Source organism: Hemitrygon akajei, chromosome 8, assembly GCF_048418815.1.
Source record: "Hemitrygon akajei chromosome 8, sHemAka1.3, whole genome shotgun sequence".
Lineage (NCBI taxonomy): Eukaryota > Metazoa > Chordata > Chondrichthyes > Myliobatiformes > Dasyatidae > Hemitrygon > Hemitrygon akajei.
Window position 1 is genome coordinate 70,633,686 of NC_133131.1, and position 144,179 is coordinate 70,777,864.

General features: G+C 48.6%; 1 protein-coding gene across 2 annotated transcripts; it reads left to right on the forward strand.

Moving 5' to 3' along the window:
- Positions 1–22,206: 22,206 nt before the first annotated feature.
- Positions 22,207–114,772, forward strand: LOC140731970 (transcription factor ETV7-like). 2 transcript variants are annotated; one of them, XM_073054009.1, is made up of 10 exons: positions 22,209–22,900; positions 28,814–28,960; positions 34,750–34,876; positions 54,391–54,555; positions 57,374–57,505; positions 79,572–79,748; positions 103,657–103,884; positions 108,849–108,991; positions 112,660–112,760; positions 114,416–114,772. In XM_073054009.1, the coding sequence occupies exons 3-10, from the start codon at positions 34,786–34,788 to the stop codon at positions 114,528–114,530; spliced, it is 1,152 nt and encodes a 383-aa protein (XP_072910110.1). In that variant the 5' UTR covers positions 22,209–22,900; positions 28,814–28,960; positions 34,750–34,785; the 3' UTR covers positions 114,531–114,772. The 2 variants fall into 2 exon arrangements, with proteins under 2 accessions (XP_072910109.1, XP_072910110.1); XM_073054008.1 differs by lacking the exon at positions 28,814–28,960 and having other exon boundaries at positions 22,207–22,900.
- Positions 114,773–144,179: the final 29,407 nt, after the last annotated feature.

Consider the following 144,179-nt stretch of genomic DNA (forward strand, 5'->3'; position numbering starts at 1 on the left):
GGTGACTAGTGGTGTTCCTCAGGGGTCAGTATTGGGAGCGCTGCTTTGCACTGTCAATGATTTAGATACTGGAATTGATGGCTTTGTGGCAAAGTTTGCGGATGATACAAAGGTAGGTGGAGGGGTAGGTAGTGCTGAGGAAGCAATGTGATTACAGCAGGACTCAGACAGATTGGACGAATGGACACAACAGTGGCAGATGGAATAGTGTTGGGAAATGTATGATAATGCATTTTGATAAAAGGAACAATAGTGCAGACTATTATCTAAATGGGGAGAAGGTTCAAACATCAGAGGGAGGGACTTGGGATTCCTTGTGCAAGACTCCCAGAGGTTAATTTAGAGGTTGAGTCTGTGGTAAAGAAGGCAAATGTAATGTTGACATTTATTTCAAGGGGAGTAGAATATAAAAGCAAGGAGATAATGCTGAGCCTTTATAAGACACTGTCAGGCCGCACCTAGAGTACTGTCAACAGTTTTAGACCATAAGACATAGGAGCAGACTTAGGCCATTCAGCCCATTGAGTTTGCTCCGCCACTCGATCATGGCTGATCCTTTTTTCTTTCTCCTCCTCAACCCCAGTTCCCGGCCTTCTCCCCGTAACCTTTGATGTCATGTCCAATCAAGAGCCTATTAATCTCCCCCCATCTCAGAAAGGATATGTTGTTATTGGAGAGAGTCCAGAGGAGGTTCACTAGGATGATTCTGGGAATGAGAGGGTTAACATGTGAGGAGCCTTCAGCAGCTTTGGGTCTGTACTCACTGGAATTTAGAAGAATGCTGGGGATCTCAGTGAAACCTACCGAAATTTCATGGTGATTTTCATGATCAGCAGCCCAAGATACATTGGATACACACAAGAGTATTCAGGAAGCAAAATCTTTGTCGACCAGTGTACTTTGCCTTGTTCACGGTGCTTATTATAAACATAGGGCAGAAAGTCCAATGGATATATTCACACTTTTTAGACAGTTATATAGGACCCTGGTCAGACCCCACTTGGAGTATTGTGCTCAGTTCTGGTCGCCTCACTACAGGAAGGATGTGGAAACCATAGAAAGGGTGCAGAGGAGATTTACAAGGATGTTGCCTGGATTGGAGAGCATGCCTTATGAGAATAGGTTGAATGAACTCGGCCTTTTCTCCTTGGAGCGACGGAGGATGAGAGGTGACCTGATAGAGGTGTTCAAGATAATGAGAGGCATTGATCGTGTGGATAGTCAGAGGCTTTTCCCCAGGGCTGAAATGGCTAGCACGAGAGGGCACAGTTTTGAGGTGCTTGGAAGCAGGTACAGAGGAAATGTCAGGGGTAAGTGTTTTTATGCAGAGAGTAGTGAGTGAGTCGAATGAGCTGCCGGTGACGGTGGTGGAGGTGGATACGATAGGGTCTTTTAAGAAACTCCTGGACAGGTACATGGAGCTTAGAAAAATAGAGGGCTATGGGTAACCCTAGGTAATTTCCAAGGTAAGTACATGTTCGGCACAGTACTGTGGGCCGAAGGGCCTGTATTGTGCTGTAGGCTTTCTATGTTTCTACAGCATTATTGATTTTCCAATCTATACTCTATACTCTCAAGCGCATGCACAAGGACCCTAGTATTATGAAACTCCTGGATACCATACCATAAAGGTGAACTACTGATCTCTGCACTGTGCCTCCCCTCTAGGTGATATCCTGCCTCCTGTTCTCTTTTTACCATCCCGTACTTCGATGTACATGATCTGCCCGCTTGGTGAACACGCGGAAGATTTTCACTGGGTCTCATGACGATAAAGCGACACATTAATCCCCAGTCTGAGAAGACAGAACAGCTCGCTGTGCAAGTGGGCTCGCTGCTGCAGACTGAGGAACTGGAGTCAGTCCACGTTCAGATTGCTGACTGTTATTCACTGACTCGCTGCTGCAGACTGAGGAACTGGAGTCAGTCCACGTTCAGATTGCTGACTGTTATTCACTGACTCGCTGCTGCAGACTGAGGAACTGGAGTCAGTCCACGTTCAGATTGCTGACTGTTATTCACTGACTCGCTGCTGCAGACTGAGGAACTGGAGTCAGTCCACGTTCAGATTGCTGACTGTTATTCACTGACTCGCTGCTGCAGACTGAGGAACTGGAGTCAGTCCACGTTCAGATTGCTGACTGTTATTCACTGACTCGCTGCTGCAGACTGAGGAACTGGAGTCAGTCCACGTTCAGATTGCTGACTGTTATTCACTGACTCGCTGCTGCAGACTGAGGAACTGGAGTCAGTCCACGTTCAGATTGCTGACTGTTATTCACTGACTCGCTGCTGCAGACTGAGGAACTGGAGTCAGTCCACGTTCAGATTGCTGACTGTTATTCACTGACTCGCTGCTGCAGACTGAGGAACTGGAGTCAGTCCACGTTCAGATTGCTGACTGTTATTCACTGACTCGCTGCTGCAATCATCTGTTTCAGGCAAGGTAGGCTAGCTCGTGCCAATACACGCGATTGGCGTTGGTTTATTGTTGTTTTACGGAGTGCAAAGCCTGTCTTGCGTAAGCTCACAGAGATCAATTCATTACACAGTGCCTTGAGGTAGAACAAGAGCAGAATCCAAAATAAAGAAGTGTTACAGCTCCAGAGAAAGTGAGATCATAATGAGGTAGGTTTTGAGATCAAGAGCGCCTCGTGTCCACAAGCACAGTGGATACTTGGCACATGGAATCGGAGGTGGGTTAATTCTTTGACCACGGGTGACTGGGGGGTTTGGAGACGCCAGACTGGTTCAAGCTGACAGGAAGGTGACAGTAACTCAAATAACCCCGCATTCCAACGACGCTGTGCAGAAGAGCACCTCTGAGTGTACAGCACTGAACTCTACGGCACAAACACACTCACCGGTTATCAGGGACAGGAGATACATGATAAACTGGCCACTGCCTGCATCTCACCACATACCCTGAGACTCAGTCTCCTGTGGGTGTTCACAGTAGACACACTGGAATTACTGCAGATGGACGAACAGACAGTGGCAAAACCTAACAGTGGTGCTTGCACCTGATAAGCTCATCTGACTTGGAACAGCCAGCTGCCCGTGGTACCTGTCACAAGCACTCACTTGGTCCAGCAGTCTGCAAACTACCTGAACTCCATGAAACATACTCCTCGATCAATCGCCTGGAAGTGGGATACCCTGAGACCCAGTGCATCTCAGCTGATGACTTCAATCAGGCCAACCTCTGGAGTGTGCTGCCAAAATCATTCCAGCAGATCTCCTGTCCTGCCCAGGGTCCAAACGCCCTTCGCCACTGCTGTACAGCCGGTAAAGACACTTACCGGCCCACCCACTGTCCACACTGTGGTAAATCAGACCACCAGCCAGGGCCCCTTCTCCCTGAGTACAAACAGAAATTGGAGTGGGAGGGTCCAGTGCAGAAAGTCGTACGATGTTGGCCTGAGGAAATATCCGAGCCTCCAAGTGACTGCTTTGAATTTATAGACTGGTCCACGTGTGAGGACCCAGCAGCCAACGTAAAGCAGTATGTGACCACGCTCACAGACTTCAGCAGTAAATGTGTCAAGGACTGTGTACCGAATAAATCAATCCAGGTGTTCCAAACCAGAAACATCGAACATAGAATATAGATTATTACAGCACAGTACAGGCCCTTCAGCCCAAGTTGTGCCAACTTTTTAATCTACTATAAGATCAATTTAACCCTTCCTCCCACATAACCCTCCATTTTTCTAGCAACCACGTGCCTATCTAAGAGTTTCCTAAATGTCCCTGATACCTCTGCCTCTACCACCAACCTGGCAGGGTGCTTCACATACCCACCTCTCTCAATGTAAAATAACTCACCCCTAACATCCCCCTACCTTTCCTCCAATCACTTTAAAATTATGCCCGCTTGTACGAGCCATCTTCACCTGGGAAAATGTCTCCGGCTGTCCACTCTGGTCTGCATCATCTTGTGCAAGTCCATCAACTCAAAAACTATGGATGAACTGGGAGATCCACTTACTGCTGAAGTCCAGGTTTGTGGCATTCAAATCAGGTGGCCCAGATCTCTACAGGAAAATCGACGTTCATAAAGCTATCAAAAATTCTAAGAGCCATTCTCCTCCTTAAGTCCATCACCCCTGCTGGGGCATCGGCTGCTGACAGCAGCTTGCCTGTTTGTCCTGGACCAGTCATTCAAATTGTCCCCAGGTGTAGTCCATCGTGTAGATCCGTCCTCTCCTGGGAATGAAATCTTCAGAGCTTCTGCTGGCCTTTCTGTAGCCCTGGTTTTTTTTTCAGGGATGAGGTTGCTCACTCCATGCCTAACACCCACCTTTCACAGCGGGGCTTGGGACCATCTGTGGCAGGGCTCGCAAGTTACTACCAGTCCAGGTTAAAGTCACAGTCCAGTGGGAGGCTTGTCCACCATAAAGGGCTACAAAGCAATGTCAGCTGACAGCAAAGGACCCCTCCTCGATGAGATTGGTGCACGTTCTGAACAGAGGGGTGATGAAGCAATAAACCCTCCAGTACACCAGGGTCAGCCGTCTGGAGAGTGAACAAAGGGACAACATTAAGCCCAGGTGGTGAACATGGCTGTGTCCTCAGATCAGCTGGCAGGAGTACTTGCAGATGTTTTTAACATCTCCCAGCTGCAATCAGAGGTTCAGGTTCAAACTCAGGTTTAATTGTCATCCACCCAGCCACATGTATACAGCTAAATGAAATATCATTTGGGCCAAGGTGCAAAACACAGTTCATTCAGTCACATATAACACGTATAGTCACAGTTCCATGCCAGGACGTCCAGAATCAAAAACAGCTACTTTCCCCCAAACAGTAAGTCTGACCACTACTTTATTATTTCCCTTCGGTCACCTTGTGTGCAGCCTAGTGTCACCTCACAGACAAACAATCAATCTATGTATGTAAGCTATCTTATGCATTGGGTGTGTTTTACATTAGTATTGTTGTGTTTGTTAGCTTTCATTTTTTATAGAAACATAGAAAGCCTACAGCACAATACAGGCCCTTCGGCCCACAATGCTGTGCCAAACATGTCCTTACTTTAGAATTACATCACAGGAACCATGGACTCTACATGCACTTTCCACTGGCTCGAGAAAGCAGCCAACATAATCCAAGGCCTTTTCCAACCCAGTCACTGGCCATGATGGAACGGCAGCGCAGACTCAATGGGCCGAGTGGCCTGATTCTGCTCCTGTGACTTACGGACATCCTCTCCACTCTCACATACCATCCATCGGACATAGGCTAGAAAAGCTTAGAAGCCTGCGCCACCAGGCCCAAGGCCAGCCTCTATCGTGCTGTCGTAGTCCTCCTGTACGTTAAAAATGAACTCTGAATCTAACAACCTGCCTTGCCATGACCCTTGCAGCTTTGGTCTGCTAGCACCTTCTCTGTAAGTGTAACGCTATATCCGGCATTCTGTTACTGATCTTCCCTTTCTACGGCCTCGTTGTACCCATGTTTTTAAATGACCAGTTTGAATGATGTGCAAAATGATTTCATCCACGGGTTCACAGAGATGCTCTTCTGCTGTTGTAGCCCATCCGCTTCGAAACACACAGAGATGCTCTTCTGCTGTTGTAGCCCATCCGCTTCGAAACACACAGAGATGCTCTTCTGCTGTTGTAGCCCATCCGCTTCGAAACACACAGAGATGCTCTTCTGCGCACTGTTGCAAAGCGTGGTTGTTGGAGTTACTGTCAGCTTGAACCATTATTCTCTGGGCCTCTCATAAACAAGGCACTTCTGCTCAGAGAACTGCTGCTCGCTGGATGTTTATTTTTGTTTTTCACACCACTCTGTAAACTCCAGAGATTGTTGTGTGTGAAAATCCCAGGAGATCAGCAGTTTCTGAGATACGCAAACCACCCCGTCTGGCACCAACAATCATTCCACGGTCAAAGTCACTTAGATCACATTTCTGATGCTGGGTCTGAACAACAACTGAATCTTCTGACCACGTCGGCATGCATGAATTGCTGCCACGTGATTGGCTGATTAGATATTGGCATTAACGAGCAGGTGTACAGGTGGCCACAGAGTGCATGTGGCACATGTTGGCTGCCAGAAAGAGACACTACCAGATGCACCTTCTCTTCACCTATAAGCCCTGGGAAGGAACCACTGACCCACAGGACACTTTGCTGTGTTGTCCCATCTCCTCCGGCAGCCACCACACTTCTTATGGCATCTTGCCATATAACCACCTGCTCGCTCACCGCAACCAGAGCCCTGGTTATCTCTGCAGGTGAAGCAGTGACTTACTTAAACAGCACACACAAAATGCTGGAGGAGCTCAGCAGGTCAGGCAGCACCTATGGAAATGAAAAAACGCTGACGCTTATTCCCCTCCACAGATGCTGCCTGACCTGCTGAGTTGCAGCAGCATTTTGCGAGGTTTGCTCTATATCAGCGGTCCCTAGCCACCGGGCCGCGGACCGGCACCGGCTACCGAGCCACGAGGAAATGATATGTTTTGGCGATATGAAACGATATGAGTCAGCTGCACCTTTCCTCATTCCCTGTCACGCCCACTGTTGAACTTGAAAGCACGCAAGGTCATCAGCCACCTAAACACTGCGATACCCTTGCACCAGGGATCACTGGTTGGCCTCGGGTAACCGGCGAGAACTGCCGTTGCTACTGATCTGGAGCACGGACAGATGGGCGCCGCCTCTAAAACTGTTTAGCACACCGAATGCTCGTGAGGAACCCAGTGCTAAAATATTCGCAGACGACCTAATTTGGGCTCAGGGTTTTGTAAGTAGCAGAGCAGCTACCTCGCTGCAATCTACTGAAAGTCATCCCTCGAGCCAAACTTTTGTCGGCCGATAAATCCTACTTACCAACAAGGGGGGGGCGGGCACATGCCCTGTCGCACCCCTTCTTGCTCTCTCCGGACTGCGGCCCCGGTACGGGGACCTCTGGCCCTTACCTTGTCTTCTCACCCCACCCACGACCAGCCGCACCTGGCCAAGGTGGCGGACGGGTGGGAGGCTGTCTAACGAGGCAATGAAGCCCTCAAAACTGCTTTGGTACCTGAGTCCAAGCACCCTGCACTTAAAGACAAACCCGTTGAGTTTTTTGAGTGGAAAAAACGTGAGCAAGCGGAACAGAAGCATGTGCTGATAGTCACGTAAACTAAATTGCGGAATAGACTGGACAAAAGGAACCTGCGTTGAGTATCGCTGTATTCCCGTCGTGGTTAACACCACCCCCCTCCCCACCCCTCCCGTCGGCCAGTCCACAAGAACGTTGTCAATATTAAACCGGTCCGTAGTGCAAAAAAGGTTGGTGACCCCTGCTCTAGATTTCCACCGCCTGTAGGATCTCTTGTGTAGAATGTCTTACTTAAACATCTCTCCATGTAACACACTACTGAACGCAAACTGGGCAACCTGAACTTACATCTGCTGCTTACTTCAATTCTCCACTCCCACTCTTACCTCATAAACACAAAAGATTCTGCAGATACTGGAAATTTGGGGCAACACACACAAAATACTGGAGGATCTCAGTAGGTCAGGCAGCCTCCATGGAAGGTTCAAAGATCAAAATACATTTATATCAAAGTATGTACACCATAAACAAACTTGATTCATCTATCTTACAGGCAGCCACAAGACAACAAAACCCAATGGAACCTGATAAGAAAAAGATCGTCAAACTCCCAATGTGCAGGAGAAAAAAACAAATTGTGCAAACAATAGAAGTAAGGAAATAGCATTCAGAATTGAAGTTTGCGAAAGTGAGTCCACAGCCCCAAAGCCAGCATGGCCACTCCAGGAGCCCGTTAGTTGCAGGCCGCAGCCTCAGTTCAGCGCAGAGACGAGTAAACCTCGTGGAGCAGCGAGCTGAACTAGCCTGTCCCTCACCTCCAGCCCCGACACCCTGGCGTTGTTGTCAATCCGAAATCACCCAAACCTCGAATCGTCCCTTGCTATGCTCTGGGGCCTGGGCCCCAATACCTCAGTTTGGCCTAATTTGAACCGGTGTTTAAATAGATCAAATCTCAGTTCTTTCCTTGCTTTCGGACCTGGGCACCACCTCAACACTGCCCTGCCTCGGTTATGCCCCATCAAATCGGCTCCAGCAATGGCCAAAAGTATCGGCTCATCCCGTGCTCTCGTACCCAGGCCAAGCCGCCTTGAATCAGCCCGGACACGCCAAGTTGCAACCGTCCTGCAGCTTCGAAGCTTCAGTTCACCTCGCAAAAATGCCAGGCGGTTTGGAAGCCCAGCTCCAAACGGGAAGTTACAGGCTGTTGTTTGCTGTGATTGTTCACCAGAACAAGTGTGACTAATGTAGTTGTTGGTAGTTTTCTTTGTTTTGCTTGCCAGCAAGTCGTTGTTAAGCATCACCAGTGCCATCCTAAATCAGAAGGGAACAAACAGTCGATGTGTTGGCCTGTTTACTCCTCTCCATAGATGCTGCCTGACCTGCTGAGTACCTCCAGCATTTTGTGCGTGTTGCCCGCTCTTACCTTTCTGTCTGGGGGCCGAAGAAGATGGCCTGTCCGGGGGTTAGAGGTGGAATGAGGCTTGTTTTACTGTGGCTGCTTTCTCATGTTGTGTTCTCGGTGGGCCTGCTATTCTGGTGCCAGAATGGGTGGCAACACTTGCGGGCTGCCCCCCCCCCCCCGGCACGACCTCAGGTGTGCTGAGTGTTAACACGAAATACACAGTTCACTGCATGTTTCAATGGACATGTGATAAATAAATCTGAATCGGAATCAGCCTACGGCCTCTTAAACCACACTAACCAATGAAGCTCAACGCTACTTCATGCAGTCTGATTTTTTTTCAATCGGTCATCTTTCAGGATTTGTGCCGCACTTACTGTCCTTACTTACTTGCCCTGGAGATAGTGCTCACGTGGAATCTTCTCGAATCATTTTGGTCCTTCGGGTCGAAAGATCCAGATTTAGATCCGACGGCAATGGAGGACTAGCACTATACCCCCAATGGCCACTTCATGAGGTTCCCCTGTACACCACTGCAAATATCTAATCAGCCAATCACCTGGCAGCAACGCAATGCATAGAAGCATGCGGAAGATGTGGGCAAGAGGTTCGGTTGTTGTTCACACCAATGTTCAGAATGGGGAAGAAATGGGATCTCAGTGACTTTGACCGTGGAATGATCGTTGGTGCCAGACAGGGTGGTTTGAGTATCTCAGAAACTGCTGATCTTCTGGGATTTTCACGCACAACAATCTCTAGAGTTTACAGAGAATGGTGTGAAAAACAAAAACAAAATCCAGTGAGCTGAAGTTCTGAGGGCAAAAATGCCTCGTTAATGAGCGAGGTCAGAGGAGAATGGCCGGACTGGTTCAAGCTGACAGGGAGGTGACAGTAACTCAAATACCCCTGTGTTACAAAGTGGTGGACAGAAGAGCATCTCTGAGTTCACAACACGTCAAACGTTGAAGTGGATGGGCTACAGCAGGAGGTACATAATAAAGTGACCATTGAGTACATACAGACCCAGGCTTCCCATTGAATATATAGTTGGACTTTTTTAAGCAAAATTGTTCATTCTAAGCCCCATTTATTTTCCTGTTGCCTTCATATTTATTAATTTTCCCTGTGCCAAGTTTTCTTTGGAAGTGAATTCTCAGAAATACCCTGGCTGTTGTATGGGAATAAAAGGCCAGAGATTAATGTGAGTCAATTCGTTCCCTTTCTGTATGCGATTGCGACATCTCCTATCCTGAGCACGTATCCCCTTTTGTGGAACAGATCCAAGCCGTCTGTGGTTCCATAGATCATAAAACAGAAGAGCAGAACGAGGCCATGTAGCCCATCGGGTTTGCTCCGCCATTTCATCATGGCTGATCCATTTCCCTCTCAGCTCCAGTCTCTGGCCTTCTCCCCGTATCCCTTCATGTCCTGACTATTCAAGAACCAATCAACCTCTGCCTTAATTATACCGATGACTTGGCCTCCACAGCCACTTGTGTACTAAATTCCACAGATTCGCCTCTCTCTGGCCAAAGAAATTCCTCCTTTTCTCTGTTCTAAATGGATATCTCTCTAATCTGATGCTGTGCCCTCTGGTCCTAGACATCCTCTCCAGATCCATTCTATCGTGATCTTTCAATATTCAATAGGTTTCAGTGAGCTTCCCTCTCATTCTTGGTGAATGCAGGTCTTACAGCCATCTTCATATGATAACCGTTTCATCCCCGGAATCGTGCTCATGAACTTCCTCGGAACCCTCTCCAACGTCAGCACATCCTTTCTTAGAAAAGGGGCCCAGAACTGCTCACAATACCCTAAATGAGGCCTCACCATTGCCTTATAAAGCCTCAGCACCACATCCCTGCTCTTGTATTCTAGACCTCTTGGAATGAATGCTAACATGGCATTTGCCTTCCTCACCACTGACTCAGCCTGCAAGTTAACCTTTAGGGTGTTCTGCACAAGGACTCCCAAGTCCCTTTGCACCTCAGATCTTTGAATTTTCTCTCCATGTAGGAAATAATCTATTTCTTCTACCAAAGTGTAAGACCACATACTTCCCGACACTGTCTGTGCGGTTCAATGCTATTTTCCATCTGCAAAAACAACACACCTGGCAGATATTACTGACCTTCGATTGAACACAAATGACCTACGTGATTCCGTGCATTTTCATTTTTTTTCATGTTGCAATGATTCAGATTTATTTATTTATGACAAGTACATTGAAGCTCACAATGCAATACGTCACTGTGTTCTGGGTGGCAGCCGGCAATGATGAGAACACAGGCAGACTAAAAGATGACTGGCAACACACACAAAATGCTGGTGGAGCGCAGCAGGCCAGGCAGCATCTATAGGGAGAAGCACTGTTGACTCTTTGGGCCTAGTCCTGATGAAGGTTCTCGGCCCGAAACGTCGACTGTGCTTCTCCCTATAGATGCTGCCTGGCCTGCTGTGTTCCACCAGCATGTTGTGTGTGTTGCTTGAATTTCCAGCATCTGCAGATTTCCTGGTGTTTGTGTTTTTAAAAGGGTAGTGTGGGTGGGTGCCTGAGGGTCAGTCTGAGCTGAGAGGTTTGTTTCTGTGCTGTACGACTCCAGTGTGACTTAGGGTGTTTGCCATCTGACTGGACTGATTCACACTTAATCGATTGGAGTTGGCTGGGCAAAACTTGGGTACGTTACATTTCTGTTAAAGATTCAGATTCACTTATTACACATCGATCCCTGAAGCGGATGGGCTACAGCAGCAGAAGACCACGGACATACACTCAGTGGCCAGTTTATCAGGTACATAACAAAGTGCCCCCCACCGAGTGCTCTTCCAGATCAGAATGGGGTGTTAGTCGCCGGGGATTCTGCAGGTAGCAGTATCGGCTTGCGTCTGCTGCATTTGAACCGGATTCTGGTGCAGGCTGCAGGCGAGGCAGGAGCAGCAAAGCAGCTGGAGGGATGGCTCAGCCGGCCGCACAGGAGCTTCTCGAGAGTTGACGGAGACGCAGCCCACTGGGCAAGTGGATTGTATTCCAACACACTTCTGAACGTGCCTTGTCAAAGTAAATTTATTGCTGGGCTCTATCCACCTTTCCATTCCTGGGCCTCGGTGTTCCCATATACCACGATGCAACCAGTCATCCACTGTGCTGCGATGGAAGTTTGTCAGAGTTTCTGGTGTGGGTAGTGGAGAGTCCTTGTAGGGCCTGGTATGAGTCACTTATCACAGGACACATTTCCGCAGTCTCCCATGTACCCAGTGTCTGGGTGCTCTTGTCCAGAGTGTTTGGCGTGGCTAGAACAGTTGAATTTCTCATTTCCAGTAATGCGAGTAAAGGGTAAATTTAATCGGGGCGTTGCTTGATGGTGAGAGATCAGGCAGCAATTACCCCTCCTGTGATTACTGTTAACGCTTTGTAACCACAGAAGCTAATCGAAAGGAAAGTGAACGCTTCTACTTTAGTGAGGTCAGCTCTGATGATGTAATGACATATGCCACTCACATACTTTTACATACAGTATAAGACAATGGATTATGTAAATAATGTATTAATCAAATAGTATATTTACAATATTACTGAACTGTTAAATACACAACACCTCCCTGCTCAGCTATAAGCCCCAATTCAACAGCGACTGCATCTCAACTACAGACACAGAATACTACATAATTACTATATACATGTCAGAAGGGACGTGTACACACTGCAGGACGCAGGCACTGAAGTGCTGGGGGCAGGACGGGACAAGCTAAATGATAGGAGACCGTGGCATTCATGGAGACCTTGGAGTTCAGGGATGGTCTAGAGGCTGGGGTCTTGGGACTGGGAATGCAGGATAGCCCCCTGGGCAGGCCACAGAACTCCCAGGCAGGACACAGGGGCCTGGGCAGGTCACGGGGGCACAACCCGTCAGAGGCGAGGGATAGGAAGGGGCAGAGTCCCCCACCAGGCAATGGCAATCTGGCTTGGCTTACCCGACAGAAGCAAGGGGGTAGGAAGCGAGCTTGGTCCAGGGTGACTCCAAGACTCACCGCAGCCAGGAGACTCGGCTGGCTCACTCACTCACTCACTCACTCACTCACTCACTCACTCACTCACTCACTCACTCACTCACTCACTCACTCACTCACTCACTCACTCACTCACTCACTCACTCACTCACTCACTCACTCACCTTGCCATTAATAGACAACCCCCAAACTATACTCAATCCCAGAGCCCCTTATATTCACAGCCAACTGATAGGCATCAGGTGTGCCTCCTTGAGCCCAACCGAGCTAAGATGATCTTCAGGTGTGACTAGTTGAGTTCAAGGCGAGATGAGGGGCGGTCCGCGGACCGGATCAAGAACCGGAATGCGGACTTCAGACCCGACCATGACAATACAGACATCCACAGCATAGTAAATTTTACATTGGCCCATTCAAGCCTAAAGATTTAATCGCTGTGGAGGATTTCCTACTCTTGCGGGGTAACGTCTTTCCTGACCAGGGGTGGGGGTGCATCACTCTGCTTGGCAGGTGAGACTTGTGCCTGTGAAACAATCTTAGGCTCTGAGGCCTCCTGCAGGCATTGACTCTGGGACTGCAGGAAGTGGTTCTAACAGCTTGGAACATCTTTCTTCTCTAACAATTGACTCTGTTCTCCTCAACTGATCAACGTGTCGTCTCCAGACGACATTAGACGCAATCTCCACTGTGTAGGAGAGTGGTCCAGTTCTGTCCTTAATCTTTTGGGGTGTCCACTTAGGATTACCTTTGTAGACCATCGCTTGAAACATTGAACCTTCTTGTTGGAGGAGCCCTCGACTTGCCTCATCTGTTTGTCCTGCATTCTCCTTCCGAGGAGATCCAAGTGTGAGTGCAAGGGGCAGCACAGCTGGCGAGTGTGATATGCAGGCTGGAAGCTGGTTCAGTGTTAGTGTGGTGTGTTCTGCAGACTCTGCACAAGCCATTCGTAGCTGGGTGGTACAGTCCAGGTGTATGTCTTATTCCATCCACTTTCAGGAATGACTGAAACAGTTCCACAGCAAACCATGATCCGTTGTCACTGACGGAGTGTTCTGGAACATCAGTCCTTGAGAAAAGGCTTCTCAACACATCAACAAGGCTGCTGAGAACACCTCGAGTCACTTTGTAGTTCCATCCACTACTACCAGGAAATTTGTCTGCTGAATGACCCAGCAAAATCCCCATGAGTCCTCTGCCAGCCGTTCCCAGGGATGGAGGGGAGCTGCTCTGGGCATCTTCTGTACGCCTTGGCATCCTGACCAGTGCACGGCAAGCTGCTCGATCTGCTGATCTATCCCAGGCCGGCAGACAAAGCTTCGAGCCAATGCTTTCGTTTTCACCATGCCTAGATGACCGACACTAAATGAGTCTCCTCCAACGCTTTCGCTCTCAGCTCGGCTGGTGCAACGACTCATAATCCCCAAATAAGGCAACACTCGGCAAAGCCAAGTTCATCCTGGTGCTGGGATTTCTGCTGCATACCTCAGTCATTCTGGGTTTCCACGCAGACCTGAGACAGTGTGGGGGCTTTTCTAGTTTCCCTTTGGATCATCTCTGCCGTAACAAAGAAACATTTCAACGTGCATTGGGGTGAATACGTAAAGCCGAGTGTCTTCTTCTGTAAAGTTTTCAGGTATTTCCTTTTCCAAGGGCAAATGGAACAATCCATCAGTTATTCCATGATCAGCTGTCCTTTGAGTTTCATTTTGTCTTTGTTCATATTACAACACACCCATACCATAAGGCGAGGTGTCACAAGTAAGCTGCACTGGATGACGTGGATCATAATGTGTGAATACAGTACCTGATGTCACCATTTCCTTTGTCTTTTGGAAAGCCACCTCAAACTGCTTTGACCATTGCCATTTCTTCCCGATCTGTGGTAATGCGTTCAAGGGGTGGAGCCCAGTAGCCATGTTTGGCAGGAAAAGGACCACAATTGTGTCGCTTCCTGGCCTTGGGCATCCACTACTACTTGGATTTTCTACAGTAAGTGATGCTTGGTTTAAAGAATTCACACTTGTGGTATCATGCTCTGAACTCATAATATAGATAGATAGATAGATACTTTATTCATCCCCATGGGAAAATTCAACATTTTTTTCCAATGTCCCATACACTTATTGTAGCAAAACTAATTACATACAATACTTAACTCAGTAAAAATATGATATGCATCTAAAATCACCCTCTCAAAAAGCATTAATAATAGCTTTTAAAAAGTTCTTAAGTAGTTTACTTAAATACATTGAGTCCTAACCCCGGCACTTTAACATATCTTACTCCTGGCGGTTGAATTGTAAAGCCGAATGGCATTGGGGAGTATTGATCTCTTCATCCTGTCTGAGGAGCATTGCATCGATAGCAACCTGTCACTGAAACTGCTTCTCTGTCTCTGGATGGTGCTATGTAGAGGATGTTCAGGGTTTTCCATAATTGACCGTAGCCTACTCAGCGCCCTTCGCTCAGCTACCGATGTTATACTCTCCAGTACTTTGCCCACGACAGAGCCCGCCTTCCTTACCAGCTTATTAAGACGTGAGGCGTCCCTCTTCTTAATGCTTCCTCCCCAACACGCCACCACAAAGAAGAGGGCGCTCTCCACAACTGACCTATAGAACATCTTCAGCATCTCACTACAGACATTGAATGACGCCAACCTTCTAAGGAAGTACAGTCGACTCTGTGCCTTCCTGCACAAGGCATCTGTGTTGGCAGTCCAGACTAGCTTCTCGTCTAACTGTACTCCCAGATACTTGTAGGTCTTAACCTGCTCCACACATTCTCCATTAATGATCACTGGCTCCATATGAGGCCTAGATCTCCTAAAGTCCACCACCATCTCCTTGGTCTTGGTGATATTCTAATCTTTTAAACGCAGTCTTGAGATTTTGGAGGTATTCCTTGTCATTCTTACAGTGACGTTATCCAGGTAACACTGAGTACCTGGACAGTCTTGCAGCACCTGATCTATAACTTTCTGCCAGAGTGCTGGGGCAATTGCTACTCCAGAACTAAGCCTATTGTAATGATAAAGCCCTCTGTGAGTGTTATAGTGAGAACAACTTTGGACTCTTCTTCCATCTCCATTTGTGGGTAGGCCTCAGTTAAGTCCACTTTGCAGAATTGTTTTCCTCCAGCAAGGTTTACAAAGAAATCCTTTATCTTGAGCAGAGGTTATTGATGTACTTTCAGTACTGGTGATCTTAAAATCACCACAGATCCTGACAGACCCATTTGTCTTGGTTACTGGGACATGTGGCATTGCCCGTGGGCTCCACTCACCCTTGGAAAGAATTCCTTCAGCCTCCAGGTGATCTGGCTACTTTATCACAGATGGCATAAGGATCTGGACAGGCTTTAACATTATTTTACCCTTAATATGTTTGAGTTTTTCAATGTCACCCTTGAACAATGCTGTAGCATCATCCAGAACCTTTCTTAATTCACTTACAGATGACTCTGTTGCAGGGGATGTGGTATGTAAATGGTTGATGGATCGCCAATCAAGTTGTAGTTGTCTTAGCCACTCACATTCAATGCCGGCCCTCCTGTTCTACCACATACAAGCCCAATGTGGCTTGTTGGTTGTTGTATTTCACTGATACAAATACCATTCCCACAGGAGTTATCTCTTCTCCAGAACAGGATCTTAGCTGGATGCCTGCAAGCTTTAGTTCAGTACCTTTGAAATGCCAGTCATATTTATTTTGTGGAATGACTGAAACAGCTGAACCAATGTCTATTTCCATTTTAATTAATTTGCCCTTCACCTCTGGTGTAAACTATATTGCCTGTCTATTGTTAGGTTTCACGCTGTGAAACAGGCTACCCAGCCCTGTGTCACTTCCATCATTATCAGATTTTTCAACAGCATGCTGATTAGTGATCGTTTTGAAACTGCAACTTGACTTTTTTTTTTAATCTTTCTCGCTTTCCTGTGCAGTCCATTTATTTCTGTCTGCCCAACATGCTCTTTGTATGTGTCCTACTTTGTTGCATTTTCTGCAATTATCACCTTAAACCTGCATTGGACTTGTGTATGTGAGCCCTGCACACAATTTGTTTTTTCTGTTTCGACATTATAATTTCGTTCAAGCTCACTGTCATTCCCGCATGCAACTCATTTGTGTCTCTACCTGGTGCTTCCATTGATACAGTGATTTTAACTGCTCTTTTAAATGTGAATTGTGCTTTCCTTGGGAGTCATTTTTGAATGCCTTCTTGTAAGATTCCAGAAACTAAACGATCTCTCAGTGCTTCATTAAACCCATCACTGAACTCACAATGCTCAGACAATTTCTTCAATTCTTCCTTTTGTTTTTGTTTGTGAAACCTTTATGGTTCTAAATGTTTCTGCATTATGTTCATGATATCAGCAAAGTTGATTTTGGCTGGTTTGGTTGAAGCAGTCAAACTTTAAGCAAACTGTATGCTCTTCCACCAATTACATTCAGCAAAACTAGCACTTGTTTTTTATTGGCTATTTCATTTACTTCAGGATACTGCTCGATTGTTTCAGTATAGGTGATCCAGTTATCTACTGTGCAATCAAATGTGTCTATCTAGACGCCCATTTCTACTTTCTTTTTTATTTATTATTGTTATCACCCAGTACTGACTGTTTATGAACCCATGAATTTCATCCATTTTCAATTCCATTTTATTGGAGATGTTCATTGCCTGTCACTTTTGTGATGCTAATTCCATACTGTGCCTCTGAATAAATAATTCACTGCAAACAGTACTTGCCACCTCTTAGCCATCGCAGGAGTGACATCTCGATCATGCTGCGTTCAGGCACACTGCTTCTTTGGATGAGGAAAATTGAACAGAGTTTAGATATCGGTCAACATCTGACTTTATAATGAAAGGGAGGTCTCTGATGAAGCTGTTGAAGGGGTTGCATCTATGATGTCCGCTTGAAGGCGATACCAGTGAAGTCCTGGGACAGAGGTGACTGACCTCTAACAACAACTACCATAGACACAAGAGGTCTTGCAGATGCTGGAAATCTGAAGCAAACATGCACACAATGCTGGAGGAGCTCAACAGGTCAGGTAGCATCTCTGGAAAAGAATAAACAGGTTGATGGTTCAGACTGAGACCATTCATAAGGTCTGTGATCTCTCCCCAAAATGTTTGTTATTTCCCTATATAGATGCTGCCTGACCTGCATTTTGTGTGTGTTGAACACAACCACCCTATTTTGTTCAGGGTGTGAATCCATTCATTGCAGTGTTTTGCTCTTGATGTCCATTGATGACAGTTTTGTTGAAGCCCTTGATGCCACATTTGCTCAAACTCTTCCTCATCTCCCTTCTAAATGGATGTCTCTCTATTCTGATGCTGTGTTCTCTGGTCTCAGACTCTCCCATAATAGGAAATATCCTCTTTACATCCACCCCTTCGATGCCTTTAACATTTGATAGGTTTCAATGAAATCTTCCCTCATTCTACTGAATTCCAGTGAGTAGAGGCCCAGAACCATCAGACGCTCCTTATATGATAAGCCTTTCAATCCCAGAATAATTTTCATAAACTTCCTGTGGACCCTCTTCAATGTAAGCACACCCTTAGTTAGATGAGGGGCCCAAAACTACTCACAATACTTCGGTTGCCCTCTGTTGGTTTTTAAAGTCTAACTTGCCACTAATTTTTGCTCTATTATATGCCCTCACTTTGGCTTTTGTGTTGGCTTTGACTTCACTTTTCAGCTAAGGTTGCACCACCCTGCCTTTAGAATACTCCTTCTTCTTTGGAATGTACCTATCCCGTGTCTTCCAAATTGCTGCCAGTGTTCTTTCCCAATCAACTCTGGCCAACTCTTCTCTCATACCTGTGTAATTCCCTTTACTCCACTGCAAAAACCGATATCTGACTTCAGCTTCTCCTTCTCAGATTTCAGGGTTAATTCTATCATATTATGATCACTGTTCCCTAAGGGCTCCTTTATCTTAAGTTCTCTAATCATTCCGTTTCATTGCATAACAGCCAATTCAGTTATAGCTAATCCCCTAGAGGGCGATATGCCATTCAGGTGTCTCTATTGAATCTTGTCTCTGTTCGTCTGACTGTGGAATCCCCTGTCAACACTGCTGTCCTCTTCACCTCTCTTCTCTTCTGTGTCACAGCACCAGACCCAGTGCCAGAAACCCAGTCACTGTGACTCCCCCCCCCCCCCCCCCCCCCCCCCCCCGGTATGTCATTCTCCTTAACAGTATCCAAAGTGGTATACTAATTATTGAGGAGAATATTGTATATTCTCCTGCCTTTAACACTTGTAACCTTTGACACCCTGACTAATCAAGAATCGATCAGCCTCCACTTTAAATATACTCAATGACTTCTCCTCCACATCTGCCTGTGGCAATGAATTCCAGAGATTCATCAGTGACTAAAGAAATTCCTCCTCGACCCTGACGCTGTGCACTCAGGTGCTGGACTCCCCCACGACAGGAAACATCCTCTCCACGTCCATGCTTTCTTGCCTTTCAATGTCAGGTAGGTTTTAATGAGATCCCGCACCTCATTCTTATAAACTCCAGCAAGTACAGCTCAGAGTGTGCAAGGGATCTGGGAATGCAGGTCCATAATCCATTGAAAGTGGTGTCACAGGTAGATAGGGTCGTAAAGAAAGCTTTTGGCACACTGCCTTCAAGAATAAAAGAATTGAGTACAGGAGATGGGATGTTATGTTGCAGTTGTGTAAGATATTGGTGAGGGCTAATTTGGAGTATTGTGTGCACTTCTGGTCACCTACCTACAGGGAAGATGTAGAACACAAGGCATAGGAGCAGAATTAAGCCACTTGGCTGGACAAGTCTTCTCCTCCATTCAAACATGGCTGTGATGCCGTGTTCATTCAAGAACCTTTCAAACTTTGCCTTAAGTACACCCAACGACCTGGCCTCCACAGCAGCAAATTCCATAAATTCACCACCCTCTGGCCAAAGAAATTTCTCCACATCTCTGTTTTAAATGGACACCCCCTCTATCCTGAGGCTGTGCCCTCTTGTCCTGGACTCCCCCACAATTGGGAAACATCCTTTCCACATCTATTCTGTCTAGGGCTTTTAACATTTGAAAGATTTCAATGAGATCCCTCCTCATCCTTCTAAATTCCAGCAAGTACAGACCCAGAGTCATCAAACGTTCCTCACATGATAACCTTTTCATTCCCAGAATCATCCTTGTGAACCTCCTCTGGACCCTCTCCAAAGCCAGCACAACTTTTCTTACATGAGAAGTTCAAAACTGTTCACAATACTCAAGGTGAGGCCTCACCGGTGCCTTATAAAGCCTCAGCATCACATCCCTGCTCTTGTCTTCTAGACCTCTTGAAATGAATGCTAACATGCATTTACCTTCCTCACCAGCGACTCAATCTGCAAGATAACATTTAGAGTGTTCTGCACAATGGCTTCCAAGTGACTTGGCATCTCATGTTTTTGGATTTTCTCCCCATTTAGAAAATAGTTAGCTCATTAATTTCTACTACCAAAGTGCATGACCATGCATTTTCCAACATTGTATTTCATTTGCCACTTTCTTGCCCATTTTCCTAATCTGTCTAAGCCCTTCTGCAGCCTACCTGCTTCCTCAACACTGCCTGTCCCTCCACCAATTTCCGTATAACCTGCAAACTTGGCAACAAAGCCATCTATTCCATCATCTAAATCATTGATATACAGCATAAAAAGACGTGGTCCCAACACCGACCCCTGGGAACACCACTAGTTACTGGCAGCCAACCAGAAAAGGATCTTTTTATTCCCACTCACTGCCTCCAACCAATCAGCCAATGCTCTAACCATGTTAGTAACTTTCCTGTAATACCATGGGCTCTTAACTTGGTAAACAGCCTCATGTGTAGCACCTTGTCAAAGGCCTTCTGAAAATCTAAATATACAACATTTATTGCATCCCTTTTACTTGTAATCTCCTCAAAGAATTCCAACAGGTTGATCAGGCAGGGCTTTCCTTTAAGGAAACCATGCTGACTTTGTCCTGCCTTGTCCTGTATCACCAAGTATTTCATCTCAGCTTTAACAATTGACTCCAACATCTTCCCAGTCACTGAGGTCAGGCTAACTGCTCTATAATTTCCTTCCTGCTGCCTCCCTCCTTTCTGAAAGAGTGGAATGACATTTTCAATTTTCCAGTCCTCTGGCATCATGCCAGAGTCCAATGATTTTTTGAAAGATCATTACTAATGCCACCACAATCCCTACCGCTACCTCTTTCAGAACTCTGTGGTGTCAATTCATCTGGTCTGGGTGACTTGTGTACCTTTAGGTCTTTCAGCTTTTTGAGCACCTTCTCCCTCGTAATAGTAACTTCCCTTTCACTCTTCAACAACAGGACACTGCTAGTGTCTTCCACGGTGAAGACTGATGCAAAATACTCATTTAGTTCACCCGCCATCTCCTTGTCCCCTGTTATTATTTTTCTGGCCTCATTTTCTAGCAATCCACTCTTATCTCCCTTTTATTTTTTATACACCTGAAAAAACTTTGATATTGTTGGCTAGCTTGCTTTCATATTTCATCTTGTCCCTTCTAATGATTCTTTTAGTTGCTCTCTGTAGGGTTTTAAAAGCTTCTCAATCCTGTTGATTTTTGCTTTGCTGTATGGCGTCTCTATGTAGATAGGGTTGAAAGAGTACAGAAACGTTTACAAGGACATTGCCCATCCAGAGGACCTGAGTTATCAGGAAAGATTGAATAAGTTAGGACTTTATTCCTTGGAATGCAGATGATTGAGTGGAGATTTGATAGAGGTATACAAAATTATGAGGGGTATAGATAATGTAAATGCAAGCAGGCTTTTTTCCACAGAGAGTGTGTGGGACTACAACCAGAGGTCATGGGTTAAGGGTGAAAGGTGAAGAGTTAGGGGGATCATGAGAGGAGACCTCTTCACTCAGAGGGTTAAGAGTGCAGAATGAGCTGCCAGCACAAGTGAGCTCGATTCCAACGTTTAAGCAAAGTTTGGATAGATAGATGGACGGTAGGGGTATGGAGGGCTATTGTCATTATGATTAGGTAGTTTAAGTGGTTCAGCATGGGTTGGATGGGCTGAAGGGCCTGTTTCTGTGCTGTACTTTTCTATGACACCGTGACTCTACATGCTCCTTATGCATTAACCCTTTCACTTGCAGAACCATTCTCATGAGCCTTCTTTGGACCCTGTCCAATGCAGCACATCTTTTAGATAAGGGGACAAAATTGCTCACAATACTCCCAGTGCTTTATAAAGCCTCAGCATTACTCCCTTGCTTTTATATTCTAGTCCTCTCGAAATGAATGCTTGACATTGCACTTTCCTCCCGAATGCAACTTAACATTTCGGGAATCCTACACAAGGACTCTCAATCCCTTTGCACCATTGATTTCTGAATTTGAAAACACTCTATACCTTCCTGTCGAATGCATGACCATACACTACCCTACACTGTATTCCATCTGCCACTTCTTTGCCCATTCTCCCAGTCTGTGCATATCTTTCTGTTGACCCCCTCGATCCTTTATCTCAGCATCTTAGAGTTCCTTGTGAATGTAATGTCTTCAAACCCCATCGGGTCCTGACCATCTACCGCCCCTTTACACGCCTCTTTTCATTCTTTCCATCAGCCTTCCCAAACTTCACCGGTCAGCCTCATACAAAGGGGAAGTTTGCAGCCGCCCCACAAGTCTGCGGGAGAACAACGTGTCCAGACAGAAGACAGAGGGCAACATGTACAGAGGTCAGGGTCGCCGGAACTCCGAAGCGGCGCTCTACCGGTGGAAAAAGTCCGCGTCTCTCTCTCTCTCTCTCGAAAGACGCTGAAATATTCCCAGAAACTTCTGGTTTCACTTAGTCAATGAGTAGTTTCTTTTGTTTCTACCACGCAGGCCAGTTATCCGCCGGTCTGTTTATGCCCTGTTAACCTTCTATTGTTGACAGGACTTTGTATTATTACTTGTCACTGATAAGACAGACTTGTATGTTTTGAGTGTGTCTGTGTGCAGCACCATCGCCATTAAGTGTTCTGGCTGCCAGTGGCTAGTCCTGAAACTATCCCAAAAGTTAGCGTTATTTATCTGGCCCAGATTCGGGCTAGGCGTCCCACTCGCCCAGACTCAGGTGATTGGCCTGTCTACCTGTTGAATGGTTCTCAGCCGTTCCCCAAGGAAGTGTCGCTCTCTCACACGCCTCTTGTCCAGATCCGGTGCTTTCGATTTTGTTTCCCGGAAGAATTGAGCTGCGGGCTATGTGACTGTTTGGAGCCGGGGCTTCGCTCTTTCTCCCCGCGACTTTCATGTGCCCGGGGTTACCCCGGGAGACCGCGGGGAGCCCACTAGGAGAACTTTATATATATTTTTGTTTCGCCTGGTTTAAGCTGGCCGAAGGACCATGACAAACTGTGAGCGAGCTCCCCGCCTCAAGGTAAGTGGTGACTAATCGCCCCACCCCCAACCCCTCGGGAACAGCCCCATCTCGATCCCTCGGGAAGACCCTGCCGTCCGGCTCTCTTGCTGTCCCGGGAAATTTGCCCTCCGCGCTTCTCTCCGGGACCTCTGTAGGCATCTCTTCCCCTCCCCGCGGACGTCTCTTGACCGGTTCCCCAAGGATCGCTCTCTTGGCGTAACCCCCGCAGTTTATTCCCGGTTACCCCATTCCTCGACCCCGGACCCCGACTCTGGCTGAAACGGGGAATGTGTCCTGAATGGATGGGGGAGGTGGTAGTGGGTCGTGTCACCCCGTTCATCTCCCTCCACCCCCGGCCTCCGCAGGCGGGACATTCCCGGGCTGTGAGTAGCGCGTTTAACCGGCCTTAGCTCGGCAAGATGAAGCGGCGGGGAGGAGAAAGGAAAAGGAGGGGAGGGGACAGGGAAGGAGGAGTGTTACAGGCGCAGAGTTCCTACTCTAGTGAACTCGCCACTTCCGATCCGAGTCCTAAGCCCTCCGGGCCAGCTGAGGCTGCGTTCCCGGTCCCGTTAATACACCTAGCGAGGGTATGTCTCTGAGAGAGTCCAGTCTGAAAACTACCTCACCTTTCTGGACTATGACAAGATACAGCTAAGATGAAGACAGGGAGAGTGCGGCGATTGATTTTTACAGAACTTTCGGTGCAGTTTGCAGCCACTTTTTAGCTTCCATATTTTCCGGGGTGAGGAAGAGGGAAAGGCGAAAGTGTCAGTGCACACCGCCGCTGAACACTGCGGGATCTCCCTCCACAACCTCTTGGTCCATTCCCCCGCCTCTTCACAGACGAAAGGTGCAGTTGCAGCCGACCACAATGGTCTGCTCCGACTGTGTTCTGCCTCCCTTCCCAACTCTTCCTCCACCACACTGAGGAAGTTATTGGCGTTGCAACTGGTTAGTTCTATCAGCTTTGCCGCTGACTATCCACAGACAAGATATTTGGTTGATCCCAGAGGAAGTTACAGTGTCACAGCAGTGTTACAAGTGCACAGATATACAAACATCAGAAGAGAAGAAAGAATTAAAAAGTTAACCTTAAAAATAAGATGTACAAGTTCAGACCGATAAAAGATGGTAATACTATTACTGTATAATATTATCATAATATTACACAGTAACGGTTGCACATTCACACCCTCCAGATAAGAAGTGATGGTGGTATTGCCAGAGTCTCTGTGGTAGCAGGGTGTGATAAACAGAGCTAAACAAAGCTCTGGTAAGCAGGGGTTAATAACAGTCTAACAGGAGGGGGGTCATCACTTCCCCCAGCTCATTATAGAGCTTGATAGTCCAGAGTAAGAATGACCTCATACAGCGCTGTTGTCTCAGTCTATTACTGAAATTGCTCCTCTGTTCAGCCAAGGTGGCATGCAGGGGGTGAGAGACATTGTCCAGAATTGCCGGGATTTTCCACAGGGTCCTTTGTTCTACCACAGCCTCCAGTGGGTCCAGTCTGACTCCTATAACAGAGCCAGCCTTTCTAATCAGTTTATTGAGCCTGTTGGCATCACCCGTGTTGATGCCACTGCCCCAGCACACCACCACTTTGAAGATTGTACTGGCGACAACAGACCGGTAGAACATGTGAAGATGAAGCTCGCATGCTGTAAAGGACCTCAGTCTCCTCAGGAAATAGAGGTGATGTTCTCAGATTAAGGAGTCTTGCCATCCAGGACATGCCCTCTTTTCATTGCTACCACCAGGGAGGAGGTACAGGAGCCTGAAGACACATACTCAACAATTCTTCCCCTCCACCATCAGATTTCTGGACGGACTATGAACACTAGCTCTCTTTTTGCACATTATTTTAATATATTTCTTAATGTGACTTATAGTAATTTAATGTACTACTGCTTTCACCACATATATTCATGATAATAAACCTAATTCTGAATCTATCTCACTTTGAACATTCTGGCAACTCTCTCCCCTTTTGGATCTCTCTATCTCCATCTCAGGAGATAAACAGGCACTTACTATAAACCCATTGACCCCACAGCTACCTAGACTAACCCTCTTCCCAGTGTGTCTGGTGTGAGGATGTCAACTCTTTCAGTTACCCTGTCTTCGCCGCCTGGTTCATAAAATGAGGGTTTCTGTTCCAGGACTTGTGAAATGTCCTTATATCTTTTGCAAACTCTTCAGTAGTTGCATAGACACCTGAAGAGTGGACTATCTGTTGGATGGAAGTGACCAACAACTCTGATAGAGGCAGATGCCAAGTTGTTAAGCTCATCAGTGGGAGGTGGTGCTTTAGCACTGCTGGCCCACCACCTCGAGGGATTCTTGATCATAAGCGGGCCGAAACTCCTGAGGACAGGTGGCAGATCAACTGATGATAGCACAGGACAGTTAACATCTCAGTCCAAGTGTAATTTCAGGAAACATGTTCGCTCCTCTGCTATAGGTGATTGAGCCCTCACTTTCATCTCCTCCATTGTCTGCATGTCTCCCCCTCCCAGACAGAAATGGGCATTCCTTTGTTCTTCACCTTCCACCTAATCAGCCTCCACATCCTTTCCCACCTCCACAAGCCCTAACGGGACACAGCCACCGTGCACATCTTCCCCTCACCACTCTTCCTGCTTTCTGCAGGGCCCCCTCTCTCACTTTGACTCCACCGTCCACTCATCCCTCCCCACCTGGGCATTTTTCTCTGTTACCCTAGGAGGCGCAACACTTGCCTCCTCACCAACTCCTTCACCACCATCCAGGGACAGAAACGGCCTTTCCAGGCGAGGTAGGAATTCACCTGCCTCTCCTCCAACCAGGTTTCCTGCATTTGGTGCTCTCGATGTGGCCTCCTTTATATTGAATGCAGTCTGGATAACTGTTTTGTGGAGCACTTGAACTTGAAACGCAACAGGAAACTGGACTTCCTGTCATTTCAACTGCTCTACTCATTCCCATCCATCCTCAGTATTCTTCACTTCCACAGAGAGTCCAAACACACAAAAAAGCAGCACCTCCTTTCCCTACAGCCCCATGGTGTGAACGTTCAGTTATCCATTCCAGGTCACCTCTCTGTTCTGTTCCCACTCCTGCTGGTGCACCCAGGGTCTCCCTCACCTTGTTTGCCTCCTGCCAATTACCTTGGGCTGTTACTCCCCCACCTCCCCTCCCCCTGGCTCCATCTGCCCATCACCCACTCACCTGTCCATGTGGGTTTCTTCTCCCTAGCCCTACCCATCCAATCTACTTTCCCATCTAGTTCCCCCTGCCCATCATCCTTTTCCTCTCTGGTTTCACCCAATACCTTCCAGCGTCTGTCACTTCCTTCCCCCTTCACTCCCCCACCTATCTCCATTTCTCTTCTCCTTTTGATCCACCTATCCCCTATCCCTGCCCCATCCCACGCCTCCCTCTCATCTCGAGGTTGGCAAACCCCATTCTACACTCTCATTCCTGATGCATGGTCTCATTCTGAAACCTCAGCATATGCTGTTTCAACCTACTGAGTTTAAGAGTGGCGTGGTAGTGCAGCGGTTAGCATAACACTTGACAGCACCAAAGGTCAACGGTCAATTTCGCCCTTGTCTGTAAGGAGACATCTCCCGATGACTCTATGTGTTTCCTCCGGGTGCTCGGTTCCTCCCACATTCCAAGGACGTACAGGTTAGGGTTAGGGTCAGGGTCATAGGTCGGTGCCAAACGTGTGATGCAACTTGGAGCTGCCCCCAGCACATTCTTGGACTGTTTTGGCTGTTGGTGCAAAGGCAGTATTTCAACGTTTGTGACAAATAAGGATAATCTTTCTTCAGCAGTCTGTGTTTGACTACAGATTCCAGCCTCTGCAGACCCTTGTCTCCGACACCTTCTTCCTCTTTGATGTCACCCATTCACAACTCAGAAAGGAGTTGCGGCTCCACATCCCCAGAGATCTGGGTTCAATCCTACACGGGTGCTGTCTCTGTGGAGTTTGCACGTTTTCACAGGCACACTGATTTCCTCCCACGTACCAAAGACGCATGGGTGTGGTAGGATGATGGTAAATTGTGGCAGAACCTGGGGGTAGATGATGAGAAAGGAGAGGGGTGTGGAGAATAAAACCATACACTCAGTACCTCCTGTAACTAATGAAACGTACACTCAGTACCTCCTGTAACTAATGAAACGTACACTCGGTATCTCCTGTAACTAATGAAACGTACACTCGGTACCTCCTGTAACTGATGGAACGTACACTCGGTATCTCCTGTAACTGATGGAACGTACACTCGGTACCTCCTGTAACTGATGGAACGTACACTCGGTACCTCCTGTAACTGATGGAACGTACACTCGGTACCTGCTGGAACTGATGGAACGTACACTCGGTACCGCCTGTAACTGATGGAACGTACACTCGGTACCGCCTGTAACTGATGGAACGTACACTCGGTACCTCCTGTAGCTGATGGAACGTACACTCGGTACCACCTGTAACTGATGGAACGTACACTCGGTACCTCCTGTAACTGATGGAACGTACACTCGGTACCGCCTGTAACTGATGGAACGTACACTCGGTACCTGCTTAACTGATGGAACGTACACTCGGTACCTGCTGTAACTGATGGAACGTACACTCGGTACCTCCTGTAACTGATGGAACGTACACTCGGTACCTCCTGTAACTGATGGAACGTACACTCGGTATCTCCTGTAATGAATGAGATGTACTCAGTATCTCCTGTAACTAATGAAACGTACACTTGGTACCGCCTGTAACTGATGGAACGTACACTCGGTACCGCCTGTAACTGATGGAATGTACACTCGGTATCTCCTGTAACTGATGGAATGTACACTCGGTATCTCCTGTAACTGATGGAATGTACACTCGGTACCTGCTGTAACTGATGGAACGTACACTCGGTACCTCCTGTAACTGATGGAACGTACACTCGGTACCTGCTGTAACTGATGGAACGTACACTCGGTACCTCCTGTAACTGATGGAACGTACACTCGGTACCTGCTGTAACTGATGGAACGTACACTCGGTACCTCCTGTAACTGATGGAACGTACACTCGGTACCTGCTGTAACTGATGGAACGTACACTCGGTACCTCCTGTAACTGATGGAACGTACACTCGGTACCTGCTGTAACTGATGGAACGCACACTCGGTACCTGCTTAACTGATGGAACGTACACTCGGTACCTGCTGTAACTGATGGAACGTACACTCGGTACCTGCTTAACTGATGGAACGTACACTCGGTACCTGCTGTAACTGATGGAACGTACACTCGGTACCTCCTGTAGCTGATGGAACGTACACTTGGTACCTGCTGTAACTGATGGAACGCACACTCGGTACCTGCTTAACTGATGGAACGTACACTCGGTACCTGCTGTAACTGATGGAACGTACACTCGGTACCTGCTGTAACTGATGGAACGCACACTCGGTACCTGCTTAACTGATGGAACGTACACTCGGTACCTGCTGTAACTGATGGAACGTACACTCGGTACCTCCTGTAACTGATGGAACGTACACTCGGTACCTGCTGTAACTGATGGAACGTACACTCGGTACCTCCTGTAACTGATGGAACGTACACTCGGTACCTGCTGTAACTGATGGAACGTACACTCGGTACCTGCTTAACTGATGGAACGTACACTCGGTACCTCCTGTAACTGATGGAACATACACTCAGTTGCCAGTATCTCCTGTTCTTAATAAAACACCCAGTGTATCTCATGTACTTAATAAAGTTCTTCATAGTTTTCTGCTGCTTTAAGTTTCAACATGTGTGTTCAGAGATGCTCTTCTGCACACCACCATTGTAATGTGTGGTTATTTGAGTTACTGTCAGCTTGAACCAGTGTGGCCATTCTCCTCTGACCTCTCTCATCACCAAAGCCTTTTCATCCACAGAACTGCCGCTCACTGGATGCTTTTTGTTGTTCACACCATTCTCAGTAAACTCCAGAGTGTGTTCTGCATGAAAATCCCAGAAGACTGGCAGTTTCTGAGAATACTCAAACCACCCCATCTGGCACCGACAATCATTTCGAGGTCAAGGTCAGTTATGTCACATTTCTTCCCCATTCTGCTGTTTGGTTTGAATCTTTTGACCATGTCTGCATGCTTTCCTGCACTGAGTTGCTGCCACATGATTGGCTAATTAGATATCAGCATTAATAAGCAGAGGAACAGGTGTACACTGAGTGTAGCATGAATGCGACACCCTTCCTGTGGGCTGTACAGTTGGGTCCTCAGTGTCTCTGAGAGTTCCTGTACACCACTTGTTGGATATGTCATTAAATGGAACAGATGACACAAAAATTTGAGGTGTGGCACATCATGAAGAGGAAAGAGATTGGAGAATCGTAAGTTTGTTGTGCGGCTCCTTGCATCTACTCCTCAAGGATCAGGAATAACATTGTGGTTCAGTTCCGTACTCCTGCACTGGCTCCACACTCCGAGGCTTCCTCCGCATTCCCAGATCCGTTAGTCATTGCGTTGGAGTGGGCAGTGCTGCTGCTTCTGCCTTGTTGGATCCTGGAGTTGGCCCATCCTCCTCATGGCCAAATGCAGTAACACTTATTGCTCTAGTTTCCTTCCTACATCCCAAAGGAGTTACTGCTCTTGGGTGTCTTTGGCTGCTGTTACTTCTAGTCCGTGAGCCAGTAGGGCTGGTTGGTACTGCCTGAGGGGAATAATGCTCAAAGTGATTTTTGGCAAGATATAAATCTCTAGTGTTTGAAAATATGTGATAGCATTGCACCAGTGGTAGCTTTATGTGTGCTGTCATGCATTTTATAACACTACCCTAAAATAAGCATTTCTGAAAAGTGGCCAATATTTCTGAAAAGTGACCAACCTAGTGGTATTTTGTTATCAGTGATCCCTCAGCATTGAAATTAGTCACAATGATAGCTGATTTCAAGCACTTTTCATCAAATGTTGTTATAAAATTCTACACTGAAAACTATGTCATTGGTGGCACTCGCAGTACAGTGCTCAATTTCAGTAGAGTGAATCATTTCATTTTTAGAAAAACATTTGTCTGTTGTTTATTTTGGAAAAGTCAATAAAAACCCTAGGACACATTTGTGGATTTGTAGACATTTTATTCAGGAATTCAAATAAGTCATCACTTTTTGTATATATTCCATATTAACATCAGTACAGCAGAAAATATTACCCCCCCCCCCCCCAAAAGGTAAAATACCTCATTTGGAGAGATTTCTGGAGTTTTATCAATGTCATGATATTTTCCATATTGTTGTATCAAATCAAAACAATCTTAAGCTTTTGTCATAGCATATAGAATTACAGTACAATAATTCAAATGTGGGGTTCCACATGGCCATAACCTAGGCCCCATTTGGTTGTAAAATGAATATATTTAATCAAAGACTGCTTTCCATACTTTCATAACCTATTAATAATCATAATAATTTTCCACGGCTTCCACATCTTCATCTGAACTTGCCACACTCTCTGAGGTGGATGCCTGGTTCTCACAGTCTGCCAGTCTACACATGTCAGTACCCCTGAGGCCATTTGCAACACACATACATCTTGGGAGTGAACATTTTTTTGGACAGTTACAGGCCAGTAGATCCAGGATGGCATCGGGTGCTGGCTGGCCTTCCATCCAGTGCACCACCAACTGTTCAGCTTCCTCTTCTCTCTTCATCTTCCATCCTCTGCCAACAGGGCTTGGCACTTGTGGGTCCTTCTCCAAACATCTTCTCCACATACCAGCCTGGTAGTTGGCTCGCTGTGCATGTTTTGTTAAGCAGTCCTTGCATGGAGGGAGTTGATGACTTTTGATTTCACCTTTTTTGGCACAGAAAGGTGATACCTGAGCTCATTGACCTTGGTGGTCGATGCTTTCGGGGCATACAGGAGACATGTAAATGCCTCCAGTTTGTCCATCAGTTCTGAGGAGAGGTCCCATTCCTAGCCCAACTCTAAGAATGTGTCTGAGCTTCCCTGTTGCTGGTCAGAAGTTTTAGATCTCTTGTCTTCCCTTTGCCTGCAAAAGCGCTTACAGTGTCACATCCTGTACATGCATACGTTTCATTAGTTACAGAATTATTCCCTCCATTTAGGCCCCCAAACAGTCCTTCCAGGTGAGGCAACATTTCACCTGTGAATCTGCTGGGGACGTCTAATGTGGCCACCTCTGCATTGGTGAGACCTTTTAGGTTGGGGGACTACGCTACTGACCACCTCCGCAACTGGTAGTATTTCCCACTGGCCAACCATTTTAATTCAGATCCCCACTCCTGTTCTGACGTTGGTTCGTGGCCTCCTCTACCGCCATGATGAGGCCTCTCGCAGGTGGGGGAAGTAGCACCTCGTGTTCCGTTAGGGTAGCCTCCAACCTGAAAGCATGAACATCGATTTCTATAGCTTCTGGTAATTCTCCCCCTTCCCTTTCTATTCTCCACTTTGGCTCCCCTCTTACCTCCTTTTAATCTCCTCATCTGCCTATTACTTCCCCTAGTATCCCTCCTCCTTATATCCCTTCTCCCATGGTCCTATCCTCTATCAGATTACTTCTTCCTCAGCCCTTTACCTCTTCCACCTACCAGCTTCTTACTTCACCCATCCCCATCCACCTATCATCTCCCAGCTTCTTACTTCACCCATCCCCATCCACCTATCACCTCCCAGCTTCTTACTTCACCCATCCCCATCCACCTATCATCTCGCAGCTTCTTACTTCACCCATCCCCATCCACCTATCACCTCCCAGCTTCTTATTTCACCCATCCCCATCCACCTGTCTTCTAGCTTGTCCTTCTTTCCCTCTCCCCACCTCTTTATTCTGGCATCTTCCCCCTTCCTTTCCGGTCCTGAAGAAGGGTCGCAGCCCAAAACATTAATGTAGATTCAGTTCCATAGATGCTGCCTGACCTGTTGAATTCCTCCAGCATTTTGTGAGTGTTGCTCAGCATGGTGCACTTACTTATTGTGCATTAACTAATATCTGTATGTTAACCTGTATATTAATTTATATCAGGCTGACACAATCTATCTCTGCATTGATGTTAATGGAGGGAAGGCAGCTTATCAGCTTTCTACAGGTTTGAGCAATATCAGGAATATGAAAAGACTTCTGAGAAGCATACTTACAGGGCTGGTTTTGCACACTGTTGTGAAATATCTTTCTGGAAAGTTATGGCATTGAGGTAGGAATAAGTGAGATTTCGGGATTTGCAATACCGTAAGCACAAGAGATTCTGCAGGTGCTGGGAGTATTTAGGAAAACACAAAAAAAAAAAAATAGGCTGGAGAAACTCAACTGGCTAGGCAGCATCTATGAAGGGAGAATAAACAGTCAGCATTTTGGGCCGAGGCCCTTCATCAGGATTGGAAAGGGGGAAGAGGCCAAAATAAGAAGGTGGGTGGGAGTGGGGGAAGAGGACAAGCTGGCAGGTGAGAGGAGAGACCAAATGAGGGGGGAGGCGGATGGGCAGGTAGGGGATGGAGTAAGAAGCTAGGAGGTGATAGGTGGAAGAGGGGAAGGACTGAGGAAGAAGGAATCTGATAGGAGAGGGGAGTGGATTGTAGGAGAAAGGGAATGAGGAGAAGAACTGGATGGATGATGGTCAAATGAGGAGGAGTGGAAAGAGGAGAGCCAGAATGGAAAAAGGGAAAGACAGAGGGGGAAGAAATGACTTGGTTAGAGAAACTGATGTTCATGACATCAGGCTAGAGGCTGCCCAGAGGGAATATGAGATATATAATTGCTCCTCCACCCTGACTGTAGCCTCATCATGGCAGTAGAGGAGAACTTGGAGTGAAACGTTGGATTGGGAATGGGAACTGGAAGCTCAATTGAACTGGGTGGCCACCGGGAGATCTCGCATTTTGCGGTGGATGGAGCAAAGGTGGTTGATGAAGAGGTCCACTAGTTTATGTTGGGTCTCACGAATGTAATACCATGTCACAATGTGATTAGCATCAGATGAGATACCACGTAAACATGAGATTCTGTGGATGCTGGCAAACCAGTCCAATAAATGCAAGATACTGGAAGAGCTCAGCAGGTCAGGCAGCTTCTGTGGAAATGAATAAACAGTTGGCGTTAAAGGATTTGGGGTGCCAGGGTAGCATAGCAGTGAGTGTGATTCTATTACACCCCAGGGCGGAGGGATTTGGAGTTTAATTTTGGCATCGTCTGTAGGGTGTTTCTACGTTATTCCCTGAGCACGTGGGTTCCCTCTGGGTGCTCTGATTTCCTCCCACAGTCCGAAGATGTACTGTTGGGTAGGTTAACTGGTCATTGTAAATTGTCCTGTGATTAGGCTAGTGTTAAATAGTTGGGTTGCTGGGCTAGGAGGGCCTGTTCCTGCGCTGCATCTCTCAATAAACAAGGAATAAAGAGCCAGCATCTTTCCCCTTCCCTCCCAGTCCTGATGAAGTGTGTCAGCCTGAAACATCAACTCTTTATTCCTCTCGGTAGTTGCTGCCCGATCTGCTGAGTTTCTCCGGCATTCTGTGTGTGTTATTCTAAGGAGTTTCCAACAAAGTTGTGGGGGTCAGTTATCCAACACCCATTTAGCCAATGGGCAGTCATGTGGTGTTGGTCAGACTGCCGTGGACCTTAACAAGACCAAGACAGGGTAAAACAAAGGGATCTGTATTTATGAAAGTTTACCTGCAGTTGGGAAAGATTTCTCACTCTATTCCTGGAATGTGATTTGTATCGGCAAGCCAAGCGTTAATGCCTGATCTACATTCCAATTTGTTTATGACATGTACAAGTGGTGACAGGAGCTCTCAGGGACAGTGAGGACTCAGCTGTACATCCAACAGAAAGAGTGCCACATTCATCCTCCACTCAGTGGCCATTTCGTGGTGTACCGGAACTCTCAGAGGCAGAGAGAGCTCAGTAGTACATCACACAGGAGGAGCTTGGCATTCATCCCACACTCAGTGACCACATTATTAGGTACACCTGTACCCCTGCTCTTTAATGCAAATATCTAATTAGCCAATCGTGTGGCAGCAACTCACTGCAGAAAAGCATGGTCAAAAGGTTCAGTTGTTGTTCAGACCAAACATCAGAATGGGGAGTGATGTTGATTGTTGGTGCCAGACAAGGTGGTCTGGGTATCTCAGAAACTACTGATCTCCTGGGACTTAGATGCACAGCAGTCTCTGAAGCTTATAGAGAATTGTGTGAAAAACAACAAAAAAAAACATCCAGTGAGCACCAGTTTTATGGGTGAAAGTGTCTTGGGAGGTCAGAGGAGAATGGCCAGACTGGTTCACGCTGACAGGAAGGTGACAGTAACTCCAGGAACCATGTGTTACAACAGAGGTGTGCAGTATTGCAACACCAGGCAAGGTCATTTGACTGCAAACAATTGGACTATTAATCATTACAGAATGTCTCTTTGGTGCTTGCTGACCCTCCCCTCTCCCTTCCTCTTTTCCCAACCATGATTTCCTCCTTCCCACTTTCAGTCCCAAATAGAGGCCCATATCAGAATCTGGTTTATCGTCACTCACGCATGGCATGAAATTTGTTTTTGCGGCAGAAGTTCAGTGCAATACATAAAATTACTACAGTACTGTGCAAAAGTCTTAGGTGTCATATATAAACATATGCATAAGACTTTTGCACAGTGCTGTATTTGTGGTAATATGTTGATTTTTGTGCTGTGTATGTATTTATATTGTTGGTACCCCATGGTCTGGAGGAATGTTCTTCCAGTAGATTGTACTCTGTTTACATACAGATAACAAACTTGAAGTTGTAGAGGAGAGGTCTGTAGAACTACATTTGTTGGTGTCGTTGAACTGCAGACACTACTGTCAAATCTGGGCTCTTGTTTTGCCAGGAGGAGCAAGAATGCACCGTGCCTGCCCACAGCTCCATGAGGTCACCTACTTCAGCTCAGTCCCGACCTGCCCCTGCGGTCTACAGCTGCCCACATGACTATCTCAACCACGTGCCTGGAAAACTGAGTGAGTACCACCGAGTAGGTGGAGTCTTTGCCGTGTGTCTCTCTTAGAGCTGACAGTCGTATTCTTAAACTCTGTATATTTGAACCTGATTCTCTCTACTAATACCCAGTGCCATACCTGACCCAATATTCCCTTCCCTTAACACACACAGAGCACTTTTGTGCAGTTATGGGATGTGAGCACCACCAACTTGCTCCTCAATGCTGAGCGATCTTGAACAGGTGGAGGTGAGCTGCCTCCTCGGACTTCTTGTAGAAGACACTTACACGGTGCTTTTGGTTTGAGGGTTCTGACATTGAGATCGGTGAAGATGAAGGGAGACACTATGGGAGTGTAGGAAGGGGCCATGCAGCTGGTGGCGTCCTTATGCATTGCTGCCTTACTTGTTAGCGCAAGTTTCACAGGTTTACCAGGTGCTCTCGGGTTAACACTGAAATGGCTGTTTGGCAGCCTGCGGAAGATGCGACTGCACCAGTCACAGGGAGGGAGTGCATCCAAGGTGGAGGGCCGGATGCCAATCACGTGGACTGCTTCACCCTGCCTGATGTTGAGTTCTTGAGCAGCAAGCAAGTGAGGGGTACTCACTGCAGTCCTTCCTTGTAGGTCCAGAAGGTTTAAGTGGAAGTCCGAACACTTGGTATTCACCCTCTGAGCTCTTGTTATGGTTAGTTTCAGAATCAGGTGTAATTATCACTTACGTTCAGAAATCTGTCATTTGCAGCAGCAGTACAGTGCAAGTTATAAAAAAAATGTAAACTAGAATTTTAAATAAATAAGCAGTTCAAAAGTCAAATAAGTCTGTTTTCATGTGTTTGCGGACCATTTAGAGACCTGATGGTGGACGGGAAGAAGCGGTTCCTGAATTGTTGAGTGTTTGTTTGCAGGCTCCTGTACCTCTTCCCTGACAGTAGCAATCAGAAAAGGGCATCGACCTGGTTGGTTAGCGTTCTCAATGATAGATGTTGCTTTGTTGAGGAACCACTTTTTGAAGGTGTCCTCGATGCTGGGGAGGCTCGTGCCCATGATGGAGATGCCTGAGTTTACCCCTCAATTTTCTGCATTCCCAGAAATAAAGTCCTAACCTGTTTAATCTATTCTTTGATGTCAGGCCCTCCAGACCCGGCAACATCCTTGTAAATTTTTCCTGTACTCCTTCAACCTTATTTATGTTTTTTCTGTGGGTAGGTAACCAAAACTGCACACAATACTCCAAATTAGGCCTCACCAATGTCTTGTACAATGTCAATATAATATCCCATCTCCTGTACTCAGTGTTTTGAAGGTCTATGTGCCGAAAGCTTTCTTTATGACCCTATCCACCAGTGACACCATTTTCAAAGAATTATGGACCTGTATGGCTTTGTTCTACCACACTCCTCAGTGCCCTACCGTTCACTGTGTAAGACCAGTCCTGCTTGGTTCCACTGCAGTGCAACACCTCACACTTGTCTGCATTGAATTCCATCTGCCTCATTTCAGCTGGTCCAGATTCCACTGCGAAGCAAAATAGCCTGTCCGCGACACCCGCTGTCTTGGTGTCATCTGAAAATCTGCTGATCCGGTTAACCACACTATCATCCAGATTGTTGATACAGATGACAACCAACGATGGTTGTGGCAACAACCCCTGCGGCACTCCACTCGTCACAGGCTTCCAGTCAGAGAGGCAATCCTCCACCACCACTCTCTGGCTTCTCCCATAAAGCCAATGTCAAAACCAATTCACTACCTCATCTTGAATGCCGAGTGACTGAATCTTCTTGACCAACTTCCCATGCAGGACCTTGTCAAATGTCTTACTAAAGTCCATGTAGACAACATCCACTGCCTTGCCTTCATCAACTTTCCTGGCAACTTTCTCGAGAAACTATAAAATAGGTTAGACACAACCTACCACACACAAAACCATCCTGATTATCCCTAATCGGTCCCTGACTATCCAAGTGCTCGTGTATCTGGTTCCTTAGAATAACTTAGATAGATAGATAGATAGATAGATACTTTATTCATCCCCATGGGGAAATTCAACTTTTTTTTTTCCAATAACTTTCCCATTGCTGATGTCAGGCTCAGTGGCTTATAATCTCCTGGTTTATTTTTAGATCCTTTCTTAAACCCAGAACAACATTAGCTACCCTCCAGTCCTCTGCTAGCTCACCTGTCACTAAGGCTGATTTAAATACCTCTGCCAGGGCCCTGCACTGTCTGCACTTGCCTCCCACGGGGTCTGAGGGAACACCTTGTCAGGCCCTGGGGATTTTATCCACCTGATTTGCCTCAAGACAGTAAACATCTCCTCTGTAATCTGGATGGAGTCCATGAAGTTGATGCTATTTTGCCTCACTTCTACAGACTCTGTGTCCGTCTCGTGTGTATGCAAAATATGCATTTAAGGTTTCCCCCATCTCTTTTGGCTCCATGCATAGAAACCCTTTGGATTTTCCTTCATCTTGTCAGCTAAGGCACCTCATGCCTCCCAATTGTTGTCTTAAGTGTTCCCTCGCATTTCTTGTGCTCCATTTGCACTTCATTTTTTTCCAACCTGCGATGTGCCGCTTTTTGTTTCTTAACCAGGGCCTCAATATCTCTTGAAAACCAAGGTTCCCTACACCTGTTATCTTTTCCTTTTTATTCTGACAGGCACATAGAAGCCTTATGCTCTCAGAATTTCACTTTGAAGGCCTCCCTCTTACTAAGTACACCTTCGTGAGAAAAGAGCTTGACCCGATTCACACTTGCCAGATCCTTTCTGATAGCATCAAATTTGGCCCTTTTCAATTTAGTATCTCAACCCACAAACCAGACATACCTTTTCTTGCATATTTACATTGAAACCAATGGCATTCTGGTCACTAGTGCAAAGCTGTCCTCTGCCTAAACTTCTGTCACCCCCCTTCTCTCATTCCCTAATAGCAGATCCAGTACCACACACTCTCTTGTTGGGACTTCTACATACTGATTAAGGAAACTTTCCTGAACAAATTTGACAAACTCTATCCCATATATATTATTTTACAGTGTGGGAGTCCCAGTCAATAGGTTCAAAGTTAAAATTACTGACTATAAATGTTTCTTGCAACTGTCCGCAGCCACCCTACAAATTTGTTCGTCTAATTCCCTCAAACTGTTAGGTGATGTGTAATATGGCCCCATCAATGTGGTCTTAACTTTCTTATTACTCAGTTCCACTGATAATACCCCACTTGATGAGTTCTCTGGTCTGTTCTGACTGAGCACTGCCGTGACATTTTCCCTGACTAGTAACACCACCCCTCCTCCTTTAATCCCTCCCACTCTGTCACGTCTAAAACAACGGGAGCCCGGAGTACTGAACTGCCAGTCCTGCCTCTCGATATTACAATATCGTAATTCCATTTGCTGATAATGCCCTGAGCTCATCTACCTTTTCTACATTACTTCTTGTATTGAAATCTCAGGGCACTAGTTGAACCATTCTAAACCTTTTGATTCCCCTTGTGAGTGAGTGATTGTCATACCAAGCTGTGATATGTCTGGATAGGTTACTTTCTCTGTGCATTGATTAAAAAGTAATTCTACGGCTCAGTGTTAGATTTTATTTCATTGAAGCTGAGAGAAGTTCAGTGTTGTAATGGTACCAGGCAGGAAGCAGGTTGATGTCGCTCTACGTGGTGCTGTGTAAATGTCTGTGTTTGCATAACAATGTGTATGCTGGGTGCAAACATTTACTTTCTATCACTGTCCAATTCCTACTTTTCCACCCATCACCTCCCTACTTCTTACTTCTTCCTCCCCTACCCACCTCACTCACCTATCACCTGTCAGCTCTTACTCCTTCCCCTCCCCCTTCCTGTCCAATCTCATTGAAGGGTCTCAACCCCAAACACCGACTGTTTATTCATCTTCATAGAAGCTGCTTGACCTGCCGAGTTCATCCAGCATTTTGTGTGTGATGCTGTGGATTTCCAGCACCTGCAGAACCTCTTGTGCTAATTGTACGCAGACCTTTACAATAGAGACATGTGACACCAATGCCCTTGAATGGAAAAACCTACAAAAAGTAGTGGTTACAGCCCAGTCCGTCATGGCAAAGCCTCCCAAACACCGAATGCATCTGCATGAAACACTGTTGCAGGAAAGCCATGTTCCTCATCGGGGATTGCCACCACCCAGGACATGCTGTGTTTACATCAGGAAGAAGGTACAGGAGCCTCAGGACCCACACCACCAGATTCGGGAACACCTGAACCATCAGGCTCTTGAACTAGAGGGGAAAAACTTCACTCGACCCATCATTGAAATATTCCCACAACCAATGGATTTGCATTTGCACAGTTTGTTGTCTTCTGTAGTCTGTTGAATGCCCTAGTTGTGCAATCTTTTATTGATTCTGTTATGGTTATTATTCTACAGATCTGTTTAGTATGCTCATAAGAAAATGAATCTCAGGGTTGTATATGGTGACATATGTGTATTTTGATAATAAAATTTACTTTGAACTTTAAGTAAAATATTGTTCAATGGGAACATCTTGGGCTCCAAGTTCTGGGATGTGGGTGTCAGCTACCCAAGGTTGAGCGCAATGTGGATGGCTCAGTTTGGAAGATGAAAACACCTCAGCTTGAGAGTGTGCAGGCAAAGAGTCACTGTCATAAAAAATGTTGTTTACAGCACAGAAACAGGCCCTTTAGCCCATCTCGTCCATGCTGAACCATTTAAACATCCTACTCTCATCGACCTGCACCGGGCCCATCCCCCGCCATCCATGTACCGATCCAAACTTCTCTTAAATGTTGACATCGAACTCGTATTCACCACTTGTGCTGACAGCTCATTCCACACTCACTACCTTCTGAATGAAGATGTTTCCCCTCATGTTCCCCTTAATTCACCTTTCATCCTTAACTCATGACCTCTAGTTATAGTCCTAACCAAACTCAGGGGAAAAACCTTGCTTTCATTTACCCTATCTATACCCCTCCTAATTTGTATACCTCTATCAAATCTCCTCTCAATCTTCTACATTCCAAGGAATGAAGTTCTAACCTATTTAATCTTTCCTTATAACTCAGGTCATCCAGACCTGGCAACATCCTTGTAAATTTTCATTGTACTCCTTCCACATTACTTACATCTTTCCTGTAGGTAGGTTACCAAAACTACACACAATATTCCATGTTAGGCCTCACCAATGTCTTGTACAACTTCAACATAGCATCCCATCTCCAGTACTCAATACTTTGATTTATGAAGACCAAATGTGCCAAAAGCTTTCTTTATGACCCTATCTACCTGTGACACCACTTTCAACAAATTATGAATCTATTCCATGCACTACGTGAGGCCTACCCTGCTTGGTCCTACTGAAGTGCAACACTTACACTTGTCTAGATTAAATTCCATCTGCTATTTCTTCTGCTGGTCTAAATCCCTCTGCAAGCCATGACAGTCTTCCTCACTGTCTACTACACCCCCAGTCTTGGTGTCATTTGCAAATTTGCTGATCCAGTTTACCACATTATCATCCAGACCATTGATATAGATGACAAACAATTACAGACCCAGCACCTCTCCATTAGTCACAGGCCTCCAGACAGAGAGGCAACCATCTACTACCACTCTCTGGCTTCTCCCACAAATCCAATGTCTAATCCGATTTACTACTTCATCTTGAATGCTGAGTGACTGAACCTCTTGGACCAAACACCCATGTGGGACATTGTCAAATGCCCTGCTAAAGTCAACGTAGACACCATCCACTGCCTTTCCTTCGTAAACTTTCCTGGTAACTTCCTCAAAAAACTCTTATGATTGGTTAAACGTGACTTATCACACATGAAGCTTTGCAGACTATTCTTAATCAGTCTGCACCTATCCAAATACTCATGTATCCGGTCCCTTAGAATTCTTCTTCCTTTTCTTCATGTGCCTTGCACGTTACACGCTTGGGCGATCACGGCTCTCCATATTGAACGATCCCTCGCAGCGTCAATGATATCTCGCACAATGAGATCTGTTAGTTCTTTCACAGTGTCTATATATACTTTTCTTTGCCTTCCTCTTCTGCATTTCCCAGGCACACGGCCTTGTAACGTAAGGCATTCTATTTCTCCCTTTCTGATGAAATGGCCCAGGAAATTAAGTTTCCTCTCATTTAATGTTCTCATTAAAGATCTTTTTGTAAAGGCACGTTGGAGTACTGTCTCATTACTTACCCCGTCTCTAGATGATATTTTCAGCATTCTTCTAATAAACCACATTTCTGTTGCTTCTAAGTCTCTTTGGAGTTCTGGTGTTACAGTCCGTGTTTCAGAAGCGTACAGCAAGACTGACCGGATGTAACATTTCAGTAGCCTAAGCCTTGTTGTCATAGAAATGTGTCTGTTGGTAAAAATGAGTTTCAAATTTTGGAATTTAGTTTTGGCAAAAGCAATTCTTCTTTTAATTTCTACTTTACTTTTAGCATCTTGTGATATAAAGCTGCCAAGGTAATTAAAGCTGGTCTTTTGTTCAATCTCTTGGTTACCGATGTGCAGTTGGGAGAATCCTGCTGTTTTGATATTACCATACATTTGTTTTTTTTTTTACAGTTGGTAGTCCAAAATCTGCACTTGTTTGTACTACTTTGTCGCGGAGGATTTGTAGGTCTTCTGCAGCACTTGCTATTAGGGTGGTATCGTCTGCATATCTTATATTGTTGATGTTAACACCTCCAATTTTTATTCCATCTAGGTCTTCTATTTCTCTGAGAATCATTTCACTATAGATATTAAGTAATTCCAGTGAAGCAACGCATTCCTGTCTAACTACTCTTTGAATTTTAGTCCAACTGCTTATATTTTCGTCTATTTTTACTGCCGCTGTTTGATTCCAATATAAATTTTGAAGCAGTTGTTGGTCCCTTCCGTCAATGTTTAGTTTAGTGAGAATTTGAAATAATTTTTCATGTTGCACTTTGTCGATGCTTTAGTGAAATCAATAAAACAGAAAAAGACATCATTTTGATATTCAATTGCCCTTTCTGAAAGCATTCGTAGTATGAAAATTGTGTTCCTAGTTCCTCTATCCTCAATAAACCCATATTGCAGTTTAGAAGTTTCTAGCCTTAACTTGTTTTTAATTCAGCTCAGAATAATTCTCAACAAAATCTTTATTATGTGATTCATAAAACTGCTTGTTCTATAATTTTCACAGTCAATAGTTCCAGGAATTTTTGGCAGAGTTATAAATACTGATTTCAAGAAATCGTCAGGCAATACACCAGACTCGTATAAGCCATTAAACAGCTCAAAAAGAATATCTATGCCCAGATCTTCTAGGGCTTGTATCATTTCCATTGACATTTCATCAGGTCCAGTGGCTTTACCATGCTTCATGCTTTTCATTACTTTAGTTATTTCTTCTTTGGTAATAGGGGCCAGAATTAGGGTGTTTAATATGTGGGGGTTCCCCTCTATTATCTTCAAAAAGCTGCTCCATATACTGAATCCAGCTCTCACATACTTTATCTGGATCTGTTAGTATGGATCCGTCTGCTGATCTTGTGCATCCTGTAGAGGAGGTTTTCTTAATTCCAGTAATTTCCTTAATTTTCTTGTGCATTTCTTTGCTGTTGTTAATATGGCCTTCTACTTCATTGCATTTTTGATTCAGCCATTCTTCCTTTGCAATGTTTCACAGTTGTCTGGTCTGTCTGTCTAGCTCTCTGTATTGCACTTCATTATTCTTCACTAACCAGATCTAGAACTTCTTGGGTCATCCACTCCTTGTTGGTGTGTTGGATTTCTTGTTCTGGGATTATCTCCTCTGCTGATTGCTGTACAGCATATTTTAAGTCTGTCCCAAATAGGTGTTGTTTCATTTTCGTTGAGGTGTTCTTCTACAGCTGTTTCGAATTGTTGCTTAAGTATTCTATCATTTTAAAGTTCTCCCAATATATACTTTCTTTTTTTCCACGTTTCAGTTTCTTTAATTTTGCTTTAATAGTAGCTATTACTGGATGGTGATCTGAACCACAGTCTGCTCCTGGGTAGGGTTTAGAATTTGTGATATTATTTCTAAACGTGTTCATTGATGGTAATGAAATCTATTTGATTCCTTGTTCTATCTCCAGGGTTAATCCATGTACACAATTCACATGGATGGTTTTTATACCAAGTATTGGTGATCTCTTGGTTGGTTCTCATATACCAATCAGTAAACCTTTCTCCATTTTCATTTTTCTTCCCTAATCCAAGAGATCCTATGATGTTACCCACACTTTCCTGTCCAACTTTGAGTTAAAATCTCCCATGACTAGTTTTATATCCTGAGATTTACATTGCTCATAAGCACTGTCGAGATCTTCATAAAACTTGTTGATATCCTCTTCATCCGCATCATTTGTTGGCGCATAGGCTTGGATTATGCTAATGTTAAAGGGGTTACCCCTTAATTTAACTAAAAGCAGCCAGTCAGATATCGCCCAATATCCCATAAGACAGTTTGATACTTGTTTGTTTAAAATAATTCCAACTCCATACATATGCTGTTGACCTCCAGAATATACTATCAGAGAACTATCCTTAGTGAATTTGCCACTGTCGGTCCATCTAATTTCTGACAGGCCTAAGATACCAACTCCCAACCTTTTCATTTCATTTCATGTGTTGTCCAGCTTTCCTTTCTGGTAAAGTGACGGATGTTCCAGGCTGCTACCCTTAGCCTTTCCCTATTGCTTATAGTCTCTGGATGACGGTCTGGTGGCACGTGGCTACTCCTACCGAGCGAGGTGTTGTTCTGTTGATTAGAATCAACCCCATCCACGCTGTTGTCTGGTTTCCTTCTTTTGTTTCTTTCCATGATTGACCAGGCAAAAATTCCAACAGTGGTTTGCCGTTGCCTTCCGTGGCCGCAGTGCTCATCTAACTAGAATACTTTACAATAATATTCACAGTAGTGAAGTAAGACTCATCAGCCTATAATTTCCTGCTTTCTGTTTAGAGCCTTTCTTAAATAGCAGAACAACACTGGCGATCCTCCAATCCTGTGGTATCTCACCTGTCACTAAGGACGATTTAAATATCTCTGCCGGGACTTCGGCGATTTCAACACTTGCCTCCCTCAGGTTCTGAGGCAACAGCTTGTCAAGCTCTCTGGACTTATCCACCCTAATTTGCCTTAGAACAGCAAACACCTCCCCGTCCTCCGTAATCTGTTTAGGGTCCATGTAGTTGACGCTACTTTGTCTTGCTTCTATAGAGTCTCTGTCCAGCTCCTGAGTAAATACAGATGCAAAAATTCACTTAAGCTCGCTCCCATCTCGTTTGGTTCCATGCATGGGTTACCATTCTGATCTTCCAGAGGACCAGTGTTGTCCCTGACAGTCCTTTTGCTCTTAACATATCTGTAGGATTCTCCTTCACTTTTTCTCTTAGGGAAGCTTCATGCCTTGTTTTAACCCTCTTGAGTTCTTTCTCAGACTTTGTATGAATTCTTAACAACATCTGTCTCCACTATCTGTTCTGCCACTCTGATTCCCATCCCCCTGCAACTCAAGTTTAACCCCACCGTGCAGCACCAATAAACCTTCCTTCCCTCTCCAGTTCAGGTGCAAACTGTCCCTTCTGTACAGGTCCCGTCATTCCTGGAAGAAAGCCCAATGATCCAAAAATCTTATGACCTCTCTCCTGCACCAACTCCTTGCTACCCCTGCCATGAGTTAAACTGTATGATCTTCCTGTTTCTGGTCTCACTTGCACGTGGCAGGGGTAGCAATCCTGAGATCACAACCCTGGAGTTCCTGCCCTCTAATGTAGCACCTAACTCCCTGAATGCACTTTGCAGAACCTCATCACTCTTCCTACCTATGTCATTGGTACCTACATGGACCATGACCTCTGACTGTTCACCCTCCCACTTAAAATACTGAGGAGTCGATCTGAAGTGTCCCGGGTCCTGGCACAGGGGAGGCAACTTACCATCAGGGAACCCAGTTTCCCATGTCCTGCACCTTTGGTGTAACTATCTCTCTCTGTCCTGTCTATCACCCCGCCCTCAGCCTCCCGAATGATCCGGAGTTCATCCAGTTCCAGCTCCAGCTCCTTAACGCAGACTGTTACAAACTGCAGCTGGATGCACTTTTCGCATTTGTGGTCATCAGGGACGCTGGAGGTTTCCCTGCCTTCTGACATCCCACAAGACTATCCTGCCTGGCATGTCTACTGTTTTAACTGAGCATATATAAAGACGGAAGAACAATGAACTGTTTGGGAATCTCTACCTACAGCTTTTGTGCTGTCTCTCACTGAGGCTTCAAATAGCTAAAGGCTAGAACATCTCCACTCTAAATTTGACCACTCCGACAAAGGCCGCTCCACTTGTCACTGCCTCACTTCTTGCCAATCAAAGCAGCTAATGTGAGTAATCTCAATGCTCCAAGCTGCCATGAGTCACTGCCCTTTCTACTCAGCCGGCGATCCTGAGTGAGCGATCTGAGAGGGGAGATCAGAATCAGGCTCGCTGTCACTGCGATGAAATATGTTGGTTGCAGGCCCACGACAAATGACCGTAAGTTACAATAAAAGATAAACAAATAGTGCAGAAGAGGAACAGTGAGGACGTGAGACCACAGAGATACAGTTGGAGCAGAATTGGGCCATTCGGCCCATCAAATCTGCTCCAACATTCCATCACGGCTGATTTATTAACCCTTTTCGACCCCATTCTCCTGCCTTCTTTCAGTAACCTTTGACGCTCTGGCTAAGTGAGAACCTATGAACCTTCACTTTAAATACAACCAATAACTTAGTCTCCACAGCCGTCTGTAGCAATGAATTCCACAGATCCACCACCTCGGGCTAAAGAAATTCCTCCTCATCTCCGTTCTAAAGGGACATCCTTCTACTTGAGCCTGTGCTCTCTAGTCCTGAACTCCCGCAATAGAACAAACATCCTCTCCACATCCACTCTATCTAGGCCTTTCAATATTCAATAGGTCTTCATGAGATTCACTCCCCACCCCACCCCCACCATTCTGCTAAACTCAGCTAGTACAGGCCCAAAACCAACAAATCATCCTTGTATGTTGATCCTTTCATTCCCAAGATCATTCCTGTGAACCTCCTCTGGACCCTCTCCTGTCATGGTCCGGTCCGAAGTCTGCATTCCGGTTCACGTTCCGGTCCGCGGACTCTGGACTCCGGGTCCTCCGACTGTCCCTTGTTTCAGTTGGGCTCAAGCATTTGCACCTGATGCTCATCTTGTTGGCTGGGAATACAAGTGGCTCTGGGAATGAGTGTGGTTGGGGGGGGGTTGTCTTGTCAGTCCCTGTTTGGAGTAACCTACCGAACAGGCTGTTCTGTAGCCTGCTGAGGTTACTGGCCGCCTTGATTCTTGGAGCCACCCCAGACCAAGCTCCCTCCCTGTCCCTCGCCTCTGTAGGGTAAGCTAGGCTGTTTGCGGTTACCCTGTGGTTGGTTCTGTCCCTTGCCTCTGTCAGGTAAGCCAGGCCGATTGCAGTTACCCTGCAGTTGGTTGTGTCCCTCCCTGTTCCTTGCCTCTGTTGGGTCCTGCCCAGGGGTCCTGTGTCCTCCCCAGGAGGCTACCTCCAGGAACTTCAGGAACCCAAGTCTCCAACTCCTAGAACCCAGGTCTTGTCACGTCTTCACCTGGTTTGGGGGTCTGAGCCTGACTCAAGGCCCAGGCTCTGGGTCCATGTCCAGTCTCGAGCTCGGAGTCCACCCCAGGCTCCTTGTTCCCAGTCCCTTGTCCCGGTCCTGCTTCCCCAGCCCTGTCTGCGACCTGTCCCGTCATGTTCCTAGTACTCCAGTGTCTGTGTCCTGCATTTGGGTCCATTCCCAACACCCCCTTATGACATCTCCAATGTCAGCACATCTTTTCCTAGATATGGGCCCAAAACTGCTCACGATACTCTGAGTGTGGTGTGACTTTCACCGTGCATTCTGTGTAGCAAATGAAGCTGGTGGATTGGTGGTGGCAACGTGTGTATGCTGACCACAGAGCCCTGGCTGGTCACGTGATATCAGTGGGCTCTGACTACTTCCAGGTGGTAGGTATTTGAGAAAGATAATGTGTGCGAGATAGGCTTCTGTAATGGAAGGTAACAGGAAAGGAGTGCAGAGAATTGAGTTGTGAAATCGAGTTTCCTTTCCCTGAAGATGATATGGTGGTGTCAGTGTTAAAGGAAAGGAGAAGAATTTCTGACACATTTGGAAGAACTTCTCTCTCAGAACTTTTTAACCCTAGCACATGATTGTGCCTTGCCTCCCACTTCCAGGGATGAGATGAGTCATGTGTTATCATGGGACATAATTAAGGAAACAGTTACTGACATGATGACAGTTTGGTGATGAAACAACATTTATGAAAGATTCAACATAACCTTGTTAGATTTGTGCCTTATGCATCTATTTAAACAGCCATTTCTATGCACTGTGTTTCAGTCTGTGCACTTTATCAGCTACCCCTGCCCATTAATGCAAATATCTAATCAGCCAATCATGTGGCGGCAACGCGATGCAGAAAAGCATGCAGACATGGTCTAGAGGTTCAGTTGTTGTTGCTCAGACTAAACATCAGAATGGGGAAGAAATGTGATTAAAGTGACTTTGACTGTTGGTGCCAGATGTGGTGGTTTGAGTATCTCAGAAACTGCTGATCTCCTGGGATTTTCACACACAGCTGTCTCTAGAGTTTACAGAGAGTGGTGCAAAAACCAAAAAAAAAAGCATGCAGTAAGCGGCAGCTCAGTGGGTGAAAATGCCTTGTTAATGAGAGGGGTCAGAGGAGAATGGGCAGGCTGGTTCAGGCTGACAGGAAGGCGACAGTAACTCAAGTAACCACATGTTACAGCAGTGGTGAGTAGAACAGCATCTCTGACTGCACAACACATTGAACCTTGAAGTGGACGGGCCAGAGCAGCAGAGGAGCTCGCCAGGTTCCACTCTGGTGATCACTTTATGAGCTACAAGGGTCATTGAGGGCTCATTGTCCCAACCTCAGATACTTGTGCACAAGTTGTTCAAGATGGTGAGAGGCATAGAGCAGACAGCTAGAGACTTTACCCAGGGTGGAAATGGCTAATAAAGGAGGTGGGGGGAGGAACACAGTTTTAAAGTGATCGGATGAAAGTTAAGGGGATGTTATCAGAGGTTAGTTTTTCACACAGAGAGTGGTGGGTGCATGGATTGGTGGCAGAGGCAGACACATTAAGGATATTTGAGAAACTCTCAGAGAGGCATATGGATGACAGAAAAGTGGAGAGCTGTCTAGGATGGAAGGGTTAGATTTATCTTAGAGTGGATTAAAAGGCAGGAACAAAATCGTGGGCTGAATGGCCTGTGCTGTACTGTAACATTCTACTTCCTATGTTCTAAGTGTCCTTTCTCCTTTGTGGATCTCCTTTCAAAGTGCAAAGTACATTTATTATCAAAGCATGCATACTTTATACAACCTTCAGATTCGCCTCCTTACAGGCAGCTACAAAACGAGAAACCTGAAAGAGCCCTTTAACAAGAGACCAACAAACACCCAAAGCGCAGAGAGAGAAAAAAGAAGCACAAATCATGCAAACAATGAAAAGAAGAAACTGCATTCGGAACGGAAGTGAGTCCATAGACCCGAAGCCCGGAGCAGGCCCTCAACCTCAGTGGCACGGGGAGTGGGGTAAACTATATTTAAAGTGTGGGCTAGTAGGTTCTTGATTAGTCATGGCGTCAAAGTTTACAGGGAGAAGGGAGGAGAATGGGATTGAGAGGAATAATAAATCAGCCATGATGGAATGGTGAAATGGACTCGGTGGGCCGAGTGGTCTAATTCTGCTCCCATGTCTCCAGTCTCTGAAACTTTCTAATTGGTCATATCACCTTTCTGTGTCTGTGCTGCTCACTTCATGTTCCTGTACATTAAATTTCACACACCTCACGGCACGCTCGCTCGGCAGGGCAGTTTCAGGAAGGGAGGGAGTTGTGCTGAACTACCATGCAGTCACAGCCACAGTGCCAAGCTCAGTTCTGGGTGGGACCTGGGAACGCTGTGAAACACTCAGCAGGTCAGCCAGGACCGGCAGAAGGCCCTTTGTCACAGCTGGAGAAGTGAGAAAAAGACTAGTGTTAGGGAGGGATGCGAAGGATATGGATAAGAGATTAACTAGGACAATCCCTAAGACAAGGAATGTGAATGCAGATGTGATGTATCCAGATTGAGAGATCAGAAACCAGAGGACCATTATCACTCGGATTGGGCCCTCTGTAACAAAATGAGCTGTACTCTCGTTGGCCCCATCAGCCCTGAGGGACCTGCCTGAGAGGAAGACACCAGGAGAAAGCATCTCCATCCAGTAAGTGTTCGTGATCCTGTGCTGTGTGCCTGGAGGCTGGGGCAGGCTTTGGTGGCATGGTGTTGCTGGGATTGACTTGGCTCAGACTGAGTTCGATGGCTTTAATTCGCAACCCTTGTTATTGTACCGGCTTGTTGTGTTGTGTGCAGTTCTGCCGAGCATCGTGGGTATGCTGTGTTGTCAGCAGAGTGTGTGGTGGCACTCGCGGGCTGTCCCTGTGTTGTGTTGTGTGTGGACGTAAACAACCTATTTCACTTTAGTTTCAATGTACACTCAAGGGCCTCCTTTTCAGTTTCCTCTTGAGTGGCCGCTGAGTGTATGTCCGTGGTCTTCTGCTGCTGTAGCCCATCCACTTCGAACGGCTCGTGAGTTGTGTGTTCAGAGATGCTCTTCTGCACACCACTGTTGTAAGACGTGGCTACTTGTGCTACTGTTGCCTTCCTGTCAGCTTGAACCTGTCTGGCCATTCTCCTCTGACCTCTCTCACTAACAAGGTGTTTTCATTCGCAGAACTGCTGCTCACTGGATGGTTTTTGTTTCTCGCACCATTCTCTGTAAACTCTAGAGACTGTTGTGCAACACAGTCCCAGGGGATTAGCAGTTTCCAAGATACTCAAACCACCCCATCTGGCACCAGAAATTATTCATGGTCAAAGTCACTTAGATCACATTTCTTCCCCATACTGATGTTTGGTCTAAACAACAACTGAACCTCTTGACCATGTCTGCATGCTTTTATGCATTGACTTCCTGCCACATGATTGGCTGATTAGATATTTGCATTAATTAGGTGTACCTAATAAAGTGGCCATGGAGTGTAAGCTGTTCTTGTGGGAGGTACAGTTGAATCCTCATTGCCTCTGAAAGCTCCTGTTCACCACCTGTACATTAAAAAATAAATTGAAATCTGAATCTTCTCAGTAACAATGCCTTAATTCTGTGGTTATTGATTGTTTGACCGGTTTTTCTGCATTTCCGAGGTTCCTCGCTGGTTGCCAATTGCTCAGATTCACACTGAGGGCATGCACAGCTCATATGTGTTGCAATCTATGCCACATGTATCTGTGCTGTGTGTACAGAAGAGCTGAGTGAGTTGAGCATGGGTCACAGCGGCTGGGAAGTCAGCTGATTTCTGACTCCAGTCGCTGCTGTAACCCCAGTGCTGTCTGACTAACCGTGACCGACCCCAGTGCTGTCTGACTAACCCTGAACGACCCCAGTCCTGCCTGACTAACCCTGACCGACCCCAGTCCTGCCTGACTAACCGTGACGGACCCCAGTGCCGTCTGACTGACCCTGACCGACCCCAGTGCCGTCTGACTGACCCTGACCGACCCCAGTCCCGTGTGACTGACCGTGACCGACCCCAGTGCTGTCTGACTGACCGTGACCAACATCAGTCCTGTTTCAACACAACACAGGAGTTCTATTTGAACTCTTCTAGTTCACATGCAATACATTGTCTCAGTGGTCATGTCCGAGATGTTCTGACCATCCACCAGTCTGGATCTTCTCCGTTTGTACAGGGTTCTTGCCTCTTGCTCTGCCCTGCTTTACCAGCGTTTATTCCCTGTCTCTGCAATCAATTGTCTTACAAGGAATGAGCTGTTCATGGAGACTCCAGGGAGACTTTCAGATGCTGGAATCACAAAGCACCGGAGGAACTCATCGGATCGGGCAGCACATGCGGAAGGAAAGAAGCCGCCAACGTTTCAGCTCAAGCCGCTTCTTCAGGACTCGTCACTCATTTGCCTTGCTTGCAGGGTAATGGTACTAAATCCAACCATCACCATCATCTTGGGCAACGCACACAAAATGTTGGAGGAACTCAGCTGGTCATGTCAGGCAGCATCCAGGAAATGAATAAACCGTCAATGTTTCAGGCCTTGACCCTTCATCGGGACCCTTCGTGAGCCTGATGACAGCCCTTGGCCAGAAACATCAACTATTTATTCCCCTCCATGTTCTGCTGACTTTCTGGACCAGTTTGCTCTGGACTTCCAGCGTTTGCAGAATCTCCCGTGTTTATCAGTATTTTGGGTTGCCACCCAGGACCTCACTGAGGAGTGTGATAGAACAGAGGAATCTGGAAATAAGAGTCCATAATGCCTTAAAAATTGTGTCACAGGTACATAGGTTTATAAAAAGAGTTCATCTAATATAAAGAGACATTCAAAAAACAACTTCAACTACATTAGTTAATAAAACAAAACTCAGAATATACAACGTAACATCGTAGTAGTCTGGCTAGCAATATTGTGTCAACCTTTTAGCCTACTTCAAGATCAATCTAACTCTTCCCTCCTACATAACCCTCCATTTTTCTATCATCCATGTACCTATCTAAGAGTTTCTGAAATTTCCCTGATGTATCTGCCTCTATCACCACCCCTGGCAGGGCATTCCACACACCCACCGCTCTCTGTGTAAAAAAACTTACCTCTGACATCCCCCCTATACTTTCCTCCAATCACCTTAGCATTACGCCCCATCGTATTAGCCATTTCCTGCCTGGGTAAAAGTCTCTGGCTGTCCACTCGATCTATGCCTCTTGTACACCTTTATCAAATCATCCTCTCATCCAAAGAGAAAAGCCCTCGCTCCCTCAATCTGCAAAAGAAAGAAAAAAAAATCTAATGAGTAATCTAAACATGCAGGTCTGATTATGCATAAATTTACTGCCTCTTTGTGCTGGGAATCCCCACTTAAGTGACTGGGGACTTTGAGCGCGCACTTTGGAGTAGACTGACAGAATTGAACAGAATGCAATGGAGTCCCAGTGTGATCAGACTACACCTTTGGCCTCTGTGTGAGCTGTAACATGGAGCTCATCCCAGATTTGCAGCCAACACGCCCAGCTCCGAGATCACTTGCCTGTGAGAGGCAGATTGCCTCCACCTACCTTCTGCGCTCTGCACTGGGCCGGCTGAAGCACTTGCCAAGTTCCTGTTACATAAATGGTGAACAGATACTCAGAGGGTGATCAGCACTGACTGCAGAGATACTGGTGTTTCCCTGTGCGATTTACACTTGTTTGTGAGTTAACTGTTGGTCGTGGAGTGATTGTTGTCAATATATACTCAGTGGCCACTTTATTAATGACCTCCTGTACCTAATAAGGTGCTCACTGGGTGTACATTCATGGTCTTCTGCTGTTGTAGCCCATCCACTTCGTGTGTTGTGTGTTCAGAGATGCCCGTCTGCACACCGCTGTGGTAACACGTCACAACATTTGAGTTACTGTCGCCTTTCTGCCAGCTTGAACCAGTCTGGCCATTCTCCTCCGATCTGGCTCATTACAAGGTGTTTTCAACCACAGCCCTGCTGCTCACTGGATGTCTTCTTTTTGTTTTTCGTATCATTCTCTGTAATCTCTGGAGACTGTGGTGCATGAAAATCCCTGGAGATCAGCAGTTTGAGATACACAAACCACCACAATCCTCCCTTGGCTCCTTAACTTCAAAGTTAAAAGTAAATTTATTATATATATACATCCCTGACAGTCATTTTCTTGTGGGCGGACTCTATGAATCCAATAACCATAATAGAATCAATGAAAGGCAGCACCAACAGGGTGGACAACCGGTGTGCAAAAGGCAGCAAACTGCAGATATAGAAAGAAAGTAATAATAATAAAAAAAAGCAAAAAATATCAAAAACATGGAATGGAGAGTCCTTGAAAGTGAGCCCATTGGTTGTGGGAACAATTCAAAGATGGGGCAAGTGAAGCTGAGTGAAGTTTTCCCCTTTGCTTCAAGAACTAGATGGCTGAGGGGTGATAACTGTTCCTGAACCTGGTGGTGCGGGCCCTGAGGCTCCTGTGCCACCTTGTTGATGGTCACAGCATGGCCTGGGTGGTGGGGGTCCCTGATGATGGGCGCTGCTTTCCTGCGACAATGTTCTGTGTAGATGTGCTCAGTGGAGGGGAGGGCTTTACCCATGATGAACTGGGCCCTATCCACTACTTTTTGTAGGATTTTCTGTTCGAAGGCATTGGTGCTTTCATACCAGGCTGTGATGCAGCCAGTCAATATTGTCTCCACTGCACATCTATAGAAGTTCTTTGTACTATATGGCTCTACCCATCTATACCTAATAAAGTGGTCACTGTACATGGTCAAAGTAACCTCAATCACATTTTTTCCTTATTCTGATGTTTGGTCTGAACAACAACTGACCACCTTGACCATGCCTGCATGCTTTTCTGCATTGAGTTCTGCTACATGAATGGCTGATTAGATATTTGCATTAACAAGCAGGTGTATGTGTTCCTATCCATGCTTTTCACGCCTGAATGTGAGCATGTGGGTCGCTACAGTTATACAGTTTCGAGGTGAAAACCTGTCGTGAGAACACAGCTGAGCAGGACCACTGACGTATGGGTGCAAACAGCCCCTTCTCACGGCACCTGCCTGTCAGAATGTCCTTGTGGAATGTGCCATATAGACCAAGGAGGTCAGCTGGAACCAGCTTAAACCAGTTTTTGGGCCCCTTACTGTGCTGGCATAGGAGAGGGTCCTATGGAGGTTCAGGAGAATTATCCTGGGACTGAAAGGGTTAACATATGAGGAGCATTTGATGGCTCTGGGCCTGTACTCACTGGAGTTTAGAAGAATGAGGGGGAATCTCTTTGAACCTATCGAATATTGGAAGGCCGAGATAGGTTCCCCGAGGGTGGTGAATCTGTGGAATTTGGTGCCACAGATGACTGGGTATATTTAAAGCAGAGGTTGATTGGTTCTCGGTTAACACATACGAAATGCTAGAGGACCTCAGCAAGGTAGGCAGCATCTATGGGTGGGAATAAAGAGTCAACGTTTCAGGCCGAGATGCTTCATCAGGACTGGTTCGTGATTCATAAGTGTGTCAAAGGATATGGGGAGAAGGCAGGAGAATGGGGGTCGGGAGAGAAAATAAACCAGCCAGGATTAAATGGCAGAGCAGATTCGATGGGGCAAATGGCCTAATTCTCTTCCTGTGTCTTACAGCCTAAACATGTGTGAGGAGACCAGTCCACAAAGAGAAGTAATTATTGAGAAAGTAAAGGTTACACGCTGTGTCCCGTTAGATGGAGGGGAGTGAGGGATTGATTTGGAGTCTTTGTGTCTCTGATTACTCCTCTGCCTGGACGCCACCCTTTGGCAGTGAGCTGGCCGCTGCAAACTCTAACGTTGACTGTGCTGTTGCTCTACCACAGAAATGCCACCATCCCTCTGGAGTAAAGCTGACGTGGCACACTGGCTGAAGTGGGCGGAGAGAGAGTATTCGCTGCATTCCATCGAAGACAGCAAGTTCGAAATGAACGGAAAGGCACTTTGCCTGCTGACCAAGGACGACTTCCGATACCGCTCTCCCGGCGCAGGTAGGAATAGTGGGATAGTTATGACACAAACCTTTGATGTGTCCTGTAAGTGTGGGGATGGCACTGCAGTGCACACCCAGGATTTCCCAGGAGTGTGGGGGTAACCAGTCCGTGGGACAACAGCAATAAGTGTGGACGCAGAAAAGCAGAACTACAAATTACCCTGCGTGACTTCTGCATTACCCAGAGTGCTCCAGCTGCCTCCCGCATCACAAAGGTGTGCAGGTAGGTTTGTTAACTACCCCTTCTCCATTCAGGTAGGTTTGTTAACTACCCCTTCTCCATTCAGGTAGGTTTGTTAACTACCCCTTCTCCATTCAGGTAGGTTTGTTAACTACCCCTTCTCCATTCCTCCTGTGTGGAATCTTCCTCAGCGGTAGAATTTAGTTGGGGTGGGGGAGGGAGTTAAGTACAGGGAATGCACACACTGTGGCCACTTTATTAGTGACCTGCTGCGCCTAATAAAATAGCCACTGAATGTGTGTTCGTGGTCTTTTGCAGCTGTAGCCTGTCAATTTCAAGGTCCGGCAAGTTGTGCATTCAGAGATGCTCTTCTGCACACCACTGTCCTAACGTGTGGTTATCTGAGTTACTGTTGCCTTCCTGCTAGCTTGAACCAGTCTGGCCATTCTTCTCTGACAGCTTTCATTAACAAAGACGTTTTCACCCTCAGAACTGCTGCTCACTGGATGTTTTTTGCACCATTCTTTGTAAATTCTAGCTCTGTTGTGTGTGAAACCCCAGGAAATCATCACTTTCTGAGATACTCAAACCACCCCATCTGGCACCAACAATCATTCCATGGTTAAAATCACTTAGATTCCATTTCTTCCCCATTCTGATGTTTGGTCTGAACAGCAACTGAACCTCTTGACTATGTCTGTATGCTTTTAGGCATTGAGTTGCTGCCGCCTGATTGGCTGACTAGATATGTGCATTAATGAGCAGGTGTACAGGTGTACTGAATGAAATGGCCGCTGAGTGTAGGCCAGGACAGCTCAGTACAGGCCCTTTGACAATGAGCACCATGTAATGTAAACCCTTGCAGTTGCACATGATCCAGAGGAAGACACCAGAGGTCCATGAGTCAGTGGTCATTGGGGATCGGTGGTGGAGAGGGCCAGTTCCTTTAAATTCCTTGGTGTTATCATATGAGTGGTTGTCCCCTGGGTCCAGCACGTAAGTGCCATTACAAAGAAAGCACAGCAGCACCTCCGCTTCCTTCAGGCTTTGTGTAGCTGCGGCATCTGAAACTTTGGCAGACAGGACCATTTACAATGAGCAATTAACCCACTGACCAGAGAGGAGAGGGGTCCTTAATGACAGCTGCTGCCTTTTTAAGACATGGCCTTTTGAGGACGCCCATGTTGGAGCTGGCGGAGTTTACAACTTTCTGTAGCTTTTCTCGATCCTGTGAGGCGGTCCCCCCACAATAGCTGTTGCTGTGGAAACCAGAGTGTCATGTGATCATGGGGGGGGAGTTTGGAAAACTCAGCACGTGAACCTCAGTCAGGGCTGTGGCCCAGCTACGGTGTCACATCACGTGAGGGAAGCAAACGTCAGCCTTTCTGTAAGAAGAGCCCTCAACACCCAACACCAGTAGCCTGAGGAGTTGAGTCTGGCAATTGCAGTGCTTTCACCAGTGGACATCAGGAGGAGGTCACGCCTCGGTAAGAGTGGGCATCCATCATGAAGGGCCTCCATCACCCAGGACATAGCCTCTTCTCATTGCTACCATCATGGAGGAGCTACAGGAGTCTGAAGACACACATTGAACGTTTTAGGGAAGGCTTCTACCCTCCACCATCAGAGGAGGAAGAAAGGATGGCTTCTTTGCCACAATTAACCATGAGGTGGTAAAAGCAGATCTGCTTCCACTCTACCCAAATCCCTGGAAGTGGATCAGTGGAAGGGGGTCCATTCTGTCACTCCGGGAGCTCACTGGGGTCAGCCTTCACATTAGAGTTTAAATGTCAACGCTCAGAGTAAATTTATTATCAGATACATATATGTCACCATGTGCTACCCAGAAATTCATTATTTTGCAGGCATTCACAATAGAACAAAGAAATTCAATAGAGTCAATGAAAAACAGCACAAAAACAAAAACTGACGAGCAACAAATGTGCAAAAGAAGACAATCTATGCAAATACAAAAACAAAAACAAAAACAAATAATAGTAAGTAAATAATACTGAGAACATAAGTTGTAGAGTCCTTGAAAGTGAGTCTGTAGTTTGTGGAATCAGTTCAGTGTTGGGGTGAGAGAAGTTATCCACACCAGTTCAGGATCCTGATAGTTGAAGGGTGATGCCTTGTTCCTGAACTTGGTGGTGTGGGACCTGAGGCTCCTGTACCTCCTGCTCAAAGCCAGCAATGAGAAGACCATGGATGTTGGGGTCCTTGATGATAAATGCTGCTTTCCTGAGACAACGGTCCTTGTAGATGTGCTCGGTGGTGGGAGGACTTTTCCAGTGATGGATTTCCATAGACTCTTCCATTCCTGGGCATTGGTGTTACTCCGCCAGGCTGGGTTGATCTATCAATGGGCAGTCCTGGTTCAGAAAGTAAGTTAGGAGGATAGAACGTGCATGCTATGCTTGGCTCGACTTTCATTTGCAGGTTTACAAGAACAAGTTTTGTCTTTCCTCTGACAAGTTGCAGATAAAGTACAATTTGTACTCATAAAGTTGGAAAAAAGCACAGAAATTCTAGCACACCATAACCTCTATATACTTAAGTGGTTATTTACGTTACATACATGTATATAGTTAAATGGCAAAAACTTGACTTGACTCAGTGTCTTTTCTCTTTTCAGGAGATGTATTGTATGAAATACTTCAACAGTTTAATCACAACAGGAGCTTTGCACAAAGGAATCCCTTCATGAACCCACCTGCAGGACAGGCAATGCACACCCCTCATGTAAATCTACGCAGCAGCTTCGAAGGTATGATCAGTGGCGTGAGGGCGGACGAGATGGAGGAAAGGGACCTGATTTGCTGTTGACGTTTCGTTGCCTGCTGTGTTCTGCTCCATTGCATTCTGCGTTTTTCTACTGAGCATTATGGGCATGCCATGTTGGTGTAGTTTAAAAACGTTCGGCGTCTTTTGTGGGCTGCCTTCAGCACAACCCTAGCTTGTGTTGGTTGTTAGCGCAGACAAAGCATTTCACTGCAGGTTTTGATGTAAATGTGATAAATAAATCCGAATCTGAATTATTGCAACATGAAAAAATGCAAAGGTACAGCCTTTCTTTGAACTTTTGGATGGTTTCTGTTTGTGTTCAATCGAAAGTCACTTATATCAACCAGGTGTGTGGTTCACTGTCCCTATTACAAATGGGAAATGAGTATTGAGCCACACACGTCCACAGGTTCATAGAGCAGGAAACACAGAGGGCTTGGATCTGTTCTGTGACAGGCAATACGTGCTCGAGGGCAGGAGATGTTACAATCATGTTTAGAAAGGGGACAAAGTTAATCGCTCAGCCAGGATATGTCTGAGTCTTCAACTCCAAAGAGAACTTAGCGCAGCGGAAATGAATAAATATGAAGACAACAGGAAAATAAATATGATATTGGAAAAGAAGACTTTTGCTTAACAAATCCAACTGATGGGGAGGATGGATATGTCTGTATGGTTGTGTAGAAGGTGTTAAGAGGCATTGGTAGAGTGCACAGCCAGCACCATTTCCCTATCTAATGGCTAATGTGAGAGGGCATCATTTTAAGGTGTTTGGAAGGAAGTGTAGGAAGGGTGTCAGTGGTGGGTGTGTGGAACGCACTGCCAGAGGTGGTGGTAGAGGCACATTTAAAAAACTATTAGATATGCACATGTCATCTTTGAGGAAGAGAATTCCAAAGACTGTAATCCTCAGAGGGCAAAAAAATCACCTCAACTCTGCAATCCATGGGCAACCTACTATTTTACACAGTGGTGCAAAGTGACAATCCATGGGCAATTTCCTATTTTACACAGTGGTCCCAGTTCTCCCACAAAAGACAGCCACTCGACAGTTCTTGAAAGATTACTGCTAATGCCTCCACGATCTCTCAGCTACCCCTCTCAGAACCCTTGGGTATATTAGTAATAGCTAATATACGCGGTTCTGCCCCCGACATTGAACTTCTGCTCCTGTCTTTCACAGATGCAAAATGCATATTAGCTTTGTCTGCCATTTCTCTGTCCCCTGTTACTACCTCTCCAGCATCATTTTCCAGTGGTCCATTATCCACTTCTGTCTCTCTTTTGTTCTTTATATATCTGAAAAATCTTTTGGTTTTCTCCTTGATATTATTGGCTGGCTTACCTTCATATTTCATCTTTTCCCTTCTGTTTTTTAAAAAAGTTTTTAAAAGCTTTCCAATCCTCCACCTTCCCACTAATGTTTGCAATATTAAATGTCCTCTCATGTGCTGTCTTTGATTCCCTGTCAGCCAAGATTGCCTCATCCTCTCTTTAGAATCTTCCTCATCTTTGGGATGTACAGTGCCTATAAAAAATATTCACCCACACCCCCCCCCCCCCCCCACCCCGGAAGTTTTCATATTATATTGATATACAACATTGAATCACAGTGGATTTAATTTGGCTTTTTCTTTGACACTGATCACTAGAAAAAGACTCTTTCATGTCAAAGTGAAAGCAGATCTATATCAAAGTTAGTTACAAATGTAAAACATAAAATAATTGATTGCATAAGTATTCACCCCCTTCAAGTCAGTATTTAGTAGATTGTAAGTGTCCAGCCACAAACTCTCAATTGGATTGAGGTCTGGAATCTGACTTGGCCACTCCAGAACATTGACTTTGTTGTTTTTAAGCCATTCCTGTGTAGGTTTGGCTTCATGTTTGGGGTCATTGTCTTGTTGGAAAACAAATCTTCTCCCAAATCACAGTTCTCTTGCAGACTGCATCAGGTTTTCCTCCAGGATTTTCCTGTATTTTCCTGCATTCATTTTACCACCCTCTACCTTCATAAGTCTTCCAGGGCCTGCTGCAGTGAAGCATCCCCACAGCCTGATGCAGCCATCGCTTCACGGTAGGGATGGTGTGTGGTGTTGGGCTTATGCCAAACATAGTGTTTAGTCTGATGGTCAAAAAGCTCAATTTTGGTTTCATAAGACCATAGAATTTTCTTTCAGCTGACTTCAGAGTCTCCCAAGTGCCTTCTGCCAAACTCTAGCCGAGTTTTTTTTTTCAACAGTGGCTTTCTCTTTGCCACTCTCCCATAAAGCTGCGACAGGTGAAGCACCCGGGCAACAGTCTCTCCCATCTCAGCCACTGAAACTTGTAACTTCTTCAGAGTTGTCATAGGCCTCTTGGTGGCCTCCCTCACTAGTCCCTTCTTGCCCAGTCACTCAGTTTTTGAGGACGGCCTGCCCTCGGCAGATTTACAGCTGTGCCATATTCTTTCCATTTCTTGATGATTGACTTAACTATCCTCCAAGAGATATTCAGTGACTTGGAAATTTTCTTGTATCCATCTCCTGACGTGCTTTTCAATAACCTTTTCGCAGAGCTGCTTGGGGTGTTCTTCTGTCTTCATGGTGTAGTTTTTGCCAGGATACTGACTCACCAGCAGTCGGACCTTCCAGATAACAGGAGTATTTTTACTACAATCAATTGAAACACCTTGGGCACACAGGTCTCCAAAAACAGATCTCCATTTAATTAAATTATGTGACTTCTAGAACCGATTGGTTGTACCAATGATGATTTGGTGTGTCATATTAAAGTGCTGGGAGGGGGTGTTGAATACTTATGCATTCAATTATTTTGTAACTTATATTTGTAATTAAATTAGATCACTTTGTAGAGATCTGGTTTCACTTTGAACGAAAGAGTCTTTCTGTCGGTCAGTGTCAAAAAAGCCCAAATTAAATACACGGTGATACAATGTTGTAAAATGATAAAACATGAAAACTATCAAGGGGATGAATACTTTTTATAGGCACTGTATCTATCCTGCAGCTTCCAAATTGCTCCCAGTAACTCCAGCCATTGCTGCTCTACTAGTGTCCCTTTCCGATCAACTTTGGCCAGCTCCTCTCTCATGCCTCTGTAATTCCCTTTACTACAGCGTAATACTGAATCACCAGACTTTAACTTCTCCCTCTCAAACTGCAGGGTGAATTCTATCATATTATGATTATTGACTCCTAAGGGTTTCTTTACCTTAAGCTCCCTAAACTAATCTGGGGTATTACACGACACTCAATCCAGAATTGCCTTTTCCTTCATGGACTCGAACACAAGCTGCTCTAAAAAGCCGTCTGGAGGGCATTCCATAAATTCCCTCTCTTGGGATTCAGCACCAACCTGATTTCCCCCATCTACCTCCATATTGAAATCACCCATGACTATTGTAACATTGCCCTTTTTACATGCCTCTTCTATCTCCCATTGTAATTTGTAACTCACATCCTGGTGATAGCTCGAGTCCTGCATGTAACACCTAACAGGGTCTTTTGACCCTTGCAGTTTCTTAACTCTACCCACAAGGATTCTGTACCTTCCGACCCTCGTCACCTCTTTCTGACAGAGCCACCCCACCGCCTCTGTTTACCTACCTGTCCTTTCAGTACAAGGTGTATCCTTGGATGTTAAGCTCACAGCTGTGATCTTCTTTCAATCATAACACAGTGACGCCCACAACGTCCTACCTGCCAATCTCTACCTGCACTCTAAGATCATCTACCTTGTTTTCTATATTACGTGCATTCAAATATAATACTTTCAGTCTTGTGTTCACAACCGCTCATCTCAAGTTTATCTCTCTGTGCCCTGAAGTTAAATTTGTTTCCCTTTCTAAACTTCTTGGCTTGTTCTTTATTGTGGAGATCTCAGTAACACTCCCCTTCCCTTTTACTTCATCCTTACTCTTTTGTTTAAAGCCCTAACCACAACCCCAGTCACGAGATTTGCCAGGACCCTAGTCACTACATAGTTCAGGTGGAGCCTGTCCCACTGGAACAGCTCCTTGCTCCCCCAATACACATGCCAACATCCCACAAACTCATGCACATTTCTTCCACACTAATAAACTATGTGGTTAATTCTCTGATCCCATTAACCCTTTGCTTATTTGCTTATGGCTCAGGTAATAATCCAGAGATTATTACTTTTTCAGCTCTGCTTTTCAATTTGGTCCCTGGCTCAAATTCCCTCAGCCCTACCCATGTCATGGGTACCCACAACTGGATCTTTCCTCTTACACTCCAAATTCCCCTACAGATCAGAGGAGACATCCTGAACCTGGACAATACAGTCCTTGGGTCTCTCAATCCTTGCAATGGAGAAAAGTGTTTATTCCCCTGACTATACTATCCCCAATTACAACTACATTTCTCTTCTCTCCCCTCTCCTGAGTGTCTCCCTGAACCAACGTGCCATGGTTTGGTTGCTCATCTTACCTGCAGACCCTACTCTTATCCCCACAGGGAGCAACAATCTCACACCTGTTAGACCATGAGACATAGGAGCAGAATTAGGCCATTCAGCCCATCGAGTGTGCTCTGCCATTCCATCATGGCTGATCCCGGATCCCATATCCCTGCCTTCTCATCATATTCTTTGATGCCCTGACCGATCAGGAAACGATCAACTTCCACCTTAAGTATACCCATGGACTTGGCCTCCACCGCAGTCTGTGGCAGAGCATTCCACAGATTCACTACTCTCTGGCTAAAAAAAATTCCTCCTTACCTCTGTCCTAAAGGGTCACCCCTCAGTTCTGGATACCCCCACCATTGGAAACATCCACCCTATCTAGTCCTTTCAACATTCGCTATATTGAGCAAACTCAAGGGCTGGGGCCCCTCCAGCACTACCTCTGAGATCCTTCTCCCTGCCCGACTTGCAGTCACCCCCTCTTGTCCCTAACTACAGATAGTTGTGAGGTTCAATGTAAGTTTTTATGGACTGCACCTCTTGGCAGTGCCAGCCTTCCAGACCTAGAACTTTACTTAACAACTTTGGCCAGCGTACTTTCCTTGTTAGAGTAGGAATTGCACAAAGCACATCGTCAGCTCCATCCTTGTACAGACTCGGTGGCCACTTTATTAGTTACCTCCTGTACTTAATAAAGTGGCTACTCTTGTACCGGTGGCCACTGACTGTTAGTTCATGCTTTTCTGCTGCTGTAGCCCATCCACAGCAAGGTTGAGAGATGCTCTTCTGCACCGCACTGTTATAACACGTGGTTATTTGAGTTATTGTCACCTTCCTGTCAGCTTGAACCAGTCTGGCCATTCTCCTCTGACCTCTGACCCACCGAACTGCAGCTCACTGGGTGCCTCATTTGGACCATGCTCTGTAAACTCTAGAGACTGTTGAGTGAGAAAATCACAGGAGATTGGCAGTTTCTGAGATACTCAAACCACCCCATCTGGCTCCAACAATCACTCTACGTTCAAAGTCACTTAGGACATATTTCTTGCCCATTCTGATGTTTGGTCTGAACCTCTTGACCATGCCGGCATGCTTTTATACGTCGAGTTGCTGCCATGTGATTGGCTGATTAGATATTTGCATTAACGAGCAGGTGCACGGGTGTGCCTAATGAAGTGGCCACTGAGTGTAGATCGGGGGTAATGTACTGTACAGACGGAGTTCTGGTTCACAGAGTATGCAAAAGCATAGGTGAATTTCTGGTCCGGGGCTGTGGTCAGGAGGGTTCTGCAGGGACTTGTGCATTGTGAGGATGAAGGATCAACTTTATTCACCATATACTTTTCCATGGATTAGGAATTTGCTGTGGTATGTTTGTCAGGGGACAACATGAAACAAAAAACAACATTCAATAATTATAAAGAATAAAGAATTCTGTAAATGTAGAGGTTAAAGTTTGGATATGGAATAAAACTGCCTAAATACTTACGTAGAGTATGTATTTACAATGTAAACAGCATTATAAAAAGTATTTACAGTGCAGAGATGGGATAATAGAGGGGGTCGGGTGGGGGGATAACTAGAATGGTTGATCAGACTAACCACCTGGGGGAAGAAAGTTTTAAGGTGATGTGAAGTTTTTGTTTTAATAGCCCTGTAGTACTTTCCAGAAAGGAGGTTTTGGAAAAATTATTGCATAAGTTATAAAGGTTTAGAAACAGACGTTAAACTCAGTGGCCACTTCACAGAGGTAAAATTGCTCCACTGAATGGCCTGTTGTTGTTGTTTCTTATGGCATGGCCCGGGGGGGGCAGGCGAAAGTTCAGGAGCTGGGGTTAGATTGATCTTCATCTGGCATCTCGTCCACAGCCGTTCCAACGTGGCTGGCCCTGAGCTGGCATTGTCTGATGGAGTCCTTGAAGCACACGAGCCTCCGCATGATGTCAATGTGACTTTGACCGTGGAATGATTGTTGGTGCCAGGCAGGGTGGTTTGAGTATATCAGACACTGCTGATCTCTTGGGATTTCCACACACAACAGTCCCTAGAGTTTATAGAGAATGGTGCGAAAAGCTAAAATACATCCAGTGAGTGACAGTTCTGAAGGTGAAAATGCCTTGCTACTGAGAATGGGCAGACTGGTCCAAGCTGACAGGAAGGCAATAGTAACTCAAATAACAACACGTTACAACAGTGGTGTGCAGAAGAGCATCTCTGAATGCACAGCACGTCAAACCTTGAAGTGCCGGGCTATAGCGGCGGAAGAGCATGAACACACACTCAGTGACCACTATATTATGTACAGGAGGTACCTAATAAAGTGGCCACTGATTGTGTGTTTCTTTAATATTGATTTGTAATGCACCAATGTAAAGCTTATGTGCAAATACAAATGAACCATGGCACCTGTTTGCTTCTTGTCCATTCTGCAGCTTGCTACCCCAGGCAACACCAGAACGCAATTTCTTTTTCACTCATCCATAAAGACTGTGTCCAGTCCCACCGGTGTGACCCCATTCTCTGATTCCACTTCCTCACTGCTGATGTCATCAAATCGTTTCATAGCATAAACAAAGAAGGAATTACACTTCTAATATTGAAGCAGATAATCTCCCGTGGATAATATGATACCCACATTCAGATAGCAGTACCTACAGCTTCCACTTTAAAAGGGTTTCTGCCCCGTAGCTGTTTGTGGGAGGAAGGCACCTTGAAGAAATTGGCCTTGTATATACGAAGCCCGAAGCCTCTCACTTCAGGCTCCATTTTCAAGTGTCCAGGCTGACACTTCAGTCTTACACTGCAGAACTATCCAAGGGAGAGATCTAACCACCACAACTTCCAAACTAACGAACCTCAAAGAATAACGAATGATATTAAAAAAATCACCTCTAATTACTTCTCCAAGTCACACACCATGCTGACCAGAAGATAGACCGCTGCTCCTTCGCTGTCGCTCCATTGAGACCCTGGAGCCTCACAAACAGGCCGGTGGGACCCTCCTCACTATTAGACCTACTGTGCTACAAACAAACAGCTCATCATCACACCTTCTCCACAACACTCATGGACAGCAAGTCAGCTCTGGCTTCACCGGTGAGTCCCATCAGCCAGGAGCAACTGGAAAGAAAGACACCGGAAAAGCAGACTTAATTACTTTTAACTTTTAACGTAATGTTAGCTAATGGGTTAGTCACAGAGTTGAAAGGTCTAGACAGCATGAAAACAGGCCCAGCTGGTCCATACTGGAAAAAAACCCTATTCTGAGGCTTTATAAAGCATCAGTCAGACTGCACTAGGAGTACTGTGAGCACGTCTGGGTCCCTTATCTGAGAAAAATATGTGCTAGTATTGTAAAGTGTCTAGAAAAGGTTCATGAGAATGATCCCAGGAATGAAAGGGTTAATGCTTGAGGAGCATTTGATGGCTCTGGGCCTGTACTCACTGGAGTTTAGAAGAACAAGGGGGTATCTCATTGAAACCTATTGAATTTTGGAAGTCCTAGATAGACTAGATGTGGAGAGGATGTTTTCTATAGTGGGGGAGTCTAGTGCCAGAGGGCACAGCCTCAGAATAGAGGGACAGAGATGGACAGGAATTTCTTGAGCCAGAGGATGGTGAATCTGTGGAATTCTGGCATGGACCCTGGCATAGAACCAGAGGACTGGAAAATTGCAAATGTCACTCCGCTCTGCAAGAAAGGAGGAAGGCAGCAGAAGGGAAATTACAGACCAGTTAGCCTGACAGTGGTTGGAAAATGATGAAATCCATGGTTAAGGATGAGGTTATGGAGTACTTGGTGACACAGAACAAGACAGAACAAAGTCAGAATGTTTTTTTTAAGGAAAAAATACTGCCTGTTTGAATTCTTTGAGGAGATTACAAGTAGGATAGATACAGGGGATGCAGAGGATGTTGTATATTTGGATTTTCAGAAGGCCTTTGACAAGGTGCTACACATGAGGCTGATTACAAATTTAACTGTGCAAACTATTTTCTAAGTGGGGAAAAAATCCAAACATGAGGTGCAAAGGGACTTGCGTGTCACCATATAACCATATAACAATTACAGCATGGAAACAGGCCATCTCGGCCCTTCTAGTCCGAACGCTTACTCTCACCTAGTCCCACTGACCCGCACTCAGCCCATAACCCTCCATTCCTTTCCTGTCCATATACTTATCCAATTTTACTCTAAATGACAATACTGAACCTGCCTCTACCACTTCTACTGGAAGCTCGTTCCACACAGCTACCACTCTCTGAGTAAAGGAATTCCCCTTCGTGTTACCCCTAAGCTTTTGCCCACTAACTCTCAACTCATGTCCTCTTGTTTGAATCTCTCCTTCTCTCAATGGAAAAAGCCTATCCATGTCAACTCTATCTATCCCCCTCATAATTTTAAATACTTCTATCAAGTCCCCCCTCAACCTTCTACACTCCAAAGAATGAAGACCTAACTTGTTCAACCTTTCTCTGTAACTTAGGTGCTGAAACCCAGGTAACATTCTAGTAAATCTTCTCTGTACTCTCTCTATTTTGTTGACATCTTTCCTATAACTTGGTGACCAGAACTGTACACAATACTCCAAATTCGGCCTCACCAATGCCTTTTACAATTTTAACATTACATCCCAACTCCTATACTCAATGCTCTGATTTATAAAGGCCAGCATACCAAAAGCTTTCTTCACCACCATATCCACATGAGATTCCACCTTCAGGGAACTATGCACCATTATTCCTAGATCACTCTGTTCTACTGCATTCTTCAATGCCCTACCATTTACCATGTATGTCCTATTTTGATTAGTCCTACCAAAATTGTAGCACCTCATACTTATCAGCATTAAACTCCATCTGCCTTCTTTCAGCCCACTCTTCTAACTGGCCTAAATCTCTCTGCAAGCTTTGAAAACCTACTTCATTATCCACAACGCCACCTATCTTAGTATCATCTGCATACTTACTAATCCAATTTACCATCCCATCATCCAGATCATTAATGTATATGACAAACAACATTGGACCCAGTACAGATCCCTGAGACACACCACTAGTCACCGGCCTCCAACCTGACAAACAGTTATCCACCACTACTCTCTGGCATCTCCCATCCAGCCACTGTTGAATCCATTTTACTACTTCAATATTAATACCTAACGATTGAACCTTCCTAACTAACTTTCCGTATAGAACCTTGTCAAAGGCCTTACTGAAGTCCATATAGACAACATCCACTGCTTTACCCTCGTCAACTTTCCTAGTAACCTCTTCAAAAAATTCAATAAGATTTGTCAAACATGACCTTCCAGGCACAAATCCATGTTGACTGTTCCTAATCAGACCCTGTCTATCCAGATAATTATATATACCATCTCTAAGAATACTTCCCATTAATTTACCCACCACTGACATCAAACTTACAGGCCTATAATTGCTAGGTATACTCTTAGAGCCCTTTTTAAACAATGGAACAACATGAGCAATATGCCAATCCTCTGGCACCATCCCTGTTTCTAATGACATTTGAAATATTTCTGTCAAGAGTCCCTGCTATTTCTACACTAACTTCCCTCAAGGTCCTAGGGAATATCCTGTCAGGACCCGGAGACTTATCCACTTTTATATTCCTTAAAAGCGCCAGTACTTCCTCCTCTTTAATCGTCATAGTTTCCATAACTTCCCTACTTGTTTCCCTTACCTTACACAATTCAATATCCTTCTCCTTAGTGAATACCGAAGAAAAGAACTTGTTCAAAATCTCCCCCATCTCTTTTGGCTCCACACATGACTGTCCACTCTGATTCTCTACCATGGATTCAGCAGCGCTATAGATATGGCAATTGTGCCTGTGAATTTGCATGTGTTAGCTAATTATTATTTAATCATGATAGTATTTAACTGCATACTTGCCGTCGTAGTACTTGTTGAGATTTGGACAGAGTGCAGCAATGCTTCACTGCTGTTTTAAATTCGGCCTTCCCTGAGATATTGGACTTTCAAGACAACTGACTCTGAAGACGAGCGGTATTCGTTTAATGTTTAGATGTTCTTTTCAGCCGCCGTGTAGGCTTCATTTTCCTTTTGATAGTTTCAGTTAACAGCCCTGTTTGGCCCAGTGTTTATTGTTTATTTTCCCTTTAACACCATTCGTATTAAAGTCTGTGAACTATTGACCTGCTTCAGTGTCTCTCCCTCTGCACTTGGGCCATATCTGAACCTGATAATGATGGGAGTTTTTGTGCAGTACACCCTAAAGGTTAACTTGCAGGTTGAGTTGGTGGTGAGGAAGGCAAATGCAATGTTAGCGTTCAATTCAAGAAGTCTAGAAGACAAGAGTAGGGATGTGATGCTGAGGCTTTATAAGGAACCAGTGAGGCCTCACCTTGAGTATTGTGAACAGTTCTGGGCTCCTCATCTAAGAAAATATGTGGTGGCATCGGAGAGAGTCAGAAGAGTTTCACAAGGATGATTCTGGGAATGAAAGGGTTATCATATGAGAAACGTTTGATAGCTCAGAGTCTGTACTCACTGGAATTTAGCAGGAGAAGGGGGAACCTCATTGAAAACTTTCAAATGTTAAAATGTTGAATGGATGTTTCCCGTGGTGGGGGAGTCTAAGACAAGCGGGCACAGCCTCAGGAAAGAGGGGCATCCATTTAAAACAGACAGCAGAGAAATTTCATTAGCCAGAAGGTAGTGAATTTCTGGCAGCTGTGGAGGCCAGGTTATTGGGTGTATTTAAGGCAGAGCTTGATAGGTTCTTGACTGGACATGGCACGAAAGGTTACGGAGAGAAGGCCTGGGAGTGGGGCAGAGGAAGGAAAAAAGGATCAGCTGTGATTAAATGGTGGAGCAGACTCGATGGGCCAAGTGGCCTGATGTCTTATAGTCTTACTCAAACTAGCCCCATTTGCCAGGATTTGGCCATTAACTTTCTAAACCTTTCTCATCCAGGTATAACCATAGAACCATAGAACACTACAGCACAGTACAGGCCCTTCAGCCCTCCATGTTGCGCCGACCCATATAATCCTTAAAAAAAAAACTAAACCCACACTACCCCATAACCCTCCATTTTTCTTTCATCCATGTGCCTGTCCAAGAGGTTCTTAAATACCCCAGTGTTTTAGCCTCCACCACCATCCCTGGCAAGTCATTCCAGGCACTCACAACCCTCTGTGTAAAAAAACTTACCCTGATGTCTCCCCTAAACTTCCCTCCCTTAACTTTGTACATATGCCCTCTGGTGTTTGCTATTGGTGCCCTGGGAAACAGGTACTGACTATCCACCCTATCTATAGTAAACACAAAGTAGAAGATTTAAAATTCTTCAAGGTTGTACACCCTATCTATGCCTCTCATAATCTTGTAGACCTCTGTCAAGTCCCCTCCCATCCTTCTATGCTCCAAAGAGAAAAGTCCCAGCTCTGTTGACCTTGCTTCATATGACTTGTTCTCCAATCCAGGCAACATCCTGGTAAATCTCCTCTGCACCCTCTCCATAGCTTCCACATCCTTCCTATAATGAGGTGACCAGAATTGAACACAATACTCTAAGTGCGGTCTCACCAGAGATTTGTAGAGTTGCAACATGACCTCTCTACCCTTGAACTCAATCCCCCTGTTAATGAAGCCTAGCATCCCATAGACCTCCTTAACTACCCTATCAACCTGTGCAGTGACCTTGAGGGATGTATGGATTTGAACCCCAAGGTCCCTTTGTTCATCCACATTCTTAAGTAATTGACCATTAATCCTGTACTCAGTCTTCTGGTTTGTCCTTCCAAAATGCATCACCTCACACTTGTCCGGATTGAACTCCATCTGCCATTTTTCTGCCCAACTCTGCAGCCTGTCTATATCCTCTTGTAAACTTCGACCACCTACAGCTCCATCCACAACTCCTCCAATCTTTGTGTCATCCGCAAACTTACTCACCCATCCTTCCGCCTCTACATCCAGGTCATTTATAAAAATCACAAATAGCAGGGGTCCCAGGATAGATCCCTGCGGCACTCCACTAGTCACCGACCTCCAGGCAGAATACTTTCCTTCCACAACTACCCTCTGCTTTCTTCCTTTAAGCCAATTTTTTATCCAAAAGCCAAGGTTCCACTTTTCCCATGCCTCATGACTTTCTGGATGAGTTTCTCATGAGAGACCTTGTCAAATGCTTTGCCTAAGTCCATGTAGACTACATCCACTGCCCTACCCTCATCAATTTCTTTTGTTACCTCTTCAAAAAACTCTACCAGGCTCTTGAGGCACGATCTTCCCTTCACAAAGCCATGTTGACTATCCATGAGTAGACTGTACTTCTCCAAATGCTCATAGATCCTATCCTTAAGAATCCTTTCCAGTAGTTTGCATATCACTGATGTAAGACTCACCGGTCTATAGTTCCCAGGTTTCTCCCTATTACCTTTTTTAAACAAGGGAACTACATTTGCTATTCTCCAGTCCTCTGGCACTTCCCCTGTATCCAAAGAGTATTCAAAGATCATAGCTAATGCTCCTGCGATCTCTTCTCTCAATTCCCACAACAACCTGGGGTGTATCATATCTGGCCCTGGGGTTTTATCAATCTTAATGTTTTTAAGAAGATCCAGCACTACTTCTTCCTTAATCTCCACATTGTCCAGCACACAGGCCCACTCTACTTCGACCTCATCCTGATCAAGATCCTTTTCACTTGTGAATACTGAAGCAAAGTATTCATTTAGGACCTCCCCAACCTCCTCCGCTTCCAGGCACATGTTGCCCTCTTTATCCTTTAGCGGTCCCGCCTTCGTTCTCGTCATCCTCCTATTCTTCACATACGCATAGAACGCCTTGGGGTTCTCCTTAATCCTACATGCCAAGGCCTTCTCATGCCCCCTTCGAGCTCTCCTAAGTCCTTTCTGTAGCTCCTTCCTGGCTACCCTATATTTCTCATAAGCCCCTCCTACTTCCTGCTTCTTATATCTAACATATGCTTCCTTTTCCCTCTTGACGAGTTACCTCACATGTTTCGTCAGCCATGGTTCCCTTTTCCTACCATTTTTTCCTTGCCTCACTGGGACAAACCTATCCTGAACCCAGCTCAAGTGGTCCCTGAACTTCTCCCACATTACTTCTGTGCTTTCCCCTTTGAACATCTGTTTCCAATTTACTCTCGCTAGTTCCTGCCTCATCCCTTCAAAGTTAGCCCTTCCCCAGTTAAGCACTTTACCATTTCATCTGATTTTATCCCTTTCCATAGCTATGCTGAAGGGAGTTGTAGTCACTCTCACCAAAATGCTCCCCCACCAAGAGGTCTGTCACCTGACCAGGTTCATTACCCAGAACTAGATCCAGTATAGCCTCTCCTCTCGTCAGCCAGTCCACATATTGTGTCAGGAATCCTTCTTGAACACACCTGACAAATTCAGCCCCATCTATCCCCCTTGCACTCAGGAGGTGCCAGTCAATATGAGGGAAGTTGAAATCACCCATAACTACTACCCTGTACTTCCTGCACCATTCTAAAATCTGCCTGCTTATCTGCTCCTCGGTGTCCCGAGGGCTATTTGGGGGCCTATAGACTACTCCCAGCACAGTGATTGATCCCTTCCTATTTCTGACTTCCACCCAGACTGACTCCGTGGACACTCCTTCTGCAGCGTCCTCCCTTTCTATAGCCGTGATACTATCCCTGACCAGCAATGCCACTCCCCCCACTTTTCTACCTCCCATCCTATTCCTTTTAAAACACCTGAACCCCAGGACCTGCATCAGCCAATCCTGCCCTTCCTCCAACCAAGTTTCAGTAACGGCCACAACATCATAGTTCCACGTACTAATCCATGCTCTGAATTCATCCTCCTTGTTCCTAATACTCCTAGCATTGAAATAGACACATTTCAACCCCTTTAACTGGCTACATTTATGTTCTGTCCCCTGCCTGTCCTTCCTCATCAACTCAGAACTCTTAGCATCATGCCCTTGTCCTTCTACCTTAATCCCTGCACTCACATTCTGATTCCCACCCCCCTGCCAAACTAGTTTAAACCCTCCCCAACAGCTCTATCAAACCTGCCTGCCAGGATATTGGTCCCCCTGGGATTCAAGTGCAACCTGTCCTTTTTGTACAGGTCACACCTGCCCCAACAGAGGTCCCAATGATCCAGAAATCTGAATCCCTGTCCCCTGCTCCAATCCCTCAGCCATGCATTTATCCTCCACCTCATTCTATTCCTATTCTCACTGTCACGTGGCACAGGCAATAATCCTGAGATTACTACCTTTGAGGTCCTGCTTCTCAACTTCCTTCCTAACTCCCTGTAGTCTGTTTTCAGGACCTCTTCCATTTTCCTACCTATGTCATTGGTACCAATATGTACCACAACCTCTGGCTGTTCTCCCTCCCACCGCAGGATATCTTGGATGCGATCAGAAACATCCTAGACCCTGGCACCTGGGAGGCAAACTACCATCCGAGTTTCTTTCCTGCATCCACAGAATCGCCTGTCTGAACCCCTGACTACAGAGTCCCCTATCACCACTGCCTTCCTCTTCCTTTCCCTACCCTTCTGAACCACAGGGCCAGACTCTGTGCCAGAGGCACGGCCACTGTCACTTCCCCCAGGTAGGCTGTCCCCCCCCAACAGTACTCAAACAGGAGTACTTCTTGTCAAGGGGTACAGCCAGTGGGGTACTCTCTAGTACCTGACTCTTCCCCTCCCCTCTCCTGACTGTGACCCACTTGTCTGTCTCCCGTGGCCCTCGTGTGACCGCCTGTCTATAACTCCTCTCTATCGCCTCCTCACTCTTCCTGACCAGACGAAGGTCATCGAGCTTCAGCTCCAGTTCCCTAATGCGATCCCTTAGGAGTTGCATCTCGATGCACCGGGTGCAGATGTGGCCATCCGGGACGCCGGGAGACTCCAGGACCTCCCACATCTGACACCGACCACAGAAAATTGGCCTCACACACATACTACCTCCTTTTGCAATCAACAACTGCCTCACCTCATCCCGTTACCGCCGAAGCCCGTTGAGCCAAAGCCCTTTCACTCTGCTGCCTCTCACTCCGCTGCCCGCTCCCAACGCTGCCTGCTGGATATGGCTGCCTTTTTAAACTGTTCGCGCTCAGCTGGCTGACGTCACACGCCTGTGCAGTCTGGCCTCTTTCTTACCCCGAGAACTCAAAATGACTTCCCGCTGGAAATCCTTAGGTGCTGTCCCGCTGCCTTCTCGTTCCGAATCAAAATATCTTTTAAAGATTGTAATAGTACCTGTCTCAATTATTTATCACTGAGGTTACTGAAGTCCTGGAAGATCCTATTGTCACCCAGTTCTCTATCTGACTGTTTCAGATCCTTATCGCTTACGGACAGACGTGTGCCGGGGTTTACGGACAGACGTGTGCCAGGGTTTATGGACAGACGTGTGCCAGGGTTTACTGACAGACGTGTGCCGGGGTTTACGGACAGACGTGTGCCGGGGTTTACGGACAGATCAGTAATGTTTTTTTCATGGTGATCTCCTCACTCCCCGACCAGACAGCTGTTTAATGTCTGTCAGGCAGGCCTTTAACATGCAGTCCCAACAGACTGTGGGGCAGGGATCTGAGCCAAACATGAATTGATGAAGGAAAGCACTGGGTCAAACTGCATCTGTGGAGCCAAGGGAACAGTTACGTGTGAGGTCAGGGACCTTGGCCTGAAACCTCAACATCCTTCTGCCTCCTCAGACACTGCTTGACCTGCTCAGCTTTTCCAGTTGTTTATCATTTTCGCTTGAAGATTTGACAGATGATACCAAGGAAGATCGATTACTGGAGCAACATTGCCAAAGCTGCCAGCTCTCCCAACAATTCACAGAGCAACAGGAAGATGCAGACAAATCTGGAGGTGCTTTAACCACGCACCAAGAGAGGATGGAATTCCAGAGGTGCAGAGCTGCAGAAAGATTCGCTTTAAGTGTCATATCTTCATCGAAATATTAAAACTTGAGGTGCAAAGTCTCATTTGTATAAACTACCAATGCAGTCCAACTAAGAGAGAGGGAGGCTTTGACAGCTGAGGTGTTCCTGGGCACTATTCTCAGCCTTTGAACTCAGGAGGACTGGGCAAAGACTATTGCCCAGTGAGTGTTGATTAGAGGGACCTAGGATGTAGTGGTTGGCAGTGGAGATAGAAACCCAGACCACACCTCACTATAGTCTCAGTCCCACATCCACTCGCAATAACAGTCTTGCCCTGATTGTCGGCAAGACCAAGGAGTTGATTGCAGGTTTCAGGAAGGGGAAGTCAAGGGAACACGCACCAGTCCTCGCCGAGGGATGAGCAGAGGAAGGGGTGAGCAGTTCCTGGGTGTCACCATCTCTGAGGATCGATCCTGTGCCCAATCATGAAGAAGGCATAGGATCAATTTGGAAAATTCTCCAAATTTTCATTGGGAGATTGAGGAGATTTGGTATGTCGTGAAAGACTTCAGCAAATTTCTACAGTTGTACTGTGGAGAGCATTCTAACTGGCTGTGTCACTGTCTGGTGTGGAGGGGCCCTGCACAGGAACTGAAAAAGCCACAGCAAGCTGTAAACTCAGCCAGCTCTATCATGGGCACTGGACTCACCAGCATTGAGGTGATGCCTCCAAAAAGGCGGCATCCACCATTAAGGACCCCACGTCACCCAGGACATGCCCTCTTCTCATTGCTCCCATCAGAGCAGATCAGATCATTACACAGGGCATGGAGCCAGAACAGGGTAAAACAATCACAATGCAAAAGCAATTAAAAGACAAGTGATCCTGCTGATGTGGAAATCCAGAGCAACACACACTTAATGGTGTAGGAACTCAGCAGGTCAGGCAGCAGCTATGGGAATGAATAAACAATCGATCTTTCAGGCCAAGACACTTCATCAGGTGTATAATCTGAAGGAGTGCAGTGCAGATAGAGGATAAAGTGCGGGGTTATAACGAGATAGACAGTGAGGTCAAGAGTCCATCTTATCGCACAAGAAGAGTCCGATAACAGTCCTTGGGCCTGGTGAAGTATCTGTGCCTTGCCAGAGTGGTTAGGAAGTGTCTAGACAGGGAGGCTATGGACACAGCGCTGGAAGGAAAGATCGGGGATGGGGGGGGAATGGTGCCCTTTGGTTAGTGTGTCTGCAGTGGCTCAAAGAGTCTGTCTCCATCTCATATCAATCTATGTAACTCCCAAATGCTTTTCAGTAAGGTCTTGGTGTGTGTTAGGCTGGGGTAATTCCTATCTGTCTGTAAAAGATTGAGTGGAGGTAGAAGAGTCTGCAGACGCCTGATCATAGAACAGGAAGCAGAGTCCAATAACAAAGTCAGGTAACGACGGAACCTGGCAACTTCCTGCTCTGAATGGTTTGGTGTTTGTGTTGTGATGTTCAGAGAAAGTTAAATTCTCTTCTAATCAGAGGAAGCGAGATCAGTGAAATTGCTGGAGGAACTCAGCGGGTCGAGCGGCATCTGTGGTGGGGGGATCCAGGAGGGCCCCAACCTAAAGCATTGACAATCACCCACCCCCACCGATGCTGAGCTCCCCCAGCAGATGGTTTGCTGTTTGTAACCGAGAGGGTGCGGACTGTGAATGAAACAGACCCGCACCAGGCCTAGAGGGAATAAGCAAATGCCTTCAGCCGGGGAAAGGTAAATGCCACTCAGGCAGTTTCATCGAGTTGCCTGCGTAGTGGGAGAGACTGGACTCTAACCCCGGTTCGCAGCCAGATCAGCTGCAGGTACACGCCCCAGGCTGGCAGCCAATGTTTCTGGTACAGAGTGTTATAACCAGCCAGGCCTGACAGACGCACAACCCTGCTTATCACGATTTACAGAAACCACGAGCCCAGGAACCTTTACCAGCACTTCTGAGGTGTAAATGGTTAAACCTGCTGCTTGCTTGGCAGAGATTATTTAACAATTCTTTGCTCAGTTTACTAAGCTTTTTAAACAGCGACTGGAGCTAAAACTGTTTGAGCCTCCATATCTCATGTTGTTGTTTTTTCCTCTAATTAGCCAGTGCGTTTCCATGACAGTAACTTCTCCCTGCTCTACCTGGTCCAAAATCCCCACTCCTGACCTAACCAGTTCTGCCCTTCCCAGTGACACAGATAGTTCCACCCTTACCAGGAAGTTGAGATCATTGTCAAGATGACTCGTTCTGAAGAGACCTTTCATCCTCTCCCTCTGCAGAACCGGTTCTGAGCTTGTGCACTCCGAGGCAGTCTGTCCAGGACAAGAAAATAGGCCCAGGCACAGGCCACCAGAGCCCTCGAACCTGGCCTTCTGTTCAGTATGAGCGCGGCTGATGAAGGGTCACATTGAATGGCCCTTCTTCAGTAACGTCGAATCTATTCCTCTCCGTAGATGCTGCCTGCCTGCTGAGTACCTGCAGCATTTTGTGTGTGTTACTCTGGAGTCCCAGCATCTGCTGAATATACGGAATAGAGTACAGTGGACATTTCGTGCCAAGACCCTTCAGCAGGGCCTAGGTGCTGCCTGACCGGCTGAGCTCCTCCACCATTTTGTGTGTGTTGCTTGGGCTTCCAGTACCTGCAGATTTTCTCCCGTTGGTGATCTGCGGAATCTCTTGTGACATATTTAAGTTTGTCACTGTGCCTTTAACCGATGGCACTGTGGGAGAACCGTCGGACTGAGAGCCTGCTTTAAGGAAGAGGCTCAGTACTGTCTTCTCAAAGTCAATTAGGGAGCAGTCAGTAAATACTGATTTGCCTGAATCAGAACCAGGTTTAATATCACTGGCAAATTTGTTAATTTATTGGCACCAGTACAATGCAATACATGATAAATATAGAAAAAAATGAACTATAATAAGTATATATATTTATAGTAATAAATAATTAAATAAATATAGTCATGCAAAAACAGAAATACTGAGAAGTAATGAGGTAGTGTTCCTGGGTTTGATGGCCATTGAGAAATCGGATGGAAGAGTCAGGTTTATTATCGCTATCAAACGCCATGGTCTTTGTTGTTTTGTGGCAGCAGTACAGTGCAATGCATAAACAATACCATAAGTTACAACAATAAAGAAATAGGTTGATAAATAATACATAAATAAGTGTAAAAAGGGAAGGAAGAAATACCAAGGTAGTGCTCATGGGTTCATTGTCCATTCAGAAATCGGATGGTGGAGGGGAAGAAGTTGTTCCTGAAACATGGAGTGTGTGTCTTCAGGCTCCTGCACCTCCTCCCTGATGGAAGCAGTGAGAAGAAGACATGTCCTGGGTGATGGGAACGTGAATGAATACAAAAAGTTTTTGTTCTGTTCCCTGTTAGCTGCTCCCACCCTATTGGGTGCAGAACTCCAGAGCTGAGAACCGGCTGTGCTAGTTTTCCCTCCAGTTGGTTTAAACCTGTGACCTCTGTGTACTGCATGTTTCTACCTGTAGGTTATCTTGAGGAGATGAGTAGTGGGTTGGAGATTTCAGATTGGTAACCGGTGCTGCTGGGTCTACAAGCATACTGCTCTACATTCCTTCTTGACCTAGATTGAAACTTCGTTGCTTGGAGGGTGCTGGGAGTGTGGATCGACCTGCCGGTTGAAGTGGTGGATAAGGGTTTGATTGGAACATTTGGATAGGTACATGGTTGGAAGGGATATGGTCCAGGAGCAGGAAGATAGGGCTAGGCCGATCAAAATAAGCATAACTAGATGGGCTGAAAGGCCTGATCCTGTACTAAGTGTTTTGTAACTCAGTGACTCTATGTAGGTGGCATGATTGATCAATTTCAACAGCATGTGCAGGCCCTTCAGCCCACAATGTTGTGCCACCATTTTAACCTACTCTAAGATCAATCTAACCCTTCCCACATGGCCCTCCATTTTTCTATCATCCATGTGCCTATCTAAGAGTTATGAATCTGCCTTTACCACTGCCCCCCTGGCAGGGGTTCCATGCACCCACTACTCTCTGTGTAGATGAACTTGACTCTGACAACTCTCCCCTCATAGTAGCCATTTCTACCCATGGGATCTAGGTATTTTGTCATCTTGAACACCTCTAGCAAGTCACCTCTCATCCTTCTTCACTCCAAAGAGAAAAGCCCCATCTAACTCGGCCTACCCTCATGAGACATGCTCTCTAGTCCAGCAGCATCTTGGCAAATCTCCTTTGCACCCTCTCTCAAGACTCCACATCCTTCCTAGAATGAAGGATCAGAACTGAACACAATATTCCAAGTGTGGTATAACCAGGGTTTTGTGGAGCTGCAATATTACCTCACAGCTCTTGAACTCAGCCCCCTGACTAATGCGTCTTCTTAACCCCTCTGTCAGTACCCACACAGTGGTCTGGCGGACCGTGACGATGGTTGTAACCGAGATTTCTCCTGACAATTCATATATTCTCAGTGTTACTGATTTATTTATTTTGTGTTTGTACAATTTGTCTTGTTTGCATATTGGTCGTTTGTCGGCCTTTGTGAGTGGTTCTGTTGTATCTCTTTGCTCTACTGTGCATGCCCACAATAAAACGAACCAATGGTGACATGTATGCACATTGATAATACATTTACTTTGAGCTATGGTAGTTTTAGGAAGAGACGAGCTATGCTGATGTTCATAGTGATTGATCTGCAAATTTTATCTGTTTCCTTTGTTTTAGTTCAACGATTCTAGCTCTATGCTTATAGCTTGAAATGACTGGTCGTTGAGCGAGGATCTTTGAAATAAAACAAAGGAAACAGATTAAATTTGCAGAACAATCATTATTTATTTATATATCTTAAAAGCAAACACCAGGAAATCTGCAGATGCTGGAAATTAAAGCAACACACACAAAATGCAGGTGGAACACAGCAGGCCAGGCAGCATCTATAGGGAGAAGCGCTGTCAACGTTTTGGGCCGAGACCCTTCAGGACCTGATGAAGGGTCTCGGCCTGAAACATCGACAGTGCTTCTCCCTATAGATGCTGCCTGGCCTGCTGCACTCCACCAGCATTTTGTGTGTGTTGTATTTATATATCTGTTTATTTACTGATCTAGAGCTGCAGAAGTACAGAACAGGCCCTTCCAGCCCAACAAGCTGCATCACCCAGAAAAGCAGACAGCAGCTACGGAAAAGAGCACAGTCGATGCTTTGGGCTGAGACCCTTCAGCAGGACTGGAGGGAAAAAGAGAAGGAGTCAGAGTGATTCCTCAACCTTTTTTTCTCTGGTCCTGCTGAAGGGTCACAGGCTGAGAGGTCAACTGTACTCTTTTCCGTAGATGCTGCCTGGCCTGCTGAGTTCCTCCAGCACTTTGTGCGTGTTGCTCGGGTTTCCAGTACCTGCAGATCTTCACTTGTTTGCGATCCGCTGAGCATGGCATCTAATTGACCCCAGCCTAATCGCAGGACAATTTACAATGACCAATTAACCTACTAAGCAGGAGCACCAGGCTGAGGAGCATTCAAACTCCTCACAGGTGGCATCAGAATTGAATTTGGCATAGCGTTGCACTAACCACAACACTACCCCGATGCCCCTAATTGTTGATGGAGTTAATTTTAATACTGCAATACAAATTGAATACTATCAGTGTAGGATGTTATAAGTGGATTCCATTCTGTGCTGTGTTACTTGTGAATGTATCCCATCCTCCCGGCTTGCTCTTTCAGGTGTCCCAGAACTTAGACCAATGGTCCCATCACCCAGATATGTGTCCAGTAGTTCCACAATGTTCCACTGCCCTTCCTCGACCGTCCAGCCATCTGTTGGAATCACGAGTAACCTCTTCACGGACGACAGAGAGAAGAGCAACACCGTTCCAATGCAGAGGTTCCTGTTCCACACAGGTACGTCGCCAAAGGTAATTGGTAAATTGTTTTATTATGGTCAGAGGCTGGAGATCCAGGGCAACACACACAAAAAGCTGGAGGAACTCAGGAGGTCAGGCAGCATCCGCAGAAAGGGATAAACAGTCGACGTTTTAGTCCGAGGCCCTTCATAAGGAAGGGGAAAGAAGCCAGAGTAAGAGAGTAGGGGAAGTGAGGAGAGGGGTACAAGCTGGCAGGTGACAGCTGAGGGGGAAGGTGGGGAATGATGTGGGAAGCTGGCAGGTGACAGGTGAGAACAGGTGAGGGGGAAGGTGGGGAATGATGTGGGAAGCTGGCAGGTGACAGGTGAGAACAGGTGAGGGGGAAGGTGGGGAATGATGTGGGAAGCTGGGAGGTGACAAGTGAGACCAGGTGAGGGGGGAAGGTGGGGAATAATGTGAGAAGCTGGGAGGTGACAGGTGAGGCCAGGTGAGGGGAAAGGTAGGGAATGATGTGGGAAGCTGGCAGGTGACAGGTGAGACCAGGTGAGGGGGAAGGTGGGGAATAATGTGAGAAGCTGGGAGGTGACAGCTGAGAACAGGTGAGGGGGAAGGTGGGGAATAATGTGAGAAGCTGGCAGGTGACAGGTGAGACCAGGTGAGGGGGAAGGTGGGGAATGATGTGGGAAGCTGGCAGGTGACAGGTGAGGGGGGAAGGTGGGGAATAATGTGAGAAGTTGGGAGGTGACAGGTAAGACCAGGTGAGGGGGGAAGGTGGGGAATGATATGGGAAGCTGGGAGGTGACAGGTGAGACCAGGTGAGGGGGGAAGGTGGGGAATGATGTGGGAAGCTGGGAGGTGACAGGTGAGACCAGGTGAGGGGGAAGGTGGGGAATGATGTGAGAAGCTGGCAGGTGACAGGTGAGACCAGGTGAGGGGGAAGGTGGGGAATGATGTGGGAAGCTGGGAGGTGACAGGTGAGACCAGGTGAGGGGGGAAGGTGGGGAATGATGTGGGAAGCTGGGAGGTGAAAAGTGAGACCAGGTGAGGGGGAAGGTGGGGAATGATGTGGGAAGCTGGCAGGTGACAGGTGAGACCAGGTGAGGGGGAAGGTGGGGAATGATGTGGGAAGCTGGGAGGTGACAGGTGAGACCAGGTGAGGGGGAAGGTGGGGAATGATGTGGGAAGCTGGCAGGTGACAGGTGAGACCAGGTGAGGGGCAAGGTGGGGAATGATGTGGGAAGCTGGCAGGTGACAGGTGAGGGGGGAAGGTGGGGAATAATGTGAGAAGTTGGGAGGTGACAGGTAAGCAGGTGAGGGGGGAAGGTGGGGAATGATGTGGGAAGCTGGCAGGTGACAGGTGAGGGGGAAGGTGGGGAATGATGTGGGAAGCTGGGAGATGACAGGTGAGACCTGGTGAGGAGGAAGGTGGGGAATGATGTGGGAAGCTGGGAGGTGACAGGTGAGGGGGAAGGTGGGGAATGATGTGAGAAGCTGGGAGGTGACAGGTGAGACCAGGTGAGGGGGGAATGTGGGGAATGATGTGGGAAGCTGGGAGGTGACAGGTGAGGGGGAAGGTGGGGAATGATGTGGGAAGCTGGGAGGTGACAGGTGAGACCAGGTGAGGGGGGAAGGTGGGGAATAATGTGAGAAGCTGGGAGGTGACAGGTGAGACCAGGTGAGGGGGAAGGTGGGGAATGATGTGGGAAGCTGGAAGGTGACAGGTGAGACCAGGTGAGGGGGAAGGTGTGGAATGATGTGGGAAGCTGGGAGGTGACAGGTGAGACCAGGTGAGGGGGAAGGTGGGGAATGATGTGGGAAGCTGGGAGGTGACAGGTGAGACCAGGTGAGGGGGGAAGGTGGGGAATAATGTGAGAAGCTGGGAGGTGACAGGTGAGACCAGGTGAGGGGGGAAGGTGGGGAATAATGTGAGAAGCTGGCAGGTGACAAGTGAGACCAGGTGAGGGGGAAGGTGGGGAATGGTTTGGGAAGCTGGGAGGTGACAGGTGAGAACAGGTGAGGGGGAAGGTGTGGAATGATGTGGGAAGCTGGGAGGTGACAAGTGGGACCAGGTGAGGGGGGAAGGTGGGGAATGATGTGGGAAGCTGGGAGGTGACAGGTGAGACCAGGTGAGGGGGAAGGTGTGGAATGATGTGGGAAGCTGGGAGGTGACAGGTGAGACCAGGTGAGGGGGAAGGTGTGGAATGATGTGGGAAGCTGGGAGGTGACAAGTGAGACCAGGTGAGGGGGAAGGTGGGGAATGATGTGGGAAGCTGGGAGGTGACAGGTGAGACCAGGTGAGGGGGAAGGTGGGGAATGATGTGGGAAGCTGGGATGTGACAGGTGAGATCAGGTGTGGGGGAAGGTGGGGAATGATGTGGGAAGCTGGGAGGTGACAGGTGAGACCAGGTGAGGGGGGAAGGTGGGGAATGATGTGGGAAGCTGGGAGGTGACAGTTGAGACCAGGTGAGGGGGGAAGGTGGGGAATAATGTGAGAAGCTGGGAGGTGACAGGTGAGGCCAGGTGAGGGGGAAAGGTAGGGAATGATGTGGGAAGCTGGGAGGTGACAGGTGAGACCAGGTGAGGGGGAAAGGTGGGGAATAATGTGAGAAGCTGGCAGGTGACAGGTGAGACCAGGTGAGGGGGAAGGTGGGGAATGATGTGGGAAGCTGGGAGGTGACAGGTGAGACCAGGTGAGGGGGGAAGGTGGGGAATGATGTGAGAAGCTGGCAGGTGACAGGTGAAACCAGGTGAGGGGGGAAGGTGGGGAATAATGTGAGAAGCTGGGAGGTGACAGGTGAGACCAGGTGAGGGGGGAAGGTGGGAAATAATGTGAGAAGCTGGCAGGTGACAAGTGAGACCAGGTGAGGGGGAAGGTGGGGAATGATGTGGGAAGCTGGGAGGTGACAGGTGAGACCAGTTGAGGGGGGAAGGTGGGGAATGATGTGAGAAGCTGGGAGGTGACAGGTGAGACCAGGTGAGGGGGAAGGTGGGGAATAATGTGAGAAGCTGGCAGGTGACAAGTGAGACCAGGTGAGGGGGAAGGTGGGGAATGATGCGGGAAGCTGGGAGGTGACAGGTGAGGGGGAAGGTGGGGAATGATGTGGGAAGCTGGGAGGTGACAGGTGAGGGGGAAGGTGGGGAATGATGTGAGAAGCTGGGAGGTGACAGGTGAGACCAGGTGAGGGGGAAGGTGGGGAATGATGTGGGAAGCTGGGAGGTGACAGGTGAGACCAGGTGAGGGGGAAGGTGTGGAATGATGTGGGAAGCTGGGAGTTGACAGGTGAGACCAGGTGAGGGGGGAAGGTGGGGAATAATGTGAGAAGCTGGCAGGTGACAGGTGAGACCAGGTGAGGGGGGAAGGTGGGGAATAATGTGAGAAGCTGGGAGGTGACAGGTGAGACCAGGTGAGGGGGAAGGTGGGGAATGATGTGGGAAGCTGGGAAGTGACAGGTGAGACCAGGTGAGGGGGAAGGTGTGGAATGATGTGGGAAGCTGGGAGGTGACAGGTGAGACCAGGTGAGGGGGAAGGTGGGGAATGATGTGGGAAGCTGGGAGGTGACAGGTGAGACCAGGTGAGGGGGGAAGGTGGGGAATAATGTGAGAAGCTGGGAGGTGCCAGGTGAGACCAGGTGAGGAGGGAAGGTGGGGAATAATGTAAGAAGCTGGCAGGTGACAAGTGAGACCAGGTGAGGGGGAAGGTGGGGAATGGTTTGGGAAGCTGGGAGGTGACAGGTGAGAACAGGTGAGGGGGAAGGTGTGGACTGATGTGGGAAGCTGGGAGTTGACAGGTGAGACCAGGTGAGGGGGGAAGGTGGGGAATAATGTGAGAAGCTGGCAGGTGACAGGTGAGACCAGGTGAGGGGGGAAGGTGGGGAATAATGTGAGAAGCTGGGAGGTGACAGGTGAGACCAGGTGAGGGGGAAGGTGGGGAATGATGTGGGAAGCTGGGAAGTGACAGGTGAGACCAGGTGAGGGGGAAGGTGTGGAATGATGTGGGAAGCTGGGAGGTGACAGGTGAGACCAGGTGAGGGGGAAGGTGGGGAATGATGTGGGAAGCTGGGAGGTGACAGGTGAGACCAGGTGAGGGGGGAAGGTGGGGAATAATGTGAGAAGCTGGGAGGTGCCAGGTGAGACCAGGTGAGGAGGGAAGGTGGGGAATAATGTAAGAAGCTGGCAGGTGACAAGTGAGACCAGGTGAGAGGGAAGGTGGGGAATGGTTTGGGAAGCTGGGAGGTGACAGGTGAGAACAGGTGAGGGGGAAGGTGTGGAATGATGTGGGAAGCTGGGAGGTGACAAGTGAGACCAGGTGAGGGGGGAAGGTGGGGAATAATGTGAGAAGCTGGAAGGTGACAGGTGAGGCCAGGTGAGGGGAAAGGTAGGGAATGATGTGGGAAGCTGGGAGGTGGCAGGTGAGACCAGGTGAGGGGGAAAGGTGGGGAATAATGTGAGAAGCTGGCAGGTGACAGGTGAGACCAGGTGAGGGGGAAGGTGGGGAATGATGTGGGAAGCTGGGAGGTGACAGGTGAGACCAGGTGAGGGGGGAAGGTGGGGAATGATGTGAGAAGCTGGCAGGTGACAGGTGAAACCAGGTGAGGGGGGAAGGTGGGGAATAATGTGAGAAGCTGGGAGGTGACAGGTGAGACCAGGTGAGGGGGGAAGGTGGGAAATAATGTGAGAAGCTGGCAGGTGACAAGTGAGACCAGGTGAGGGGGAAGGTGGGGAATGATGTGGGAAGCTGGGAGGTGACAGGTGAGACCTGTTGAGGGGGGAAGGTGGGGAATGATGTGAGAAGCTGGGAGGTGACAGGTGAGACCAGGTGAGGGGGAAGGTGGGGAATAATGTGAGAAGCTGGCAGGTGACAAGTGAGACCAGGTGAGGGGGAAGGTGGGGAATGATGCGGGAAGCTGGGAGGTGACAGGTGAGGGGGAAGGTGGGGAATGATGTGGGAAGCTGGGAGGTGACAGGTGAGGGGGAAGGTGGGGAATGATGTGAGAAGCTGGGAGGTGACAGGTGAGACCAGGTGAGGGGGAAGGTGGGGAATGATGTGGGAAGCTGGGAGGTGACAGGTGAGACCAGGTGAGGGGGAAGGTGTGGACTGATGTGGGAAGCTGGGAGTTGACAGGTGAGACCAGGTGAGGGGGGAAGGTGGGGAATAATGTGAGAAGCTGGCAGGTGACAGGTGAGACCAGGTGAGGGGGGAAGGTGGGGAATAATGTGAGAAGCTGGGAGGTGACAGGTGAGACCAGGTGAGGGGGAAGGTGGGGAATGATGTGGGAAGCTGGGAAGTGACAGGTGAGACCAGGTGAGGGGGAAGGTGTGGAATGATGTGGGAAGCTGGGAGGTAACAGGTGAGACCAGGTGAGGGGGAAGGTGGGGAATGATGTGGGAAGCTGGGAGGTGACAGGTGAGACCAGGTGAGGGGGGAAGGTGGGGAATAATGTGAGAAGCTGGGAGGTGCCAGGTGAGACCAGGTGAGGAGGGAAGGTGGGGAATAATGTAAGAAGCTGGCAGGTGACAAGTGAGACCAGGTGAGGGGGGAAGGTGGGGAATAATGTGAGAAGCTGGGAGGTGACAGGTGAGAACAGGTGAGGGGGAAGGTGTGGAATGATGTGGGAAGCTGGGAGGTGACAAGTGGGACCAGGTGAGGGGGGAAGGTGGGGAATGATGTGGGAAGCTGGGAGGTGACAGGTGAGACCAGGTGAGGGGGAAGGTGTGGAATGATGTGGGAAGCTGGGAGGTGACAGGTGAGACCAGGTGAGGGGGAAGGTGTGGAATGATGTGGGAAGCTGGGAGGTGACAAGTGAGACCAGGTGAGGGGGAAGGTGGGGAATGATGTGGGAAGCTGGGAGGTGACAGGTGAGACCAGGTGAGGGGGAAGGTGGGGAATGATGTGGGAAGCTGGGAGGTGACAGTTGAGACCAGGTGAGGGGGGAAGGTGGGGAATAATGTGAGAAGCTGGGAGGTGACAGGTGAGGCCAGGTGAGGGGGGAAGGTGGGGAATGATGTGGGAAGCTGGGAGGTGACAGTTGAGACCAGGTGAGGGGGGAAGGTGGGGAATAATGTGAGAAGCTGGGAGGTGACAGGTGAGGCCAGGTGAGGGGGAAAGGTAGGGAATGATGTGGGAAGCTGGGAGGTGACAGGTGAGACCAGGTGAGGGGGAAAGGTGGGGAATAATGTGAGAAGCTGGCAGGTGACAGGTGAGACCAGGTGAGGGGGAAGGTGGGGAATGATGTGGGAAGCTGGGAGGTGACAGGTGAGACCAGGTGAGGGGGGAAGGTGGGGATTGATGTGAGAAGCTGGCAGGTGACAGGTGAAACCAGGTGAGGGGGGAAGGTGGGGAATAATGTGAGAAGCTGGGAGGTGACAGGTGAGACCAGGTGAGGGGGGAAGGTGGGAAATAATGTGAGAAGCTGGCAGGTGACAAGTGAGACCAGGTGAGGGGGAAGGTGGGGAATGATGTGGGAAGCTGGGAGGTGACAGGTGAGACCAGTTGAGGGGGGAAGGTGGGGAATGATGTGAGAAGCTGGGAGGTGACAGGTGAGACCAGGTGAGGGGGAAGGTGGGGAATAATGTGAGAAGCTGGCAGGTGACAAGTGAGACCAGGTGAGGGGGAAGGTGGGGAATGATGCGGGAAGCTGGGAGGTGACAGGTGAGGGGGAAGGTGGGGAATGATGTGGGAAGCTGGGAGGTGACAGCTGAGGGGGAAGGTGGGGAATGATGTGAGAAGCTGGGAGGTGACAGGTGAGACCAGGTGAGGGGGAAGGTGGGGAATGATGTGGGAAGCTGGGAGGTGACAGGTGAGACCAGGTGAGGGGGAAGGTGTGGAATGATGTGGGAAGCTGGGAGTTGACAGGTGAGACCAGGTGAGGGGGGAAGGTGGGGAATAATGTGAGAAGCTGGCAGGTGACAGGTGAGACCAGGTGAGGGGGGAAGGTGGGGAATAATGTGAGAAGCTGGGAGGTGACAGGTGAGACCAGGTGAGGGGGAAGGTGGGGAATGATGTGGGAAGCTGGGAAGTGACAGGTGAGACCAGGTGAGGGGGAAGGTGTGGAATGATGTGGGAAGCTGGGAGGTGACAGGTGAGACCAGGTGAGGGGGAAGGTGGGGAATGATGTGGGAAGCTGGGAGGTGACAGGTGAGACCAGGTGAGGGGGGAAGGTGGGGAATAATGTGAGAAGCTGGGAGGTGCCAGGTGAGACCAGGTGAGGAGGGAAGGTGGGGAATAATGTAAGAAGCTGGCAGGTGACAAGTGAGACCAGGTGAGGGGGAAGGTGGGGAATGGTTTGGGAAGCTGGGAGGTGACAGGTGAGAACAGGTGAGGGGGAAGGTGTGGACTGATGTGGGAAGCTGGGAGTTGACAGGTGAGACCAGGTGAGGGGGGAAGGTGGGGAATAATGTGAGAAGCTGGGAGGTGACAGGTGAGACCAGGTGAGGGGGAAGGTGGGGAATGATGTGGGAAGCTGGGAAGTGACAGGTGAGACCAGGTGAGGGGGAAGGTGTGGAATGATGTGGGAAGCTGGGAGGTGACAGGTGAGACCAGGTGAGGGGGAAGGTGGGGAATGATGTGGGAAGCTGGGAGGTGACAGGTGAGACCAGGTGAGGGGGGAAGGTGGGGAATAATGTGAGAAGCTGGGAGGTGCCAGGTGAGACCAGGTGAGGAGGGAAGGTGGGGAATAATGTAAGAAGCTGGCAGGTGACAAGTGAGACCAGGTGAGAGGGAAGGTGGGGAATGGTTTGGGAAGCTGGGAGGTGACAGGTGAGAACAGGTGAGGGGGAAGGTGTGGAATGATGTGGGAAGCTGGGAGGTGACAAGTGAGACCAGGTGAGGGGGGAAGGTGGGGAATAATGTGAGAAGCTGGGAGGTGACAGGTGAGGCCAGGTGAGGGGAAAGGTAGGGAATGATGTGGGAAGCTGGGTGGTGGCAGGTGAGACCAGGTGAGGGGGAAAGGTGGGGAATAATGTGAGAAGCTGGCAGGTGACAGGTGAGACCAGGTGAGGGGGAAGGTGGGGAATGATGTGGGAAGCTGGGAGGTGACAGGTGAGACCAGGTGAGGGGGGAAGGTGGGGAATGATGTGAGAAGCTGGCAGGTGACAGGTGAAACCAGGTGAGGGGGGAAGGTGGGGAATAATGTGAGAAGCTGGGAGGTGACAGGTGAGACCAGGTGAGGGGGGAAGGTGGGAAATAATGTGAGAAGCTGGCAGGTGACAAGTGAGACCAGGTGAGGGGGAAGGTGGGGAATGATGTGGGAAGCTGGGAGGTGACAGGTGAGGGGGAAGGTGGGGAATGATGTGAGAAGCTGGGAGGTGACAGGTGAGACCAGGTGAGGGGGAAGGTGGGGAATGATGTGGGAAGCTGGGAGGTGACAGGTGAGACCAGGTGAGGGGGAAGGTGTGGACTGATGTGGGAAGCTGGGAGTTGACAGGTGAGACCAGGTGAGGGGGGAAGGTGGGGAATAATGTGAGAAGCTGGCAGGTGACAGGTGAGACCAGGTGAGGGGGGAAGGTGGGGAATAATGTGAGAAGCTGGGAGGTGACAGGTGAGACCAGGTGAGGGGGAAGGTGGGGAATGATGTGGGAAGCTGGGAAGTGACAGGTGAGACCAGGTGAGGGGGAAGGTGTGGAATGATGTGGGAAGCTGGGAGGTAACAGGTGAGACCAGGTGAGGGGGAAGGTGGGGAATGATGTGGGAAGCTGGGAGGTGACAGGTGAGACCAGGTGAGGGGGGAAGGTGGGGAATAATGTGAGAAGCTGGGAGGTGCCAGGTGAGACCAGGTGAGGAGGGAAGGTGGGGAATAATGTAAGAAGCTGGCAGGTGACAAGTGAGACCAGGTGAGGGGGGAAGGTGGGGAATAATGTGAGAAGCTGGGAGGTGACAGGTGAGAACAGGTGAGGGGGAAGGTGTGGAATGATGTGGGAAGCTGGGAGGTGACAAGTGGGACCAGGTGAGGGGGGAAGGTGGGGAATGATGTGGGAAGCTGGGAGGTGACAGGTGAGACCAGGTGAGGGGGAAGGTGTGGAATGATGTGGGAAGCTGGGAGGTGACAGGTGAGACCAGGTGAGGGGGAAGGTGTGGAATGATGTGGGAAGCTGGGAGGTGACAAGTGAGACCAGGTGAGGGGGAAGGTGGGGAATGATGTGGGAAGCTGGGAGGTGACAGGTGAGACCAGGTGAGGGGGAAGGTGGGGAATGATGTGGGAAGCTGGGAGGTGACAGTTGAGACCAGGTGAGGGGGGAAGGTGGGGAATAATGTGAGAAGCTGGGAGGTGACAGGTGAGGCCAGGTGAGGGGGGAAGGTGGGGAATGATGTGGGAAGCTGGGAGGTGACAGTTGAGACCAGGTGAGGGGGGAAGGTGGGGAATAATGTGAGAAGCTGGGAGGTGACAGGTGAGGCCAGGTGAGGGGGAAAGGTAGGGAATGATGTGGGAAGCTGGGAGGTGACAGGTGAGACCAGGTGAGGGGGAAAGGTGGGGAATAATGTGAGAAGCTGGCAGGTGACAGGTGAGACCAGGTGAGGGGGAAGGTGGGGAATGATGTGGGAAGCTGGGAGGTGACAGGTGAGACCAGGTGAGGGGGGAAGGTGGGGATTGATGTGAGAAGCTGGCAGGTGACAGGTGAAACCAGGTGAGGGGGGAAGGTGGGGAATAATGTGAGAAGCTGGGAGGTGACAGGTGAGACCAGGTGAGGGGGGAAGGTGGGAAATAATGTGAGAAGCTGGCAGGTGACAAGTGAGACCAGGTGAGGGGGAAGGTGGGGAATGATGTGGGAAGCTGGGAGGTGACAGGTGAGACCAGTTGAGGGGGGAAGGTGGGGAATGATGTGAGAAGCTGGGAGGTGACAGGTGAGACCAGGTGAGGGGGAAGGTGGGGAATAATGTGAGAAGCTGGCAGGTGACAAGTGAGACCAGGTGAGGGGGAAGGTGGGGAATGATGCGGGAAGCTGGGAGGTGACAGGTGAGGGGGAAGGTGGGGAATGATGTGGGAAGCTGGGAGGTGACAGCTGAGGGGGAAGGTGGGGAATGATGTGAGAAGCTGGGAGGTGACAGGTGAGACCAGGTGAGGGGGAAGGTGGGGAATGATGTGGGAAGCTGGGAGGTGACAGGTGAGACCAGGTGAGGGGGAAGGTGTGGAATGATGTGGGAAGCTGGGAGTTGACAGGTGAGACCAGGTGAGGGGGGAAGGTGGGGAATAATGTGAGAAGCTGGCAGGTGACAGGTGAGACCAGGTGAGGGGGGAAGGTGGGGAATAATGTGAGAAGCTGGGAGGTGACAGGTGAGACCAGGTGAGGGGGAAGGTGGGGAATGATGTGGGAAGCTGGGAAGTGACAGGTGAGACCAGGTGAGGGGGAAGGTGTGGAATGATGTGGGAAGCTGGGAGGTGACAGGTGAGACCAGGTGAGGGGGAAGGTGGGGAATGATGTGGGAAGCTGGGAGGTGACAGGTGAGACCAGGTGAGGGGGGAAGGTGGGGAATAATGTGAGAAGCTGGGAGGTGCCAGGTGAGACCAGGTGAGGAGGGAAGGTGGGGAATAATGTAAGAAGCTGGCAGGTGACAAGTGAGACCAGGTGAGGGGGAAGGTGGGGAATGGTTTGGGAAGCTGGGAGGTGACAGGTGAGAACAGGTGAGGGGGAAGGTGTGGACTGATGTGGGAAGCTGGGAGTTGACAGGTGAGACCAGGTGAGGGGGGAAGGTGGGGAATAATGTGAGAAGCTGGGAGGTGACAGGTGAGACCAGGTGAGGGGGAAGGTGGGGAATGATGTGGGAAGCTGGGAAGTGACAGGTGAGACCAGGTGAGGGGGAAGGTGTGGAATGATGTGGGAAGCTGGGAGGTGACAGGTGAGACCAGGTGAGGGGGAAGGTGGGGAATGATGTGGGAAGCTGGGAGGTGACAGGTGAGACCAGGTGAGGGGGGAAGGTGGGGAATAATGTGAGAAGCTGGGAGGTGCCAGGTGAGACCAGGTGAGGAGGGAAGGTGGGGAATAATGTAAGAAGCTGGCAGGTGACAAGTGAGACCAGGTGAGAGGGAAGGTGGGGAATGGTTTGGGAAGCTGGGAGGTGACAGGTGAGAACAGGTGAGGGGGAAGGTGTGGAATGATGTGGGAAGCTGGGAGGTGACAAGTGAGACCAGGTGAGGGGGGAAGGTGGGGAATAATGTGAGAAGCTGGGAGGTGACAGGTGAGGCCAGGTGAGGGGAAAGGTAGGGAATGATGTGGGAAGCTGGGTGGTGGCAGGTGAGACCAGGTGAGGGGGAAAGGTGGGGAATAATGTGAGAAGCTGGCAGGTGACAGGTGAGACCAGGTGAGGGGGAAGGTGGGGAATGATGTGGGAAGCTGGGAGGTGACAGGTGAGACCAGGTGAGGGGGGAAGGTGGGGAATGATGTGAGAAGCTGGCAGGTGACAGGTGAAACCAGGTGAGGGGGGAAGGTGGGGAATAATGTGAGAAGCTGGGAGGTGACAGGTGAGACCAGGTGAGGGGGGAAGGTGGGAAATAATGTGAGAAGCTGGCAGGTGACAAGTGAGACCAGGTGAGGGGGAAGGTGGGGAATGATGTGGGAAGCTGGGAGGTGACAGGTGAGACCTGTTGAGGGGGGAAGGTGGGGAATGATGTGAGAAGCTGGGAGGTGACAGGTGAGACCAGGTGAGGGGGAAGGTGGGGAATAATGTGAGAAGCTGGCAGGTGACAAGTGAGACCAGGTGAGGGGGAAGGTGGGGAATGATGCGGGAAGCTGGGAGGTGACAGGTGAGGGGGAAGGTGGGGAATGATGTGGGAAGCTGGGAGGTGACAGGTGAGGGGGAAGGTGGGGAATGATGTGAGAAGCTGGGAGGTGACAGGTGAGACCAGGTGAGGGGGAAGGTGGGGAATGATGTGGGAAGCTGGGAGGTGACAGGTGAGACCAGGTGAGGGGGAAGGTGTGGACTGATGTGGGAAGCTGGGAGTTGACAGGTGAGACCAGGTGAGGGGGGAAGGTGGGGAATAATGTGAGAAGCTGGGAGGTGACAGGTGAGACCAGGTGAGGGGGAAGGTGGGGAATGATGTGGGAAGCTGGGAAGTGACAGGTGAGACCAGGTGAGGGGGAAGGTGTGGAATGATGTGGGAAGCTGAGAGGTAACAGGTGAGACCAGGTGAGGGGGAAGGTGGGGAATGATGTGGGAAGCTGGGAGGTGACAGGTGAGACCAGGTGAGGGGGGAAGGTGGGGAATAATGTGAGAAGCTGGGAGGTGCCAGGTGAGACCAGGTGAGGAGGGAAGGTGGGGAATAATGTAAGAAGCTGGCAGGTGACAAGTGAGACCAGGTGAGGGGGGAAGGTGGGGAATAATGTGAGAAGCTGGGAGGTGACAGGTGAGAACAGGTGAGGGGGAAGGTGTGGAATGATGTGGGAAGCTGGGAGGTGACAAGTGAGACCAGGTGAGGGGGGAAGGTGGGGAATGATGTGGGAAGCTGGGAGGTGACAGGTGAGACCAGGTGAGGGGGAAGGTGGGGAATGATGTGGGAAGCTGGGAGGTGACAGGTGAGACCAGGTGAGGGGGAAGGTGTGGAATGATGTGGGAAGGTGGGAGGTGACAAGTGAGACCAGGTGAGGTGGAAGGTGGGGAATGATGTGGGAAACTGGGAGGTGACAGGTGAGACCAGGTGAGGGGGAAGGTGGGGAATGATGTGGGAAGCTGGGATGTGACAGGTGAGATCAGGTGTGGGGGAAGGTGGGGAATGATGTGGGAAGCTGGGAGGTGACAGGTGAGACCAGGTGAGGGGGAAGGTGGGGAATGATGTGGGAAGCTGGGAGGTGACAGGTGAGACCAGGTGAGGGGGGAAGGTGGGGAATGATGTGGGAAGCTGGGAGGTGACAGTTGATACCAGGTGAGGGGGGAAGGTGGGGAATAATGTGAGAAGCTGGGAAGTGACAGATGAGGCCAGGTGAGGGGGAAAGGTAGGGAATGATGTGGGAAGCTGGGAGGTGACAGGTGAGACCAGGTGAGGGGGAAGGTGCGGAATAATGTGAGAAGCTGGCAGGTGACAAGTGAGACCAGGTGAGGGGGAAGGTGGGGAATGATGTGGGAAGCTGGGAGGTGACAGGTGAGACCAGGTGTGGGGGAAGGTGGGGAATGATGTGGGAAGCTGGCAGGTGACAGGTGAGACCAGGTGAGGGGGGAAGGTGGGGAATAATATGAGAAGCTGGGAGGTGACAGGTGAGGCCAGGTGAGGGGGAAAGGTAGGGAATGATGTGGGAAGCTGGGAGGTGACAGGTGAGACCAGGTGAGGGGGAAAGGTGGGGAATAATGTGAGAAGCTGGCAGGTGACAGGTGAGACCAGGTGAGGGGGAAGGTGGGGAATGATGTGGGAAGCTGGAAGGTGACAGGTGAGACCAGGTGAGGGGGGAAGGTGGGGAATAATGTGAGAAGCTGGGAGGTGACAGGTGAGACCAGGTGAGGGGGGAAGGTGGGGAATAATGTGAGAAGCTGGCAGGTGACAAGTGAGACCAGGTGAGGGGAAGGTGGGGAATGGTTTGGGAAGCTGGGAGGTGACAGGTGAGAACAGGTGAGGGGGAAGGTGTGGAATGATGTGGGAAGCTGGGAGGTGACAAGTGAGACCAGGTGAGGGGGGAAGGTGGGGAATGATGTGGGAAGCTGGGAGGTGACAGGTGAGACCAGGTGAGGGGGAAGGTGGGGAATGATGTGGGAAGCTGGGAGGTGACAGGTGAGACCAGGTGAGGGGGAAGGTGTGGAATGATGTGGGAAGGTGGGAGGTGACAAGTGAGACCAGGTGAGGTGGAAGGTGGGGAATGATGTGGGAAACTGGGAGGTGACAGGTGAGACCAGGTGAGGGGGAAGGTGGGGAATGATGTGGGAAGCTGGGATGTGACAGGTGAGATCAGGTGTGGGGGAAGGTGGGGAATGATGTGGGAAGCTGGGAGGTGACAGGTGAGACCAGGTGAGGGGGAAGGTGGGGAATGATGTGGGAAGCTGGGAGGTGACAGGTGAGACCAGGTGAGGGGGGAAGGTGGGGAATGATGTGGGAAGCTGGGAGGTGACAGTTGATACCAGGTGAGGGGGGAAGGTGGGGAATAATGTGAGAAGCTGGGAAGTGACAGATGAGGCCAGGTGAGGGGGAAAGGTAGGGAATGATGTGGGAAGCTGGGAGGTGACAGGTGAGACCAGGTGAGGGGGAAGGTGCGGAATAATGTGAGAAGCTGGCAGGTGACAAGTGAGACCAGGTGAGGGGGAAGGTGGGGAATGATGTGGGAAGCTGGGAGGTGACAGGTGAGACCAGGTGTGGGGGAAGGTGGGGAATGATGTGGGAAGCTGGCAGGTGACAGGTGAGACCAGGTGAGGGGGGAAGGTGGGGAATAATATGAGAAGCTGGGAGGTGACAGGTGAGGCCAGGTGAGGGGGAAAGGTAGGGAATGATGTGGGAAGCTGGGAGGTGACAGGTGAGACCAGGTGAGGGGGAAAGGTGGGGAATAATGTGAGAAGCTGGCAGGTGACAGGTGAGACCAGGTGAGGGGGAAGGTGGGGAATGATGTGGGAAGCTGGAAGGTGACAGGTGAGACCAGGTGAGGGGGGAAGGTGGGGAATAATGTGAGAAGCTGGGAGGTGACAGGTGAGACCAGGTGAGGGGGGAAGGTGGGGAATAATGTGAGAAGCTGGCAGGTGACAAGTGAGACCAGGTGAGGGGAAGGTGGGGAATGGTTTGGGAAGCTGGGAGGTGACAGGTGAGAACAGGTGAGGGGGAAGGTGTGGAATGATGTGGGAAGCTGGGAGGTGACAAGTAAGACCAGGTGAGGGGGAAAGGTAGGGAATAATGTGAGAAGCTGGCAGGTGACAGGTGAGACCAGGTGAGGGGGAAGGTGGGGAATGATGTGGGAAGCTGGAAGGTGACAGGTGAGACCAGGTGAGGGGGGAAGGTGGGGAATAATGTGAGAAGCTGGGAGGTGACAGGTGAGACCAGGTGAGGGGGGAAGGTGGGGAATAATGTGAGAAGCTGGCAGGTGACAAGTGAGACCAGGTGAGGGGAAGGTGGGGAATGATGCGGGAAGCTGGGAGGTGACAGGTGAGGGGGAAGGTGGGGAATGATGTGGGAAGCTGGGAGGTGACAGGTGAGGGGGAAGGTGGGGAATAATGTGAGAAGCTGGCAGGTGACAAGTGAGACCAGGTGAGGGGGAAGGTGGGGAATGATGCGGGAAGCTGGGAGGTGACAGGTGAGGGGGAAGGTGGGGAATGATGTGGGAAGCTGGGAGGTGACAGGTGAGGGGGAAGGTGGGGAATGATGTGAGAAGCTGGGAGGTGACAGGTGAGACCAGGTGAGGGGGAAGGTGGGGAATGATGTGGGAAGCTGGGAGGTGACAGGTGAGACCAGGTGAGGGGGAAGGTGTGGACTGATGTGGGAAGCTGGGAGTTGACAGGTGAGACCAGGTGAGGGGGGAAGGTGGGGAATAATGTGAGAAGCTGGGAGGTGACAGGTGAGACCAGGTGAGGGGGAAGGTGGGGAATGATGTGGGAAGCTGGGAAGTGACAGGTGAGACCAGGTGAGGGGGAAGGTGTGGAATGATGTGGGAAGCTGGGAGGTAACAGGTGAGACCAGGTGAGGGGGAAGGTGGGGAATGATGTGGGAAGCTGGGAGGTGACAGGTGAGACCAGGTGAGGGGGGAAGGTGGGGAATAATGTGAGAAGCTGGGAGGTGCCAGGTGAGACCAGGTGAGGAGGGAAGGTGGGGAATAATGTAAGAAGCTGGCAGGTGACAAGTGAGACCAGGTGAGGGGGGAAGGTGGGGAATAATGTGAGAAGCTGGGAGGTGACAGGTGAGAACAGGTGAGGGGGAAGGTGTGGAATGATGTGGGAAGCTGGGAGGTGACAAGTGAGACCAGGTGAGGGGGGAAGGTGGGGAATGATGTGGGAAGCTGGGAGGTGACAGGTGAGACCAGGTGAGGGGGAAGGTGGGGAATGATGTGGGAAGCTGGGAGGTGACAGGTGAGACCAGGTGAGGGGGAAGGTGTGGAATGATGTGGGAAGGTGGGAGGTGACAAGTGAGACCAGGTGAGGTGGAAGGTGGGGAATGATGTGGGAAACTGGGAGGTGACAGGTGAGACCAGGTGAGGGGGAAGGTGGGGAATGATGTGGGAAGCTGGGATGTGACAGGTGAGATCAGGTGTGGGGGAAGGTGGGGAATGATGTGGGAAGCTGGGAGGTGACAGGTGAGACCAGGTGAGGGGGAAGGTGGGGAATGATGTGGGAAGCTGGGAGGTGACAGGTGAGACCAGGTGAGGGGGGAAGGTGGGGAATGATGTGGGAAGCTGGGAGGTGACAGTTGAGACCAGGTGAGGGGGGAAGGTGGGGAATAATGTGAGAAGCTGGGAAGTGACAGATGAGGCCAGGTGAGGGGGAAAGGTAGGGAATGATGTGGGAAGCTGGGAGGTGACAGGTGAGACCAGGTGAGGGGGAAAAGTGGGGAATAATGTGAGAAGCTGGCAGGTGACAGGTGAGACCAGGTGAGGGGGAAGGTGGGGAATGATGTGGGAAGCTGGGAGGTGACAGGTGAGACCAGGTGAGGGGGGAAGGTGGGGAATGATGTGAGAAGCTGGCAGGTGACAGGTGAAACCAGGTGAGGGGGGAAGGTGGGGAATGATGTGGGAAGCTGGGAGGTGACAGTTGAGACCAGGTGAGGGGGGAAGGTGGGGAATGATGTGAGAAGCTGGGAGGTGACAGGTGAGACCAGGTGAGGGGGAAGGTGGGGAATGATGTGGGAAGCTGGGAGGTGACAGGTGAGACCAGGTGAGGGGGAAGGTGGGGAATAATGTGAGAAGCTGGCAGGTGACAAGTGAGACCAGGTGAGGGGGAAGGTGCGGAATAATGTGAGAAGCTGGCAGGTGACAAGTGAGACCAGGTGAGGGGGAAGGTGGGGAATGATGTGGGAAGCTGGGAGGTGACAGGTGAGACCAGGTGTGGGGGAAGGTGGGGAATGATGTGGGAAGCTGGCAGGTGACAGGTGAGACCAGGTGAGGGGGGAAGGTGGGGAATAATATGAGAAGCTGGGAGGTGACAGGTGAGGCCAGGTGAGGGGGAAAGGTAGGGAATGATGTGGGAAGCTGGGAGGTGACAGGTGAGACCAGGTGAGGGGGAAAGGTGGGGAATAATGTGAGAAGCTGGCAGGTGACAGGTGAGACCAGGTGAGGGGGAAGGTGGGGAATGATGTGGGAAGCTGGAAGGTGACAGGTGAGACCAGGTGAGGGGGGAAGGTGGGGAATAATGTGAGAAGCTGGGAGGTGACAGGTGAGACCAGGTGAGGGGGGAAGGTGGGGAATAATGTGAGAAGCTGGCAGGTGACAAGTGAGACCAGGTGAGGGGAAGGTGGGGAATGGTTTGGGAAGCTGGGAGGTGACAGGTGAGAACAGGTGAGGGGGAAGGTGTGGAATGATGTGGGAAGCTGGGAGGTGACAAGTAAGACCAGGTGAGGGGGGAAGGTGGGGAATGATGTGGGAAGCTGGGAGGTGACAGGTGAGACCAGGTGAGGGGGAAGGTGGGGAATGATGTGGGAAGCTGGGAGGTGACAGGTGAGACCAGGTGAGGGGGAAGGTGTGGAATGATGTGGGAAGGTGGGAGGTGACAAGTGAGACCAGGTGAGGTGGAAGGTGGGGAATGATGTGGGAAACTGGGAGGTGACAGGTGAGACCAGGTGAGGGGGAAGGTGGGGAATGATGTGGGAAGCTGGGATGTGACAGGTGAGATCAGGTGTGGGGGAAGGTGGGGAATGATGTGGGAAGCTGGGAGGTGACAGGTGAGACCAGGTGAGGGGGAAGGTGGGGAATGATGTGGGAAGCTGGGAGGTGACAGGTGAGACCAGGTGAGGGGGGAAGGTGGGGAATGATGTGGGAAACTGGGAGGTGACAGTTGAGACCAGGTGAGGGGGGAAGGTGGGGAATAATGTGAGAAGCTGGGAAGTGACAGATGAGGCCAGGTGAGGGGGAAAGGTAGGGAATGATGTGGGAAGCTGGGAGGTGACAGGTGAGACCAGGTGAGGGGGAAAAGTGGGGAATAATGTGAGAAGCTGGCAGGTGACAGGTGAGACCAGGTGAGGGGGAAGGTGGGGAATGATGTGGGAAGCTGGGAGGTGACAGGTGAGACCAGGTGAGGGGGGAAGGTGGGGAATGATGTGAGAAGCTGGCAGGTGACAGGTGAAACCAGGTGAGGGGGGAAGGTGGGGAATGATGTGGGAAGCTGGGAGGTGACGGTTGAGACCAGGTGAGGGGGGAAGGTGGGGAATGATGTGAGAAGCTGGGAGGTGACAGGTGAGACCAGGTGAGGGGGAAGGTGGGGAATAATGTGAGAAGCTGGCAGGTGACAAGTGAGACCAGGTGAGGGGGAAGGTGGGGAATAATGTGAGAAGCTGGCAGGTGACAAGTGAGACCAGGTGAGGGGGAAGGTGGGGAATGATGTGGGAAGCTGGGAGGTGACAGGTGAGGGGGAAGGTGGGGAATGATGTGGGAAGCTGGGAGGTGACAGGTGAGACCAGGTGAGGGGGGAAGGTGGGGAATGATGTGGGAAGCTGGGAGGTGACAGTTGAGACCAGGTGAGGGGGGAAGGTGGGGAATAATGTGAGAAGCTGGGACGTGACAGATGAGGCCAGGTGAGGGGGAAAGGTAGGGAATGATGTGGGAAGCTGGGAGGTGACAGGTGAGACCAGGTGAGGGGGAAAAGTGGGGAATAATGTGAGAAGCTGGCAGGTGACAGGTGAGACCAGGTGAGGGGGAAGGTGGGGAATGATGTGGGAAGCTGGGAGGTGACAGGTGAGACCAGGTGAGGGGGGAAGTTGGGGAATGATGTGAGAAGCTGGCAGGTGACAGGTGAAACCAGGTGAGGGGGGAAGGTGGGGAATGATGTGAGAAGCTGGGAGGTGACAGGTGAGACCAGGTGAGGGGGAAGGTGGGGAATAATGTGAGAAGCTGGCAGGTGACAAGTGAGACCAGGTGAGGGGGAAGGTGGGGAATAATGTGAGAAGCTGGCAGGTGACAAGTGAGACCAGGTGAGGGGGAAGGTGGGGAATGATGTGGGAAGCTGGGAGGTGACAGGTGAGACCAGGTGTGGGGGAAGGTGGGGAATGATGTGGGAAGCTGGGAGGTGACAAGTGAGACCAGGTGAGGGGGAAGGTGGGGAATGATGTGGGAAGCTGGCAGGTGACAGGTGAGACCAGGTGAGGGGGGAAGGTGGGGAATAATGTGAGAAGCTGGGAGGTGACAGGTGAGGCCAGGTGAGGGGGAAAGGTAGGGAATGATGTGGGAAGCTGGGAGGTGACAGGTGAGACCAGGTGAGGGGGAAAGGTGGGGAATAATGTGAGAAGCTGGCAGGTGACAGGTGAGACCAGGTGAGGGGGAAGGTGGGAATGATGTGGGAAGCTGGAAGGTGACAGGTGAGACCAGGTGAGGGGGGAAGGTGGGGAATAATGTGAGAAGCTGGGAGGTGACAGGTGAGACCAGGTGAGGGGGGAAGGTGGGGAATAATGTGAGAAGCTGGCAGGTGACAAGTGAGACCAGGTGAGGGGAAGGTGGGGAATGGTTTGGGAAGCTGGGAGGTGACAGGTGAGAACAGGTGAGGGGGAAGGTGTGGAATGATGTGGGAAGCTGGGAGGTGACAAGTGAGACCAGGTGAGGGGGGAAGGTGGGGAATGATGTGGGAAGCTGGGAGGTGACAGGTGAGACCAGGTGAGGGGGAAGGTGGGGAATGATGTGGGAAGCTGGGAGGTGACAGGTGAGACCAGGTGAGGGGGAAGGTGTGGAATGATGTGGGAAGGTGGGAGGTGACAAGTGAGACCAGGTGAGGTGGAAGGTGGGGAATGATGTGGGAAACTGGGAGGTGACAGGTGAGACCAGGTGAGGGGGAAGGTGGGGAATGATGTGGGAAGCTGGGATGTGACAGGTGAGATCAGGTGTGGGGGAAGGTGGGGAATGATGTGGGAAGCTGGGAGGTGACAGGTGAGACCAGGTGAGGGGGAAGGTGGGGAATGATGTGGGAAGCTGGGAGGTGACAGGTGAGACCAGGTGAGGGGGAAGGTGTGGAATGATGTGGGAAGGTGGGAGGTGACAAGTGAGACCAGGTGAGGTGGAAGGTGGGGAATGATGTGGGAAACTGGGAGGTGACAGGTGAGACCAGGTGAGGGGGAAGGTGGGGAATGATGTGGGAAGCTGGGATGTGACAGGTGAGATCAGGTGTGGGGGAAGGTGGGGAATGATGTGGGAAGCTGGGAGGTGACAGGTGAGACCAGGTGAGGGGGAAGGTGGGGAATGATGTGGGAAGCTGGGAGGTGACAGGTGAGACCAGGTGAGGGGGGAAGGTGGGGAATGATGTGGGAAGCTGGGAGGTGACAGTTGAGACCAGGTGAGGGGGGAAGGTGGGGAATAATGTGAGAAGCTGGGAAGTGACAGATGAGGCCAGGTGAGGGGGAAAGGTAGGGAATGATGTGGGAAGCTGGGAGGTGACAGGTGAGACCAGGTGAGGGGGAAAAGTGGGGAATAATGTGAGAAGCTGGCAGGTGACAGGTGAGACCAGGTGAGGGGGAAGGTGGGGAATGATGTGGGAAGCTGGGAGGTGACAGGTGAGACCAGGTGAGGGGGGAAGGTGGGGAATGATGTGAGAAGCTGGCAGGTGACAGGTGAAAACAGGTGAGGGGGGAAGGTGGGGAATGATGTGGGAAGCTGGGAGCTGACAGTTGAGACCAGTTGAGGGGGGAAGGTGGGGAATGATGTGAGAAGCTGGCAGGTGACAAGTGAGACCAGGTGAGGGGGAAGGTGGGGAATAATGTGAGAAGCTGGCAGGTGACAAGTGAGACCAGGTGAGGGGGAAGGTGGGGAATGATGTGAGAAGCTGGCAGGTGACAAGTGAGACCAGGTGAGGGGGAAGGTGGGGAATGATGTGGGAAGCTGGGAGGTGACAGGTGAGGGGGAAGGTGGGGAATGATGTGGGAAGCTGGGAGGTGACAGGTGAGACCAGGTGAGGGGGAAGGTGGGGAATGATGTGGGAAGCTGGGAGTTGACAGATGAGACCAGGTGAGGGGGGAAGGTGGGGAATAATGTGAGAAGCTGGCAGGTGACAGGTGAGACCAGGTGAGGGGGGAAGGTGGGGAATAATGTGAGAAGCTGGCAGGTGACAAGTGAGACCAGGTGAGGGGGAAGGTGGGGAATGATTTGGGAAGCTGGGAGGTGACAGGTGAGAACAGGTGAGGGGGAAGGTGTGGAATGATGTGGGAAGCTGGTAGGTGACAAGTTAGACCAGGTGAGGGGGAAGGTGGGGAATGATGTGGGAAGCTGGGAGGTGACAGGTGAGACCAGGTGAGGGGGAAGGTGGGGAATGATGTGGGAAGCTGGCAGGTGACAGGTGTGACCAAGTGAGGGGGAAGGTCGGGAATGATGTGGGAAGCTGGGAGGTGACAGGTGAGACCAGGTGAGGGGGGAAGGTGGGGAATGATGTGGGAAGCTGAGAGGTGACAGATGTGACCAGATGAGGGGGGAAGGTGGTGAATAATGTGAGAAGCTGGGAGGTGACAGGTGAGACCAGGTGAGGGGGAAGGTGGGGAATAATGTGAGAAGCTGGGAGGTGACAGGTGATACCATGTGAGGGGAGAAGGTGGGGAATAATGTGAGATGGCAGGTGACAAGTGAGACCAGGTGAGGGGGAAGGTGGGGAATGATGTGGGAAGCTGGGAGGTGACAGATGAGACCAGGTGAGGGGGAAGTTGGGGAATGATGTGGGAAGCTGGGAGGTGACAAGTGAGACCAGGTGAGGGGGAAGATGGGGAATGATGTGGGAAGCTGGGAGGTGACAGGTGAGACCAGGTGAGGGGGAAGATGGGGAATGATGTGGGAAGCTGGGAGGTGACAAGTGAGACCAGGTGAGGGGGAAGATGGGGAATGATGTGGGAAGCTGGGAGGTGACAAGTGAGACCAGGTGAGGGGGAAGATGGGGAATGATGTGGGAAGCTGGGAGGTGACAGGTGAGACCAGGTGAGGGGGAAGTTGGGGAATGATGTGGGAAGCTGGGAGGTGACAAGTGAGACCAGGTGAGGGGGAAGATGGGGAATGATGTGGGAAGCTGGGAGGTGACAGGTGAGACCAGGTGAGGGGGAAGGTGGGGAATAATGTGAGAAGCTGGGAGGTGACAGTTGAGACCAGGTGAGGGGGGAAGGAGGGGACTAATGTGAGAAGCTGGCAGGTGACAAATGAGACCAGGTGAGGTAGAAGGTGGGGAATGATGTGAGAAGCTGGCAGGTTACAGGTGAGACCAGGTGAGGGGGAAGGTGGGGAATGATGTGAGAAGCTGGCAGGTGACAGGTGAGACCAGGTGAGGGGGAAGGTGGGGAATGATGTGGGAAGCTGGGAGGTGACAGGTGAGACCAGGTGAGGGGGGTAGGTGGGGAATAATGTGGGAAGCTGGGAGGTGACAGGTGAGACCAGGTGAGGGGGAAGGTGTGGAATGATGTGGGAAGCTGGGAGGTGACAAGTGAGACCAGGTGAGGGGGAAGGTGGGGAATGATGTGGGAAGCTGGGAGGTGACAAGTGAGACCAGGTGAGGGGGAAGGTGGGGAATGATGTGGGAAGCTGGGAGGTGACAAGTGAGACCAGGTGAGGGGAAGGTGGGGAATGATGTGGGAAGCTGGGAGGTGACAGGTGTGATCAGGTGAGGGGGGAAGGTGGGGAATGATGTGGGAAGCTGGGAGGTGACAGGTGTGACCAGGTGAGGGGGAAGGTGGGGAATGATGTGGGAAGCTGGGAGGTGATGGGTGGAAAAGGGAAAGTGCAGAAGAAGGACAAATCTATAGGAGAAGAGAGTGGATCATGGGAGAAAGGGAAGGAGGAGGGACACCACAGTTGTTGATAGGCAGGTGAGGAGGAAGGAAGGGATGAGAGGGGAGCCAAAATGAGGAATGGAAAAAAAGAGAGAAGGAGAGGAGGAGCCATTACGAGAATTTAGAGAAATAGATGTTCATGCCATCAGGTAGCAGGCTACATTTTACCGAAAACATCAACTGTTGATTCCCCTCCATTGATGCTGCCTGACCTGCTGAGTTCCTCCAGCATTTTGGGTGTATCCAATGCTAGTTACCTGTGATACTGTTGTAAATGTGACAATAAACGACCCCAACTCTGACTTTGATAAGAGAGAAAGGTGCAGGTGCTCAGGAAAGGTTTAAACCCCTTTTTCAAATAAACAATATACACTCTGTGGCCACTTTATTAGGTACATCTGTACATCTGCTCGTTAATGCAAGTTTCTAATCAGCCAATCATGTGGCAGAAACTCAATGCATAAAAGCATACAGATATGGTCAAGAGGTTCAGTTGTTGTTCAGACCAAACGTCAGAGTGCAGCAGAAACATGATCCAAGTGACTTTGATTGTGAAATGGTGCCAGATGGGGTGGTTTGAGTATCTTGGAAACTGATGATCACCTAGGATTTCACACACAACAGTCTCTAGACTTCACAGAGAATGGTATGAAAAACAAAAGAAAAATCCTGTGGACAGCAGTTCTGTGGATGAAAATGCCTTTTAATGAGAGAGGTCAGAGGTCAGGAGAGGCCTCGAACTCTGGACTTGCTGATGATGGGACCCCAAACATTAGTCCTCAAAATTTGGTCTCACCAATTTGCGAACCAAAGGCATCACTGGACCTCGTTCCTCCTGCCCTCATGGAACTCTGTCTCCAGAAGCTGCCGACAACTCATGGGCCCTCATCCACATCCCACATCTGCATTGATGGTCTTTGACTAGGACTCCAGCCCGGCCTCTTAATTCCCCCATATCCCTGTTCCTAAAGCCTAACCTGACCCCTAACCTGCACTCCTGCCCCTAAACCCATCCCTACAAGCCTGAAAAAGCAATTAAAAAAACAGGTTCGAATGGAGGTCACAGCTTGGCACCATCTTGCGGGGATGAATGTGAATTCTCATTCATTGCCCTTCTCCTTGCAGACTGCAGAGTGCCTCGAATCGTGAATGCAGTGGTGGGCCGGACCCCACTGGGTGCAGTCTTCCCACCAGCCCAGGGCTCTCCCAGCAAGGTGAATGGCGCCAACCCCAACAGGAGTCAGCACTGGGAAGAGCCGCTGAACCTCTCCAGCTGGTCAGAAGGGGTGAGGAATCCCAGGGCGAGCCCACCACCTCCCGCACCTCAAGGAACCGCCGATGGGAAAATCGCAGGTGAGGGCTTCACAAACGGGCAGGGCGGGGTTTGTCGCGGTCACTTAAAGTTGGCAGAGTTGGCCAGGTGGTCGACAGGTTTCCGCCAAAGGAGACACAAGGAAGGTGCATGGTAGAACTGGGAGCAACGGATGATCTGCTGGTCTAATTAAGGGTGTCAAAGCTTACGGGGGGAAGGCAGCAGAGTAGGGTTGAGAGGGGTAATAAATCGGTCCTGTGGAGCAGACACAATGGGCTGAATGGCCTAATTCTGTCCCTGTGTATTATGGTATGATAAGGGGCCTGCATCTCCAAAATTTGTTAAGAGTTACACGAATGGATTGTGCATTTAGGATTTACATCTGCATTGCTGGTAGATTAGTCTTACGCTGGAGGAACTTGGTCGTTTTCCACCCGAGGCGTTGGCAGTTCCTTCCCCCCCACGGATGCTGCTTGACCTGCTGAATTCCTCCAGCAGGTTAAAGTCATCAAGCCTGACAGTCCAGAGGCCCTTTGGCCAATCTAATCTATGCCAGTCTGATCTTCTGCCTAGTCCCATCGACCCTAGCCCACCATACCCCTCCCATCCATGTACCTATCCACATGTTAAAATCAACCCTGTCACCAGCACTTGCGCTGGCAGCTCGTTCCACACTCTCACCACCCTCTGAGCGAAGAAGCCACCCCCCGATCCCCTCAAATATTTCACCTTTCACCCTTAACCTAAGACCTGTAGTTGTAGCCCCAGCCAACCTGAGAGGACGAAGCCCACCTGTTGCTACTACTGTTGAACAAGAGACGTTGGCATTCCATTAAAGAACGGCCCATTAAGTGGGGGAAGCTCCCAGGTTCAACTTTGTTATCTGGTGTTAATCAGGGTGATGCACAAAGCTGCCAGTTAAACTTGGGTTTTTTTCAGTACGGTCTCAGGAAGGTCCTCTTGAGAAACCAGATATGTTCCTCGTTCAGCTTGCCAGTTCAGTCACGGGGAGTTAGCATTCTTTCCCTGGATAATACCTCAACTCTGTGTCCAAAGACCAGGGTTTGTGTGTTCACCTGTAGACTGGCACATAAACTAACAGACTCTTCCACGTGGTGCTGAAAGGGTGCCACATCGTCACAGATCATGTCCGTTAAACCAAGGCCCTGAGATTCACCGAGCAACATGCACAAATTGCTGAGGACTCAGCAGGTCAGGCAGCATCGATGGAGAGGGATAAACAGTGGACTGAGACCCTTCATCAGGACTGGAAAAGAAGGGCAGAAACCAGAATAAGAAGGTGGTGGAGAGGGGGAGGAGTATAAGCTGGCAGGGGTAAGTGTGAGGGGGATCAGTGGGGAGGGGTAAGTGTGAGGGGGATCAGTGGAGGGGGTAAGTATGAGAAGGGGATCAGTGGGGAGGGGTAAGTGTGAGGGGGATCAGTGGGGAGGGGTAAGTATGAGAAGGGGATCAGTGGGGAGGGGTAAGTGTGAGGAGGTGATCAGTGGAGGGGGTAAGTATGAGAAGGGGATCAGTGGGGAGGGGTAAGTGTGAGGGGGATCAGTGGAGGGGGTAAGTATGAGAAGGGGATCAGTGGGGAGGGGTAAGTGTGAGGAGGTGATCAGTGGAGGGGGTAAGTATGAGAAGGGGATCAGTGGGGAGGGGTAAGTGTGAGGGGGATCAGTGGAGGGGGTAAGTATGAGAAGGGGATCAGTGGGGAGGGGTAAGTGTGAGGGGGATCAGTGGAGGGGGTAATTATGAGAAGGGGATCAGTGGGGAGGGGTAAGTGTGAGGGGGATCAGTGGAGGGGGTAAGTATGAGAAGGGGATCAGTGGGGAGGGGTAAGTGTGAGGGGGATCAGTGGAGGGGGTAAGTATGAGAAGGGGATCAGTGGGGAGGGGTAAGTGTGAGGGGGATCAGTGGAGGGGGTAAGTATGAGAAGGGGATCAGTGGGGAGGGGTAAGTGTGAGGGGGATCAGTGGAGGGGGTAAGTATGAGAAGGGGATCAGTGGGGAGGGGTAAGTGTGAGGGGGATCAGTGGAGGGGGTAAGTATGAGAAGGGGATCAGTGGGGAGGGGTAAGTGTGAGGATGGGATCAGTGCGGAAGGATGAGTGGACAAGGGATCAGTTTTATTCTTTCCTCATTCTTTGAAGAATTGCAGGTGACATGTCCTGACATCTCACCTACTGGTTTCTTCCGGCCTCATGAGTAACACCCATTCAGTTGCTTCCTCATCACCTTATTATGGGTGCCCCTGTATTGTGTAAAAACCAGTTGTAACACTTCCCCTTCACTCTGGAATGCCACACTGATAAGAATCCTGAGATCATGGACTGTAATATACAGTATAATGCATGATTGTTGTTCCAGTGTTAAAGCAGAATTTAGCTGCAGCTGTTACAAATTTTGTGTGATTCTCAAACTATCTACCATTTCCTGTGTTAACCACAGCTCTTTCCCTTGTCCCCCTCTTTTTGTTTTCCTCGATTCTGGTGGCCCTCTCATCCCTTCTCAGAAACATAGAAAACCTACAGCACAATACAGGCCCTTCGGCCCACAAAGTTGTGCCGAACATGTCCTTATCTTAGAAATTACTAGACTTACACATAGCCCTCTATTTTTCTAAGTTCCATGTACCTATCCAAAAGTCTCTTAAAAGACCCTATCGTACCCACCTCCACCATTGTTGCCGGCAGCCCATTCCATGCACTCACCACTCTCTGAGTTAAAAACTTACCCCTGACATCTCCTCTGTACCTACTCCCCAGCACCTTAAACCTGTGTCCTCTTGTGGCAACCATTTCAGTCCGGGGAAAAAGCCTCTGACTATCCACACGATCAATGACTCTCATCATCTTATACACCTCTATCGGATCACCTCTCATCCTCCGTCGCTGCAAGCAGAAAAGGCCAAGTTTACTCAGCAAACACGAGGAAATCTGCAGATGCTGGAAATTCAAACAACACACACAAAATGCTGGTGGAACACAGCAGGCCAGGATGCTGCCTGGCCTGCTGTGTTCCACCAGCATTTTGTGTGTGTTGTTGGCCAAGTTTACTCAACTTGTTTTCATAAGGCATGCTCCCCAATCCAGGCAACATCCTTGTAAATCTTCTCTGCACCCTTTCTATGGTTTCCACATCCTTTCTGTAGTGAGGCGACCAGAACTGAGCACAGTACTCCAAGTGGGGTCTGACCAGGGTCCTTTATAGCTGCAATGTTACCTCTTAGCTCCTAAATTCAATTCCATGATTGATTAAGGCCAATACACCGTATGCCTTCTTAACCACAGAGTCAACCTGCGTAGCTGCTTTGAGCGTCCTATAGACTCGGACCCCAAGATCCCTCTGATCCTCCACATTGCCAAGAGTCTTACCATTAATACTATATTCTGCCATCATATTTGACCTACCAAAATGAACCACCTCACACTTATCTGGGTTGAATTCCATCTGCCAATTCTCAGCCCAGTTTTTCATCCTGTCAATGTCCTGCTGTTACGTCTAACAGCCCTCCACACTATCCACAACACCTCCAACCTTTGTGTCATCAGTAAATTTACTATCCCATCCCTCTACTTCCTCATCCAGGACATTTATAAAAATCACGAAGAGTAGGGGGTCCCAGAACAGATCCCTGAGGCACACCACTGGTCACCGATCTCCATGCAGAATATGACCCATCTACAACCACTCTTTGCCTTCTGTGGGCAAGCCAGTTCTAGATCCACAAAGCAAGGTCCCCTTGGATCCCATGCCTCCTTACTTTCTCTATAAGCCTTACATGGGGTACCTTATCAAATGCCTGCTGAAATCCATATACACTACACCCCTTCCCCTGCCCTCGTGACCTGCCATCATCTCTCTCTAGTTCCTCTCCTGCTTCCCATAGTCCACTCTCCTCTCCTATCAGATTCCTTCTTCACCAGCCCTTTACCTTTTTCCACCTATCACCTCCCAGCTTCTCATTTCATCGCCCTTCCCAGATCCACCCACCTTCCCCCTCATGAGGTCTCACCTACCACCTGCCAGCTCGTACTCCTCCCCTCTTCCCCCACCTTCTTATTCTGGCTTCTTCCCCCTTCTTTTCCAGTCCTGATGAAGGGTCTCAGCCCAAAATGTCAACTGTTTATTCATTTCCATAGATGCCACCTGACCTGCTGAGATCCTCCAGCATTTTGTGTGTGTTGCTCTAGCTTTCAGTATCCCTTGTATCTATAATTTCCTTGTCTTTCTTCTCCCAGTTCCTCCCTGTGACTTACACATTTCAATTTATGTTTCCTTTCGTTTTCTTTTATGTAATGGGAACACAATTCTCCCGTGCCAGCAGCACAGATATGAACTGACACACTCTGAATTTGAGGCAAGTTAGTAACGACAACCAACTCCACTGACCCCAAACCACTCCTTGGTAAATGCCTGAGGCTGAAACAGATTGTTCAGGACCTTGGGGTCATATTTAACCCTAAGATGATCTTCTGAGTACACAATTGCATTCATTGTTCTCCAAATTTTCTGTATCTGCCCCATACTTTTTGTGTAATTCAATGTCAAATCCATTTCCAACAATCCTTCAGAATGCCCTGAGATATCTTTTTGCATTAAGGTGCTATACAAATGCATAGACAGCTTCCTAAATGCAATGTTTCAAAGCAATGAGGAGCAGGTGAAAATCCTCACATCCATCCAGCCAATCGGCAGTCCCAGCCACACTGAACCATCACAGTCTGACCTGGGAGAGTCCTCTCTGTCTCACTGTGTGCATGTTGTAATATGTTCACATGTGAATCCTCGTGTGTGTGTGTGTGTGTGTGTGTGTGTGTGTCTATATATATACACAGGAGAGTTAATATAAAAAAAGCCCTTGAATTTCAAAAGATCTCCTGTTTTTAATTGCCCGTCACAATGAGCTGGAATAACAATGAAGTTTGAGGGAAGAGGGAGCCGGGAGGAAGGAATGCCTAGAGCTGGGGCCAATTCTTAACGGAAGTTATTCTTATGCAGACTGCAGGCTGCTCTGGGATTATGTCTATCAGCTTCTCTCCGACAGTCGATACCAAACCTACATCCGGTGGGAAGACAAGGAGTCAAAGGTTTTCCGTGTGGTGGACCCGAACGGTCTGGCAAGCCTTTGGGGGAATCACAAGGTGAGTGGGCTGAAGACTTTGGACTGTCACTTTTCAAAAACACCTTTCAACTAAGATTTCAAAACAATGTGCGACACAGAGTCAGGTCTTTTGGTCAGCTAGTCTGTGCTGATCACAGTGCCCATGCAGCTCGTCCCAATCTCCCGTGTTTGGACCACACTCCTCTAATTGCTGCCCCTCCATGTATCAAATGCCTCTAAATGATACAACGGTACCTGCCTCAACCATTTCCTCTGGCGCATTGTTTCATATACCCACCAACCTCTGGGTGAAAAAGTTGCCTTTTAAACCTTTCCCCTCTCACCCTAACCCTATATCCCTAGTTTTGGACTCCCATACGCTGAGGAAAAAGCTGTTACTGTCCACCTTACCTGTGCTTTTTAGACATTTCTATAATGTCACCTCTCATTCTCGTATGATCCATGGAATAAAGACCCAGCCTGATCAACCTGTCTCTGCAACTCAGACCCTCTAGTCCTGGCAACATCTCCGTAAACCTTCCTACACTCTTTCTAGTTCACCCACATCTTTGCTATTTCAGGGTGCCCAAAACTGTAGACGGTACTCCAAGTGCAGCCTCACCAATGACTCATACAACTACGGTATAAGACCATAGAACATAGGAACAGAAAGTAGGCCACTCAGCTTGTCAAGTCTGTTCTGCCATTCCATTTTGGCTGATTTATCATCCCACTCAACCCCATTCTCCTGTCGTGTCCCCATAGCCTTTGATACCCTGACTAGTCAAGAACCTATCAACCTCCACTTTCAATACACCCAATGACTTGGCCTCCACAGCCGCCTGTGATAATGAATCCCACAGATTCACCTCCCTCTGGCTAAAGAAATTCCTCCTCATCTCTGTTCTGCATGGACATCCTTAAATTCTAAGGCTGTGCCCTCTGGTCCTAGACTCCCCACCATAGGAAGCATTTCTACTCTATCTAGGCCTTTCAGTATTCGATAGAATTCAATGAGATTGCCCCTCCCCATTCTTCTAAACTCCAGTGAATACAGGCCCAGAGCCATCAAATGCTCCTCACACTATCATGTCCAGACCTCTTTTATGAACCTCCTATGCACCCTCTCCGATGCCAGCACATCCTTTCTTCAATATGGAGCAACGTCATCTCACAGCTCTTATACCCAGCGCCCTGACTGATGGCTAGTGTGATGAATGCCTTTCTCACCACCCCATCTACCTGTGACGCTTGTTCTCCTATATGTCCCTCTGTCCATTACACTCCCTAGTGCCCTACCATTCACAAACTATGCTGATTTGCCTTTGCAAAATGCATTGCCCCACACCTCCGTTGAAACCCATTTGCCACTCCTTGGCCCACTTCCCTAACTGATCACGATCCCCCTGTAATCGACAAAAATCTTCTTCACTATGAACAGCCCCTCCTAATTTTGTGTAGTTCCCAAGTTTCCTGATCAAGCCGTGTACATTCATGTTCAGATCATTGAGTATAAATGATGAAGCACACTGACCCCAGTGGCACACCACAAGCCTCCATTCCAGAAACAACCTTCAGGCACCAACCTCTGCTTCTTCCCTCTCAGACAATTTTGAATCTTCTCTCTGGATGCCATGGGACTTAACCTTCCAGGTCAGCCTACCGTGTGGGACCTTCTCAAAGGTCTTGCTGAAGACTAAATAGACACCATCCACCGCCCTACCCTCAACTACCTTTTTGGTTGCCTCTTCAAATAACTCTGAGGGGGTCTATCAAGCTGGACTCCCCATGTACGAAGGCATGTTGACTCCTCCTAATCAGACTCTAGCCAAATTCTGGTAGATCCACTGAGGCTGGAAGAGACTAGAACTAGAGGTCATAGGTTAAGGGTGAAATGTGAAATATTTAAGGGGAAGATGAGGGGGCTCTTCTTCATTCAGTGGGTGGTGGGAGTGTGGAATGAGCTGCCAATGGATGTGGGTTCGATTTCAACATTTAACAGAAATTTGGATAAACACATGGATGGGGGAGGTGTATGGCCCAGCTGCAGGTCAGTGGGACCAGGCAGCTGGGATTAGGTGCACCGAAGGGCCTGGTTCTGTACTGTACTCTTCTATAACTCTAGATCCTGAAACTGAGGACTTCCTCCAATGATCTCCCCATCGCTGATGTCAGTCTGACCTGTCGTTCCCTGCCCTGACCTGGCTACATTTCAAATGACAGAACAGTCAGCCAGTCAGCCATTGCATTTGCCCAGTAGTACTAGACCCAGTGTGTCTGGGAGGGAGCCTGACCAACAGAGCTAATCTGCATTTCATTTCCAACTAAACACCTCAGTTTTGTGGACTTTGATATCGTCACAGAACCAAACAAAAACCATCAATTTCATACTTTTAGATGAGGTGAAATGTCGAAGGGGAAGCGTGAAGTGATGCTTTTGGAAGGTCGAATTTGAAGGAAGAATGCAGGGTTAATAAGAGGGGTCTTAGTGTGGAAGATCAGAGGGATCTTGGAGGACTACATCCATAGATCCCTCAAAGTTGCTACACAAGTTGATTGGGTGGTTTAAAAGTTATGGTGTGTTGGCCTTCATTCATCAGGGGATTGAGTTCAAGAGCTGCAAGTTACTGTTGCAGCTCTATAGATGTCTGCTTAGACCACACTTGGAGAATTGTGTTCAGTTCTGGTTGCGGAGATTTACCGGGATGCTGCCTAGATTAGAGAGGACGTTTTATGAGGATAGGCTGTAGGAACTGGGGCTTTTCTCTCTGGAGTGAAGGAGGATGAGAGATGATAGAGGTGTACAAGATGGTAAGAGGCATTAATAGAGTGGACAGCCAGAGACTTTCTCCCAGAGCACAAATGTCCAATGCAAGCGGGTATAATTTTAAGGTGATTGAAGTTAAGATGTCAGAGGAAAGTTTTTTTTTACTGAGAGGGTGGAACACCTTACTGGGTGGTGGTAAAAGCAGATATATTAGGGACAATTAAGAACCTTTAATAGGCAGGTGGATGATAAAAAAAATGGAGGCTTATGTGGGAGTATGTACATGGATTGATCTCAGATTATATTAAAAGGCTGGCACATCACTGTGAGCTGCAATGTTTTAAAATCCATATACACCACATCCATTGCTCTACCCTCATTAATTAGATTTGTCTCTTTTCTGAACCACTTCCATCTTAATGAGAGCCTTCCTACAGCAGGGCAGCCAGAACTATGAACAATACTCCCAAGTGTGCTCTTCCCAAAAACTCGTACAGTTGTAACCGTGTCGACCTGATCCGTTCTATTTAACATCATACTGACCACAGCCGCACAAAGTTAAATATATCACAGAGAGGCTGCTGTTACATATTCCACTGGATGAGTTTCCTCTTAATTCATGTTTTCCTGTGACATAGGAGTCCATTCAGCCCATTGAATGTTTGCTGGCTTTCAGAGCAATTCCCATACTTATTTCCTTGAAATGCATTCACCCTCAAGTGCCAATCAACTCCCCCAGTCACCCCCACTCCAGGGGCACTTTACCACAGCCAGTTAACCTTTGGGACATGGGAGTAGACGGGAGCACCCAGGGGAAACCTACACAGTCACGGGGAGAGCGTGCAAACTCCACACAGACAGCACCAATGGTCTGGATTAGAGATGTGAGATTATACTCTGGGAAGAACAGTTGGTCACAAGTTCTCTTCTGTCCCATACAGAATCGAGCAAATATGACTTATGAGAAGATGTCAAGAGCTTTGCGCCACTACTACAAGCTAAACATTATCAAGAAGGAACCAGGCCAGAAGCTGCTGTTCAGGTGGGTGTGCTCGACCTCAGGTCATCGTTCAAGAGGGGTTGGGGAACACGGCAGTCACCATGTCATGAAACGGAGACATGGGGGACTGCAGAGGCTGGAATCTGGAGCAATACAGAAAGCCATCCGCTCTCCTCTCAGATTCCACGTCATGTCATGTCCTTTCCACATTCTCCCCTCCCTCATCTGCCTGTCACCCCCCCACCTGAATCCACCCATCACCTACTTGCATTTCCTCCGCCCTCTTACTCTGGCTATCCTCCCTCATTCTTTCAGTCTGGAGCGGGTCTCAGCCCGAAACGTCGGCTGTCCATTCCCCTCCATAGATGCTGCCTCTCGCCCTGTGATTGAAAGGCATCCTACCATCAGCACTGTTAAATCGAGCAGCTCTAACAATGAGCACTGTTACATCTCACCCAGCAGCTCAACGAAGGGTGCGTGGAAGTGCCCAACAGCGCCGGAAACCCTGACCAGCCACTGAACTGAGGCCCCCGTGATCTGTACAAATGAGCAGACACTGAAAAGGTCAGCACCAGACTGATCTAGACTGTACAGGTCAAGGTTAGATCAACTGTTAGTGGAATTCTTTGCCACGGAGGGCTGTGCAGGCCAGGTCGTTGGATATACATGGGGAGAAAAATCCAAAAGTCTGAGATGCAAAGGGACTTGGGAGTCCTTGTGTAGAACAGCCTAAAGGTTAACTTGCAGGTTGAGTCAGTGGTGAGGAAGGCAAATGCAATGTTAGCATTTATTTCAAGAGGTCTAGAATACAAGAGCAGGGATGTGATGCTGAGGCTTTATGAGACACTGGTGAGGCCTCACCTTGAGTATTGTGAACAGTTCTGGGCCCCTCATCTTAGAAGAGATGTGCTGGCATTGGAGAGGGTCCAGAGGAGGTTCACAAGGATGATTCCAGGAATGAAAGGGTTACCATATAAGGAACATTTGATGACTCTGGGTCTGTACTTGCTGGAATTTAGAAGCATGAAGGGGGGAATTAATTGAAACCTTTTGAATGTTGAAAGGGCTAGACAGAGTAGATGTGGAAAGAACGATTCCCATGGAGGGGAGTCTTAGGCAAGAGGGCACAGCCTCAGGGTAGGGGGCGTTCACTGAAGACAGAGTTGCAGAGAAATTTCTTTAACCAGAGGGTAATGAATTTGTGGAATTTATTGCCATATGCAGCTGTGGAGGCCAGGTCATTGGGTGTGTTTAAGGCAGAGTGTGATAGGTTCCTGATTGGACATGGCATCAAAGGTTATGGGGAGAAGGCCGGGGCGTGGAGCTGAGGAATGGAGAGGTAGGATAAGCCGTGATCTAATGGCAGAGCAGACGCACTGGACCAAATGGCCTGATTCTGCTGCCATGTCTCATTGACTTGCAGTTCTATATTTAAAGTGGAGGTTGATAGGTTCTTGATTAGTCAGAGCATCAAAAGTTACGTGGAGAAGACAGGAGAAAGGGTTTGAGAGGGAGAATAAATCAGCCCTGATGGAATGGCAGAGCAGACCCGATGGGACAAGTAGCCTAATTCTGCTCCTAAATCTTATGGTCTTATGGTCTCAAATCTCTCCATTTTTGCCGTAGTTGTAGCCACCGCTTTTCGAATACCTTTCCTGCAGTCCATAATCAGATCTGGCCATTGTTCCTTCAAACAGGTTCCTGAAGACGCCAGAGGAAATCATCCACAAACCTGACCGGTTGGAGCAACTGGAAGTTCAGGAACAGGATGGAGCAGACTTCAAAGAGGACACCTTCGAACTGTCACCATGACAATGACACAAAGACGGTACTCGGCAAAACACCGTCACACGTGACTGGCACCTGTCAATCATGGACACAACCCCCTCCACAATGGTACTAATGTGAAGTTTACCCCTGCAATAGGGGACAGTGATTTTTGTTTAATATTAGCACTACATTGCATCTCTGCACTGGTAAGATGTAAATTAAATTCAGAAACTTGCTGTCACATTTCTGAAGGGAAATGGTGAATAAATTCTTAATATTTTGTATCTTTTCAGATTCTGGCACAATATTGGAACTGAGACTCCACTAGAACACTCACTCACACACACACACACACACAGACACACACAGACACTCACAGTCACACACACACACACACACACACACACACACACTCACAGAGACACTCACACTCACAGAGACACACACACACTCACTCACAGAGACACACACACACACACACACTCACTCAAAGAGACACTCACACGACACACACACACACACACACTCACTCACAGAGACACTCACACTCACAGACACACACACACACACTCACTCACAGAGACACTCACACTCACAGACACACACACACACACACACTGTCTGACACAGCTGTGATCCAGAACACACAATGTACAGTAGTACAGCACTGTACAGGCCCTTCAGCCCACAACGATGTACTGACCTTTTAACCTACTCCAAGATCAATCTAACCACCCCTCCCCCACTCATCCCTCCATTTTTCTTTCATCCTTCTGCCCTTCTCAGAGTCCCTTAAACCTCCCTAATGAACCCGGCAGCAATTCCGCACGTCCACACTCTCATCCTCCCTTGATCCAATGATCATTGATTTGTTGTCTTGGGCCGTTCAGCCCCAGTTCCAGCACTGAACCCATTTGCCAAATTAACCAGGGAAGGGATTAGCTAACTGCGGAGTAAACTACCTCATACATGTAGAAATTGTTTGATCGTCAAGCGAAGGGAGATGAGATTTCACCTGACAGCGGTGTACAGGATGATGAGAGACATAGATCAACTGGACAGCCGAAGGCATTTTCCCTGTGTACATGGCAAGGACAGGATGCATAATTTTAAAGAGATGGGAGGAGAGTGTAGGAGGGGTATGTTTTTTAGAGTGATGTCTTTGTGGAACACCCTGCCAGTGGTGGTGGTTGAGGCAGATACATTAGAGACATTTAACACCCTCTTAGATAAGCACAGGAAAATGGAGGGCTATGTGAGAGCAGAGGGTTAGATTGATCTTAAGAGTAGGTTAAAAGGGGGACGAAGAGCTTGTATTGTGCTGTTGTGCTGTAGTGTTCTATATTCTATCAGATCACAGCAGTGTAGTGGCTAGCACAACGCTTTACAGGGCCTGTAACCAGAGTACTATTCCTGCCGCTGTTTGAAAGGAGTTTGTACCTTCTCCACATGACATTGTAGGATTCTTCCATGGGCTCCAGTGTTCCTCCACACTGCAAAGGTGTAGCAGTTGGCAGGTTAATTGGTTGTTGTAAACTGACCAGCCACTGGGCTGGGATGAGATAGGAGGCCTACTGGGTGGCGTGGCTCAAAGGGCCGGAAGGACGAATTCCACAAAAATCTCAATAAATAAATATATCACAAGACATATTTTAATCAATGATACTTCCAGGAAAATATCACTTCCGGAATTGAACTGCCACTGCACACTATAGGAAAATAGGTAGTCTCACAAGGAATTATTTAAAGTTACCGTCCCATTCCATTAATGTCCATTTCTGGGCTTTGGTATGTTTGGCAGACCGGGTCACTGCAGACTGTACACTGACACAGTCGGAATAGCGGACCGGGACACTGCAGACTGCACACTGACACAGTCGGAATACCAGACCGGGTCACTGCAGACCACACACTGACACAGTCGGAATACCGGACCGGAACACTGCAGACCGCACACAGACACAGTCGGAATACCGGACCGGGACACTGCAGACCGCACACAGACACAGTCGGAATACCAGACCAGGTCACTGCAGACTGCACACTGACACAGTCGGAATACCGGACAGGGACACTGCAGACTGTACACTGACACAGTCTGAATACCGGACCGGGTCACTGCAGACCACACACTGACACAGTCGGAATACCGGACCGGGACACTGCAGACTGCACACAGACACAGTCGGAATACCAGACCGGGTCACTGCAGACTGCACACTGACACAGTTGGAATACCGGACTGGGACACTGCAGACTGTACACTGACACAGTCTGAATACCGAACCAGGTCACTGCAGACTGCGCACTGACCCAGTCGGAATACCGGACCAGGTCACTGCAGACTGTACATTGACACAGTTGGAATACCGGGCCAGGTCACTGCAGACTGCACACTGACACAGTCTGAATACCAAACCAGGCCACTGCAGACTGCACACTGAAACATTCGGAATAACGGACTGGAACACTGCAAACTGCACACTGACACAGTCGGAATACCGGACCAGGTCACTGCAGACTGTACACTGACACAGTCGGAAAACTACACCAGGAAACTGCAGACTGCACACTGACACAGTCTGAATACCGAACCAGGCCACTGCAAACTGCACACTGACACAGTCGGAATAACGGACTGGGACACTGCAGACTGCACACTGACACAGTCGGAATAACGGACTGGGACACTGCAGACTGCACACTGACACAGTCGGAATAACGGACTGGGTCACTGCAGACTGCACACTGACACAGTCGGAATACTGAACCAGGCCACTGCAGACTGCACACCGACACAGTCGGAATACCAGACCGGGGCACAGTAGACCGTACGCTGACACAGTTGGAATACCGGACCGGGACACAGTAGACCGTACACTGACACAGTTGGAATACCGGACCGGGACACTGCAGACTACACACTGACACAGTCGGAATACCACACCAGGAAACTGCAGACTGCACGCTGACACAGTCGGAATACCGGACCAGGTCACTGCAGACTACACTGACACAGTCAGAAAACCACACCAGGAAACTGCAGACTGCACACTGACACAGTCTGAATACCGAACCAGGCCACTGCAAACTGCACACTGACACAGTCGGAATAACGGACTGGGACACTGCAGACTGCACACTGACACAGTCGGAATAACGGACTGGGACACTGCAGACTGCACACTGACACAGTCGGAATAACGGACTGGGTCACTGCAGACTGCACACTGACACAGTCGGAATACCGAACCAGGCCACTGCAGACTGCGCACTGACACAGTCGGAATACCGGACCAGGACACTGCAGACTGCGCACTGACACAGTCGGAATACCGGACCAGGACACTGCAGACTGCACGCTGACACAGTTGGAATACCGGACCAGGACACTGCAAACTGCATACTGACACAGTCAGAATACCGGACCGGGACACTGCAGACTGCACACTGACACAGTCGGAATACCGGACAGGGACACTATAGACTGTGCACTGACAGAGTCGGAATAACAGACCGGGACACTATAGACTGTGCACTGACAGTTGGAATACCGGACCGGGACACTGCAGACTGCACACTGACACAGTCGGAATACCGGACAGGGACACTATAGACTGTGCACTGACAGAGTCGGAATAACAGACCGGGACACTATAGACTGTGCACTGACAGTTGGAATACCGGACCGGGACACTGCAGACTAAACACTGAAACACTCGAAATACCACATTGGGACACTGCAGACTGCACACTGGCACAGTCGGAATACCGGACCAGGTCACTGCAGACTGCACACTGACACAGTCGGAATAACGGACTGGGACACTGCAGACTGCGCACTGACACAGTCGGAATACCGGACCAGGTCACTGCAGACTGTACACTGACACAGTCGGAAAACCACACCAGGAAACTGCAGACTGCACACTGACACAGTCTGAATACCGAACCAGGCCACTGCAAACTGCACACTGACACAGTCGGAATAATGGACTGGGACACTGCAGACTGCACACTGACACAGTCGGAATAACGGACTGGGACACTGCAGACTGCACACTGACACAGTCGGAATAACGGACTGGGACACTGCAGACTGTACACTGACACAGTCGGAATACCGAACCAGGCCACTGCAGACTGCACACCGACACAGTCGGAATACCAGACCGGGGCACAGTAGACCGTACGCTGACACAGTTGGAATACCGGACCGGGACACAGTAGACCGTACGCTGACACAGTTGGAATACCGGACCGGGACACTGCAGACTACACACTGAAACATTCGGAATACCACACCGGGACACTGCAGACTGCACACTGGCACAGTCGGAATACCGGACCAGGTCACTGCAGACTGTACACTGACACAGTCGGAATAACGGACTGGGACACTGCAGACTGCACACTGACACAGTCGGAATACCACACCAGGAAACTGCAGACTGCACACTGAAACATTCGGAATAACGGACTGGAACACTGCAAACTGCACACTGACACAGTCGGAATACCGGGCCAGGTCACTGCAGACTACACTGACGCAGTTGGAAAACCACACCAGGAAACTGCAGACTGCACACTGACACAGTCTGAATACCGAACCAGGCCACTGCAAACTGCACACTGACACAGTCGGAATAACAGACTGGGACACTGCAGACTGCACACTGACACAGTCGGAATAACGGACCAGGACACTGCAGACTGCGCACTGACACAGTCGGAATACCGGACCAGGACACTGCAGACTGCACGCTGACACAGTTGGAATACCGGACCAGGACACTGCAAACTGCATACTGACACAGTCAGAATCCCGGACCAGGACACTGCAGACTGCACACTGACACAGTCGGAATACTGGACAGGGACACTATAGACTGTGCACTGACAGTTGGAATAACGGACCGGGACACTGCAGACTGTACACTAACACAGTCGGAATACCGGACCAGGTCACTGCAGACTGTACACTGACACAGTCGGAATAACGGACTGGGACACTGCAGACTGCACACTGACACAGTCGGAATAACGGACTGGGACACTATAGACTGTACACTGACACAGTCGGAATAACGGACTGGGTCACTGCAGACTGCACACTGACACAGTCGGAATACCGAACCAGGACACTGCAGACTGCACGCTGACACAGTTGGAATACCGGACCAGGACACTGCAAACTGCATACTGACACAGTCAGAATACCGGACCGGGACACTGCAGACTGCACACTGGCACAGTCGGAATACCAGACCAGGTCACTGCAGACTGTACACTGACACAGTCGGAATAACGGACTGGGACACTATAGACTGTACACTGACACAGTCGGAATAACGGACTGGGTCACTGCAGACTGCACACTGACACAGTCGGAATACCGAAACAGGCCACTGCAGACTGCACACCGACACAGTCGGAATACCAGACCGGGGCACAGTAGACCGTACGCTGACACAGTTGGTATACCGGACCGGGACACTGCAGACTAAACACTGAAACATTCGGAATACCACACCGGGACACTGCAGACTGCACACTGGCACAGTCGGAATACCGGACCAGGTCACTGCAGACTGTACACTGACACAGTCGGAATAACGGACCGGGACACTATAGACTGTGCACTGACAGAGTCGGAATAACGGACCAGGACACTGTAGACTGTACACTGAAACATTCAGAATAACGGACTGGGACACTGCAAACTGCACACTGACACAGTCAGAATACCGGACCAGGACACTGCAGACTGCACACTGACACAGTCGGAATAACGGACTGGGACACTATAGACTGTACACTGACACAGTCGGAATAACGGACTAGGTCACTGCAGACTGCACACTGACACAGTCGGAATACCGAACCAGGCCACTGCAAACTGCACACTGAGACAGTCAGAATACCGGACCAGGTCACTTCAAACTGTACACTGACACAGTCGGAATAACGGACCGGGACACTATAGACTGTACACTGACACAGTCGGAATAACAGACCGGGTCACTATAAACTGTACACTGACAGAGTCGGAATAACAGACCGGGACACTATAGACTGTGCACTGACAGTCGGAATAACGGACCGGGACACTGCAGACTGTACACTAACACAGTCTGAATACCGAAACAGGCCACTGCAGACTGCACACCGACACAGTCGGAATACCAGACTGGGGCACAGTAGACCGTACGCTGACACAGTTGGAATACCGGACCGGGACACTGCAGACTAAACACTGAAACATTCGGAATACCACACCGGGACACTGCAGACTGCACACTGGCACAGTCGGAATACCAGACCAGGTCACTGCAGACTGTACACTGACACAGTCGGAATAACGGACCGGGACACTATAGACTGTGCACTGACAGAGTCGGAATAACGGACCAGGACACTGCAGACTGTACACTGAAACATTCAGAATAACGGACTGGGACACTGCAGACTGCACACTGACACAGTCGGAATACCGAACCAGGACACTGCAGACTGTACACTGAAACATTCAGAATAACGGACTGGGACAATGCAAACTGCACACTGACACAGTCAGAATACCGGACCAGGTCACTGCAGACTGTACACTGACACAGTCGGAATAACGGACCGGGACACTATAGACTGTACACTGACACAGTCGGAATAACAGAACGGGTCACTATAAACTATACACTGACACAGTCAGAATAACAGACCGGGTCACTATAAACTGTACACTGACAGAGTCGGAATACTGGACCGGGTCACTGCAGACTGCACACTGACACAGTCGGAATACCACACCGGGACACTGCAGACTGTACACTGAAACATTCGGAATAACAGACTGGGACACTGCAAACTGCACACTGAGACAGTCAGAATACCGGACCAGGTCACTTCAAACTGTACACTAACACAGTCGGAATAATGGACCGAGATACTATAGACTGTACACTGACACAGTCGGAATAACGGACCAGGACACTATAGACTGTACACTGACACAGTTGGAATAACAGACCGGGACACTATAGACTGTGCATGACAGTCAGAATAATGGACCGGGACACTGCAGACTGTGCACTGACAGAGTCGGAATAACGGACCGGGACACTGCAGACTGTACACTAACACAGTCTGAATACCGAAACAGGCCACTGCAGACTGCACACCGACACAGTCGGAATACCAGACCGGGGCACAGTAGACCGTATGCTGACACAGTCGGAATACCGGACCAGGTCACTGCAGACTGTACACTGACACAGTCGGAATAACGGACCGGGACACTATAGACTGTGCACTGACAGAGTCGGAATAACGGACCGGGACACTGCAGACTGTACACTGAAACATTCAGAATAACGGACCGGGACACTATAGACTGTACACTGACACAGTCGGAATAACAGAACGGGTCACTATAAACTATACACTGACACAGTCAGAATAACAGACCGGGTCACTATAAACTGTACACTGACAGAGTCGGAATACCGGACCGGGTCACTGCAGACTGCACACTGACACAGACGGAATACCACACCGGGACACTGCAGACTGTACACTGAAACATTCAGAATAACGGACTGGGACACTGCAAACTGCACACTGAGACAGTCAGAATACCGGACCAGGTCACTTCAAACTGTACACTGACACAGTCGGAATAATGGACCGGGACACTATAGACTGTACACTGACACAGTCGGAATAACAGACCGGGTCACTATAAACTGTACACTGACAGAGTCGGAATAACAGACCGGGACACTATAGACTGTGCACTGACAGTCAGAATAATGGACCGGGACACTGCAGACTGTGCACTGACAGAGTCAGAATACCAGACTGAGGCACAGCAGACCGTACGCTGACACAGTCAGAACACCGGACCAGGACACTGCAGACTGTACACTGAAACATTCAGAATAACGGACTGGGACACTGCAAACTGCACACTGACACAGTCAGAATACCGGACCAGGTCACTGCAGACTGTACACTGACACAGTCGGAATACCGGACCGGGACACTGCAGACAGTACATTGACACAGTCGGAATACCGGACCGGGTCATTGCAGACTGTACATTGACACAGTCGGAATATCGGACCGGGTCACTGCAGACTGTACATTGACATAGTTGGAATACAGGACTGAGACACTGCAGGCTGCACACTGACACAGTCGGAATACCGAACCAGGCCACTGCAGACTGCACACTGACACAGTCAGAATACCGGACCAGGACACTGCAAACTGCACACTGACACAGTCGGAATACCGGACCGGGACACTGCAGACAGTACATTGACACAGTCGGAATACCGGACCGGGTCATTGCAGACTGTACATTGACACAGTCGGAATACCGGACCGGGACACTATAGACCGTACACTGACACATTCGGAATAATGGACCGGGACACTGCAAACTGCACACTGACGCAGTCAGAATACCGGACAGGGACACTTTAAACTGTACACTTACACAGTCGGAATACTGGACTGGGACACTGCAGACTGTACATTGACACAGTCGGAATACCGGACCGGGACACTATAGACTGTACACTGACACAGTCGGAATAACAGACCGGGTCGCTATAAACTGTACACTGACACAGTCGGAATAACAGACCGGGTCACTATAAACTGTACACTGACAGAGTCGGAATACCGGACCGGGGCACTGTAGACCGTACGCTGACACAGTCGGAATACCGGACTGGAACATTGCAGACTGCACACTGACACAGTCGGAATACCGTACCGTGTCTTTGCAGACTGCACACTGACACCATCGGAATACCAGACCGGGACACTGCAGACTGTACATTGACACAGTCGGAATACCGGACCGGGTCACTGCAGACTGTACATTGACATAGTTGGAATACCGGACCGAGACACTGCAGACTGTACATTGACACAGTCGGAATACCGGACCAGGTCACTGCAGACTGTACATTGACACAGTCGGAATACCGGACTGGGTCACTGCAGACTGTACATTGACATAGTTGGATACCGGACTGAGACACTGCAGGCTGCACACTGAAACAGTCGGAATACCAGACCGGGGCACAGTAGACCGTACGCTGACACAGTTGGAATACCGGACCGGGACACTGCAGACTAAACACTGAAACATTCGGAATACCACACCGGGACACTGCAGACTGCACACTGGCACAGTCGGAATACCAGACCAGGTCACTGCAGACTGTACACTGACACAGTCGGAATAACGGACCGGGACACTATAGACTGTGCACTGACAGAGTCGGAATAACGGACCAGGACACTGCAGACTGTACACTGAAACATTCAGAATAACGGACTGGGACACTGCAGACTGCACACTGACACAGTCGGAATACCGAACCAGGACACTGCAGACTGTACACTGAAACATTCAGAATAACGGACTGGGACAATGCAAACTGCACACTGACACAGTCAGAATACCGGACCAGGTCACTGCAGACTGTACACTGACACAGTCGGAATAACGGACCGGGACACTATAGACTGTACACTGACACAGTCGGAATAACAGAACGGGTCACTATAAACTATACACTGACACAGTCAGAATAACAGACCGGGTCACTATAAACTGTACACTGACAGAGTCGGAATACCGGACCGGGTCACTGCAGACTGCACACTGACACAGTCGGAATACCACACCGGGACACTGCAGACTGTACACTGAAACATTCGGAATAACAGACTGGGACACTGCAAACTGCACACTGAGACAGTCAGAATACCGGACCAGGTCACTTCAAACTGTACACTAACACAGTCGGAATAATGGACCGAGACACTATAGACTGTACACTGACACAGTCGGAATAACGGACCAGGACACTATAGACTGTACACTGACACAGTTGGAATAACAGACCGGGACACTATAGACTGTGCACTGACAGTCAGAATAATGGACCGGGACACTGCAGACTGTGCACTGACAGAGTCGGAATAACGGACCGGGACACTGCAGACTGTACACTAACACAGTCTGAATACCGAAACAGGCCACTGCAGACTGCACACCGACACAGTCGGAATACCAGACCGGGGCACAGTAGACCGTATGCTGACACAGTCGGAATACCGGACCAGGTCACTGCAGACTGTACACTGACACAGTCGGAATAACGGACCGGGACACTATAGACTGTGCACTGACAGAGTCGGAATAACGGACCGGGACACTGCAGACTGTACACTGAAACATTCAGAATAACGGACTGGGACACTGCAAACTGCACACTGACACAGTCAGAATACCGGACCAGGTCACTGCAGACTGTACACTGACACAGTCGGAATAACAGACCGGGACACTATAGACTGTACACTGACACAGTCGGAATAACAGAACGGGTCACTATAAACTATACACTGACACAGTCAGAATAACAGACTGGGTCACTATAAACTGTACACTGACAGAGTCGGAATACCGGACCGGGTCACTGCAGACTGCACACTGACACAGACGGAATACCACACCGGGACACTGCAGACTGTACACTGAAACATTCAGAATAACGGACTGGGACACTGCAAACTGCACACTGAGACAGTCAGAATACCGGACCAGGTCACTTCAAACTGTACACTGACACAGTCGGAATAATGGACCGGGACACTATAGACTGTACACTGACACAGTCGGAATAACAGACCGGGTCACTATAAACTGTACACTGACAGAGTCGGAATAACAGACCGGGACACTATAGACTGTGCACTGACAGTCAGAATAATGGACCGGGACACTGCAGACTGTGCACTGACAGAGTCAGAATACCAGACTGAGGCACAGCAGACCGTACGCTGACACAGTCAGAACACCGGACCAGGACACTGCAGACTGTACACTGAAACATTCAGAATAACGGACTGGGACACTGCAAACTGCACACTGACACAGTCAGAATACCGGACCAGGTCACTGCAGACTGTACACTGACACAGTCGGAATACAGGACCGGGACACTGCAGACAGTACATTGACACAGTCGGAATACCGGACCAGGTCATTGCAGACTGTACATTGACACAGTCGGAATATCGGACCGGGTCACTGCAGACTGTACATTGACATAGTTGGAATACCGGACTGAGACACTGCAGGCTGCACACTGACACAGTCGGAATACCGAACCAGGCCACTGCAGACTGCACACTGACACAGTCAGAATACCGGACCAGGACACTGCAAACTGCACATTGATACAGTCGGAATACCGGACCGGGACACTTTAAACTGTACACTTACACAGTCGGAATACTGGACTGGGACACTGCAGACTGTACATTGACACAGTCGGAATACCGGACCGGGACACTATAGACTGTACACTGACACAGTCGGAATAACAGACCGGGTCGCTATAAACTGTACACTGACACAGTCGGAATAACAGACCGGGTCACTATAAACTGTACACTGACAGAGTCGGAATACCGGACCGGGGCACTGTAGACCGTACGCTGACACAGTCGGAATACCGGACTGGAACATTGCAGACTGCACACTGACACAGTCGGAATACCGTACCGGGTCTTTGCAGACTGCACACTGACACCATCGGAATACCGGACCGGGACACTGCAGACTGTACATTGACACAGTCGGAATACCGGACCGGGTCACTGCAGACTGTACACCGACACAGTCGGAATACCAGACCGGGGCACAGTAGACCGTACGCTGACACAGTTGGAATACCGGACCGGGACACTGCAGACTAAACACTGAAACATTCGGAATACCAGACCAGGTCACTGCAGACTGTACACTGACACAGTCGGAATAACGGACCGGGACACTATAGACTGTGCACTGACAGAGTCGGAATAACGGACCAGGACACTGCAGACTGTACACTGAAACATTCAGAATAACGGACTGGGACACTGCAGACTGCACACTGACACAGTCGGAATACCGAACCAGGACACTGCAGACTGTACACTGAAACATTCAGAATAACGGACTGGGACAATGCAAACTGCACACTGACACAGTCAGAATACCGGACCAGGTCACTGCAGACTGTACACTGACACAGTCGGAATAACGGACCGGGACACTATAGACTGTACACTGACACAGTCGGAATAACAGAACGGGTCACTATAAACTATACACTGACACAGTCAGAATAACAGACCGGGTCACTATAAACTGTACACTGACAGAGTCGGAATACCGGACCGGGTCACTGCAGACTGCACACTGACACAGTCGGAATACCACACCGGGACACTGCAGACTGTACACTGAAACATTCGGAATAACAGACTGGGACACTGCAAACTGCACACTGAGACAGTCAGAATACCGGACCAGGTCACTTCAAACTGTACACTAACACAGTCGGAATAATGGACCGAGACACTATAGACTGTACACTGACACAGTCGGAATAACGGACCAGGACACTATAGACTGTACACTGACACAGTTGGAATAACAGACCGGGACACTATAGACTGTGCACTGACAGTCAGAATAATGGACCGGGACACTGCAGACTGTGCACTGACAGAGTCGGAATAACGGACCGGGACACTGCAGACTGTACACTAACACAGTCTGAATACCGAAACAGGCCACTGCAGACTGCACACCGACACAGTCGGAATACCAGACCGGGGCACAGTAGACCGTATGCTGACACAGTCGGAATACCGGACCAGGTCACTGCAGACTGTACACTGACACAGTCGGAATAACGGACCGGGACACTATAGACTGTGCACTGACAGAGTCGGAATAACGGACCGGGACACTGCAGACTGTACACTGAAACATTCAGAATAACGGACTGGGACACTGCAAACTGCACACTGACACAGTCAGAATACCGGACCAGGTCACTGCAGACTGTACACTGACACAGTCGGAATAACAGACCGGGACACTATAGACTGTACACTGACACAGTCGGAATAACAGAACGGGTCACTATAAACTATACACTGACACAGTCAGAATAACAGACCGGGTCACTATAAACTGTACACTGACAGAGTCGGAATACCGGACCGGGTCACTGCAGACTGCACACTGACACAGACGGAATACCACACCGGGACACTGCAGACTGTACACTGAAACATTCAGAATAACGGACTGGGACACTGCAAACTGCACACTGAGACAGTCAGAATACCGGACCAGGTCACTTCAAACTGTACACTGACACAGTCGGAATAATGGACCGGGACACTATAGACTGTACACTGACACAGTCGGAATAACAGACCGGGTCACTATAAACTGTACACTGACAGAGTCGGAATAACAGACCGGGACACTATAGACTGTGCACTGACAGTCAGAATAATGGACCGGGACACTGCAGACTGTGCACTGACAGAGTCAGAATACCAGACTGAGGCACAGCAGACCGTACGCTGACACAGTCAGAACACCGGACCAGGACACTGCAGACTGTACACTGAAACATTCAGAATAACGGACTGGGACACTGCAAACTGCACACTGACACAGTCAGAATACCGGACCAGGTCACTGCAGACTGTACACTGACACAGTCGGAATACCGGACCGGGACACTGCAGACAGTACATTGACACAGTCGGAATACCAGACCGGGTCATTGCAGACTGTACATTGACACAGTCGGAATATCGGACCGGGTCACTGCAGACTGTACATTGACACAGTCGGAATACCGGACCGGGTCACTGCAGACTGTACATTGACACAGTCGGAATACCGAACCAGGCCACTGCAGACTGCACACTGACACAGTCAGAATACCGGACCAGGACACTGCAAACTGCACACTGACACAGTCGGAATACCGGACCGGGACACTGCAGACAGTACATTGACACAGTCGGAATACCGGACCGGGTCATTGCAGACTGTACATTGACACAGTCGGAATACCGGACCGGGACACTATAGACCGTACACTGACACATTCGGAATAATGGACCGGGACACTGCAAACTGCACACTGACGCAGTCAGAATACCGGACAGGGACACTTTAAACTGTACACTTACACAGTCGGAATACTGGACTGGGACACTGCAGACTGTACATTGACACAGTCGGAATACCGGACCGGGACACTATAGACTGTACACTGACACAGTCGGAATAACAGACCGGGTCGCTATAAACTGTACACTGACACAGTCGGAATAACAGACCGGGTCACTATAAACTGTACACTGACAGAGTCGGAATACCGGACCGGGGCACTGTAGACCGTACGCTGACACAGTCGGAATACCGGACTGGAACATTGCAGACTGCACACTGACACAGTCGGAATACCGTACCGGGTCTTTGCAGACTGCACACTGACACCATCGGAATACCGGACCGGGACACTGCAGACTGTACATTGACACAGTCGGAATACCGGACCGGGTCACTGCAGACTGTACATTGACATAGTTGGAATACCGGACCGAGACACTGCAGACTGTACATTGACACAGTCGGAATACCGGACCAGGTCACTGCAGACTGTACATTGACACAGTCGGAATACCGGACTGGGTCACTGCAGACTGTACATTGACATAGTTGGATACCGGACTGAGACACTGCAGGCTGCACACTGAAACAGTCGGAATACCGAACCAGGCCACTGCAGACTGCACACTGACACAGTCGGAATACCGGACCAGGACACTGCAAACTGCACACTGACACAGTCGGAATACCGAACCAGGCCACTGCAGACTGCACACTGACACAGTCAGAATACCGGACCAGGACACTGCAAACTGCACATTGACACAGTCGGAATACCGAACCAGGCCACAGCAGACTGCACACTGACACAGTCGCAATAACGGACAGGGACACTATAGACTGTACACTTACACAGTCGGAATACTGGACTGGGACACTGCAGACTGTACACTGACACAGTCGGAATACCGGACCGGGACACTGCAAACTGCACACTGACACAGTCGGAATACCAGACCAGGTCACTGCAGACTGTACATTGACACAGTCGGAATACTGGACTGGGATACTGCAGACTGTACACTGACACAGTCGGAATACCAGATCAGGTCACTGCAGACTGCGCATTGACACAGTCAGAATACCGGACCGAATTACTGCAGACTGTACACTGACACAGTCGGTATACTGGACAGTATGTTTAATGCATTACTCTGACAGTGCCAGTGTGCAGTATCTGTGCCTACTGCTCCAGTGATCTGACATCTTCGTTCATGTTGGCTCTTTTCTGTCACATTCTCTCTGTGATCATGTGGATTTCCTCTGGGTGCTCCAGTTTCCTTCCAACGTACAAAGCATGCATGTTGGTAAGCAAATTGTCCTTCCATATTTTCTCTGATGTAGTGTGGATGGCAGAACAAGAGTTATCGGAGATTAAAGATTAGTTTTATTTGACATGGGTGCTCAAAACTGAGAGTAAAATGTGTCAATTTGAATCAAATTGGCCAAGATTGTACTGGTCAGCTTGCCAGTGTCGTCACGCATAGTCTGGCCACAACTAACCTGTACAGCTTTGGATTGTGGGTGGGCGGCAATGTTTCCATTTCTCCAGGACTGCCCATTGTGAAGAAGTGTGTTCCTGTCTGCAACAGCATTTCTATCTGATTCATCTACTCATCAACAACCACCTCTCACTCAATGTCAGCAAGATCAAGGAACTGATTGTTGACAGCAGGAGGAGAAAACCAGAAGCCCATGAGCCCGTCCTGACTGGAGGAACATGGTTGTTGAGGGTCAGCCTCTTTAAGTTCCTCGGTGTTATCATTACAGAGAATCTGTTCTGGGCCCAGCATGTATGTGCAATTACAAAGAAAGCACATCAATGTTGCTACTTCCTTTGATGTTTGTGAACAGTTCAAATTCAAACTTTAATGTTATTCAACCATACATGTATAACCATGAGCGCAGCCAAACCAAACAGTGTTACTCTGGGGCCAAGATACAAAACACAACACCAACAGTCATTCTCAGCACAAGACACACATAGCACTTATAAGACAGCAGTAAAATACAGTCGTTCAGAATATAGTCTACGTCCCTGAGTCCATGAACGTTGCAGCAGTCTGCAGTCCAACACAATACTGCTTGGCTTCTGCCGAATAAACGCTGGGGGAGCTGGGTTGGGAGCCAGCAGTGATGCCGGCACCAGTCTGATGGAGCACCTGACTCCAACACCTCCCACAGGCGGCTGAAAATAAGGCAAGACCATGGCTTAAGGCCTAGTCCGTGCTCCGAGCAAGGCCACGCAGCTCCCCAGTAAAACAATGAATTGGACTTGCACCATTCCACACCACCACTGTCCAACAGGCTCGTGCAATCACAAGAAAAGTGACTAAAACCATCACTGGCTGTTAGACTGTGCACCTCTTTATGCACTGACACTTCTCTGTTGCAGGCAGCGCCACAGTCTGCACCAAGTCCAGCTCCTTCAGTTTCTCCACCTATAAGCAACTCACTAATGGGGTAGACTTGTATACTTTAAGTTCTTAATGTCCTGCAGGGTCTTGCCATGGTAAACCATACATTAAAAAAGACAAAGACAATAACACCTTTGGTTGACCCCATTAAAGCCATTGTGTCTGAATGCGCCACCATCTTACCGGAGATTACTGCATGCCATCTAAAACTCTGATAAATTGCAGTGCAGAGCATATTGACTAAATGCATTACGTTGTGTTTCTCCCAGTTGAATGGAATGTGGTAAAGGATCAAACTCAAAATGAATCAGCACATTCGGAAAAGATCAGGGAGTGTGACGTGTGTGTACACAGTGCAGAAGGCCATACAGCCTTTCAGAGTTTCCCTTGCGATAATTAAAATTATCTCAACAAACATCAAGAATAGGGTGAGTCAAAGATCTTCTCATTCTGTGAAGTCAACATTTAATAATTGTTAGGATCCATGCAAAACCTTTCTTTGCAAGGGAGAAATGCATTCAATACTTAAGGTCTAATGCAACACGAAGGGATGTTATGATCACACCTAGAGTATTGTATACAGTTTTGGTCTCCTTATCTTAAAAGGATGTACTTTCTATGGAAGGTTATCAAGAAGGCAAATGGAATGTTGGCCTTCGTTGCCAGAGGGATTGAATTTAAGGGCAGGAAGATAATGCCGCAACTGTACAGGGTACTGGTGAGGCCACACCTGGAATACTTCATGAAGTTCTGGTCTCCTTACTTGAGGAAAGATATGCTGGTTTTGGAAGTGGTGCAGGGGAAGTTCACCTGGTTGATTTTGGAGAAGAAGTGGTTAGCCTGTGAAGACAGATTGAGTCACCTGGGACTATACTTGCTAGAATTCAGAAGAATAAGAGGGGATCTCATGGAAACATTCAATTATGAAAGGGATAGATAAGATTGAAACAGAGAAGTGTTTCCACTGGTAGAAATCGGCAACACGGCCTCAAGATGTTGGGGAATAGATTTAGGACAGAGATGAGGAGGAACTGCTTTTCTCCAGAAAGTAGTGAATCTGTGGTATTCTCTGGTTCCAGGGACAACAATGGCCAGAGAGACTGTGTAGACAGGAGTTGTATATAGATCTCATTGAAACATACACATTTCTCACCAGGTTCTGCAGATCGGATGTAGTGACAATATTCTCCTGACTGAGGAGGCTCGGATCAGGTAGCACAGTCTCACAGTGAGGGGCAAGGTATTTATGGCTATTGAGAAAACATTTCTTCATTCGGGCAGTGATGAACGTTTGGAATTCTCCAGTCAGCAGGTCAGCAGATGCTCAGTCACGGAGTTGATTTCCAATGTTAGGAGAATCAAGGGAGGTGGAGTTGGTGCAGGAAAATGGTTGTATTGCAGGCTTGAGGGGTTAAATAGCCACAGTACTACTCGTGTAAGCATCACTTCAGCTGTCATGCACCGGTCAGCGTATTGACTACAGGCACTGCGATGGCTCAGGGTAACACAGTCATGCCTCTCCTTCCCGCAGTTTATGGACCTTGCAGCATAGTCAGAGATTGGCAGATACAACATCATGGACATTACTGAGTCATGGCTGGAAGAAGATTATAGTCAGGAGCTTAACATCCAAGGATACACACGTTATCAAAAGGATAGACAGGTAGGTGGAGGGGGTGAGGTGGTTGTGCAGGTAAAAAATAGAATCAACTCCTTAATAAGAGGTGACATAGGATCTAGGATCAGAAGATGTAGAATCCTTGTGGGTAGAGTTAAGAAACTGCAAGGGTAAAAAGACCCTGATGAGAGTTACATGCAGGCTCCTGAACTATAGCCAGGATGCGGGATATAAATTACAACACGAGACAGAAAAGCATGTAAAAAGGGTAATGTGATGCTAGTAATGGGGAATTTCAATATGGAGGTGGATTGGGAAAACCAGGATGGTTTTTTTTTCAAGAGCAGCTTTTGGTAGCGCTCACTAGGGGAAAGGTAATTCTGGATTGGGTGGTGTGTAATGAACCAGATTTGACTAGGGAGCTTAAGGTAAAGGAACCCTTCAGAGACAGTAACATAATATGATAGAATTCACACTATAATTTGAGAAGGAGAAGCTAACGTCAGCTGATTCAGTATTACGGTGGAGTAAAAGGAGTTGCAGAGGCATGAGAGAGGAGCAGGCCAAAACTGAGTGGAAGGGAACACTAGCAGGGATGATGGCAAAACAACACTAGTTGGAGTGATTGGGAAGACACAGGATAGATATATCCCAAAGATAAATAAGTATTCTAAAGGGAGGATAAGATAACTGTGGCAGAAGTGAAGTCAAAGACAGAATAAAAACAAAAGAGAGAGCATATAATAGAGCGATATTTAGTAGGAAGTCAGAGGGTTAGGAAGCTTTTGAAAACCAGCTGAAGGCAACTAAGTCATAAGGACGGAAAAGATGAAACATGAAGTTTGGCTAGCCAATAATATCAAAGATGATATCAAAAGTATAAAGAGAAAAAGAGAGACGAAAGTGGATATTGGACCACTAAAAAAAGGCATTGGAGATGTAGCAATAAGAAACAAAGAAACTGCAGATGAGCTTAATCAGTATTATGTCAGTCTTCACTAAGGAAGTAACTAGCAGTATGCCAGAAATTCGAGAGTATCAGAGGACGGAAGTGAGTGTAGTTGCTATTACTGAAAATGTACTTGGGAAGCTGAAAGGTCTGAAGGTAGATAAGTCACCTAGGCCAAATGGAATACATCTTAGAGTTCTGAAAAGATTGTGGGGGCACTGATTCTTGCCAGAATCACTAGATTTTGAAATGGTTTCAGAGGACTTGAAATGCCACTCCACTCTTTAAGAAGGGAGGGAGGGAGACAGAAGAAAGGAAATTATAGGCCAGTTAGCCTGACTTCCGTGGTTGAAAAGATTTTGGACTCCATCATTAAGGTTGCAGGGTACTTGCAGGCACATGATAAAATGGGCCAATGTCAGCATGGTTTCTTTCAGGGAAAATCTTGCCTGGCAAACCTGTTGGAATTCTTTGAGGAAATAATGGGCAAGATAGAAAAAGGATGTGAGAATGGATGTTGTTTACATGGACTTTCAGAAGGTCTTTGACAAGCTGCTGCACATGAGGCTACTCAACAGGATAAGAGCCCATGGTATTATAGAAAAGATACTAGCATGGATAGAAGATTGGCTGATGAGCAGAAGATAAAGAGTGGGAATAAAGGCTTATTCCCTGCTGGTGACTAGTGGTAGGAAGAATGGTCAGAGTAAGGAATAGGGAAAGGGAGTGGTGATATTTGTTCACCAGGAGGAGAAATTGATATTCATGTCATCAGATTGGAGACTACCCAGCCGGAATATAAGGTGTTGCTCCTCCACCCTGAGGGTGGCCTCACCTTGGCACAAGAGGAGGCCATGGATCGACACATTGGAATGGGAACAGGAATTGGAAATAAAATGTTTGGCCGCCTGGAAGTTCTGTTTGAAGCAGATGGAGAGGAGGTGCTCAATGAAGCACTCCCCCCAGTTCAGAACGGGTCTCACCAGTGTAGAGGAGGCCACAGTGGGAACACCAGACACGATAGACAACCCCAGCAGATTCACAGGTGAAGTGTTGCTCACCTATGACCCTGAACAGAGATGAGGGAGGTGGTGACTGGGCAGGTGTAGCACTTCGGTCACTTGCAGGGGCAAGTGCTGGAAAGGAGTTTAGTGGGGAGGGATGAATGGACAAGGGAATCACTGAGGGAGAAATCCTTGTGGAAAACAGGGGAGGTAAAGGTATGCAAAGTTGTAAGATCCGCTTGGAGATGGCGGAAGTTGAGGAGGGTAATGTGTTGGACGTGGAGGCTATTAGGTGTTAGGTAAGGAGGGCGGATAAGACTAGAACTAGGGGTCATAGCTTAAGGGTGAAAGGTGAAATGTTTAAGGGAAACATGAGGGGAAACACCTTCGCTCAGAAGGTCGGGAAAGTGTGGAACAAGCTACCAGCACAAGTGGCGAATGCAGGTTCGATTGCAACACTCAAGAGAAAGTTGAATAGGTACATGAAGGGCATTGGTCCCAGTGCAGGTCAATGGGATAGGTTGATTATGGTTTGCCATGGACTTGATGGGCTGAAGGGCCTACTTCTAGTGTTTGATGACTATGACTGTATAACTCTGCCTCACTATATTCATCAGAACAGATCCCGTGTTTCCATTCACAAGTATCCAGAATGCTACAGACTACCACAGACAACCTGGATTGTTAGATGATTAGACAATAGACAATAGACAATAGGTGCAGAAGTAGACCATTTGGCCCTTCGAGCCTGCACCGCCATTTTGAGATCATGGCTGATCAATTCCTATCAATACCCGGTTCCTGCCTTGTCCCCATATCCCTTGATTCCCCTATCCGTAAGATACCTATCTAGCTCCTTCTTGAAAGCATCCAGAGAATTGGCCTCCACTACCTTCCGAGGCAGTGCATTCCAGACCCCCACAACTCTCTGGGAGAAGAAGTTTTTCCTTAACTCTGTCCTAAATGACCTACCCCTTATTCTCAAACCATGCCCTCTGGTACTGGACTCTCCCAGCATCTGGAACATATTTCCTGCCTCTATCTTGTCCAATCCCTTAATAATCTTATATTTTTCAATCAGATCCCCTCTCAATCTCCTTAATTCCAGCTTGTACAAGCCCAGTCTCTCTAACCTCTCTGCGTAAGACAGTCCAGACATCCCAGGAATTAACCTCGTGAATCTACGCTGCACTTCCTCTACAGCCAGGATGTCCTTCCTTAACCCTGGAGACCAAAACTGTACACAATACTCCAGGTGTGGTCTCAACAGGGCCCTGTACAAATGCAAGAGAATTTCCTTGCTCTTGTACTCAATTCCCTTTGTGATAAAGGCCAACATTCCATTAGCCTTCTTCACTGCCTGCTGCACTTGCTCATTCACCTTCAGTGACTGATGAACAAGGACTCCGAGATCTCTTTGTATTTCTCCCTTACCCAACTCTACACCATTCAGATAATAATCTGCCTTCCTGTTCTTACTCCCAAAGTGGATAACCTCACACTTATTCACATTAAACGTCATCTGTCAAGTATCTGCCCACTCACCCAGCCTATCCAAGTCACCCTGAATTCTCCTAACATCCTCATCACATGTCACACTGCCACCCAGCTTAGTATCATCAGCAAATTTGCTGATGTTATTTTCTATGCCTTCATCCAAATCGTTAACATAAATGGTAAACAGCTGTGGTCCCAATACCGAGCCCTGTGGCACCCCACTAGTCACCACCTGCCATTCCGAGAAACATCCATTCACCGCTACCCTTTGCTTTCTATCTGCCAACCAGTTTTCTATCCATGTCAACGCCTTCCCCCCGATGCCCTGGGCTTTGATTTTACCCACCAATCTTCCATGTGGACCTTATCAAATGCCTTCTGAAAATTGAGGTACACTACATCCACTGGATCTCCCCCGTCTAACTTCCTGGTTACATCAGGTTACTTCCTGATTATTGTTCTGTGTATCAGTTAACACCCTTTGTCCGTGTGCCATCCAACATATCATTCCATACCTCAGTACAGTGAGGCGGGACGGGAGATAAAAGAAAACAGAACACAAACTATTGCTTTACAGTTACAGAGAAAGTGCAGTGCACGTTGACAAATGATGAGATAGAGACAGAGATCTAGAATTCAGCTCTGTTCTCTAAGAGACTCGTTGAAGAGTCTGATAGAAGTGGCCTTTGAGCCTGGTAGTACGTGTTCTCATGCTCTTACACCTTGTGCCCGATGGGAGGGAGAGAAGAGAGAATGACCGGGGAGCAAGGTCGTGTTGTCTACTTTCCCAAGGCAGTGAGGCGCGTAGACAGATTCCTTGGCGATGAGACTTGTTTACATGATGAACTGGGCTCTGTTCACGACTCCCTGCAGTTTCTTGCAGTCTTGGGCCGAGCAGTTGCCATACCAAGCTGCAAAACATCTGTAAAATCAAAGGAGACATGCTGAACTTCCCCAACTTCTGCAGAAGGAGAGGCACCAGAGCTGTTGTGGCCATACAGTGGGTCTTCCTAAATAAGGATAATGATAATGAGACTCTCCCCTTAATAGCGAATCCTAATCCCAGTCCCTCTATGGGTATTTCAAAGATGAGACTTCCCTTTTCAATGGCAGATCTTGATTGTGGACTTCCCCTTTAAAAGGGGATCTTGATAGCAGGAGTTCCTCTTTTGGTGAGAACGTCAACAGTGAGACTCCCACTTTCACAGGGCACTTTGGTGGTTACCCTCCCACTAGTGGGAGGAAGGGCAACAGGAAGAAGGCTCCCAGTAGGAAATAGAATCAGATTCGAAAGAATAAATACTCGAGGCTTCAGCAGAGACAGGTGTTTGGTTGTGGAAAGTTTCAGTTTTAGGTTTTTACACAGAACAGCACAGGAACAGACCAGCCAGCCCACAATATACCAATCCCATTAAATAGTGATTAAACATCAACCTAAACTAATTCCTAGAGCAAACACGAGGAAATCTGCAGATGCTGGAAATTCAAACAACACACACAAAATGTTGGTGGAACGCAACAGGCCAGGCAGCATCTATAGGGAGAAGCGCTGTCGACGTTTCGGGCCGAGACCCTTCCTCAGGACTAACTGAAAGGAAAGATAGTAAGAGATTTGAAAGTGGTGGGGGGAGGGGGAAATGCGAAATGATAGGAGAAGACCGGAGGGGGTGGGATGAAGCTGGAAAGGTGATTGGTGAAAGTGATACAGAGCTGGAGAAGGGAAAGGATCATGGGACGGGAGGCCTCGGGAGAAAGAAAGGGGGAGGGGGGCAAACACCAGAGGGAGATGGAGAACAGGCAGGGTGATGGGCAGAGAGAGAGAAAAACAAACAACTAAATATGTCAGGGATGGGGTAAGAAGGGGAGGAGGGGCATTGACAGAAGTTAGAGAAGTCAATGTTCATGCCATCAGGTTGGAGGCTACCCAGCCGGTATATAAGGTGTTGTTCCTCCAACCTGAGTTTGGATTCATTTTGACAGTAGAGGAGGCCATGGATAGACATATCAGAATGGGAATGGGACGTGGAATTAAAATGTGTGGCCACTGGGAGATCCTGCTTTGTCTGGCGGACCGAGCGTAGGTGTTCAGCGAAACGGTCTCCCAGTCTGTGTCAGGTCTCACCAATATATAAAAGGCCACACCGGGAGCACCAGACGCAGTATACCACACCAGCCGACTCACAGGTGAAGTGTCGCCTCACCTGGAAGGACTGTCTGGGGCCCTGAATGGTAGTGAGGGAGGAAGTGTAAGGGCAGGTGTAGCTCTTGTTCCGCTTACAAGGATAAGTGCCAGGAGGGAGAGCGGTGGGAAGGGATGGGGGGAATGAATGGACAAGGGAGTCGCGTAGGGAGTGATCCCTGTGGAAAGCAGAAAGAGGGGGAGAAGGAAAGATGTGCTTGGTAGTGGGATCCCATTGGAGGTGGTGGAAGTTACGAAGAATTATACGTTGGACTTGGAGGATGGTTGGGTAGTAGGTGAGGACAAGGGAACCCTATCCCGAGTGGGGTGGCAGGCGGATGGGGTGAGGGCAGATGTGCGGGAAATGGGAGAGATGCGTTTGAGAGCAGAGTTGATGGTGGAGGAAGGGAAGCCCCTTTGTTTAAAAAAGGAAGACATCACCTTCGTCCTGGAATGAAAAGCCTCATCCTGAGAGCAGATGCGGCGGAGACGGAGGAATTGTGAGAAGGGGATAGCCATTTTGCAAGAGACAGGGTGGGAAGAGGAATAGTCCAGGTTGCTGTGAGAGTCTGTAGGCTTATAGTAGATATCAGTAGATAAGCCGTCTCCAGAGATGGAGACAGAAAGATCAAGAAAGGGGAGGGAGGTGTCAGAAATGGACCAGGTAAATTTGAGGGCAGGGTGAAAGTTGGAGGCAAAGTTAATGAAGTCGACGAGCTCAGCACGCGTGCAAGAGGCAGCGCCAATGCAGTCGTCGATGTAGCGAAGGAAAAGAGGGGGATGGATACCGGTATAGACTTGGAACATGGACTGTTCCACAAAGCCAACAAAAAGGCAGGCATAACTGGGACCCATACGGGTGCCCATGGCTACACCCTTGGTTTGGAGGAAGTGGGAAGAGCCAAAGAAGAAATTATTGAGAGTAAGAACTAATTCCATTAGGCAGAGGAGAGTGGTGGTAGAGGGGAATTGGTTAGGTATGGAATCCAAAAAGAACTAATTCCTTCTACCTAATTCAAGAGTCAAGATTATCTAATGTCGCTTCCAGCACACGAGTGTAAAGGAGAACAAAATAATAGTTCCTCCAGATCTGATGCAGCACAAACGAAACACAATTTAAAAAAACACAATAAATATAAATACATAAGATATCATACATACATATTGATTGTATGTCCATAAAGTGACACTAGGTACAGGAGTGACTCGGACAGGAAATGATAAAGTGGTGGTGGTGGGGGTTGTGGAGGGGTTAGGGTCCATGAGTGGGGGTGTTGATCAGCCTCGCTGCTTGAGGAAAGGAATTGTTTTCAGTCCTGGTGTGGGCGCTATGTAACCGCCTCCCTGATGGGAGAGGGACAAACAGTCCATGAGCAGGGTGGGTGTGACCCTTCATGATACTGCTGGCCCTTTTCTGGCACCGTTCTGTATAAGTGTCCCTGAAGGCAGTTTTGTTGGTGCTGGTGATGTGTTGGACGGTTTTGTCTAGCCATTGCAGAGCTATCTGTCTGCCGCAGTGCAGTTTCCACACCAAGCAGTGATGCAGCTTGATAGGATGCTCTCTACTCCACATCTGTAGGTCTGTCCCTCCGTTTTCTTCCAGGTGCTCTGCTTTCCTCCCACGTTCCAGAGACGTACCGGTTTGGGTCAGGGAGTCGTGGGCACGCTACGTTGGCACCGGAGGCATGCCGACACTTACTCCTCGTACTGTGCTGGACGCTGGTGTAAGTGGCACATTTCACTGTGTGTTTCGATGTTTCAATGTCCATGAGACAAATAAAACGAATCTAAGCAGCTACAGCTGTGTAAGTTGTTAGTGCGGAGGTGGATCGCAGAAGAATCACAAGGGTGGAGCTGAAGGGATTATAGGAAAAGACCCGGGGGAAGGGGACTGATGCAAAGCAGGAAAGCTGCAGTGGGCTCCGTGGGCCAAATTCATTCTATATTGCAAGGAATTGCGTGTGGCATAACACACCTGCCTTAAACCGTGGTTGGATTTTGGTCCCAAGTATTCCAGGATTTCAGGGAGCTCATGAAAAATGGAGACATAGAAAACATAGAAAATAGGTGCAGGAGTAGGCCATTCAGCCCTTCGAGCCTGCACCGCCATTCAGTATGATCATGGCTGATCATCCAACTCAGAACCCTGTACCTGCTTTCTCTTCATACCCCCTGATCCCTTTAACCACAAAGGCCATATCTAACTTCCTCTTAAATATAGCCAATGAACAGGCCTCAACTGTTTCCTGTGGCAGAGAATTCCACAGATTCACCACTCTCTGTGTGAAGAAGTTTTTCCTCATCTCGGTCCTAAAAGGCTTTCCCTTTATCCTTAAACTGTGACCCCTTGTTCTGGACTCCCCCAACATTGGAAACAATCTTCCTGCATCTAGCCTGTCCAATCCCTTTAGAATTTTATACGTTTCAATAAGATCCCCCCTCAATCTTCTAAATTCCAGCGAGTATAAGCCTAGTCGATCCAGTATTTCTTCATATGAAAGTCCTGCCATCCCAGGAATCAATCTGGTGAACCTTCTTTGTACTCCCTCTATGGCAAGAATGTCTTTCCTCAGATTAGGGGACCAAAACTGCACACAATACTCCAGCTGTGGTCTCACCAAGGCCTTGTACAACTACAGTAGAACCTCCCTGCTCCTGTACTCAAATCCTTTTGCTATGAATGCCAACATACCATTTGCCTTTTTCACCGCCTGCTGTACCTGCATGCCCACTTTCAATGACTGGTGTACAATGACACCCAGGTCTCATTGCACCTCCCCTTTTCCTAATCGGCCACCATTCTGATAATAATCTGTTTTCCTGTTCTTGCAACCAAAGTGGATAACCTCACATTTATCCACATTAAGTTGCACCTGCCATGAATTTGCCCACTCACCTAACCTATCCAAGTCACCCTGCATCCTCTTAGCATCCTCCTCACACCTAACACCGCCGCCCAGCTTCGTGTCATCCGCAAACTTGAAGATGCTGCATTTAATTACCTCGTCTAAATCATTAATATATATTATAAACAACTGGGGTCCCAGCACTGAGCCTTGCGGTATCCCACTAGTCACCGCCTGCCAATCTGAAAAGGTCCCGTTTATTCCCACTCTTTGCTTCCTGTCTGCCAACCAATTCTTTATCCACATCAATACCATACTCCCAATACCGTGTGCTTTAAGTTTGTACATTAATCTCCTGTGTGGGACCTTGTCAAAAGCCTTTTGAAAATCCAAATATACCACATCCACTCTACTAGTTACATCCTCAAAAAATTCTATAAGATAAGACGGGGAGCTAGATTGAGCTGGAATTGTACCTGTGTTTCTACCTCCACAGGCGCCAGCTTATCCGCTGGACATTTCAGGCACGTAGAGTTTGAGGAGACAAAAGGCATGACTGACATTATCGATGAAGGGAAATGGACCGTGAGTTTGCAGGATACATGAGAGGAGACGGGAGGGAAACTGAAGAGAGAATTGAGAATGGGGCCGGGGTGCTGTGGAGGGAAGGGAAGGCTCAGTAACAGAAGGCAGCTGATGAATAACTTCAATCTCATTGACAATGTCTGCTGAGGGCGAGAAGCAAGGAGAAAGACATTTATGAAGATGGTTATACAGCATAGGTTGGACCACTCTTGCAGTATTGTGAGCAGTTTTGGGACCCTTATCAAAGAAAATATACACTGATGTTGAAGAGGGTCCAGAGGAGGTTCACAAGAATGATTCTGGGAAAGTAAAAGTTCAACATATGAGGAGCAGTTGATGGTTCTGGGCCTGCACTCAGTGGAATTTAGAAGAATGAGGTGGGATCTCACTGAAGCCTATTGAATGTTGAAAGGCCTAGATAGAGTGGATGTGGAAAGGATGTTTCCTATAGTGGGGAGTCTAGGACCAGAGGGCACAGACTCAGAATAGAGGGACGTCCATTTAGAGCAGAGATGAAGAGGAATTTCTTTAGCCAGAGGGTGGTGAATCTGTGGAACTCATTGCACAAATGGCTGTGGAGGCCAAGTCATTGGGTATACTTAAAGCAGAGGTTGATAGGTTTTTAATTAGTCAGGGCATCAAAGGTTATGGAGAGAAGGCAGGAGAATGGAGTTGAGAGAATAAATCAGGCATGATGGAATGACATCTATGTCTTATGGTCTTATCTGTATGGTTCTATCCAATCTGATGGTGAGTATCTGGATCTATTGTCCTGCTCATCAACTCTAGTTCACATCCTTCAGGTTTAGGGAGTGGAAATGTGGGCCATACTGGGGGAGAAATAATAAGAGTTTAATGCAAGGATTCCCAATCTTTTTTATGGCATGGACCAATACCATTAAGCAAGGGATCGTCGAACCCAGGTTGGAAACCCCTGGTTTAAAGAAAAGTGGAGGCTTGGGTAGAATTCAGCAGACTGATAGCAGCAGAAATATAGTGCCGAAGAATTGACGGTGGAAAACATAGATGTTAGTGAAATGAGGGAGAACTGTTTCTGCGAATCAGAGTCAGAACTAGGTTTATTATCACTTGCTGATGATACAACCATTGTTGGTAGAATGTCAGGTGGTGACGAGAGGGCGTACAGGAGTGAGATACACCAACTAGTGGAGTGGTATTGCAGCAACAACCTGGCACTCAAGAGCTGATTGTGGACTTCTGGAAGGGTAAGACGAAGGAACACATACCAATCCTCATAGAGAGATCAGAGTGGAGAGAGTGAGCAGCTTCATGTTTCTGGGTGTCAAGATCTCTGAGGATCTAACCTGGTCCCAACATATTGATGTAGTTATAAAGAAGGCAAGACAGAGGCTATACTTCATTAGGAGTTTGAAGCGATTTGGCATGTCAACAAATACACTCAAAAACTTCTATCGTTGCACCGTGGAGAGCATTCTGACAGGCTGCGTCACTGTCTGGTATGGGGGGCTATTGTACAGGACCAAAAGAAGCTGCAGAGGGTTGTAAATCTAGTCAGCTCCATCTTGGGCACTAGCCTACAAAGTTCCCAGGACATCTTCAGGAAGTGGTGTCTCAGAAATGCAGCGTCCATTACTAAGGACCTCCATCATCCAGGGCATGCCCTTTTCTCACTGTTACCATCAGGTAGGAGGTACAGAAGCCTGAAGGCACACACTCAGAGATTCAGGAACAGTTCCTTCCCCTCTGCCATCCAATTCCAAAATGGACATTGAAACCTTGGAGACTACCTCACTTTGCTAGAGACTTTGTGTATTGCCAAACTCTTCTCAAACGCTGAATGAAATATAGTCACTGACGTGCCTTTGTAATTGCATGTTGGACCCAGGACAGATCTTCAGAAATGATAACACCCGGGAACTTGAAACAGCTCACCCTTTCCTCTCCCTAGGGTGGCATACAAGCAACCAGGTTTAGGAGAGAAGTGATCAGGATTGGGACTGGGGGCAATGGCAAGGTCAAGGGGGTTGACGAGGTACCATAGAGGGAACGTCTGAGAGATGGAGGGTGGTGAGAAAGGTGAATTGAGATGGAGAAGAACAGCACAGAGGGTAGAAACGGGCTTAATCCGAAGCTGAAGGTGAGACACCCTGAAGTGCTTGGCATTTTATTGATGAGGGTATTTTCCTGTTTATTCATTTTCAGGAGATGGGCATTCCTGCAAAGACCAGCACGTGTTCCCTTTCCCCAGACTGCCCATGAGTCAGAGGCAAGGCTCAAGTCACTGCTGTCCTCCTAGTGAAAGTGCCCCCATGCTTTGTGTCCTTTGTGAAGGGGTCAGAACCCCACGGGGTCACAGGGAGAACGTGCAAACTCCACAAAGGTCTGGGGTACAGTCCAGGCCTTTGGGGTGGTGAGTGATCAGAACCCACTGTGGAGTGGGTGGCACAGACACCTCCACCATCCTTCCGCTCCAGCGAACGTATAATCTGGCAACAGCCTGTCATTCGACGGCTGCCGTTACCAGATGATGTGTGCTTGGCTGTTTGACACAA

Coding starts and splice junctions, on each gene's coding strand:
- LOC140731970 (XM_073054008.1), top strand. CDS start 22,868: ATGACAAACTGTGAGCGAGCTCCCCGCCTCAAG. Junction 57,506..79,571: donor TCTACGCAGCAGCTTCGAAG/GTATGATCAGTG, acceptor TTGCTCTTTCAG/GTGTCCCAGAACTTAGACCA. Junction 79,749..103,656: donor GAGGTTCCTGTTCCACACAG/GTACGTCGCCAA, acceptor TTCTCCTTGCAG/ACTGCAGAGTGCCTCGAATC.